This window comes from Hyperoodon ampullatus (genome assembly GCF_949752795.1).
Source record: "Hyperoodon ampullatus genome assembly, chromosome: 11".
In the NCBI taxonomy this organism is placed as follows: Eukaryota; Metazoa; Chordata; class Mammalia; order Artiodactyla; family Ziphiidae; genus Hyperoodon; species Hyperoodon ampullatus.
The window spans coordinates 38,349,627-38,493,805 of NC_136924.1; the positions used below are offsets into that span (position 1 = coordinate 38,349,627).

Here is a 144,179-nt window from a genome sequence, read left to right on the forward strand (position 1 = left end):
TGAAAGCGCTCTCCTGGCCTTGAGCTTCTGAGCTTTTCGGCCCTTCTCCACAGCCCAGGTAGGTGGGTTATATCATCAGCCCCATTTTAGACGGGGACGTTTTCATCCCAAACTCTGGATCTCTATGAAAAACAGCCCAGAATTTTGGAGCTGGAAGGAACCTTAGGTCGTCCATTCTGGGTACCTTTCTCTTTCCTGGCATTTTTCTTTTTCTTTTTCTTTTTTTGGCCTTGCTGCAGGGCATGAGGGATCTTAGTTCCCCCACCAGGGATTGAACCCGCGCCCCTTGCAGTGGAAGCACAGTCTTAAGCACTGGACCAGCAGGGAAGTCCCTTTCCCAGCATTTTTCTACTGAGGATATCTCTGCACATCAAGGGGAGACTGGAAGGGTAAAGGGAAAAATAACAGCTAACAACATGTCAGGCCGTGCGTAGATATTCTACTTAGTTAATCTCATAGATCAGGTAGGTACTGTTAGCATCCCCATTTTACAGGTGAGGAAACTGAGGTGGTGCAGCCTAGGTCACTTGCCATTTTAGGTTCTGCCCCAAACTGACTCCTGCCTGGAGTCCATTGGTCATTTCTGAAAATGCAGTTGATAGATACTTTGTGAGTTTTGGGGAAGGAGCAGGGGTCAGGGCTGAGCTTAACTCTGGAACCCCAGCCAGCATGGGGGATGGCCCTGCATCTAGACCAGTCTTACCCATTTTAAAGGGTAAAAATTTGGATTTTTTCCCTGTATTATTGTTTAAAATGTATTTGTACATTTAAATGAATTATGCATGGAAAGAAAACATGTAACATTGTGACCACCTAAAGGGGTGGGATAGGGAGGGTGGGAGGGAGATGCAAGAGGGAGGAGATATGGAGATATATGTATATGTATAGCTGATTTACTTTGTTATAAAGCAGAAACTAACACACCATTGTAAAGCAATTATACTCCAATAAAGATGTTAAAAAAAAAAAGAGCTGAGATGATAAAATGAGACAATGTATCTATAGCCTGCTGTTAAAGGCATCTACTAGATACTAGTTAAGAAAGCACTTTTGAAATATAAAAATGTGGTAACTGTGAGATGGGGTAGTGGAAAGAAATAGAAACCAAGAATAAAAGCCTTCCCCCAAAGTTAAAAAAAGCATGTAACATATGTAAGTGATAAAGCATGGTAGAATGGGAACTTTTGAACTTCAGTACCCACCTCAAGAAGTTGTAGTACAGTTAAGATTTATGTAATGTGTACCATGCTCCTGGTAACCACTGTTTTACATTCTCCAGGCACATTAACTTGTTTAAGCCTTGAAACACACCTGTGAGATAGGTGCTGTTATACCCATTCTACAGATGAGGAAACTGAAACAGAGGCCAAGTTACTTGACAATACTTGGTTGAGACCCAGGTAGCTGACTCCAGAGTCTGCGCTCTACCTCGGATACCTACCTGTGTAATTCTAACCTGGTTCATGCTCCTGCGTCCTCTAGCAGTAACCACTGTCATGAGTTTAGTGTTTAATATTCTTATTCATTGAAAAAAAAAAAAGGTCTCTAAAACAACTCACAACTGGGGGAAAGTATTTGCAAATTGTATATTCCATAAAGGACTTGTATCTGGAATATATAAAAGACACAATTCAAAAAAAAATAGCCCAATTTAAAAATAAGCAAAGCTGACAACACCAAATGCTAATGAGGATGTGGAGCAGCAGGAACTCTCATTGCTGGTGAGAATACAGCTAGTTTGGAAGACAGTTTGGCAGTTTCTTGCAAAACTAGCATACTCTGGACTTCCCTGGCAGTCCAGTGGTTAAAACTCCGTGCTTTCACCACAGGGGACTTGGGTTCGATCCCTGGTCCGGGAGCTAAGATCCCACATGCCGTGAGGGGCAGCAAAAAAAACCCCAAAACGAACAAACAAAAAAAACTAGCATACTCTTACCATATAATCCAGTAATCACACACCTTGGTATTTACCCAAATGAGTTGAAAACTTATGTCCACACAAAAACCTGCACATGGATGTTTATAACAGTTTTATTCATGATTGTCAAAAGTTGGAAGCCACAAAGGAGACCTTCAGGAGGTGAACAAATAAATAAACTGTGGTACATTCAGACAATGGAATATTCTGGAGCTTTAGAAAGAAATGAGTCATGAAAAGACATGGAGGAAACTTTAATGGATATTACTAAGTGAAGGAAGCCAATCTGGGTCTTCCCTGGTGGCGCAGTGGTTGAGAGTCTGCCTGCCGATGCAGGGAACACGGGTTTGTGCCCCGGTCTGGGAAGATCCCACATGCCGCGGAGTGGCTAGGCCCGTGAGCCATGGCCGCTGAGCCTGCGCGTCCGGAGCCTGTGCTCCGCAAGGGGAAAGGCCACAACAGTGAAGAGGCCCGCGTACCGCAAAAAAAAAAAAAAAAAAAAAAAGCCAATCTGAAAAGGCTACATACTGTATGATTCTAGCTATATGACATACTAGAAAAAGGCAAAACTATGGAGACAATAAAAAGATCATTGGTTGTCAGGGACTAGGGTAGAAAGAGGGATGAATAGGTACAGAGGATTTTTAGGTCAGAAACCATTCTGAGTGATGCTATAGTGGTGAATACATGTCATTATATACTTGTCCAAACCCACAGAGTGAACCCGAATGTAAACTGTGGACTTTGGATGGCAATGATGTGTCAATCTAGGTTCTTCCATTGCAACAAATATAGCACTCTGATGGGGCATGTTGGTAGTGGTGGAGGCTGGAGGGTGGGCAAGGCAAGGGGTATATGGAAACTGTACTTTGCACTCAAGTTTTTCTGTGAACTTAAAACTACTCTTAAAAAATAGCCTTTAGGGGGCTTCCCTGGTGGCGCAGTGGTTGAGGGTCCGCCTGCCGATGCAGGGGACGCGGGTTCGTGCCCGGTCCGGGAGGATCCCACGTGCCGCGGAGCGGCTGGGCCCGTGGGCCATGGCCGCTGAGCCTGCGCGTCCGGAGCCTGTGCTCCGCAACGTGAGAGGCCACAACAGTGAGAGGCCCGCGTACCGCAAAAAAAAAAAAAAAAAAAAAAAAAATAGCCTTTAGGGCTTCCCTGGTGGCGCAGTGGTTGAGAGTCCGCCTGCCGATGCAGGGGAAGCGGGTTCGTGCCCCGGTCTGGGAGGATCCCACATGCTGCGGAGCGGCTGGGCCCGTGAGCCATGGCCGCTGGGCCTGTGCGTCCGGAGCCTGTGCTCCGCAACGGGAGAGGCCACAACAGTGAGAGGCCCACATACCGCAAAAAAAAAAAAAAAAAATAGCCTTTAAAAAATTTTTTTAAATGGGCAAAGGCTTTGAATAGCTGTTTTTCTCAAGAAGTGATACAAATGACCAATAATACATGAAAAGACACTCAACATTCATTAAGTAAATGCAAATCAAAACCATAAGATACCATTTCTCACCCACCAGAACGCCTAAAATAGAAAACAGGCAACAGTCAGTGTTGGTGGGGACATGGAGAAATTGGAACCCTCGTACGTTGCTGATGGGAATGTAAAATGGTACAGCTACGTTGGAAAACAGTCTGGCAGTTTCTTAAAAAGGTAAACATAGACTTACTATATGATCCAACAATTCCAATCGTAGTATCTACCCAGGAGAAATGAAAAGGTTTGTCCACACAAAGACTTGTATGTGAATTGTTATAGCAGCATTAGTCACAATAGCTAAAAAGTAGAAACAACCCAAAGTCTATCAACTGGATATACCAAAAAAATTTTTTAAGTAGATAAACAAAACATGGTACCTCCATACAATAGAAAAGTCTTCAGCCAGGATGAACCCTGAAAACATTTTGCTCAGTGAAAGAAGACAGACACACAACAATACAGTATGATACCATTTGTATGAAGGGTTCAGGAAAGGCAAATCTATAGAGACAGAAAGTAGATTAGTGAGCTGAGTAGAAATGAGGAGTAAATGTAGCATAAGATTTCTGTTTAGGCTGATGGAAATGCCCTAAAATTAGTTCGTGGTGATAGTTACAACTTTGTAAATATACTAAAATTTATTGAATTGTACACTTAAAATGGGTGAAGAATGAATTTTATGGTATGAAAATTATATCTCAATAAAGCTGTTGGAAAAAAATGGTCTCAGGACTTCCCTGGTGGTCCAGTGGTTAAGACTCCACGCTTCCAATGCAGGGGGCATGGGTTCGATCCTTGGTCAGGGAACTAAGATCTCACATGCCACACAGCGCAGCCAAAAAAAGGTCTGATGATTTTTCAAATGTGTGAAGTCCAGTGTATTTTAATAATGCCTTCTTCCTTTCATCACCTTTAAAAAAGGAAAAAACCCTATTTGTCCTTATTAAAAACATTGATTTTAGGAAATTGGACAGGACAGCACAGTACAGAAAATAAATATCCTCTATAAAATTAGAAGCAATGTAGCATATAGTGAAAAGAATTTATTGTCAGTCCCTGATATCAGTTACAAGCTGCATGTTACCTTTCCTCCATGAACATTGGTTTCCGCATCTGTAAAACGGGCATAACAATGGCTACCACACAGGGTTGAGAGGATTAAATGAGATAATGTATATACTATGAAGCGCCTGGAAGAGTGTCTGCTTCACACAGATGTTTGATAAATGTCAGTTTTCTTTCCTTTGCCTACTAATCAGATTATGAGAATCCTGTTAACTTTCTTTAGCCTCAATCCCTACAACACATTTACAGAGTAGATCCTAGTGACCAAGAACCAGTGGAGGGTGGTAGTCTTGTTGAGGTGGGAGGGTTGGAAGGCACCCAGGGGATTGCCTAGATGCTGTGTTTGCATCTTAAGCCCCCATTTTTCACTTACATTATATGTTATGGATTAGTAAAAATAGAGATTTCTAAAGGTGATTTTATGAACATTTAACCCAAGATTTTTTTTAAATGTCAATTTTCTGTAGAAAAGAATATTACTTTTTTGTGGTAGGGGACATTGATGTACATATAGGTTAAGGACTAACCACTACCCCTAGCCACCTCTCGCCACTGTCGTTGGTGCCCAGTGAATGTTAAATTGGGTTGAATTGAAGACCTCAGCATTTAAGATACTTGTGCTGTTGGTAGTGGAGTGAGAACTAGATCCCAGATTTTTTTTTTTTAAGATTTTTTTGATGTGGACCATTTTAAAGTCTTTATTGAATTTGTTACAATATTGCTTCTGTTTTATGTTTGTTTTTTTGGCCTCGAGCCATGTGGCATCTTAGCTCCCCGAATAGGGATCGAACCCACACCCCCTGCACTGGAAGGCAAAGTCTTAACCACTGGACTGCCAGGGAAGTCCCAGCTCCCAGAATTTTTTACGTGGGTTCAGTGTTGTTCTTCTACTCCATCCCTCCTCTCACCCCACTTTTGGCCTTGATTTAAAGCTCTTCTATCTAAAATGGTTGCATCCTTCTTCCTGAGACCACCACCTTAGAGTCAGAGATTTGAGCAGAGGGTCTTTTGGGTTCCAGTGGTATATGGGATCATAGGGTCCCAAGATGGAAGCAAAAGCAAGGGGGAGGTATCAGGAATTGATCCATCAGGGCCAAGATACACAGCCACACGCCTTATACTCAGCCTTTTCTTTCTGGCCCCTATAGGGAAGGGAAAGCAGCTTTTATAATTTTCCCTGTATTATACTACACATTTTAAATTAAGCTTTTAAGATAATTATAGATTCACATGTATAAGAAATAACACAGAGAAGTCAGATGTACCCTTTACCCAGTTTTTCCCAATGGTAACATATTGTAAAACAATAGTACTACATCACAACAAGGATACTGACGTTGATATAATCAAGATACAGAACATTTCCATCACCACAAGGATCCCTCATGTCATCCTTTTCCTTCCTTAGTCCCTCCCTAATAAAGGGACTCCATTTTAATAATTTTGTTATTTGAAGAATGTTTTATAAATGGAATCATACAGTATGCAACCTTTTGGATGGGCCTCTTTTTTTTTTCACTCAGCATAATTCTCTTGAGATTCATCCAGGTTGATATATGTATCAGTGATTTATTCCTTCTTATTTCTGAGTAGTATTTCATGGTATGGATTTACCACAGTTTAACCATTCACCCCTTAAAGGACATCTGGGTTGTTTCCAGTTTGGGGCTATTATAAGTAAAACTGTACGTATTTGTGTACAGCTTTTGTGTTAACACAAGTCTTCATTTCTCTAGTATAAATGCCCAGGAGTGCAATTGCTGGGTTATGTGTTTGTTGCATATTTAGTTGTGTAAGAAACTATTAAATTGTTTTCCAGAGCAGCTGTACCATTTTGCATTCTGATTAGCAATATTTGAGTGACCCAGTTCCTGTTCTGCTTTTGGTGAAGCAACTTTTTAATTTTAGCCATTTGATAGATGTGTAGGAATAGCTCATTATTGTTTTAATTTGCATTTCCCTTATGGCTAGTGATGTTGACATCCTTTCACGTGCTTATTTCCCATCTTATATGTTCTCTAGTGAAATGGCTTTTCATGTCTTTTGCCCATATTCTAATTAAATTGTTGACCTGTTGAGTTTTGAGAGTTCTTTGTATGTTCTAGGTGCTAGTTCTTTGTCAGATAACGTGGTTTGCAAACATTTTCTACCACTCTGTAGCTTGATTTTTCATCTTTTCTGCACGGTCTTTCACAGAGCAGGAGTGTTTAATTTTGATGAAAGCCAATTTATAATTTTTTTCCTTTTGTGGACTGTGCTTTTGGTGTCAAATTTAAGAACCCTAGCCCTAGGTCCAGAAGATTTTCTATGATTGTTTTCCTAAGAGTTTTATGTTTTACATTTAAGTACATGGCCCATTTTGAGTTAATTTTCATATAAGCTGTTAGATTTCGATTGAGGGGTTTTGTTTTGTTTTGTTTTTGCCTATGGATGTCCGATTACTCCAGAACCATTTGTTGAAAAGCCAGCTTTCCTCCATTGAATTGCTTTTGCACCCTTATCAAAATTCAGTTAAAAGCTACAATAATCAAAACAGTATGGTATTGGCATAAAAAACGAACAGACAGATCAACAGAACAGAAAAGAGTGAAAAGGAAAAAAGAAGGAAGTCTTGACATTTGTGACAACATGGATGGATCTCGAGAAAGACAAATACCATATGATTTCACTCATGTAGAATCTAAAAAACAAAACAAAAAGCAAGCAAAAACAATGAGCAAATAAAACAAAAACACACTCAAAGATAAAGAGAACAGATTGGTGATTACCAGAGTGGAAGGGAGCTGGAGAGTAGGCGAAATGGGTGAAGAGGGTCAATTGTATGGTGATGGCTGGTAACTAGACTTTTGGTGGTGATCGCTTTGTAGTGTATACAAATATCAGATTATAATGTTGTACAACTGAAACTCATAAAATGTAATATACCAATTTTACCTCCAAAAAAAAAAGTCAGTTGAGCCTATCAGTTGGTGACAAATTCTCTTGGTTTTTCTTCATCTGAGAATTTCCTGATTTCCCCCAGCATTCCTAAAGGATATTTTCAATGGATATGGGATTCTGGATTGACATTTCAACACTTGAAAAGTATTGTGTCACTTCCTTCTGGCCTCTATGGCCTCTAATGAGAAATTAGCTGTCATTCAAATTGATTTTTCTCATATAGGTCCTAGATTTGTTTTTCTCTGGCTACTCTCAAGGTTTCTCCTTTATTTTAGTTATAATATCCAAAGTATGTAAAGAATCAGTAGCAAAACAAACGAACAGAGAAACCAAATAACCCAATTAAAAAATGGGCGAAGGACCTGAATAGACATTTCTCCAAAGAAGATACATGAAAGGCCAACATGTACGTGAAAAGATGCTCAACATCACTAGTCATTGAGAAAATGCAAATTAAAACCACAATGAGATATCACCTCATGCCTGTTAGAATGGCCATCATCAAAAAAACAAGAGATAACAAATCATGGCATGGTTATGGAGAAAAGGAAACCCTGTTGGTGGGATTGTAAATTGGTACAGCCAGTATGAAACACACTATGGAGGATCCTTAAAAAATTAAGAATTAGAATTACCATATAATCCAGCTATTTCATTTCTGGGAATGTAGCCAAAGGAGATGAAAACACCAACTTGAAAAGATATCTGCATCCCCATGTTCATAGCAGCATTATTTATAATAGACAAGACATGGAAGCAACATAAGTGTCCACTGATGGATGAACAGATAAAGAAGTTGTGGTCTAAATATACAATGGAATATTATTCAGCCATGAAAAACCAGGAAATCCTACCATTTGCAACAGCATGGATGGACCTTGAAGGCATTATGCTAAGTGAAATAAGTCTCTGTATGAGAAATAAAAATACTGTATGATCTCACTTACATGTGGAATCTAAAAACAACAACAACAACAGAAAAACCAAAGTCACAGAGGCAGAAGGTAGAGGGAGGGGGAATTAGAGAAAGGAGGTCAAAAGGTACAAATTTCCAGTTTTAAGATAAATGAGTACTAGGGATGTAATACACAACATGACTATAGCTTACACTGCTCTATGATACCTAGGAAAGTTCTTAAGAGTAAATCCTAAGAGTTCTCACCATAAGGAGAAATTTTTTTTCTTTTTATTGTATCTATATAAGAAGATGGATGTTAGCTGAACCTACTGTGGTAATTATTTCACAATATATGTAAATAAAACCATCATGCTGTATGTGTTAAAATTTTACAGTGATGTATGTCAATTATTTCTCAGTAAAACTGGAAACAAAAAACTAAACAAAAAATTAATACAATATCATCAGGATTTTGATTGAGATTGCATTGAATATGGATTATAATTGAATATAGAAATGACATCTTGGGAATTCCCTGGCTGTCCAGTGGTTAGGACTCTGCGCTTTCACTGCTGAGGGTGTGGGTTCAATCCCTGGTGGGAGAACTAAGATCCCACAAGCTGTGGGTGTGGCCCCCCCCCCAAATGACATTTTTATACTGCTGAGTTTTCCTAACAGGGAACATAGAATGCTTTACACATAGTATGTGTATGTATATTCAGACCCTAAGAGAAACTCAAGACCTTTGGATGGGGATCAGAGAACAGAGCATTTGTTACTCACAAAGCATCTTGTACCTGTTCCCCACACTAATTCTATTTTCTGCTGTGTCTGCTGTTAACCCATTTGATCCAGTGAGTTCTTAATGTCAGCTATTGTATTTTGTTCTAGAATGTCTACGTTATCTATTGCTATGAACAAATTACCTCAAAACTTATCAACTGAAACAACAAACATTTATTATCTCATGGTTTCCTATGGACCAGGAATCCAGGTGAGGCTTAATTGTGTGCCTCTGGCTCAAGGTCCCTCATGAGGTGGTCATCAGTCAGCTGGCACTGTGGTATCATTGAGGGCTCACCTGGGCTGGGGAAGAGAGCGTGAGGTGGCATCCACTTCATGGTTGTTGGCAGGCCTTGGGCCCTCATCACTTGGGGCTCTCCACAGGGCTGCCTCATTATAAGGCAACTGTTTTCCCCCATAGCAAGTGTTCAGAGAGTGAAAGTGAATACAGTATTCAAGATGGAAGCCACAGTCTTTTTTGTAAACTTATTTTGGAAGTGACATCTCACTTCTACCAAATTTATTCAATTAATCCAGACCACACTCAAATGAATACTAGGAAGTGGAGATTATTAGTGACTATCTTAGAGGCTGTCCTACCACAGTGTCTATTTGATTTTTTACTGATGTGAATTCTCTGTTGAATTACTCTAGCTCTTCATCTGTTTTGTCTATCTTTTTGTCTATTTTCTTTAACATGCTAATCATAGCCATTTTTAAAAGCCCCTATCTGCTAACTCCAATATCTAGATTATCCCTGGGTCAACTTCTTTGACTGTTTATCTCTTAATTATCAGTTAATTTTTCCTCCTTCTTTATAAGTTTAGTAACTTTTAACAAAAATATTTATTTGGTTGCACTGGGTCTTAGTTGTGGCTTGCTGGCTCCTTAGTTGTGGCAGGCGTGTTCCTTAGTTGTGGCTTAGCAGCTCCTTAGTTGCAGCACACGGGCTCCTTAATTGTGACATGCATGTGGGATCTAGTTCCCTGACCGGGGATTGAACCCAGGCCCTCTGCATTAGGAGCGTGGAGTCTTAACCACTGTGCCACCAGGGAAGTCCCAAAGTTTAGTAACTTTTATTGTTAGCTGGACATCATGGATATGTTGTAGATTATGTTAATTTTTCTCTAAAGGAATATCAAGAAAAAGAATAGATACATGTATATGTATAACTGAATCACTTTGCTGTACACCTGAAACTAACACAACATTGTAAGTCAACTATACTCCAATATAAAATAAACGTTTTTTAAAAACCACAAAAAAATTAAAAAGGAACATCAAGTTTTGTTTTGGCAGGCTTTGAGGCTTGAATTTACGTTTCAGTTGATTGGAAGTATTTTAGTTTTGCCCATAGTTGGAGATGCAGTCCTTATTCCTAGGGTGATGCTCTTCTGGAGTCTTAACTGAATGCCTGGAGTATGCACCAAAATCTCTTCCCTTTGGCCAGGCCCAGTCTCCAATGTCATCCAGCACTCTGTGACTCTGAATTTCCCCATGTGCTCTCAGCTCCCCAGAGTTGTTATGCTACGCTGTCTTATCTGCTCAGCTCAGCAGTTGGCCAAGGACTCGAACATCTATACTCAGACCTTTCAGGCTCTTTGCCTATGATTACCTCCACTTCACTTCCCTGACCCTCAAATTCTGTGACACTAGCAGCCCTAAACCCCAGGCTCTGCCTCTTATACCCAGGAAGAACTCTGCTCTCTGTCTTGGCTCGACCACTCCAGGTCACACTTAGGGAAGTACCCTCAGGAGAAAATCTGCACTGGTTGCTCTCCATGCCTATAAGTAGTTGAATGTATTTTGTCCCCTTTTATGTTTTATGTTTGTTTATTGTGGGAAGGTAAATCCAATACCAGCTACTCCCTCACGGCTGAAACTTTTAAGTCTTTGAAAAGTCTTAGTGGGAAGCTGATATTTCACCAGCTCTATTTTTTTTTTTTTTTTTTTTTGCGGTACGTGGGCCTCTCACTGTTGTGGCCTCTCCCGTTGCGGAGCACAGGCTCCGGACACACAGGCTCAGCGATCATGGCTCACGGGCCCAGCCACTCCGCAGCATGTGGGATCCTCCCGGACCGGGGCACGAACCCGTGTCCCCTGCGTCAGCAGGCGGACCCCCAACCACCGCGCCACCGGGGAAGCCCACATCAGCTCTATTTTTATTTCCACTGTAGCTGTTTCTTTTCCCTAATAGACAATTCACTTTTATGGTGCCATAGCCTCTCTTATCTTTTTGAGGATTTTAATATTTACTTTAAAGTCTCTTGATTTTCTCTATTAACTCTTTTCCTTAGTCATTAGTTTTTTTTGTTTGTATAGTGTTGTGCCTCTCTTTTCTACTGTTGGTTTTCTTCAAATATTTGGCAAGTTCTGGCTAAGTGCTCAAGTCTGTCTTTGAGATTCTCTGATGGATTCTCCTTGAATGGTTTTATTTACTGTGAAGTGGCATTAGTCTCTGTGGAGTCAGGATAAGACATTGCTAGGCAGGGTACACTTGTGGTTAGACTTTGGGATACTGGGGGTCCCCATTCCTGCTGGGTGTTACCAGCCATCCAGCAAGGGCCCTCACAATCATTGCTCTCACCTGGTGGTTGATGCATCTATTTTTGTCTGCTTGCCACAGGTGGGGAAAGAGAGGCAGTCAGTCGTCTTTTTGCTTCACATGAATCCCCAAACCAATCATCCCAATAAGTTTCTCTCCTGCTCCCCAGATCTGTCACTCTGACCAACAGAGACTCCCAGGGACTCTCTGCCTCTCACAGTGATATTCTCCTGCCTGTATTTTGTTCTTTGGTTTCCTCTGTCCACCTCATCCTGCCTGCCTTCCATTTCTGAGAGATTCCTTATGGCTTCTGGTTCAACAGGGTACGACATTTTGCTTTCCAGCGCTATTATGGATTTATTTAAAGATCTACTTTCTTTTACCTCTGTTGTTTGAGGTAGGAGAGAGAGGCACCGTACACAGATGGCAGTCTGATGTCTGGCCTTAGTGGCTCCTGAGAACCTTTCTGTTGTCTTGACACCGAAAGCTGACTTGGCTCAGCATAGAATTCTCGAGTCACAATCATTTTCCCTCAAAACCCTGTAGAACATGACTACACTGTCCTTAACATTTAGTATTTCATGTGGTAATTCTTATGCCATTCTGATTTCTGATTCTTTATTCTTTTTAGGTAACCTTTTTTTTTTCCTGCCTTAATGTTTTCTTGTTCTTTATGTTCAAAAATCTTAACCAGGATATGTATACATATGGAAACCTTTGTGTTACTTTTACCTCACTAAGTCAATTTAAAATTATATGATTTAAGCGTCAAGGCTTCCTTCACTTCAAGGAATTGCATTTGCACCTTTGTCTAAAATCAACCGACAATATATGGGTCTATATCTAGACTCTATTCTGTTCCATCTATCTTGACATCAGCAATCTCATACTGTCTTGATTACTGTCTAACTTTACTTTTTCAAAATTCTAGGTCATTGGCACTTCCATATGGACTTTAGGAACAGCATATCAATTTCAACAACCAAAAAAGTTTGCTGAAAATTTTATTGAGATTACACTGAATCTATAGATCAATTTGAGTGTAGAATTCACATTTTAATAATTTTTAATCTTCTGATTCACGACCTTGGTTTATCTCTTCATTTATTTAGGTCTTTAATTTCTTTCAATAATGTTTTGTAGTTTTTAGTGTATAGATCTTCCACATATTTTTTGTCAGAGTATTTCATATTTTTGATGCTATAATAAATGGTATTTTTAAAATTTCAATTCCCAATTGTTCAGTGCTATGAACAATTGACTTTTAATACATTTGTTTAAGAGGAGTTTTAGGTTCACAACAAATACAATTGATTTTTATATATTGATCTTATATCCTTCACTTCGCTAAACTCTGGTAGCTTTTTGGACGATCCCACAGGATTTTATACACAATCATGTTGTCTACAAAATAAAGGCAGTCTTATTTCTTCCTTTCCAATCTGGTTACCTTTTACTCCTCTCTTTTATTTTTTAGTTTTAATCTTTGTAGTTCATTGAAAGAAGTGATCATCATTTAATGGCTGGTTGTATCAAATTTGAGAAGCATTAGTCTAATCAATGATCAAAATTATGATATAGATGCAAGTGAGAGGTTTTTGTCTCGTTTGCAATTTGCAGCATAAATTGATGAGAGAATGTTAACACAAGTGGTTTTGTAAGTTATACAGGTAAAGGGCTGAATCATCGCAGTCATGAGGTTCTGACTCTAGAAATCTGTTACTAAAAGTATACAATTTGACTTCAGGAAAAAAATCAACAAGTGATAAATCAGATTTTAGGTTGATTACTGGACTAGATTAGGCATGGTAAGGGAAATCTGATATTATGCTTTTTCTTTGACATCCTTGCCCCATTCAGGAGTGTGGTAGGTTTACTGATGGTGTAGGGATAATTACTTCTATTTCTCAACTTAGTTCACTGTCTAAAACTTCCAGTACAATGTTGTATAGAAGCAATGAGGGCAAACATCCTTGCCTTATTCCTGAATTTAAGGGGAAAACCTTCAGTATTTTACCATCGGGTATATTGTTAGCTCTAAGTTTTTCATAGATGTCCTTCATCAGGTTGAGGATGTTCCAACTACTCCTAGTTTGCTGGGAGATTTTTTTCAGGAACAGATGTTGATTTTGTCAAATGTTTTTTATGCATCTGTTGAGATAATCATATGATTTTTGTTTTTTAGTCTATTAATATGGTGAATTATATTGATTGGTTTTTGAATGTTGAATCAACCTTGCATTCCCGAGGGTAAACTCCTTTGGTAATGATGTATTATCTTTTTTTTTTTTTTTTTTTTTTTTTTTTTTTTTTTTTTTTTTTTTTTTTTGCGGTACGCGGGCCTCTCGCTGTTGTGGCCTCTCCCGTTGCGGAGCACAGGCTCCGGATGCCCAGGCTCAGCAGCCATGGCTCATGGGCCCAGCCGCTCCGCGGCATGTGGGATCTTCCCGGACCGGGGCAGGAACCCGTGTCCCCTGCATCGGCAGGCGGACTCTCAACCACTGCGCCACCAGGGAAGCCCTGTATTATCTTTTTATATGTTGTTGGTTTCAATTTGCTAAGATTTTGTAAATAATATTTGCATCAATGTTTATGAGGGATTATTTTTTCTTTCTTTTTTTTTTTTGTGGTACGCGGGCCTCTCACTGTTGTGGCCTCTCCCATTGCGGAGCACAGGCTCCGGACACGAAGGCTTAGCGGCCATGGCTCACGGGCCCAGCCACTCCGCGGCACGTGGGATCCCCCCGAACCGGGGCACGAACCCGTATCCCCTGCATCGGCAGGCGGACTCTCAACCACTGCGCCACCAGGGAAGCCCGAGGGATGTTGTTTTGTAGTTTGCTCATGTCATCTTTGTCTGGTTTTGATATCAGATAATGCTGCCCTCATAAAACAAGATGGGAACTATTTCCTCCTTTTTTTCTGGAAGAGTTTGTGTAGAATTGGCATTATTTCTTCCTCAGAAGTTTGGTAGAATTTGCTAGTAAAGCCATGTGGACCTGAAGTTTTCTTTGTGGGAAAGTTAAATAAATTCAATGTCTTTAATAGATATAGAGTTATTCAGGTTATATATTTCTTCTTGCATGAGCTTTGGTACTTTGTGTCTTTTAAAGATTTTGTCCATGTCATCTACCTTGTCAAACTTATCCACATAGCATTGTTCATAATGTTCCCTTATTTTAGTATCTATAGAATCTGCATCAGTCACCTTTATCATTCTTGATATTGATAATTTGCATCTTATTCATTTTTTCCTATCTATTCTATCTAGAGGATTGTACACTTTGTTGAGCTTTTGGTTTTATTGACTTTTTTCTTTTCTTTGTTTTCTATTTTATTTCTTTTCACTCTGATTTTTAAAATTTCTTGTGCTTATGTTGGCTTTTATTTGCTCTTCCATTTCTAGTTTCTTAAAGTAGAAACTGAGGTCATTGATTTGAAACATTTCTTATTTTCTTTTTTAATTAATTATTTATTGAAGTATAGTTGATTTACAATGTTGTGTTAGTTTCTGGTGTAGAGCAAAGTGATTCAGTTATACATATTCTTTTTTATATTCTTTTCCATTACAGTTTATTACAGGATGTTGAATTATAGTTCCCTGTGCTATACAGTAGGACCTTGTTTTTCATTTTTTTTTTTTTTTTTTACTTTTTGGCTGTGGCACGTGGCATGCAGGATCTTAGTTCCCTGATGCCCCCACGCCCCCTGCAGTGAAACCCATGCCCCCTGCAGTGAAAGTGCAGAGCCTTAACCACTGGACTGCCAGGGAAGTCCCATGTTTATCTATTTTATATATAGTGGTTTGTATCTGCTAACCCAAACTCCTAATTTATCCCTCCCCCACCCTCTTTCCCCTTTGGTAACCATAAGCTTGTTTTCTAGAGACATTTCTTATTTTCTAATATAGGTGTTTTAGTGCTATAAATTTCCCTCTATGTACTGCTTTAGCTGCATCTCACAAATTTTGATATTTTTTCTTTTCTTTCAGTTCAAAATGCTTTCTAACTTTCCTTTTGATTTTTTATTTCATATATACATATATATGTACACACACACACACACACACGCACGCACACACACACATATTTTAGCTGCACTGCAAATCCTGTGGGATATTAGTTCCCTGACCAGGGATTGAAACCAGGCCCTCGGCAGTGAGCACAGAGTTCCAACCACTAGACCGCCAGGGAATTCCCTATTTCACACATATATTATTCATTTATTTACTTATTTTTGAATTTTATTTTATTTATTTTTTTATACAGCAGGTTCTTACTAGTTATCCATTTTATACATATTAGTGGATACATGTCAATCCCAATCTCCCAATTCATCACACCACCACCTCACCTCCCCTGCCACTTTCCCCCCTTGGTGTCCATACGTTTGTTCTCTACATCTGACACACATATATTATTTAAAGGTGTGTTGTTTAGTTTCCAATTATTTGGGGATTTTTCTGGGATCTTTCTGTTACTAACTTATAATTTAATTCCATGTGGTCAAAGAATGTACTTGAACTTACTTAAATCTTTTAAATTACAGAGGCTTGTTTCATGGTTGAGAATATGGTCTTTCTTGGTAAATATTTCATGTGTATATGAAACTAAGGCATTCTTCAGTTTTAACCACCATAGTTTTGTAATTATTATTTAGTTACATTTATAGTAATTTGGGGAGGGTATAAAAGCTATTGTCTTGAATCAGAAGATGTCTATTTGACTTCTTCAAGCACCTTGAGGGCAGTCTGTGTGTCCTGTTTACCTTTCTATCCCCTCAGCATTATTCCTGGACCAGAATGAAAGCTCAGCAGACACTGGTTGAATAAATGGATTACACTTAGAAATGGTCAGGCTGTGTTCTTGTTTTTTATTTTAAAAAGAAGATTATTGTGTTATGTGACAAGACTGAGTCTTACACACCTTTGTGTCTTTGTGTCCCTACAGGACTTTGCATAGAGCTTGGCACATTGCAGGTGCTAAAGCAGCATTGATGGCATTGAATGGAACAAAAGAGATACCTACAAAGGTGCTTTCTCTGACTGGTTGGGATTTAAAGCCACCCTGAGGCAATGACAAGCTACTCTGGCCAAGGTTGGAGAGGTTGTCCTGTCATAAAGCCCCCTAAGACATGATGTCACACACAGACAGTGCTCTCCTGTGAAAGGGAGGGGCTGTGCACTGGACTGCCAGACTTAGCTGACCTCTGGTGCCCTTCTCAGTCTCAGTCCTGGAGCCTGAGGGGAGGTGAATAGGTTGCCTGTACACTGATATGGTCAAAGGATACTCTGCAAATCACTAACGTCATCAGGCTTGGTAGATTTGGTAAGCAGTTTCAAAAGGTTGCGCTCAATAAACCACCCAAGCAGGTGAAAATTGTCTTTACGATTCCTAGCCTGCCTGTCCTGCATCCCTTTCTACTTGACGTTCCTCCTTTCCCCCTCTTCTTCTCTGACTCAGGACTCATTTTCTCTCCTCCAAACCTTCCCTCAGAAAAAGCCTGATAACTTTGCTCACACCAAGTTATAAATAATGAAAAAGCTTACTGTTGAGTATACTGCTAGCAGTATTCTCAGAGAAGGTAATTCAGTATGAAGGGAGGTGCTGTAGTTCCCTGCAGAGAGGTGAAGTGAGCTGAGGCCCGAAAAAGGCCCACTGGATTTGGTGACTAGGAGCATATTGGTGACCTTGGTGAGAGAGGCTTCAGAGGTTGATGGGGACAGAAACAGATTGAAGTGGGCTGTGGAGTGAGGGAGAGGTGAAGAGGGGTGAAGACACGTACTGCAGTCAGCTCTCTCAAGGAGACTGGTGTGAAGGGTAAGGGACAATAAGGATGGTATCTGGAGAAGGGATATGGGTTCAAGGGAGAAGGCCTTTCTTTTTTTAGTGGAAGAGATGAGTGATATGTTTAAATACTGATGGGAAGGAGCCAGAAAAGGAAAGGATGAATATACAAGTGAGAGAGGGGGCCTCCAAACACCCAGGTTATGAGAAGACCAGATGAATGGATTACGAGAGGGGGCTAGCCCCCCTCCTGTGAGAAGCAGAGAATGGGTGAGTTTGGTGGCAGAAAGTCTAGGGAACACCCATCTGATAGTGCGTGTGTTCCCTGGTGAAAGTGAGGAAGGCAGAGGAGGGGCTGGAGGTTTAAAGAGAGGTTCAGAAATAGTCCCTGTGGAGAATGGGGAACTCACTTGGGAAGCAGAGGCTCACCAGGCCACACTGAGGTCCACCTCACCCTGGAGACCTTGACTGCACCACAGTGTCAGCTTATATGCAATTTGACACTGAAGGTGGGATTCTAGACAGAGAGGGAATTTCTGAGGCGGCTAGGGAATCTCCCCCAGAACCCTCAAGATCATTCCAAAAATGCTGCATAACACAGAAAATACTTTAAACTGTTTTTAGTTTTAAATCATTTTTATTTACTATTATAATTAGCCACCTACACCTGGGGTCATTTTACACAAAATGTTTAATAGAGCTATACCTTTTTCCTTAATCCTCTCCCAACCCCGCTTTTCCCATCCTGATTCCCTGGGACCTACCTTTCCAGCTCTGAGGACATTGAAACCAGCTTTTGTTTGGGGCTCTGAGGTCTTGGGAGAAACTCCTGAGCATTTTCCAAGCTCCTAGTGCTAGCTCACTCCACCCTGAGTTTAGCCTCCAGCTGTGACCAGCAGGCTCTCCCCTGGATGAACCCTGCTTATGGAGGTCCTGCCATTTCCCCCAACTGCCTCTAGCCCATTGCAATCCTTGCAAGCCACAGAGTAAAGGAACACCAGGACCCTGGTTCTATGTGATGCATTGACTGTTGCCATCTTTTCTTCTTAGACTGAAAATGGTGTTTGGTCTGTGCTGCCAGAGAGAGAGGTAAAGTTTAGATGGGCCCTGTTACCATGCCCCAAAAGACCAGGAAAGGGGACCCCTCACTTGGTGCCTCAAGGATGGGAAAATAGGGTTCTATATTCTCTTTTCCCTGACTGTTATAGTATCTCTGGGACTCAGGGTCAGAGTGGAGGGCCTGGTACTGACAGGTGGGACATGCCTTTGTGTGTGTGTGTGTGTGTGTGTGTGTGTGTGTGTGTGTGTAGGCAGGGAGCCATCATCCTGGCAGTGCCAAGATGCTCTGTTTGAGGGAGTTCCCTGGTTGCCTAGTGGTTAGGATTTGGCGCTCTCACTGTGGAGGCCCGGGTCAAGGAACCATCCTGCGTGCAGCGCAGCGCACCACATCCAAAAAAAAAATTTTTTTTAATGATGCTCTGTTTGTCCCAAGGGAGGGGTCCTAGAAGAGGAGGATGGACAAAGAGATATTATTTCTAATCCAGGTTGTGGGATCTGTCAGTCCAGAGTAGGGAGGGCTTTGGAGGGCTTTGGGGGGAAGAGCTAATCCAGCACTTGAATGAATAACTATGAATGTCCAGCCAAGACTAAGTCCCTGCCTTCTGGCTGGAGAGGCAAGATGGACCTGTATAAACAAGTAAAGAAGGAAAGGAGAATGGAGTGGGTCAGGGGGTCCTTGTGGGTTCCAGGCACCAAGTCTGGCTTTCTCAGCAGTAGGCAGAGGCACAGAGCCTGCTGGCCAGTCAGCAGGGAGCCCAGGCTGAGCCCTGTTACAGCTGATGGATTCATTCATCCACAAGTATTGACTGGACGAGTGCTGGTGGAATAGATCCTGGGGCTTGGACTGGGGAGGAAAACCAGCACCCACTGGTGAGGGCACGAGGCCCCAGCCTCAACTCAGCTCTGCTTTCCTTACAGGCTATACAAGTTCCTGTATGTAGTAAACATCTTCATTCTTGCAGGTAAGCGTCTGGGTGCTGGGGTAATTTGGGGATGATGGCAGGACCCCAGTCTCCAGCTACTCACCGGGATTCCCAGAGGTCCCCTCCTGAGACTGCCATGTACCCGGCTCCCCAGGGCTGGTCACACTGCTCAGAGCCGAGGCTGGTCTTCTTTCCCCCTTTCTTCCCTCTGCACCTTCATGGTGAGTCTGGGATTTGAACCCATATCTCACTCTAAAACCCACGCATACCCCACAAAACCCGCAAACAAACCAAAAAACGCATACAACCAAATAATGTCCTGCAGCAGTGATCTTCAAATTTTTGCTTGCATACCTTTTGAAAAACTATCCCTTCACACATTGTAAGTTAATATCTAATATCTTTCATCACACATTAAAATAGTTTAAAAGGATATAATTTCTGGCATATTGTAAATACTGACATTTAAAAATAATTACATCACTCTTTTAAATGTTTTAACTAGTCTTTCTTCATCTACCTGCAGGAGTGGTGTACTACTATTTTCAGGGGTGTGTGGGGAAGACAGCCCCTGACCATGAGATCACTCGGGAAGCATCACAGGTAGGGCCTCTGTCAGAGCTTAGAGGGACCGTCTCACTGTAGCAAAAACAGAGGTCATACTCCTTGATCTCAAATGGTCACCCAACTGTGTGTGTGTGTGTGTGTGTGTGTGTGTGTGTGAGAGAGAGAGAGAGAGAGAGAGAGAGAGAGAGAGAGAGAGAATGCGAGGGCTCTGGAGAAATTCCCTGTGTTCCTGGCAAAGTGTCAAACAGAGGCCCCACCCACCATGGGCTGGCTGTAAGCTCACCTCAGGGCTCCGTAGCACTGACCTAGACAAACCTAAAGGAACAGGTGACCCCTAATGCACGTGAGTAGCCCTGGAATATGGTTCAACACTCATATGTGAATCGGGTGGTGGTGAGCAGGACACCTGCCTGGGGTTACATACCCTCTTTAACGTCCCAGGTCCAGGAACCTATGGCAGAAGCCCCTCCTCCCAGCCCTCTGTCAGGAAAACACAAATGGACACTGGATGCCCACTAAGGGCCACGTGCTGGATTAGGTGTTGCCCATCTATTGAAACCTCGCAGCAACCCAGCAGCTCCCACTTTATAGAGGAGGAAACGTAGGCTCCCAGAGGGACAGTGACTAGACCGAGGCTGCCCAAGGTAACAGGACATAGCCACATACCTGGTGTCTGGAGGCCTCCTGCTCTCCATCTAGTGCTATTGGGAAGAGAGGATTTTCGTGGGTATAAGCTTATCTGTGACCCAGCAACACTGAGAAGTGTGTGCTACATATTTAGGGAGGAACTATTCAGAGGTTGGAGAGCCCCTAATAAGGCCCATGTTGGCAGGAGCCTTAGAGACAGAGCCCTGTGTTGCTTCCTTTTTTTTTTTTTTTAATCAAATTTTCATTTTAAAAAGTTGTATTGTCATCAAAGATATGCATATACATAGTTCAAGGAGTCAAAGTTTTAAGACTTGAAACAAAAAACTAGCTGTCTTTTGTCCCAATCCTCTTCACCCATGATTCCCACAACCCAGGGTGGGAGTCTTTCCAGCTTCCAATTTTCTAGCTGAAGCCTTTGATTTTGCCTCCATGGTTCTAAATAGAAAGCTTATCCTGCTTTGTCTTAATTTTTCAGATTTAAACATTATCCAATGAATTCCTACAACGAAAGATGAGAATTTAGCTCTCGTAACAGCTGCACACTTACTGCCTCCTCCAACATACATCTCACCTTTCTCTAGTCTTCCAGTATAGTTATATCCTAGTTTTTGGCATTGCAAATTTTTTTTTTTTTTTTTTTTTGCGGTAGGCGGGCCTCTCACTGTTGTGGCCTCTCCCCTTGCGGAGCACAGGCTCCGGACGCGCAGGCTCAGCGGCCATGGCTCACGGGCCCAGCCACTCCGCAGCATGTGGGATCCTCCCAGACCGGGGCACGAACCCGTGTCCCCTGCATCAGCAGGCGGACTCTCAACCACTGCGCCACCAGGGAAGCCCCATTGTAAATGTTTTATTCTGAGTAATGACATCTTCAGTTGTTAAAAATTTTTAAGTATCATTTTTGCTTTTATGCTGACTTTTATATCATTTTGGCTTTTTTAAAATAATTTATTATTATTATTTATTTATTTATTTTTGGTTGCGTTGGGTCTTCGTTGCTGTGAGCTGGCTTTCTCTAGTTGCGGCGAGCGGGGGCTACTCTTCGTGCAGTGCGCGGGCTTCTCATTGCGGTGGCTTCTCTTGTTGCCGAGCACCGGCTCTAGGCGCGCGGGCTTCAGTAGTTGTGGCACACGGGCTAGTTGCTCCGCGGCATGTGGGATCTTCCTGGACCAGGGCTCGAACCCGTGTCTCCTGCATTGGCAGGCAGATTCTTAAGCACCGGACCACCAGGGAAGTCCTCATTTTGGCTTTTAAGTCCCTCTCCCACACAGTGGGCTCTTTTCACTCATTTTTTTTAAATTAAGGTATTATTTATACAGAGTGAAATCCATCCTCTTTAGTGTGCAGTTCTGTGAGTTTTGACAGATGTATGCAATTGTATAATTGCCACCACAACCAGGATACAGAACAGTTTCATCATTTCAAAAAATTCCCCCATACTCATTTATAGTCAACCTTTTCCCCACTCTCAGCCCCTGGCATCCAGTGAGCAGTTTTCTGGTCCCATAGTTTTGCCTTTGCAAGATGGTCATATAAATGGAAACATCCAGGGACTTCCCTGGTGGTCCAGTGGTTAAGAATCTGCCTTCCAATGCAGGGGACGTGGGTTCAATCCTGGTCGGGGAACTAAGATTCTACATGCCATGGGGCAAGTACTGAGCCCGTGCGCTACAACAAAGACCCAGCGCAGCCAAAAGTTAAATAAATAAATAAACAACCAACAACAACAACAAAAATCCAGTATGTAGTCTTTTATTTATTTATTTGGCTGTGCAGCAGGATTGTGGGATCTTAGTTCCCTGACCAGGGATTGAACCTGGGCCCCCTGCAGTGGAAGCACAGAGTCCTAACCACTGGACCTCCAGGGAATTCCCCAGTATGTAGTCTTTTGAGCCTGGTTTCTTTCACTTAGCACAAGGCATTTGAGGTCCACCCAGTTGTGTGTAGCAGTGTTTGTTCCTTCTTATTGCTGAGTAGTTGTCCATTGCATGGATGTACCACGGTTTGTCCATTCACCAAGCAAGAAACATTTGGATTGTTTCTAGTTTTTTGGCAGTTACAGATAAAACCACTGTAAGTGTTCATGTACAAGTTTTGTGTGAACATAGGTTTTCCTTTTACTTAGGTAAATACCTAGCAGTGGAATTGTGGGGTCATGCAGCAAGCGTATATTTAGTTTTGTAGGAAACTGTAAAACCTTGCCAAAATGGCTGGCACCCATTTTGCATTCTCACTGGCAATGAATGAGAGGGTCCATTTGTTCCATATCATTTCCAGCGTTTACCTTTTTTTTAGTCATTCTAATAGGCTTGTATTGTAATTTTATTTAGATCAATATTGAGGATTTACACTGTTTATTTTTTTATTAATTAATTTTTGGCTGCATTGGGTCTTTGTTGCTGCGCATGGGCTTTCTCTAGTTGCGGCGAGCAGGGGCTATTCTTCGTTGTAGTGCGGGGGCTTCTCACTGCAGTGGCTTCTCTTGTTGCGGAGCATGGGCTCTAGGCGCATGGGCTTCAGTAGTTGTGGCTCGCGGGCTCTAGAGTGCAGGCTCAGCAGTTGTGGTGCACGGGCTTAGTTGCTCTGCGGCATGTGGGATCTTCCCAGACCAGGGCTTGAACCCGTGTCCCCTGCATTGGCAGGCGGATTCTTAACCACTGCGCCACCAGGGAAGCCCGAGGTTTACATTTTAAAACTATGTAAATAGTATTCCTGAGTCATGTAGTGTACTGTAACTACTCTTTGTGTATAATTTTGTTTTTTCCTCTTTTTTTTAAATTTTAGTTTTCTCTGTACCTATAATTAATTCATCCAAAATCTCTACCAAAAAAATTAATCTCCTTGCAATACACTTAGACAAATTAGGTGTTTTATCCGTATGATCGTTTCCCTGGAGACATATCTCATGGAGCCCTCCATCCTCCTCTTTCCACCTGGACGGGACGTCCTTGAGGCCTGCTGCTCAGCTGTCCTGGGACCTCCCTTCACCGTCACTGTGGGGAGTGCTTCACTTCTTTCACGTGTGGGAGCTGATGTTACTCTTTATTTGGGGGCGGGCACAAGCTCCAGCTGCTTCCTGAGGGGTCGTCCTGAGATACTACATATCTGAAAGGTCTTCATTCATATTTAACTCAGTTTGGCTAGGTATAGAATTCTAGACTAGAAATAATTTTCTGACAGATTTTGAAGCTCCTCATTTTATTCTGGCTTCGAAGGGTTGGTGTTGAAAAGTCTGATGAAAGTTGAGTTCCTAAAACAGACTTTTTTCTTCATATCTCTGGAAGTTTTTAGGTTCTCTTCATCCTCAGTGTTTTGAAATTTATTGATGGCATAATCTGGGGTGGGTCTCCTTCATCCATTGTCCTGGACACTTGGCGATTCCTTCTCTTCTGGAAACTCATGTCGCTCATCTTTGGGAAATTGTCTTGGTAAAAAAATGAACATATTTATTTGGTATCTTTCCCTGCCACCCCAGTTTGTTGTCTCTGTTCCCTCTTTCAGAAAGATCTATGATTTATCTGTTGGACCTGCCGCTCTCTTCTCTCTATTCTTTACCTTCTACAATTTGACTGGATTTTTAATTTTTAATTCCTATTATAATATCATATTTGTTTTTGAAGAATTAGAGATTGTTGTTTGAACATTTCTATTTTAGCGCCTATACTTGTTTTGTAAATGCAAAGTTTATCTTTCTAAAGCCATCAATTATTGTTTGTGTGAAGTTTTCCTTAAATCCTTGGTAGTCTTTAGGTGTCTTCACAGCAGGCATTGACAGTGGACTAGTACATAGCTGAGCCCTTAATATGTCACCTCAGCCTGCCTTCTCTCTCTCTTTCTCCTTGTCATGCAGCCCTTAGGGGAGACCTTAAGGCCAGTGTGGGGACTGATGGATAAATGCTATCCTGTGACCGCTCAGGTGGGTAAGGGCTGGGGACCCCTCTCCCCCTGGGGTGGGGTGGCTGTCCCGGGCACCCTCGGTAGGCACACACAATAAGAGGATGGGCCAGGCAGGGAAGGACTCCCAGACACTCACAGCTGAATGTCACTTCCCCTGTTTCCCTCTGCAGAGACGCAGAGTCAAGAGTGGGGAGAAGCAAGACTCTGAGGTAAGGGAGGCCTGCCCTGCAAGGGCCCGGGGCCGGGGCTGTCTCCTGTCAGAGCTCCCTGAGGCTCAGGGATGCCCCAGCTCATGGCCAGGGGTCCCAGGGAGAGTGGCAGGGCCCCTCTAGGAAACCTACAACCCTACCACAGCATGAGCTGAGAAGGGAGGGGCTTCCCTGGAAAAACAAAGAACTACACACACTCCAGGTGTGGAGAACAGGGAGAGGGGCTAGGGGAGCAGGGGGCCTTTCTGCCCATATTCTGCCCTCTTGTCCCTCCCTGCAGGCCATGACCCCCAAGGCAACAGGAGGACCGAATGATGCTGCCCCCAAGGAGGAGACTGATATCTTGTCTTCGGATGAGGGGGAGATGAGGTCCCCAGGAGAGGAAGCAGCAGCCCCATTCCTTCCTCCATTCCTGCCGGGAAGGAGGTATCTGAGGAGGAGGAGGTGGCAGGGACCCCAGGCTGGGAGGTAAGGAAGCCTGGTGCCTCGACTGGAACATTCCAGCATAGGTCCTACTGAGAAGCCCCAGGGGTCTGCAGGGTGGAGTGGAGAGGCCCTGGGGAAGGAGGGCAATGGGGGGCGGGGGCTGGGGCACCCCCAAGATGACTGAGCCAAACTGCCATCTCAGTCGAGCAACAGCTCTGTGAGGAGCTGAGAGGAGCAGCCGTGGCCTGAGCAGAGAGCAGATCTGAATCCTGGCCTCCCCTGACTTCTTGTGAAGTGAGGCCTATTTCCCCATCTGCACAGTGTAGAGCCTGTCTCATCCCACCACCGTCCCCCTTCTTCCTTCCCAGGAAAATAAAAAGGTCCGAAAGGAGATTGCTGCATATACTTCTGGTAAGACAACTGACCCCACCCTGCTGTAGCAGGGCTGCCCTCCTCTCTAAGCTCAGTGACCCTGCAGAGGCCACAGACAGTGACCCTCCTGCCCCAGGGAGGGGAGGGAAGAAACCCAGGTAGCCAGATGCATTGTTTTTCCTGATGAGCACCCCCGCTGCCTCCTGCTTCCTTCTTGGGTTGGCAGGACTTGAGGCCACTGCGCGTGGGCTGGAGGAAGGCCTAGCCTTATATCAGCGCTGACCTGCTCCCCTGGCACCAGAGTGTACCTGGCCCTGGGGAAAGGTTCCTCCCAGCAAGGAACCCACAGGGCATGTCTGTTTGTGCTTTTTAGAGGCTTCTGAGGTGGACCTCATGGAGGAGAGGCCTGGGGGCTGGGTCCCCCAGCTCCTGAGGAAGCTCTGGCTGGGCTGGTCTCCAGCCTCTGACATCCCCAAGACTCAGAGCCACGAATGACAAAACATCCAATAAATCCACAGTTGCTGCTTCTGCAGGCCTGGCTGCCTCCTTTCAGGGGCCTCAAGTTTCCACAAACTCAGTGTGGTTTCATCCACGCTCCCTGTTCCAATAAGCTGTGGGAACACCACCTCCTGCCACTAAGCCCACGATAGGGGATACGCTGGAGACTGAACGGGGCCCTGGCTGGTCTTCTGACTCAGTGCCAAGGGAGAGGCCAAGTTCCCTGAATGCTAAGAACTGTGAAGCTCACTGTCATGAAGGCAAAAGTGGCCTGGCTGGGGGCAGTGCTTCTGCCTTGGGTGTCTGTGGTCCCCGAGCTCTTAACCTAAATGCACCAGGAAATCTGCTTATGACTCAGGTAAGCAGACAGTCATTAGAAGCCCTTGGGTGGTGCCTGTGCGTGCTTAGAGGCCAGAACAACTGTCGGGGTGGTGGGCACAGGTAGACGGCCGTCCCCACCCTCAGCTAGGGCTCCAGGCTAATGAGGTCCCAGCCCCAGAGTCAGAGCAGGAAGACAGGCCCCAGCAGCCGTCTGGTGCAAACTTCTCATTGGCTGAAGGGGAATAGAAGCCTGAGGTCACACAGTGTCGTAGCAGAGCGAGGACTAGAGCCAGGGTGTCCTCCTCCGAGCTCCCCACATGGCCTCCTTCTGCTCTGGCCACCCCATTGTCACATGGGTCCAAGGTTGACCCCTGTCCCTAGGGCATGCCTGCGGCCCACAGGGGCTCATTCCCGGCCCCTGCCAAGCCTCCTGAGTGTCCGGCCTGACCTGGCCACTCAGAGGACGGAGCCCGGGTTGGAGGCTAGATGAGTGTCCTCCCACTCCAGCGTGGCCGTGAGTGGCAACTCCTATTGGGCAGGGGCTGGGAGATGAGCATCCCTAAGGGGCAGGGAAAGGGGGCCCATCCTATCTTGGGGTGACTAAGAGGCCCAGGGAGGTGGCTCACTCCTGGGCTGCCATCAGGCTTCCCAGGGAGAGCTCTGGCATCTGAAGACTGAGCTGTGGGTGCTAACCCGGCCTATTGCTTCCTAGCCATCCCTGAGTTCGCCACCTTTTGGGGCAGCAGACTTGATGGTGCTGGCTGAGCTGCTGGCCTGTGGTGCAAGCTGAGGGTGGCTGGGCCTGAAATGTGGGCATCCAGGTTTAGTGGGGCCCTCCTCATCCCCACTGGGGCCTGAAATGTCTCACCAGCCTATTCTAGTTCCTTCTGGCAGAAGCCAGGACCTATTTATAGACTTTGTCACTAACCCAAGTAACCAGTATTGGGTCTCCAAGGGTGACTAGGGGGTAAGGTGTCACCTCATGAGCCTCGGTATACCCATCTCTCAAATGGGGTCAAATGCCAGGTAAGGATGGATCAGGCAGGGGTAGGGGCTGGATCTGGGGAGGCTGCTGAGGCCCCATGAGTGCCAAGGGGCTGGTCAGGGGCCCCTGGTGGGACTCAAGCCAGGTTGGAGCCACCAGACTGGTTTATTGTACATCAGGGCTACTGCTGAGGAGTGGGTTGGGGGCTTGGTGCCCACCTCTAGCGGGGCAGAGCACAGAGCTGGTAGGTGGATGGGGTCACCAGGAAGGTAAAGACACCGTGGCCACTGGGGCGGGGCTGCCCAGCAGGCACTGAGAAGCTGAAGTGCTGCAGGAGGCTGGTGAAGAAGAGGAAGAGCTCCATGCGGGCGAGGGGCTCCCCAAAGCACGAGTGGTGGCCTGTGGGTGGGCAGGGGGGCTCTCTGAGCCCGGGGGCCTGGGCTCCACCCCTCCAAGACTCCCTCAGGACAGGTAAGCAAACCGGGCACCCCACAGGTACCTGCTGAGAAGGGTATGAAGGCCTCCTGCTTGACGAAGCGGCCCTGGGCATCCAGGAAGTGCTCCAGGTGGAAGTGGAAGGGCTTCTTCCAGATGGTCTCGTCCTTCAGCACTGATGACAGGTTGGTGATGAGCGTCATCCCCGGGCAGGAAATGTCTGGCATGGGTGGGGTCTGGACCGCTGCGACCAAACACACATGGGCACACACCCTCTGCCTGGCACACACCTGGACTCTTCAAGTAACCCTCAGCCCAAGAAGCTTCTCGGCACCCTCCCTGTCCCCATGGCAGGGTAAGTGACTTGCCTCCCATGGGTGCCCTTACTGCCACCTGTCCCTTGGTGAACGAGCTCCTCCAACACCCTGTGACACGCTTTAGTTTGTCTTCCGTACCCGACTACGGGCTCTGAATGGACAGGGCCAGCCCTGCCTCTGCTCTCATCCTCACACCCACCCAGCCTGGGACATTCAGTGCCTGTGGAAATGAGGATTGGGTGGCTTGGATTCCAGTCCTGACCCCACCTGGCCATGCCCACGTTGGGGCTACCAGGGGGCAGGTGGTGCTGAGCTGGGGTGAGGAGAGCCGCAGGCCTACCTTTGGGATGAGGAAGCCCTGAACTTCGATGTCATGGGATCTCATGTGGGGCAGGCCCAGTGGGATGATGTCCCCAAAGCGCTGCACCTCATGGACCACGGCCATGGTGAGGGCATGAGGGCCTGGCCCCCCATCTCTGGTCGCCTCACCTGCCCTATCACCTCATCGGTTTCCTGTTGGACACGTCCTGGAAAAACAAGCAGCCTCATAGTGGCCAGACCCAAGGGCTGGGCTCTGACCTCCTCCTGACTCCTGTGTAGGGCTGTGCCCACTCGGAGGGGGAGGTCACTGTGACCTCTGCACAGAGCTGCTGCTGGTGGCCAAACCCAGCAAGCTCAGGGGCCTCAGGCTGCCCCTTTCCCCCCTCCCCATCCCACCTGGCCCCCGGGCTAGGCTCGCGCTGCCCATCTGAGTGCAGAGTCATGAGGCCAGCGTGGTCGAGGTGGTGACCATCCCGGCAGTCAAGAGGTCAGACACCACCAGCCGCAGGTTCTCATCGCTGAAGCTGCTCTTGGGGTTCCCCTTGGCCTGGGTCACGCAGAGAAGGTAAGCGCAGGGACAGAGGGAGGAAGCCTCCACATGGCCTCCCACTCTGCTCCTGTCAGCCCAGGTGTCTGATCACGGGGTGATACACAGGCCTGCGCTTGCCTCACGGGGCCCTCAACCCACCTCACCTTCTCCACCTCGTCCAAGAAGGCGTCAGTCAGGTCTCGGCGTGGCTGGGCCCGGTCCCGGGTCATCCTGTGCTCAGTGACCAGCTCATCAATCAGGGCCACGAAGGCCCTCTGCCCCGGGAAGACCTTGGCAGCCAGCCCTGGGATATGCAGGAGCACAGGGATTGCTTCCAGCACCTGTGGGGGTCACAGCTTTGGGGCCCTGCGACCTTGTGGTGCTCAGGCTTTCACCTGGACCAGTCAGGTCCTAGCCTTCTCCAGGATGTCCCCACCATTGACCTTGTTGCTCCCTAAGTGCAGGCCTCGCCCCTCTCTCCTGGCCCTGGGCCCAGAAAGATAAACCTAAAGTCTACCTCTCATGGGTGCCGGTGCCTTCCAATGAAGGAACCCTGCCTCCCCTAAGCCCGCTGACCGTCGCCCCGCCTCTCCCATCTGTGTTGTCTGTCATTTCCCCACTTCCAGGCCTTTTCCCTTGCAGTTTCCTCTCCCGGAATGCCCTTTCCTCCTCTGACCCTCTACGCAAATCCTCCTCCGGGGGAGGCCGTTTGCAGGACGGAGGCCTCCTCTATGAAGCTCCCTTCCCTCACCTGGCGCACGAAGCCAACCTCCTCCTTCAGTCCATCCTCCAATATGTCCAATAGCTTGAGGATGCGAAGGTCGTTGTACTCGAAGCGGCTTCCGAAGGTCAAGGAGGCGATCACGTTGCTCACCGCTTTGTTCAGGAGGGCGTTGGGGCTAAAGGGGCGTCCTGGGAGGGAACGGTGCAAGTCAGGGCGTCGCCTCCATCTCCTCTTCCCCAGCCTCTCCAAACCTGTTCCCTGTCCCTCAGCACCCACCGGCCTGATCGGCGAAGGCGGCACAGAGGCACTAGGCCTCCTCGGTCACCCAGTGCTCCAGCGACTTCTTGCCCAGGCCGAAGTTGCGCAGGGTGGACAAGGAGAAGCGCCGCTGCTCGCGCCAGGCTTTCCCATAGCGCTCCAGGATCACTCCTGGGGGCGGAGCGGGCACGTGGGCGTGGCTCGGGTGTGTGCCGGCCCCGCCTTCTGCTCGCCCACAGCGCTGGCGGGCTCGCCAGTCCTCCTCGGCCCGCCCCTCCCGGTGCTCTGCTCACACAGCCCCGCCCCCTTTGGGGGCAGGCCTCGCCCCCCCGCTCCGCCCACACCAACCTCACCCTCCCCTCCCAAACAAATCCCGCCCACTTTGACACCCCCTTCCAGCTGGGGACCGGTCCCACTCTGCCCGCCCGCATTGCTCGCCTTCTCTGCCCTGCTAGGGTCAGGTCTTGGCTCCAATTTTTACTTTGCCCACCGGGACCCCCTTTCCTCTTCGGGGAAGGTCCTGGCCCGGCCCTGCCCCGCCCACTCTGTCCTCATTCCTGCCCGCCCTGACCTTCCCTTCGTGCCCGCTCTGGCCCTGGGCCGCCCTCTCTCCGTAAGGCCCCGCCCCCTGCCTCGCCCGCAGTCTTCCTCCCCCGTCCCTTGGCGCAGACTCCTTTCTCCTCCTGCTGCCCTTTCAAATTCGCTGGCTCTTCCCTGCACCAAATGTCCGCGACCCTGCCTCCGCCTGGCCCTGCAGGTATCGGGTCACTGCTGGCCCAGTCCCCGCCGGGACACGGTCTGCCCCCTCCTCCGCTTGCCTTCCGAGCGCGGCCCGTAACCCAGGTGCTCGTAGACTGTCGCAGGTGGGCGGTCGGAGGTGTCCTGGCTGCGGTGCACCAGCGCCTCTCTCACAGCCGCCAGCCCGTTGAGCACAACGACGGGAGTCCAGACCTGCTGCAGGCTGAACACGTCCCCGAAGCGGCGCCGCAGCTGCAGGCCGAAGGTCGAGGGCGTTTGTCAAGCCCAGGCCCTGCCAGGCTGCGGGCCCAGCCTCATGGCGTGAGCCCTCCGGGAACCCTGGGCCCCCACCAGGAGCGAGGGGGTGCAAAGATTGTACCCAGTCTTGTGAGCCTGGGGGTTAATTACATCCACCACAGTCGAGGACCTCAAGTTGGATCAGACCACCCAGCTGTGACTGTGCACAGGTCACCAAAGTTGTCAGTAGACCAAGTTAGCATCCCGTTTTACAGGTGAAGAAACAAATTCATAGAGTTTAGCAGTGAGGTCCAAGGTCTCACGGTGGCAAAAGATTTGAACCAGATCACTGTACCTCTCTCAACCTCAACTACCTGATTTAAACAGGGCTCAAGACCAGGCTCCTCTCCCCCATTCTCGAGACCCTTCCTCCTGATGTAATCCTAAGGGACTCAGGCTCACGTAATGTAAGAGCTGGCCAGCTGAATCCCCAGCCTGTTGCCAAGTCGTACTCCCCCACCCCCTGGCCTTTGCCCTCTTGGACCTCTGTTGGGAAAATCCAAACTGTTCTCGGGCCCTGAACAAATGCCCTCCCTCAGGAAGCCTCTCAAATCTGCCTCCTCCTCTTGGCCCAGTTCCTTTTCCAGCCTGTGACTTCCACCACCCACTGTCTGCTGCTAGGTGGGGTCCCTAGGACCTCCGCTGCCCACTTCCCACCCCCACCTTCCTCACCTGGCTAAAGCTGAGAAGTGGGTCCTGGAAGTTCACCTGCAGCAGGTTACCCAGCCCAGGCAGTGGCATGGGACCTGGTGGGTAGCGTGCGGCCCAACGTGAGTGCCGGTGCATCTGGTGCACCAAGAGCAGGAAGATGGCCACGGCCAGGGTCGCCAGTGTATCCCCAGTCAGCAGCATGGCTGCCTCAGTGTGCAGTGGGCTGCTCACCACATCAGACACCTAGGACTAGGCCAGGCAGGGCACCCTCACTGCACCTCCAGGGCTCAACCAGTCTGGGTCTTCTTTATAAAAGGAGCTGAGACTGGCCTTTGCCCTCTGCCCTGAGCCAACCTGCCAGGGAGAGTGTGCTGCCAGAGGGTGCAGGGAGGGGTCAGGGAAAGTCAGGTGCACAGATGGCCACTGTCCCTCCTGCCCTCTCCACGTGCTTACGGAGGGTAGGGGGGAGGACACAAGAAGTCCTCCCCTCCCCCTAGCCTGACTCCCCAGCTCTGTAAAGATTCCAAGGAAGAATCAGGGGTCTTCAGACTTGATCCTGCCACCCACCTGTCACTTCAGGCTCACACTCTAATGTGCTCACAGCCTCATCCCCAGAACATGTCCTCCCATGTATCACCTGCGTCCTCCTGAGCGGCCTTCACCTCCCAAGTTTGTTACTGGCCCTTGCCCAGTGCTGGAGGGAGGTCCTAATGATCAGAGGGACCACTGTAGGGGGATAAAGTTCTTGGTGTCCCCTCACTTCACACTAGTATGCTCAACACACACACAGAATCACACACTCATAAACCACACACACATTCACATACTGCCTACTCACATGCTCACATGCACATTTACACACCCACAAAGCCAGACACATTAACACATATGTACCACTTACACGCTTGCAGAGACCCAGCACCAAGTCCTCGTAGTTCTCAGGGGTTGCCTGGATCCAACCCACCTCCTCCCACCTCGAGGCTGCTCGCATTGATGCTGGGGACCTTCACCTGGCTGGCCGCTGGCTCAGCTTCCTTGGTTTCTGCCCGTTTGCACCTGGTTGTGGCCATGACAAGCTTGAATCTGGGGGTGGGGAGGCAGCAGGATTGTCTTCAGAGCTCCCTAGTCACATGACCAGCTGGTCTGATGGCCCAGAGACCCTTTCCTAAGTTTGTTACAAATTGGTCCTTGGACCTTCTAGCTCTTGTGGCCACCCAGGTGATGAATCTCCTACATGTCTGTACCCATTTCCTAACTTGGAGACATGTGAGGTGGGCACTTTACCTTGTTGACTGGACTGCCAGTAAGCTCAGGGTACTAGGGTGGCTTAGCATAGGCTGTGACTGTCCTCAGAGGAGTGGGCCTGCTTCCTCCTCCTTGATTTGTCCTTGAACATCAGCTGTTCAAACTCTAGAAGACAAGGGCATGGATACCAGATGGGGATGTAATTTCTTTACACCCTCACAGGCCTGCTGAGGAACACAAAGAATGGTCAGGCCTCTCCCTTTGCCGGCCTCCTCCCTCTCCATGGGTCCAGTCCACCCTGGCTCCAGCCCCACACCTTCCAATCCTGACTCTCTGGTCCCCTTCAGTGGCTCCAGTCCTCGACGAAATGTGCAAACCTTGGTACCACCCTGCACCAGTGTGTGCCACCTCCAGGCTGGAATTGTGGCATTTCCTGGGTAGGGGTCAAGCCCCCTCACTCATCCCAGGAGTATGTGAGGCAACCTCTCTTTCTGAAAACAGCTGGAGTATTCCAGGGTCCTGGAGGTGCTCACCCCTAGCTTAAGGAGAGCCTGGAGGAGGCACTCCCCACTCCCATACCCCGACACCCCCATTCCCTCCCTCCCATCTCACTCCCCAGCGGGGAGAGGACCAGGTTCTTCTCCGGGTGCAGGACAACACAGAGTGCTTGTGGCCTTCAGGTATTGGCTTTCAACATTTGCAATCCCTGGTCTGTGAAAGCTGCTCCTCCCCTTCCAGATTCCCACATCTCCACTCTCCTGCCAGGCCCAGGGCCAGAGGGGTGTAGCTGGCTGGGGCCCGACTGGGCCTTCCTCAGTTTATCTGGCCTTTCCTGCATCTTGCCTTGGCCAGGGCTCGGGTTCTGTCCCACCCTGTCTGGATGCACCCTGTGCTGGGTGCTGGGTGCTGGGCTGGGCACTGGCAGCATGGCGGGAAGCCGACGGTGGGCCCCTGCTTCAAGGTGCTCACGACCAAGAGGAGTGGGAGCCAGAGAGCTGACCACCAGGCCAGCAGTGCAGGGATTGTGTTGAGGGTTGTGGGGACATTGACCCAGGCTGGAGCACACTTTCCAGGAAAACTTCCCAGAGGACTTCAGCTGGCTTGGCTCTGCAAGCCAAGGTGACCTGGCAGCGGGACTAAAGCACCAATGCCAAACAGCAGGACCGGGGCAACTTGAGGCTGGGGCTTTGCACGTCCGGCAGAGGACTGGATTGTGGGAAACCGGGGTTGCTGGGCCTCAAAGAGGCAGAGAGACCAGTTCTGAAGCCACTCAAAAGACTGAGAGGGTAAGACCCATGGGCACCCTGGGGCCTTCTCAGATCCAGCCTGTGGTCTTTCATCGGGGCTCAGCCAGCCAGAGAATCAGGTGGTGTTCGTCGGGCTGGCAGGATGGTCCATCACAGGTTTGTCACAGCGGCCCTCGATAAATTGCATCTACCTTTTGTTTTGGATGTGTCATGCCCTCCCCAGTCACTCTAATGGACATACGAAGGGCAGTGACAGACATGCCTGTAATTCAGGCAGTGCCCTCCGTTACTGGGGGCCTATTGTCCAGGACAGGCCTTGAGGAAAACCTGTGATCGTGAGGCCAACGGCCTTTTTCAGTCATTGTGCACACTCACATGCCGGGCACTGCTGTTCACTCCCCATCCTCCCCACACCCTGTAAGGTAGGTGGCTTTATGGTCCCCAAGGCACTGGAGTCTCAGGGATCACGGGGTCAAAGTCACAGAGCACCATTAGGGTCCATCTCAAAACTCACGCTCTGAGCCACTGCTCTACAGTGGACAAACTTCTATGAGGGCCAGCATTTAAGTTACTGAAATTTATTATTTTAGAAACATACTCAGCCTGTCCTTGCTGGTTTCTGCTCTGGTGAAGCTGCTGGTGCTAGAGGGATGAGCCCCCCAGTCCCTTCCCTCTCCCAATCGGTGTCACAGGTGTTCGCCCGCGCAGGGAAGGCCCAACTGGACACTGCGAACTGAGACTGAGTCAGCAAGATGACGGACCAGAAAGCGCCAGCCCCTGGGGACCCCAAACACCGAGACCCAGCCCTGGGACCCCAACGCGATGCGGAGCAAACACCTTGGAGAGAGCTCTAGAAAGCAAGTAGAGAGCTGCAGCGCCCAGAGAGGGCGCTGGAAAGTTGGTGGCATTTTGCTCGCTCCCCTCCCCCTCCCCCCGCGGCAGAAACCCTTCAATTCCCGCTCCTCCCGGGGGACAGAAGTGGGAGCTGGTATCTGACTCGCGGAACGGCCCGCTGGAATCCAGGTGGAGGGCCGGCCCGGCAGCCGGGGTTGGGGGGGGGGGGGCGTGGCCGTGGAGCGCCACACGGGCGGGCAGCGGGAGAGCGAGCAAGCTAGCGGGCGGGCGGAGGGCGGGCATGGACGGCCCCTCCCGTAGTTTTCCGGGAACAGGGCTTTGGCTGGACAAGATGAAAAAGTTCCGGAGCTCGGCTGCGCAACAACACGAATATGCCTCACACTACTGAACAGTACACTTACCGGTTAAGATGGTAGTTTTGCTGTATTTTTAAACCACGGCGTAAAAATTGTTTTAAAAAAATACATCACCACTGCACACCTCTTAGAGTGGTCAACATCCAGGACACTGAGAACACCGAATGCGGACCAGGATGCGGAGCAGCAGGAAGTCTCATTCACTTCAAGGGAGAATGTAAAATGGTGCAGCCACTGTGGAAGACAGTTGGGCTGTTCCTTACAAAAAAACCTGTACACTGACGTTTATAGCAGTTTTATTCATAATTGCCAAAACTTGGAGAAACCAAGATGTCTTTCAGTAGGTGAATGGATAAACTGTGGTATGTCCAGGCAATAGAATATTCTTCAGCACTAAAAAAGAAATGAGCTATCAAGCCATGAAAAGAGGAACCTTTCATGGAGGAGGAACCTTAAAGGCCTATTACCAAATGGAAGAAACCAATCTGAAAAGGCTGCATACTGTGTAACTCCAACTATATGACATTCTGGAAAAGGCAAAAACTATGGAGGCAGTGAACAATCAGTGGTTGCCAGGGCTCAGGGGAGGGAGGGATGAAGAGGGCGAACACAGAGAATTTTTAGGGCAGTGAAACTACTCTGCATGGTACTATAATGGTGGATACATGTCATTAAACATTTGTCCAAACCCACAGAATGTACACCATCAAGAGTGAACCCTAACGTAAACTATGGGCTCTGGGGGACAGTGATGTGTCAAGTAAGTTCACCAGTCATAAAGAAAAAGCACCACTTTGGTGGGTAACGCTGATACTGGGGGAGTCTGTGCACGTGTGTGGGGGCAGAGCATACGAGGGAAACCGCCGTACCTTTTGCTTAACACTGCTATGAACCTCAAGCTGCTCTACAAAATACAGTTGTTAAAAAAATACACAGAGCTCAAAAGTGGCAGGAGTTGAAATGCACATGAACAGCTGAGGCTTCCTGCAGAACCGGGAAAGCTAGAGTCAGGAGTGGAGCCTGGAACAGCGCCACTCCCCAGTTAACGGTCATTTCAGTAGCCAGTTTGAGGAACCATCAGAAGTGCCTTACTCAGAGTATCATCAGCAAGTCAAAAGAGGACAGAAGAACAAAAGGCAAAATCATGAAGAACCATTTGCTGTCAGGAAAATATTTTCCTTAAGATGCGTATCTTCCAAGTTCTGTGGTTTAGTTCTCAACACCTGAAATCTATCAATTTCATTTGAACTGTGTTAATGCCAAGTCAAGACCAGATGGGAAGCCAAGGAGCTCAAAAAACTGTCATTTCTATGCAGGTTCCGTGGCCCACACAGCACACCCACCCACACAGCTCCATCCTGGCCGAGCAAAATTATAAATGGACCGCACTGCTTGCTGTAGCTATTATAACAAAATTAACCTGCCATTTCTGCAGCCTCAAATTGATGAGCACATAAGAACTCATTTATAATTGCTTATTTCTACTTCACAACATTCCTTCCAGTATTACTGTTCTCTAAAAATAAAGTCTGTTAACATTGCATTATTTTTTAATAACCTTTAAAATTAATGTCGATTGGAAATATGTCCTCATATCAACTTAAGCAATCTGGCCATCCCCATACGTAGCTGAGTTCCACCCTCGAGGGCGAGTAGCAGGAGTCCTCGGTTTGTTTCATTCCAGGCTCTGCTGCAAGGGCTGCTGGGTCTGCGCGAGGCCAGGACGGCTGGACCAGTGAGCCGGCAGCCGCCCCTGCAGCAGAACCAGAGCCACCCTGGGGACTGGGATGGGAGGAGAAAGAGACGCGTTTGCTTTAAACAAAAAAGGAAACAAGGTTAAAATGAAGTTTATTATTTTTTTTGATTTTTTTGTTTTGTTTTTTAAATAAAACTGTTTGTGAAACAGCTATTTTATCCCCACGGCAGAGTGACCCCTGAAAGATGCACTAACCCCTTCTTAAGGCCTTAACAAGATTTTTTTTGTACTTTTTTCTTTTTTTAAAACTCAGATATTTAAAAACTGTACAATTTACAAAACAAAACAAAACAACACAACATAAAGAATCATGTAGCATGGGGCTGCTCAACCGACAGGCCCTCTTTTCCTTTATAAAAATGAAAGCAAAAGAAAAAAGGGTGGAGTGGGTGTTCCTGGTCAGCTTACCTCACACGATCATACCTGACACGGTCCCTCCCTGTGTCCACTCCTACAGCTTAGGTTTCCATCCCGTCTGTCCTGGGGGTCAGGGCACAGCTGCCTGAAACATGCCCAGAGGCGGCCATCCCTTGACCCTGCCAGCTGAGCCACTTAGTGGGATGCTCGGGGCTCTCACCAGCCACAGTGACCCAGGACGCAGCTGTGACCTTGGGGCATGTGCCAATTTCACCCCCCCAAAAGATAAAAATCTTAAAAATAATAAATAAATAGTGTTTCTGGAAATGAAAAAATTTTTGTGTTTAAACTCGTTCTCCCACTCTTGAAAACACGGACCATCCCCACTCCCCTCCCCCTTGACCTTCCCACTTTGAGACAAGTTACTGACAAAAGAATAGTTTGGTGTGGTTTGTTTGCTCTTCCAACCCTGGGTCTAGAATCTCTGAATTGTGTAAGTTGGGCTAAGGATCTAAGTTAGCCCTGTCCTTGTGAGATGAGAGTTTGTTCAGTTCAATTTCACATTTAAATTTCATTGTTATTGGAACAAATTTGGAATTCTTAAGCTAGATAATTTTAAAATAGAATCAAAAGGGATAGCGCACCTTTCATTTAAACAAAGTCTTTCCAGACTAAAAATAGATTTATCTATATATATTTTCATCCCTCCCGTTTTTAATTCCCCCCACCCTTTCCCATCATCCCCCCTCCCCCCTCCCCCCACACTGTCACTATGGAGATTGTGTCCATGGAAACAGCCATTCCAACTTCTTGGGTCTTTCTTTCCTGTGGTGTCACCAGTTTGAGAGTGATGTAAGAACTTAGGAAGGAAGTGCTGACACGGCAGGCACGCGGGGTGGGGCGGGGTGGGGTGTGGCTGCACAGGAGGACCATTTCCATTCCATCACAAGGGTCCACCACCTTCTCATCTCCACAGTCTCACCTGCAAGACAAGCAGACACTGGGTGCTGGGAACCCCCGTGTGGTGCTGTAGCCAACAGCCCCTGCTCCGTGGCAGCGCCAGGGTAGGGGGACTCTGCAGGGTCCAGCAGCTGCAGAACCCCTGTGAACACACTGCTCACACTGCAGACACCCAAGACCAATGGCGGAGCCAACCGTGCGGCTCTGGGCCTGAAACAGGGTAAAGGCAGCAATGACCCGGCCAGCTGCACCAGGAACGGACTCTGAGTGCCCCATCCCGGGTGTGTGGAAGGAACCAAGACCAGGAGAGAGTTCTCTGACCCGCCAGGTGGGGCTGCCCTGGAGTGGGGCAGCTCTCGGGGCAACCCCTTGCTCAGGACCCCACCATCTGGGGCCTGCAGCTGGGTTGGGCTTGGCACTTGGTGGCAGGGACCAGTCCTCACAGAGGTGGCTGAGTACCCAGCCAGTCTGCGGAAAAGCCGGCTCAGGACCACGTGATGGCGGCCTCCAGTCACAGGCAGCTCTTAATTTCTAACAGTGAACACTCCTCCCAGGAGCTCTGACGGAAGGCAGGTCTCAGCTCATCCTCTGAGGCTCCCCAGGCCCTGCCACTGGAGTCTCTCCTTCCAGCCCAGGCTCCAGGCTCAGGAAGACTATCCTGGTGATCACATGGGGTACATGAGGTTGTACCAAGGGCCTCCTCAGAATGCTTCGTGGGTCATTCATTACATGTGCAAAGATCTCAGAGAAACACAGCGGTTTCCAAGGAATTCAGTCCAGAAAAATTACACCAGAAGCCAAGAGTGGTGGCACCCTCACCTTTCTGCCAATCACAGCACTCTTGGAAAGTGTGTATGTGTCTCTGTCTCTCTCTCTCTCTCTCTCTCTCTCTCTCTCTCTCTCTCTCTCTCTCTCTCTCTCTCGGAGGGCTCACCTTGCTTCTTCCTCAAACCCTCTTTGGTGCCCTCCTCTAACCAATAAACCTCAAGAAAACCCAGACACCACTATCCCCTTTTCTGTTTCCATAAAACTTACTAATACGCAAAATAGTTAACACTGGTCTGTGTGTACGAGCCGTAAAGAGATTCCTAACTGCTTGACAGAAAACATGAATAAACAGGAAGAGACTCACAGAGACAGCAGGACAATGTCGCCACCCTCAGGTAAAAGCAAACCCCGGGACTCCAGCTGGAGGCCCTGGGGACGTGGGCCAGCAGCTGAGCCATTCTCAGGACGTCCCCGGCCACAGTGTGGTTTCCCCAGCACTGATGGTGGCTCTGGCCCCACCTATGTGGTCCATGCTTCCCCCTCCCCCAGCACGGACACTCTCCACTCCTCACTCTGGTTTCCTGAGGCTAAGGCTGCCAGGAAAGGGGGGGAGAAGCATCCTTCTCAGGCGAGGACGGAGGACAGGTGCCATGCATATCCTGCAAAGCTCTGCTGGTGGAGGGAGGATAGGGCAGGGTGTGCCCTCTCCCCAGTGCTTGGCACAGTCTTGGCCCTGCACCCCTATCCTGATCATTACTCACAACAGCAGGCTCCAGCCCAGCGCCCATCCTCAGAATGAAGGCTGTCTCGGCACCAGGCTCTGCCTGGCCGGTGGGCTGTGCAGGCTGCTGACCCTGGGCTCCTCCCCTGGTGCCACAGGGGGACCTGGTGGTCCAGGCAGCCTCGGTCCTTCCGCACCTCCTGCCTGGGGCTTTGCCTTCCAGCCTTCCCAGCAGGGACCTTCCCCAGGGTCTGATACTAGACTGGCCCAAACACATGATACCCTGAATGTAATGGGACCCTCACTTCTCAGTTGCTCCTCAAAACTGTTCCTTCAGTAGGGAGAACGGGAAGAAAATTCTTTAAGCACCAAGTAGGGGCCAGGCACTATGCTAGGAGCTTTACAGACATTATTTCACAGTAACACTGAGAGGCCCGACCCCCATATCTTGGAGATGAGGCACCTGAGGGCAGTGACACACGTGGCCCAAGGCCACGTGGCTGCTTAGAAGTGGGACTGGGGCTCACATCCAGCAAAGCTCCTCTGCTTGGGCCCCAGGGACTCTGCCTTCGAGCCTCCATTGTTGTGGGCCCCATCCAAACGCACAGGACATGGCTGAGAAGGCAGCACCCCAGGCAGAGCCACGGAGCAGGAGTGGAGCCGCCGCGCCAGTGAGCGAGCAGGTGGCCCTCTGTGCTGAGGACCTGCACTCTTCTCTGTAAAAAGGCAACTGCCGGCGAACGGGACTTCATGCTGGGCCAAAGCCTTCCAACACCCCCGCCCTTGTCACCCTCCTTCCTGCTGCCCTTCAGCTTCACCTCCGTGGCCTGAACCTGGGCCGGGTCAGTCTGTCCTCCAAATCCTCCCGCGTCTGATGCCAAGCTGCCCTCTCCACCTGCGGCTAGGTGGCACCCCCTCAGCCCCACGGGACCTGGCCAGGGTGTGGAGGGTGGCCTTGTCCTCAACCTGTACCCACCCGGGGGCCGTCAGGTCAGCACTCTCCTCCCTGTGCTGCAGGTGCTCCTCTATTTAACTCGGCCGTCCGCCCTGCGAGGACAGGGACTGCCGTGTGCCCCCTCCGGCCAGTGCACGACGGGACACAGACAGCGGCCCCTGAGGACCGGGCAGACAGTCTAGTGGAGATGCAGACAATATGTGAACACACAAATGACTCGAGATTGTGGTGATGCCAGGAAGGCTGCAGAGTGGGGACAAGGGGACTTGGAAGGCTGACGTGAGGAAGTGACACTGAAGCTGAGACCCAGAGAAGAGACGGAGGCACAGCGCTCCAGCCCAGGGAGCTAAGCGCGAGCACAGAGCTCCGCAGGAGGAAGCTCAGAGGCGTGCTGAGCAGCCCGGACTTAGTCCTACTGGGGACGGGAACCTCTGCAGCTGCAGTTGTGGGAGGCAGTGAGGGGCTGCTGGGGTGGGAGGGAAGGGGAGCCCCGGGACATGACGCTGTTCATACGCGGGCCAGCTGTGTGACGTTCTGACCACAGAAGCTGCTCGGGAAGGCCCAGCTCCAGGGCAGAGAGGCTGCTGTGTGCAGCTGGCACCCCCTGGCACCCAGGACAAGGCAGCAGATGGATGGAGGTTACTGCTTCCTGCCCACTGGATCAGGAGACCTGGGGGGTGGGTCTCCTTGTTTACTCAGATGAGAATGGAAGACCGGGGGCGGGGTTCCGCGGTCAGAGCCCTGCCCACTCACTGCCCTGAGCCAGGGAGGCTTCAGCACGGGGAGAGGGCAGCACAGGCCGGCCACACGGCTCCCTCATCCACAGAGCTGGGATAAGGCGGCCCACTGATGGCTGCCCGAGGACCTGTCCTCTGCGGCACTGCTGGCCTGGTGAGGGACAAGCGCCAGGTATCTCACGTGGTGGCAGGAGATTAGAACTCTCATCTCCTCGCCCCAGCCCTGGGGTTTTCTGCCAGACGGGGCAGCTGCAGGGTCCGGTTTGCGGCTCTGAACCTCCTGCTCCTCCCGGGCATGGCTGAGAGGGCAGTGCGCCCAGCACTTGCTGACACTGCACCCCAGGCCAGGCTGCGCTGGGCACGGTGGAGGCATTTCTTAACTGAATCCTCACAAGGTTGGCCATTGCTATCCCCCTTTTTATAGAAGGTAAACTGAAGCACAGAGACATTAAGTGCCTGATCCTGCTCACACAGCACTTTCCACACCGCTCTGGGTGAGAAAGTGGGGCACCACGAACCAGAACTCCCGTGTACAATCACTGTCCCTTCCCCACCTTGTCGGGAGACCCAACGATGGTGGCTCTGTGTCCTCAGCACGGACACTGAGATGAATGCTCCTTGAGGTGGCGGGCTGCGTCTCTGTCCCCAATCACTGGGGCTTCCGCACAGTCTGCAGAGGGCTGACAGTGAAGGCCCACAACGTGACTGCTGAACCGCGAACCCAGGACGACGGCTCCAGCCTCGCGGGGAAGCACTCGATGACAAGCAGTTCAGGTGGACGAGACCAGAGGCGCATGTTCGTTCCTTCCCTCCAAGAGGTGAAGGTCTGACCTCAACAGACTCGAAACGACCCCAAACCGAGGGACACGCCACTTAATCGCTCAGCGCCTCATTTCTTCTGTATAAACAGGAACGAGAACACCAACCTTCTGAGGAATGAACTATGAAGCCTACTGTCCCACGAGAGCCGAGGGCTCTGCCAGCTGGCAGAGCCCAAGAATGAACAGAGAGAAAAGCGTGATGAACAAAATTAAAATTTCCAAGAGGAGATTTGCCCACCAGGCCCAGGGCCCAGAGTTCTTCTTTTTCTCAAACACGGGCTGGGATTCCAGGACGGGAACAAAAGGCACTGAGTAACCAACGGTTCTCTCCCTAACTGGCTCTTCCTGGACACTTCCAGGAACATTCCATGTGGTCTCCTATACAACCCAGCCCTAACCACCTGGGCCAGGAAGGTGGCAGAGCCGCCTAGACACAGAAGAAGGGCCAACAGAAACACTCTTGAAAACCCCCCGAGGGTCAGTGGCCCCCGCGGGTTCTAGAAGTGCACGGGGCTCCGCGATGACCACCCTCCCGCCCTGCTCTGCTCCCTCCACTCCCAGCCCGACTCCCTGGAAGAGCAAGACAGAAAAGTGTGAGTGCAAAGTCCTCACTCGACAGCCCCTCAGGAAGCACTGTGACCCCCACTGGCCCCAGACACTCATCACTCAGCACAGGGGCCTTCTCTGGAGGTCAGTACCGGCACCCACCTAAGAAGCAGATGACTTCCCAGATGAAAACTGCCACATTCTGAGGTGAATTCTGTTTCTTCCTCAAATTACTGTTAGGTATTCCAGAGAAAGGCAGACACCCCCAACCCCGACGTGTAACAAGGGGGAGGGAACATTCCGCAGAGACTCAGGCACATGGTGCTTGCTGCCCCAGAGAGCCAGGCCTAGCACACCTGTGTGGGTCTCAGCCGTCTGGAGTAAACACAGACGCCCTCACTTGCAGAGAAATAATCCCTTAACGAACAGTTCTGAGACAACCAGCCCCCCACCCCATCCTGTAGAAGCAAGTGCCCCAAGTTACATTTTGGTTTTTCTTCTCATGATCTGTTTTGCTCAGTGAGGACGGGGCGGGTGAGGAAGGCAGTGGGAGCACTGCAGGCCTGCTGCTTCTAGAGACCCAAGTCCCATAATCCTAATCTCACAGGCACACGCTGCCAGCCTGGACCACGAGCCCCCAGACACACTCACAAAAAGCACAACTCAACCTTCTGAGATTTTAAAAAGCAAAGTTAAATGGGATGCTAAAGTCTACTAAATCGTTGAGGGGATTTTCCTTCCCTTTGTACTTCTAGGAAAAGGAATCCTTCATAGACCTGGGGGAAAAAAAAAGATTTCAAAAAACAAAACCTGAGGTATTTTTTGTTTTTCCAAGGAGAACCCATCATAAGCTTTAGAGATGTTAAGTACATTAAGAAGAGGCCTCTGGTGAGAAGCCTTTCTGAGACAGGGAAAGAGCGAAGGCTGTCGGCAGGAGAGCCACCCCGCCAGAGGCTCCGTCCCCGAAGCCCCCGGGGACTCCACACACAAGGCCTGAACCCCAGCGGAGGATGGGACCATTTTAAAGCCCCATGCCACCTTTCCACACGTATTCTGGGGAGCTGAGCAACAGATGGAAAGACATTGTATCCACTTGGTGATGGCAGTCCATGCGATTAAATGCCGGTGGGGCAGCGTGGCCCGGGGCGAGCAGGAGGCAGAGGCCCCGACAGCCCCTTGGAGTCCGGCAGGGGTGGCGCCCCGACTCACCTGTGCTTTGCTGTACTTTCCATCCCACGAGCACACTGCCCCCCTCACCCCCGCTCCGACTGCTCTGTGCTGAGGCTGCCTTTCGCTGTCTTGTTCTGCAAGGCGGGGATAGGGCACGGGAGGGGAGGCTGACGCCGGCAAAGCCAAGGAGACAGGACAGGAAGGACAGAGAACGAGCGTGGGGGTCAGGGCAGGCGGAGGTGAGGAGAGGAACGCACATGGAAAAGGAAAGAAAAAGCAGAGTCAGTGCTGAGTGACAAACAGGAGATACTCAGACAGGGTCTTCTGAGGTAAACTGTGACCATTAAAAAAGGGAAGTTTTTAAAAATAAAAACATGTAAACTAAGTAAAAAATGGGAGAGAAAATTGTAAGATCCTATGATCCATATTGGGAAATAACTGTTAAAGAAAAGCATAAGTAAGCATCTTTCAGAAGCATTTTGAGGGCAGACCTGTCAGGACGACCTCTTTCTAGTACTTTCTGGCCCCACTTAAGAGACTGAAGACTGTGAGCACCAGTGGCCACCAGGGGTCAGTGTGACCTCAGCCGGAGGAGAGCCGCCGCTGCAGGGACTGCCAGGTGGTGGGTCTCCACCATCCCAGTCCTTCCCTGGGGTCCCTCTCTCCACGCCCTCCCGTCTCCACACACGCATATGGTGTCTTGGAAACAGGCCATTCACACACACCCCCGCCCCCATCTTCGTTCCTTTCCTAAATTTAAGAGGTGACCAAGAGACCACCTCCTCAATCAGCTGCAGGCACCACTGGCTGCTTCGGCTGGAGTAAAACCTGGAGGAGAGACTGTCTGTGAGTTTCCCCAAAAGCCTGGAGTCAACTTTCTTTTTAGTCTGGGAAGACACTTCTGCTTATGTACCTAGACCTACAACCAATCTCACCTCACGCCGATCTGTGATCTGGGGTTCCACTCAACTGCGGGGGAAACCAGGAGTTTTGTGTGTTTCTCTTCCAATTTCTCTTAACAGACAAACACCTTTCTCCCCAGCTGTGCCACCCCATGGGTGCCGACCCCACGCCACGGGGCTCCCTCCCATGTGCATCTCGGCCCTCCTGGGGCCAGGAGTGCTCGGCAGCCCGGCAGCCCGGGCCCTGGCGGTGTGGCCGTGACCCTGCAATGTCTGGTCTCCAGGTCTTTCAGGAGGAGCCCCACCACCATCCCCAAGTCCTGCAGGCTCTGACTCACCTTGTGCTTGGGGCACCTCACCGAGAAGTTCTCCTCATGGAGCAAACAATCTGCAAGACAGAAGGGGACAGTCAGGAGGAGCCTGGCATGCGGCACAGCCTGAGGGGCATGGGGCCATGCTGGCCAGGACGGACAGGGTCACACATGGAGATGAGAGGTCTCCACACTATGATTTCTAATAGGAAAACACGCAAGACACCCCCAAATAAGCTATGGCACCTCAACATGGTGGAATGTCAGTCCAACATTAAACGTTTCAGAATAGTGAACACGATGCAAATTGCTCAAAAAACCAGGATACATAAATGTACAAGGACAATCCCAATTTTACCAAAATATTTTATATGCATAAAAAAGGACAAAGGAAATCTACCAAAATATGACAGTGGTTCTCTTTGGATAGTAAGATTATAGGTAATTTTAATTTTACTTTTTCTGTATTTCCATGATCATATCCTATTATTCTAATCATCAGAAACAATCTCCAATAAATGTTATTTTAAAAATTCCTTATCTTAGGCTAAGGCCATTCCACAGGCCCACGCCAAAGCTTCTTTGTGAAAACACTTTGAATCTGGAGGCATCTTTTCTCCTCCGTGGAGAGTCACAGGTCAGAGACAGCAAGGAGGCCAGGCCCATGAGCCCCGCTGCCACCCTTGCCCCCCACACAACCCATGGACACACTGCAGAAGCTCCATAATCCCTGCTAAATGCTTCAGAGGAATGTGAAATCCCACGAGGGGGCGATTAATCCTTGGAGGAAAATCACTCATTCCAACTGTTAACACGGTGGTGACACATCCTCCAGGACGGCAAGGATGCGCACCTGCCTCCAGGGGCGTTGTGCTCTGCGGCACAAGCGTCGTGCGCGGAGCAGGGCGAGGAAACCGACTTAACGAGCTCACTCTGCACACCACAGCTCCCGGAGACCGACAGCCAGGTCGCTGGTGCGGGACGCAGTGGCAGAATGTTAGTAACTATTGATCACACATTTGCAGAGAGCTCCCAGGCACCAAGGCGGGAGGCGGCCGTGGTACTCAGCCTTGTTAAATTTCCAGTTTTACTCAGGTTTAAAGTGAGGTCCATCCTGTGCTATGCAGCTGCTTCCCACTATCTATCTACCTTACGTTTGGGATAGGGAGGGTGGGAGGGAGGGAGACGCAAGAGGGAAGGGATGTGGGAACAGATGTATATGTATGACTGATTCACTTTGGTATAAAGCAGAAACTAATAAAAATAAATAAATAAATAAAAATAAAGTGAGGTCCAGATTAGCGGCCTGTGTACCCACAGATTTCAAGTGAAACAGTAATAAGCAAGGGAGCACACAAATGGAAACTTTTGAGGTCCTCTATAATCTTAAATAAAGACCCTTTCATAATTCGGCTAAGCCACCTCCCCTTCTGGAGTCCTAGAATCTCTAGGGTCAGACGGGTTTAGTCTTCACAGTTCCCGGGGCAAGCCTGGGGCAAGCCTCGGGGCACAAGAAACAGCAAGTCCTGCTAACCTTTGCATCCCCATCCCCTCCCTCCTCCAAGCAAACAGCGAGGCAGTAAATGAAATGTGTTAATTTAAAACCCACAAGTACATGGTGTGACCGAGGCTCCTGCTGCTCCAATGTGCCAGAGAGCTCACGAACAGCAGGAGACGGACAGCTGGAGCTCCAGGGAAGAAGCATCTTCTCCTTACCTGGGCTGAGGCAGCAGCGCATGCTGGCAGAGTCTACAGTTTGGGCCAAAGAGAAACAGCACAGGCCACGCGGAGGGGGGAAGGCCACCCTTACACAACAGCGGTTTACAGAAATAAGGAGGGGGGCCGTGTTAGCTGGAAAAGATGCATCAGAAAGGCAGAGGTGGCTCAGGTCCCCTCACTGCCACGGAACAGTGACCAGCTGTGATGGACCATTAGTAAAACATGCTTAAAGTTAGGAAACATGTTCCCTCAAAGTTAAAAAGAAGAAATAAAACAATGTAAGTAAACACTAAAGGCAACTTGGAACTAATGCCAGGTACTTCTGGGGATGGAAGTCTCCGAAACCAATCTACGAGACAGGGTGCACCTTTTGGCTAGGCCTCCTGAGCAGGCAGAGGCTGTCCCCGTTCTCGTCATGCCCACCGGCCATCAGGAACCGCACTTCCTGTTCCTGGCAGGGCGAGAACCACAGCTGGAGGGCTTAGACACCTGCAAGGGGCCGGGGAGCCTCTCCTGGGCTGCCTCCAGCCAGGCTCTGCTGGGGAAGAGCCAAGAGTGGCAGGAAGTGCAGTAAAAGCTCTCCTGAGGGCTCTGGGGCTCTGGACAGGCGCCTGGCCCCACACTGCCGGCCCGCCAGCCTCTCGTCTGATTCCTTTAAGCCCCTGGCAACATCCCGCACTGTGCAGAGGGCCTGGTCAGCACTTCCCCACAGTGAGGTCAGAGTCAACGGCTGGATCATCACGCTGGCTGGAAGAGACTCACCAGGTTGTCTAGTCGGCAGGGTGGCTTCCAGACACAAACGTCAGCACCCCAGAACAGCGTTCCACTCTGAGTCCTCTCTTTAGGCTTAAAGGCAGAGGACTCTGCTGAGCTCCTCCTAACAAGCTATGTGGCACTTCAGATACCCACATGCACCCATATATACCCCATGCTGAGGATGGTGAGCCCGGGAAGGGAGAAAACGAAAGGATGTCTAGCGTCCTTTGGATCTGCCAGGCCCCGACAGTCTCCAACTCAGCTACAGTCTCCTCAGAGCTACGCTTAGTACTCATAATGGCAAAATCCAGGCTGGGACTCAGGGACCCGCCAGCCTCACCCCACCTCGCTGAGAGGCAGCCTCAGCTCCTGGGGCCGAAGGAGGGGAATAAGAAGGCAGGAGCAAGGCCCTGTGATGCAGAGAGCTCCTCCCCAGGGAGAGGCCAGACCACCAGTTCTTTCGTATGACCCATCTGGGGCTCTGAACCCACTGCCGCAAGATCAAAGTCAGCAGCGGAGAGAGCAGCTTTAAAATGCTGCTGGAAGGGTGGCTACAGAAGTGAAATTCCCAGCTGCGTTTCCTCATGAGGGTAAAAGAAAAAGCCCCTCTAGGCAAGATTCTATATGCACAGTGGGATTATAAATGAGCTACCACAGCTCTTTTTTCCTTTGGTATTAATTGTTGTGGCTTATTGCATTAAATACATTAAATCTTTTTTTTTTTTTTAAACAGCGCTCATGTTCTTATTACTGCATTCTCCCACCTGGAGACAAATCCTATGCCTGTGACATAACAAGCAGCACAACAGAGCAAACTGTGATGTCACAAATGTGCAATCACTATTAGGAAGGGGAAACGCTGCAGGAGCCACAGATCCTCATGTTTCCATGGAGATGTCCCCGGTGATAAAAGTTTTCCCTTCGTTATGAACAGCTCTTTAAGGTTTGGGCAGCTGGCAGCAGGGCAGAGATGAAAATGCCAAACTGTTCCTTGCTCCATACAGAGATGGGGGACTCAAACTCAGGGACTTATTTTTATTATAACTAGAAAGAAAGTCAATCAATGAATGCCTTTCCTGGATACAAAGATCCATTACATATAGAACAGAATTCCTGAGAAGACTGTGTGGGATAAATACAAGCATCAAGCTACACAGAGCAGTGCAGGCTCCGGGTCACTGTGACTCAGGTCATCCAAGAGACCAACAAAGACACGGTCACCTTGTTAAGCTGCTTCTTTGGTCCCAGCTCCGCATGGAGGAGCAGTTTGCAGCAGCTGGGACAGCAAAGCCAGAGGGCCAAGGCCCCGACCCAGACAGCCGTCCTCTCCCTGGACACTCGGCCACCAACTTCTGCCAAACAGAGACGTTACCAACGTATCTGGGCAGCCTTTGCTCCCTAACACTCAGCTGGTAGAGCAGGCCCTGCTTCACTGCTGGTGGTGCGCGCTGGAGGGCCTCCACTTGAGGGAGGAGAGCCCAGTGCCTGTCCCGAAGAACCCCCAGCGCCTGGGCTAGAGCAGGGCGTTCCAGCGGCCAGCTGCACATGGCCATGGGAGTCTAAACGAAAGAAAAAGCTCAGTCCCTCATTCCCACTAGCCACCTTCCAAGCGCTCAATCACACATGGCTTGTGGCTACTGTATTGGAGAGTACAGATCTAGAACATTCCCTCACTGCAGCAAGTTCTACCGAGCGACTCCACTCAACCCCTGGAGAAACTGTACCTGGAGGCAGGTGCCCTGTGTGCACACAGGGAGCACGCTCGCTGGGGGGACAAGGCACCTGCCTGCTGCTCACCTCAGGCTGCCGGGTAGAGCCTCCATGCAGGAGACCACCTCTCACCGCCCACCGACAGGGAAAGCCAATGCTTGCAGCATTCCCCACAAAAGAGTTACACACAACTACCGAAAACCCAGAACTTGAACATCTTCATTAAAAACCACGAAGCTGGGCCTCCCTGGTGGCGCAGTGGTTGAGAGTCCGCCTGCCGATGCAGGGGATGCGGGTTCGTGCCCCGGTCTGGGAGGATCCCATATGCCGCGGAGCGGCTGGGCCCGTGAGCCATGGCTGCTGAGCCTGCGCGTCCGGAGCCTGTGCTCCGCAGCGGGAGAGGCCGCAACAGTGAGAGGCCCGCATACCACAAAAAAAAAAAAAAAAAAAAAAAAAAAAAAAAAAAAAACCACGAAGCTTAAACTAGAAAAAGAAACAAAACGTTCTGATGTAACCCTGGGCGGTATCATGGAAATGAGAAAAGGCAGTGGATGGGCTTCTGAAAGAGGATTTAACGGCTGTTCTATAGAACATGCCAGACCGCGACCCCGGGTGAGTTACAGCTCAGACTCAACAAGTAAACGTGCAGAGGAGGACAGAGGATGGAAGGGACAGAATGAAACCCAAACTCCCTGAACTGACATTTCAAGGCTCTCTTCTTTCTTTCTTTTTTTTTTAAATTTAATAAATTTATTTATTTATTTATTTTTGGCTGTGTTGGGTCTTCGTTGTTGCATGCGGGCTTTCTCTAGTTGTGGTGAGCGGGGGCTACTCTTCGTTGTGGTGCGCAGGCTTCTCATTGTGGTGGTTTCTCTTGCTGCGGAGCACGGGCTCTAGGCGCTCGGGCTTCAGTACTTGTAGCACGCGGACTCAGTAGTTGTGGCTCGCAGGCTCTAGAGCGCAGGCTCAGTAGTTGTGGCGCACAGGCTTAGTTGCTCCGTGGCATGTGGGATCTTCCCGGACCATGGCTCGAACCTGTGTCCCCTGCATTGGCAGGCGGATTCTTAACCACTGCACCACCAGGGAAGCCCTCAAGGCTCTCTTCTTACTGCCCACTTATCCCTCTGGTCACATGGCACCCTGGCCACCAGCTGCCCTTCAGCACATGCAAACAAACTTTCGTGAGCATCTAACTTTGGCATAAGCATCATCTTTCTGTACCTTTCTTTTTTTTTTTTCGCCACACTGTGTGGCTTGGCAGGATCTTAGTTCCTGACCAGGGATCAAATCCAGGCCCCCAGCAGTGAAAGCCCGAAATCCTAACCACTGGACCACCAGGGAATTCCCTTTCTTGGTCTTTTTAGCTGCACCCCCTACAGAAACCTGGAAAGAAAAGAGGGAAGAGGAAAGGAGGGGCAACGAGAAGGATGTGAAAGGCAGGGGGATGCGCTTAAGCAAACGTCAGGAGCGCTGGGAGGAAGGGTGGTCGAGAGGAACTCAGATTCCTCCCATGCCTGTCAGATCCGACTCCATGTGCTTTACGCCTCTGTACCTGCTCCCATCACCTGGTCAGCCACCAGGCCACTTGAGCACTCTTGTTTGTCTTCCCATTTTCTCTTCCTCCATCCTGACTGCAAGCATGAGAACCTGCTAGGTGAAATTCTCAGACCCATCTGATGCTCAAAAAGTAACTGGTGAAAACAATCAACAAAAAGCCAAAAGTCAGGAGGAAGAAAGAGGATTTCCCAGGCTGCTTGAAGCTCTGAGTCAGAACTCCAGTCTTCTGCATTGCTCATTGGATGGCGCTTCTCAGACAAATGGTGTCCTTCTTTCAACAGTTATCACACTGCAAAACACTGCTCTGATCATCTCCAGAGACCTGGAAAAAAGGTTTGACAAAACCCAACACCAGTTCACGATAAAAACACACAACAAACTAGGAATAGAAAGGAACCTCTTCAGTTGCATCAAGAAATCTATGAAAAGCCCACAGCTATCATCATAATAGGCCAGAAACAAGACAAGGATGTCAGCTCTTGCCACTTCTTTTTTTTTGGCTGTGGACCATTTTTAAAGTCTTTATTGAATTTGTTACAATACTGCTTCTGTTTTATGTTTTGTTTTTTTGGCATCGAGGCATGTGGGATCCTAGTTCCCCGATCAGGGATCGAACCGCACCCCCTGCACTGGAAGGTGAAGTCTTAACCACTGGACTGCCAGGCAAGTCCCAGCTCTTGCCACTTCTATCCAACATTATCTAGAAGGTCTAGCCAGGCAACTAGGCAAAGAAAAGAAAAGGCATCTGATTGGAAAGGAAGAAGTAAAACAATCTACTCACAGATGACATATCTTGCATATAGAAATCCACTAAACAACTATTAGAACTGATCAGTGAGTGGAGCAAAGTTCCAGGATACAAGATCAATACACCAAAAATCAATTATATTTCTATACACTCACAGTGAACAATCTGAAAATGGAATTAAGAAAACGATTCCATTTATAACCACACCAAAAATAATAAAATACTTAGGAATAAATTTAACAAAAAAGGTGCAAAATGTGTACTCTGAAAATTACAAAACACTGTTGAAAGAAATTAAAAACTGAAGTAAATGGAAAGACAGACACCCCATGATCACGGGTTGGAGGACACACTATTTTTTTTTTATAAGATGGTGACAACCCCTAACCTGATCTGCAGATTCAATGCAATCCCACCCCCCTCAGAAATGGATAAGCTGATCCTAAAATTCATACAGAACAGCAAAGGACCCAGAATAGCCAAAACAATCTTGAAAAAAAGGAACGAAGTCGGAGGATTCACACTTCCCAATTTCAAAATCTACTACAGAGCTACAGTAAACAAGACGGTGTGGTACTGGAGAGAGTCCAGAAATAGGTCCATACGTCTGTGGTCAACTGGTTTTCGACAAAGGTCATAGAATGAGAAAAGAGTAGTCTTTTCTACATATGGTGCTGGGACAACTGGAATCCATATGGAAAGAAATGAACTGGACCCCTACTTCACACCACATACAAAAATTAACTCAAAATGGATCAAAGACCTGTGTAAGGGCTAAAACTATAAAACTCTTAGGAGAAAACACAGGCATAAATCTTTGTGATTTTGGATTATGCAATGGCTTCTTAAATATAAGAAAAGCAACAAGCAACAAAGAGCATAAGTGGCAAAAGAAAAACAAATAAACTGAACTTCACCAAAGATGCTCAATATCATTAGCTGTCAGGGAAGTGCAAACTCAAATCACAATGAGATACCACTACTTGCCCACTGGGATGGCCATAATAAAAAAGACATAAAAACAAGTGTTGGTGATGATGTGGAGAAACCGGAACCCTCACACACTGCTGGAGGGATGTAAAATGGTGCCGCCACTTTGGAAGACAGTCTGACAGTTCCTCAAACGGTTAAACACAGAGTTACCATATGACCCAGTAATTCCACTCCTAGGTTTATACCCAAGAGAAATGAAAACATTTAGTCCACACAAGGACTTGTCTGTGAATGTTCATAGCAGCATTATTTTGTATTATTATTGTATAATAATACAAAAGTGGAAAACCTAAACATGCATCAACTGAAGAATGATAAAATATGGTATATCCTTACAATAAAATATTGTTAGAAAATAAAACCAATGAAGTACTGACACATGCTGCGATGTGGATAAACCAGAGAAACAGGAAGCTAAGTCACACGAAACCCATCACAAAGACCACATATTCTGTGATTCCATTTACATGAAATGGCCAGAAAAGGCAAATCCACAGAGATAGAAAGTAGATTAGTAGTTGCCAGGGGCTGGGGGTGAGGGAGAGAGACCACCAACAGGTAGTAGTTTAAGACGTGAAGAAAATGCTCTAAAATTAATTGTGATTGTGCTTGCACAACTCTGTGAATATAATGGTAAAAATCATTTAATTGTACACTTAAATAGGTAAATCTTTTGTGAATTATAAAATTTATAAAAAATATCACCCCATTTAATTCCTTTTTATTATCTTCTCTGTATTCCTTCAGAATTTACAAACAGAACAAGGTCAGAAGAGACAAAAAGAACTATAAAGAAGAGAGAATCAAAATGTTATTTCCTACCCTTCGGATGCTCTGAACAAGGGGTCTGTGGTCCCATCTTACCTGCGTCAATGGCACACGGGTAATGGTATCGGAAGGAGCAGCCTTTGTTGTAGCAGCCCAAGGTGGCGCCTGCCTCCTGGCAGTGGGAACATTTCTGAAAGCAAGGAAGAAGTCAGGCGTGTCAGCATCCCAACCTCACCCCTCTCCCCGAGGCCTTCCCCAGACCCCATGGGTCAGACCTCAGCGCATGTCTCTGCAGTTACAGGAGTCTGGCAGCAGGACAGGCTGTCAATTTCTAACCACCACTCACTGACCACACCATGCAAGGGATCCAGCAGTAATGTTTTAGGCCAGGCCTTACAAATGTTCAAATAAATGAAACAGCAAGACACAGGCGCCCAGCCCTGCCTTTGGTGTGCCCATTGTCCACCCGCCTGCGAGCCTGCCTGTCCTCTCTTCAGTCCTCACCACTATGGTGAACTGCCTACAGATCTTGCCCATCTATTTCTGTTGTGGAAGTCTGGGGTAGGAGAAGAGGGTACGATAGTAGAGTTATATATAAACCTTTTAGAATTAAAAGTGGAATTTGGTTTCTAGTTTTTATTTTCGTAAGAAGGTTTTATTTTTATTCTGCTTATCCCAAATGCCCAATACAAGTATATTTCTCTTTTCAGAAAATATGGGCTCCTGTGTGCAAACGGTATTTTTACACACAAATCCTATTTTAAAGGCACTAGGAAACCTGCCATGAATTTCTGGCTGAGACATTATTCTGTAATTGAGATGCTCCTCCTTCTTCGGTCAGGTTTTCGTAAAGTGGGGCACATCTCTATCATGTGATGCGGCTGCTATGAGCGCTCAGTCCTGTGTCCTGTCAACAATAATCGTACTTGGAAAAACCACACTGGCCCTACTGAGGAAAGATGCAGACCCTTCTGGTGGCCGAGGACACACAGCTAAGGCTACCTGAATGATACAGACACTTGTTCCTGATTCTAGGGAAAATAAAGGTGCGCCATAAGCAGTTACACTTGTGGAAAATGGCTCCCCAACATATACTGCACCCTTCCTGGGGCAAAGCGACCAAAGGGCACTCTTCCCTCTTTTCTCTGTTGCCTGGGATGTCAGCCTATCAGGGTCTGTGTGGCTTGCGCGGCTGCAGCAGTCAGGAATGCCTCACCTAATGAAGTGAAGCCCACCTGGACGGTGCCATGGAATGAACACCTCCAACTCACAGCAGCAGGAGCAGGATGACAGGGAGCTGGATCAAGCTTCCCTAATGCTGATGCTGATGGAAAACCACACAGATGCCACCAACAGCACAGCCCAACGCTCACCCTGAATAATGCGTCAGGCATCACCCGAATGATGCGGCTCATTTGGTCCTCCTAACTACCCTGCGACATCCCCACTCTACAAATGAGGTTCCTAAAGCACCGTAAGGGGAAGTAACCTGCTCCAGGTCAGAGCTGATCCCAGGTGACCACGCCTGGCATCCTCCAGAGGCAAATGCAGCAGGAACGGGGCTGTAAGACAGCCCTAGAAGACCAACATTCTTCTGGGTGCTGACAACCAGTAAATGTTTATCATGTGCCCTCACAACCTTGCCAAGAAACAAAAGACTACTTGGCCCAGAGTAAACCAAGGACAGTTGGCAGCTTCTCGGGCAGCCCTAGACTTTATCTGCTTTTATCAGTGCCACAGGGCACCTTCAGTACAAAGGTCTCACCATCAACCAGAGGGAATGAACATGGTTAATTTCTCAGTGGTCACCCATATCCATTCCCATTACACCCCTTCTTCCTAAAGGAGCCTCGAACGGTCAGCCATCCAGAGGACTCATGCTCCAGGCCCTCCCCACACCCCTGGGGGGTGAATCTCAGTGGTGGCCATTTAGGAATGGGTGTGTCAAGCATTTCTGGTAATGAAGTCTGCAGGGAAAGGGACTTCTGGGAAAGTTTTGCACCCTTAACAAGGACACAAGACAGAAAGGCAGGAACAGGCCACCTTCTCGCTCGACCTCTGTGAGAAGGGGATGGTGAGATCTGTAGCAACCATCTTGTCACCACAAGGGGACAGCTCTGAAGACAGAGCCCAACCTGCTGAGGGCTGCAGAGTGACAGGATGGAGAGAACCTGGATTTCTGTGACATGATTAGCACTAAAGTAACCAACCCCAGGACCATCCCATCTCCAGACTTGTTAAGGGGGAGGACACTTTTCTTAAAAAAAAAAAAAAATCACTTTTTAGTTTAATTCTGTAACTTGCAGTCAAAATATCCTGAATGATACAGAAAGGGAACTAGTACTTGAGGCCCTGCTGTATAAGGTTAAGGATGTGGGCTCTGGAACCTAAATAACTCCCTGGTAAGTGATTCCACCACTGACCATCTTTGTGTTGTTCTTGGCCAAAGTCTTAAACTTTGTTTCTTCAAGCTGCAAACGTAGACCTGGTAATACAATCTACCTCACAGAGATATTGTGAGGGTTCAATGTGTTAATCCAGGCTTACAACAGTGGCTGGATCAAAAGTGCTCCGTAAATGTGACCCAAGATGACCATGTGCCAGACACACGACACAGACTGACAAACAGCCACCTGTGGAGCAGCCCTGTCATCACCCTCGGATCCGAACACTGTCCATTTCCTTCCTACCTCAACACACACCCCTCTGCCCCCGGCAGGGCTTCTCAAAGCTTCTTGCCCTGAACCAGCCCACAGGCCCCATTTTTCTCATAAAGAAAGCAAACCCATCCCTCACCAGGAAATCACATCAATAAAATGATGCATGCTTCTTTCAATTAAAAAAGCACGATTAACTTACTATATTACTTCCAGAGGAGAAAGACCCTGCATGACCTATTAGGTAGGGCCTTAGAGGAAGGACCTTAAAGAGTTTAGGTCAGTGGTTCTCAAAGTGTGGTCCCTGGACCAGCAGCATCAGCATCAGCATCAGCTGGGAACTTGTTCGAAATGCAAATTTTGGGATTCTGGGAAGATTGTAGAGGAGTAGCACTGAGAATCTGTCCCCACACCTGGAAAATAACTGCACTGGCAGAATCTGTCTGATGTAACTGCTCTGGAGCTCTGGAGTCTGTTGAAGACCTGCAACTTCCAGGGGAGATGTGGATGGTAAACAGCAGTTAATTCTGCCCATCTCCCACTCCCAGCCAAGTGGCAGGCAACCTAACTATACATGTTAAGGAACTACGAAAAGAAGAACAAACTAAACCCAAAGCTAGCAGAAGGAAGGAAATAATAAGGATTAGAACAAAAATAAATGAAACAGAGAACAGACAGAGAATAGTAGAGAAAAACCCAAGCAGGGACATTACTATTGATTCTACAGAAATAAAAAGGATTATAAGAGAGTACTATGAGCAACTGTACACTAGCAAATTGGATAATCTAGATGAAATGCACAAATTTCCAGTAACACAAAACCTACCAAGATTAAATCACAAAGAAATAAAGATTTGAATAGATCTATAATTAGTACGGAGATTGAATCAGTAGTCAAAAACCTCCTGAAAAAGAAAAGCCTTGGACCCGATGATGGCTTCACTGGTAAATTCTACCAAACATTTAAGAATGAACTAGTACCAGTCCTTGGGAAACTTTTCCCAAAAATTGAAGAGAAGGGGACATTTTCAAAATCATTCTACTGAGGCCAGCATCACCCGATACCAAAGCCGGAAAATGGTGCGTGCGCACACACACAGACACACACATACACAGACACAAAAACCCTACAGACCAATGTCCTTTATGAACAGTGATGCAAAAATCCCCAACAAAACACTAGCAAACAGAATCCAACAGCACATTAAAAGGGTTATACACCATGACCAGGTGGGATTCACTCCTGGAACGCAAGGATGGTACAACACACAGAAATCAATGTAATACGTTACGTCAACAGCATGAGGGAAATAACTACATGCATGACCACCTCATTATATGCAGAAAAAACATTTGACAAAATTTAACACCTTTTATGATAAAAACACTCAACAAACTAGGAATAGAAGGAAACAAAAGACGTATATGAAAAACTGAGAAGGATTATCATACTCAATGGTAAAAGACCAGTGGTGTTTCTTTTAAGATGAGGAACAAACAAGGACACTTGCTTTCACCACTTCTATTCACCATAGCACTGGAAATTCTAGCCATAACAATTAAGAAAGAAAAAGAAATAAAAGGGGTCCAAACTGGAAAGAAAAAGGTAAAATTATCTGTTTGAAGATATGATCTTACATGTAGAAAACCCTAGAGATCACAAAACAACAAAAAACAAAAACCCTGCTAGAACTAATAAATGAATTCAGCAAAGTAGCAGGATACAAAGTCAACACAGAAAAATCAGTTGCATTTCTGTACATGAACAATGAACAATCTGAAAAGGAAGTTACAAAAACAATTTGATTCTCAATAGCATCAAAAAGAATAAAATACTTAGGAATTAACTAAGGAAGTGAAAGACTTGTACAATGAAAACTACAAAACATTGCTGAAAGAAATTAAAGAAGACATGAATAAATGGCAACACATCCCATGCTCATGGATTAGAAAACTTAGTGTTATTAAAATGTTTACAAAGTGATCTACAGGGTGACCTACAGAGTCAATGCAATCTATCAAATCCCAACGACGTTTTTTGCAAAAATAGAAAAACCTATCCTAAAATTTATATGGAATCCTTTTTGTTGTTGTTGTTGTGCCACACAGCTTGCAGGATCTTAGTTCCCCAACTAGGGATTGAACCCGCGCCCTTGGCAGTAAAAGCACAGAGTCCTAACCTCTGGACCGGCAGGTAATTCCCATGTGGAATATTAAGGTAACCTGAATAGCCAAAACAATCTTGAAAAAGAACAATGCTGGAGGACCCATACTTCTGATTTCAAAGCTTACTACAAAGCTACAGTAGTCAACAGTGTAGCACTGACATAAAAACAGAGATATAGACCAATGGAATAGAATAGAGAGCCCAGAAATAAACCCTTCCATATATGGTTAAATGATTTTTGAAAAGGGTGCCAAGATCATCCAATGGGGAAAGGACAGTCTTTTCAACAAATGATGCAGGGAAAACTGGATATCCACATGCAAAAGAATGAAGCTGGACCCTTACCTAACAGCATATATAAAAATCAACTAACAAAGGATCAAGGATCTAAATGTAAGACATAAAACAATAAAACTCTTAGAAGAAAACATGAAACAAAAGTTTCATGACATTGGATTTGGCAATGATTTTTTGGTTATGACACCAAAGGCCCACATAACAAAAAGTAGACAAATTGGACTTCGTGAAAGTTTTAAAATGTTGTGCATCAAAATACACTAGCAACAGAGTAAAAAGATAACATACAGGATGGGAGAAACTATTTGAAAATCAGATATCTGATAAGGGATTAATATCCAGAATATATAGAGAACTCCTAAAACTTCACCAAATAACAACAACAACAAAAAAAACCCCCAACCAAAACAAAAAACCCAACCCATTTCAACAATGGGCAAAGGACTTGAATAGACACTTCTTCAAAGGAGATATACAAATGGCCAATAAACAAAGGAAAAAAAGCTCAACATCACTCATCATTAGGGAAATGCAAATCAAAACCAAAATGAGATACCACTTCACACCCATTAAAATAACTACTATCAAACAGAAAAGCACAGTGTTGAAACGGGAACACTTGGGCACTATTGGTGGGAATGTAAAATGGTACAAACACTATGGAAAACAGTATGGTCGTTCTTCAAAAAATTAAAAATAGAATTATCATATAATCCATCAAGTCCACTTTTGCATATATATCCCACCAACATGAAAGCAGAGTATGAAAAATATTTGTACACCCATGTTCACAGCAGCATTATTCACAATAGCTAATATGTGGAAGCAACTCAAGTGTCCATCGATGGATGAATGGCTAAGCGAAATATGGTATATGCATACAATGGAATATTTTTCACTCTTAAAAAGGAAGGAAATTCTGACACATGCTACAACCTTGAGGACATTGTGCTAAGTGAAATAAGCTAGTCAGCAAAAAACAAATACTATATGACTCAACTTATATGAGGTATCTAGAATAATTTAATCATAGTATAATGGTGGTTGCCATGGTATGGAGGGAGGAGAGAGTGTGGAGTCTTATTTAATGGGTATACAGTTTCAGTTTTTTTTTTTTAAACCTGCACACAGATTTTTTTTAAATTAACTTATTTAATTTATTTATTTTTGGCTGCGTTGGGTCTTCATCGCTGTGCGCAGGCTTTCTCTAGTTGCGGCGCGAGGGCTTCTCATTGTGGTGGCTTCTCTTGCTGCAGAGCACAGGCTCTAGGTGTGTGGGCTTCAGTAGTTGTAGCACACGGACTCAGCAGTTGTGGCTCCCAGGCTCTAGAGTGCAGGCTCAGTAGTTGTGGCGCACGGGCTTAGTTGCTCTGCGGCATGTGGGATCTTCCCGGACCAGGGCTGGAACCTGTGTCCCCTGCATTGGCAGGCGGATTCTTAACCACTGTGCCACTAGGGAAGCCCTAGAGTTTCAGTTTTACAAGGTGAAAACAGTTATAGGGACGTATGGTGGTGATGGTTACACAACAATGTGAAGGTATTTAATACCACTATGTACTTAAAAACGATGTATTGGGTTGGCAAAAAAGTGCCTTCGGTTTTTAAGTAAAAATAAAAGACACATTTTTCATTTTCACCAAGAACTTTATCGAACAGCACATGCATCCTTTTGTTCCACTATCTTCTGCCATTTTTCAGGCAACTTTGTAATTCCATCTTCCCAAAACTTTTTATCTTTTTGAGCAAAGAACTGTTCCAGGTGCCTTTTACAGTCTTCCAGGGAACTGAAATTTTTTCCATTTAGAGTATTTTGTAAAGACGGAAATAAATGGAAATCCGAAGGTGCAATATCTGGTGAAAACAGTGGATGAATCAGAACTTCCCAGCCAAGCTGTAACAGTTTTTGCCTGGTCAGCAAAGAAATATGCGGTCTTGCGCTATCCTGATGGAAGATTATGCATTTTCTGTTGACTAATTCCGGATGCTTTTCGTAGACTGCACTTTCAGTTGGTCTAATTAGGAGCAGTACTTGTTGGAATTAACTGTTTGGTTTTCCGGCAGGAGCTCATAATAGAGGACTCCCTTCCAATCCCACCATATACAACTTCTTTGGTGTGGTTGGTGGTGGTTCATTTCGCTGGCCCCACGATCTCTTCCATTCCACATTATTGTACAGTATCTACTTTTCATCGCCTGTCACAATTTGTTTTAAAAATAGAAGTTTTCATTACATTTAAATAGAAAATCGCATGCGGAAATATGGTCAAGAAGGTTTTTTTTGCTTAACTTATGTGGAACCCAAACATCAAAGCAATTAACATAATCAAGCTGGTGCAAATGATTTTCAATGCTTGATTTGGATATTTTGAGTATGTTGGCTATCTCCCGCATGGTATAACATTGATTGTTCTCAGTTAAAGTCTCAATTTGATTGCTATCAACTTCAACTGGTCTACCTGACCATGGAGCATCATCCAGTGAGAAATCTCCAGCACAAAGCTTTGCAAACCACTTTTGACACGTTTGATCAGTCACAGCACCCTCTCCATATACTGAACAGATCTTTTGTTGCGTTTCAGTTGGGTTTTTACCTTTCTTGAAATAACAAAGCATAATACGCCAAAAATGTTGCTTTTTCCTTCCATCTTCAATATTAAAATGGCTACACAAAAATTCACCAATTTTGATGTCATTTTTGAAATGCATGCTGATGCAACAGCTGTCACGATACAATCTAACAAAATTGTTTCGAATGAAGTTAAAGACAACCAAGCGCTACTAGAGCCATCTTACAGAAACAAACAAACCTTCTGGCTAACCTAATACTTAAAAATGGTTAAACCTACAGCTACTAACATCATACTCAATGGTGAAAAGCTGAAAGCATTTCCTCTAAGATCAGGAACAAGACAAGGATGTCCACTCTTGCCACTTTTATTCAACATAGTTTTGGAAGTCCTAGCCACAGCAATCAAAGAAGAAAAAGAAATAGAAGGAATCCAAACTGGAAAAGTAAAACTGTCACTGTTTGCAGATGATATACTATACATAGAAAATCTAAAGACGCTAACAGAAAACTACGAGAGCTCATCAATGAATTCAGTAAAGCTGCAGGACACAAAATTAATACACAGAAATCTACTGCATTTCTATACATTGACAACAAAAGATCAGAAAGAGAAATTAAGGAAACAATCCCATTTATCATCTCATCAAAAAGAATAAAATAGGGAATTCCCTGGCGGTCCAGTGGTTAGGACACCACGCTTCCACCTCAGGGGCACGGGTTTGATCCCTGGTCAAGGAACTATAAGATCTCACATGCTGCATGGCACAGCCAAACAAAAAGAACAAGAACAAAATACCTAGGAAAAAGCCTACCTAAGGAGGCAAAAGACCTGTACTCTGAGAACTGTAAGATGCTTATGAAAGAAATTGAAGATGACACAAACAGATGGTAAGATATACTGCTTTCTCAGATTGGAAGAATCAATATTGCTAAAATGACTACTACCCAAGTCAGCCTACAGAGTCAATGCAATCCCTATCCAATTACCAATGGCATTTTACACAAAACTAGAACAAAAAAAGTTTTAATTTGTATGGAAACACAAATAGCCTGAACAGCCAAAGCAATCTTGAGAAAGAAAAATGGAGCTGGAGGAATCAGGCTCCCTGATTTCAGACTATACTACAAAGCTACAGTAATCAAAACAGTACTGTACTGGACCAAAAACAGACATATAGATCAATGGAATAGGATAGAAAGCCCAGAAATAAACCCATGCACCTATGGCCAATTAATCTATGACAAAGAAGGCAAGAATATAGAATGGAAAAAAGACAGTCTCTTCAGTAAGTGGTGCTGGGAAAACTGGACAGCTACATGTAAAAGAATGAAATTAGAACATTCTCTAACACCATATACAAGAATAAACTCAAACTGGATTAAAGACCTATATGTAAGACTGGATACTATAAAACTACACTAGAGGAAATAGGCAGAACACTCTTTGACATAAATCACAACAGTATCTTTTTGGATCTGTCTCCTAGAGTAATGGAAATAAAAACAAAAATAAACAAATGGGACCAAATTAAACTTAAAAGCTTTTACACAGCAAAGGAGACCATAAACAAAATGAAAAGACAACCTACAGAATGGGAGAAATATTTGCGAACAATGTGACTGACAAGGGATTTCCAAAATATACAAACAGCTCATACAGCTCAATATCAAAAAAACAAACAACCCAATCAAAAAATGGGCAGATCTAAATAGACATTTCTGGGCTTCCCAGGTGGCGCAGTGGTTGAGAATCCACCTGCCAATGCAGGGGGCACGGGTTCGATCCCTGGTCCAGGAAGATCCCACATGCCACAGAGCAATTAAGCCTGTGCGCCCTGAGCCTGCGCTCTAGAGCCCGTAGGCCACAACTACTGAGCCTGCGTGCCACAACTACTGAAGCCCACGTGCCTAGAGCCCGTGCTCCGCACCAAGAGAAGCCACGGCAATGAGAAGCCCGTGCACCGCAACGAAGAGTAGCCCCCGCTCACAGCAACTATAGAAAGCCCACGTGCAGCAACGAAGAACCAATGCAGCCAAAATAAATAAATAAATAAATAAATAAATAAATAAATAAATAAAATAGACATTTCTCCAAAGAAGACATATAGATGGTCAACAGGCACATGAAAAGATGCTCAACATCATTATTAGAGAAATGCAAATCAAAACTGCACCGAGGTACCACCCCACTCTGGCCAGAATGGCCATCATAAAAAAGTCTACAAATAATAAATGCTGGAGAGGGTGTGGAGAAAAAAGAACCCTCTTGCACTGCTGGTGGGAATATATATTGATACAGTCACTATGGAGAACGGTATGGAGGTTCCTTAAAAAACTAAAAACAGAGTTACCATATGATCCTGCAATCCCACTCCTGGGCATATATATGGAGAAAACTATAATTCAAAAAGATACATGCACCCCAGTATTCACTGCAGCACTATTTACAATAGCCAAGATATGGAAACAACCTAAAGGCTCATCAACAGATGACTTGATAAAGATGTGGTACGTATACACAATGGAATATTCTCAGGCACAGAAAAGAATGAAATATGCCATTTGCAGCAACATGGACGGACCTAGAGATTACCATACAAAGTGAAGTGAACCAGACAGAGACAGACAAATATCATATGATATGGCTTATATGTGGCATCTTAAAAAAAAAAAAAAAAATGAAGATAAAAGTGAACTTATTTCCAAAACTTACAGTTACCAAAGGGGAAAGGGGGGTGGGGAGGGATAAAAAAGGATGTTGGGATTAACATATACACATACTACATACAAAACAGATAAACAACGAGGATCTACTGTATAGCACAGGGAACTATACGCAATATTTTGTAATAATCTATAAGGGAAAAAATCTGGAAAAGAATATATATATATATATGTACAACTGAATCACTGTGCTGTACACCTGAAACTAACATGATATTGTAAATCAACTATACTTCAATAAAAAACAAAAAAAAAGTCAAGATGGTAAATTTTATGTTAAGTGTATTTCAGCACAATAAAAGAATTTAAAAGATAAAGAAATCCAAATTCTCAAGCCCCATGTCAATGTGCAACAAATCTCCAGGCAATTCTGATGCTCCAATACAGTTTGAGAACCACTGGTCCAATTTCAACTCCCCAACTTTTAAAAATTAATTTTATTTTGGCTGGTTCTTCATTGTGGCGTGCGGGCTTCTCTAGTGCAGTGTGCGGGCTTAGTTGCGGTACATGGGATCTTAGTTCCCCAACCAGTCATCGAACCCTGGCCCCCTGCATTGGGAGCGTGGAGACTTAACCACTGGACCACCAGGGAAGTCCCGTCAACTCCCCAACTTTTTAGATGAGGAAAACAAAGACCCAGAGAGATGCTATGACTGGCTGAGGTAGGGTTTCAGAATTCCTGGGAGCCATTTAGTGCTTTCGCCACTATACTTCTGTCCCCGGCAGACTAATGTAGACAGTGGGGCATGATAGGCAGAACTGACTCCCAAAGATGTCAAAGATGTCCAACCTCATCCTCAGAATCTTTGCCTCACAGCAATGGGACTGTGCAGATGGGGAGGGTAAGCTGGATTATCCAGGTGGCCCCAATCTAATCACATGGTTCCATAAAGTAAAGAACCTCTCCCAGAAGTATCAGAGCTGCAGGCTTTAGGGAGATGTAATAATGAAAGCAGGGTCAGAGAGATGCAACACTGCTGGATTTGAAGATGGAGGAAGAGGCCATGAGCCAAGAATGTGGGCAGCCTTTAGAAGCTGGAAAAGACAAGAAAAATTCTTCCCTAGAGCCTCCAGAAAGGAACACAGCCCTGCTGATGCCTTAATCTGAACTGTAAGATAACAAGTGTGTGTTTTCAGCCACTGAGTTTGTGGTAATATGTTACAGCAGTGATAGAAATCTAGTAAGTGGGGATTTCCTGAGAATCTCACAGTAAGAGAAGCGACCGTTCATTTTCCTGTTACACCCCTCAGTGTAACAAGTTTCTCCCTCATGGAAACCCCCACAATTTCACTCACTCTTTTTATTAGGCATCAGACTTGTCTGGCATCAGATCAGTGACACTGGAACTGGAAGAGACACTGGGTCTGTCTTCAACACCTTTTTTTTTTCTGGTTCAAAAAGAGGCTAGAAGCAAGGTGACCTGCTGAAGATCCCATAACTAGAAGTACCAGAACTTAGAACTAAAGCCTTTTTTCTTCTGAACACCAAGGTTCAACCATTCTTTATACCACACTGTGCTGCCTTCTAGTCCCCTTCATTTACTCAACTATCCAACATTTGAAAAGTACTTCCTACATGCCAGGTGCCAAAGACAATATAAAAACTTATCTGTATAATAGCTTCTGTTTCTATTCGCCCCTTCTATCCTAAAATCAATACCCAGGGGAGTACCATTTCCAACTGGATTTTTTGTTCTTTAGTTTTTACCTGAAGAAACTATGTATACTACCACTCTCCCATAGTGCAAATAATTTAATAAAGTCAGTGTACAGCTAAATGTCCTTTGTTTTTTCTTTTTTTTTTCCCTCTTGTGGCACGTGGGCCCCTCACTGCTGCGGCCTCTCCTGCCGCGGAGCACAGGCTCCGGACGCGCAGGCTCAGCGGCCATGGCCCACGGGCCCAGCCGCTCTGCGGCATGTGGGATCCTCCAGGACCGGGGCACGAACCTGTGCCCCCCCACCATCGGCAGGCGGACTCCCAATCACTGCGCCGCCAGGGAAGCCCAATGTCCTTTGTTTTTGACACCACTGTTGTTACAAGTTTAATGATATTCGTCTCCAGGAGAGATAAGTCCACACAATACTGTTCCCCACACAAGTGAGACACACAGTGGGACTTTTCAATCATGGTTTCTATATCAAAGTACTTTTTACAACAAGCAACGGTCCAATCATCTCAACCGTGAATCTTTCGTTTATTTAGGGGGGAATAAAAGCTATTTTTAAGCAACTGTTCATTTCTTGATACTGTAGATCTTGGGAAATACTGGAGGTGGCAAATTGCTGGTGCCGAATCACCTAAAAGCAGTTTAGTTCATATCCAAAGGAAGCTCTGAGGGAGAATTTTGCATGCCTCTTCATTTACAGAAATGTCTTTCCTATGAGATGTAACGGCGACCTGAATAGTCGCTCTGCTTAACAAGCATCTCTGAGCAGTCTCAGTGCACTGAAGCATTTGGGTCAGGGTATTGTTAGTGTTGATGATGATCAGTTCCGTTAGAGCTTTAAAGATCACAGACGTTGCCACTACTGTGCCCAAGATGGCTTTTAGCCAGCATTGCACACACTTCTGCTCGTGCTTACGGTATTAACTTTTTCATGTCTATCCACCCTCCACGCCCCCCCCCAAAACTGCGAGACTCATTCTTGTATCCTCAGGGCCCGACATACTGTAGGAACTGTAAATGTGGGCTGATGGAATGAACGCGATGCCTGACACACTTGAGAACGTGGAGATAACTAACGAGAATACTCTTCAACATGAGTTAAAAAGCTGGTGCTAGTAGATCGTGGAACATGTGGAACAAGGTATGTGTTAATTTTTGGCCACCAGCAAGATCTTCCTTTTCCTTTTAATTACGCCTTCCATATCTAGGACAGAAGCCTCTGCCGCCCGAGCAGTCTACTCCAGCCACGTGGCAGCGACACAGCCTACCTGTAAAGAGCTGCCCTCTTTACAGGTAGAGCTGCCCTGGGAGCAGCTTTCTTTGAGGCAACTCTGCACCCTGTCAATTTTCTTTCAAGAGCACTTCAAGGTGTTGGCCAAAGCAATACATATAAAACCCTCTATGTTTTGGGTTCTTGCTTCCTTAGAGTTTGATAATCTCTTTATATCCCCTGAAAGCTCATGAGACCAGCTGGAAAGTTCTGCTGCTGTTTGCCATTCTCAAGACCTGGAAGAAGGGACTGGCACCGGCCTCTGGAGGCCACACCACAGCCCAGAGCACCACTAAGGCTTCAGAGCCCCCCTCAGGGGGGAGAGACACCCAGTCCTTCCCCATCCATTTACTCAGTGCTACGAGAGGTATATATTTTAAAGTAGCATCTATGTCCCATAGTTGTTCCAGCAAAACCATTAAATCTTAAAAAATTATGATGATACTAGTTTAAATACCATCAGTCATGTCAGCAGCATTCACTGGCTAACGGCTAACTGTGCCTTAAGACAAAAGCTCCCCATCTGACCGGCTTTTCAGAATAAACATGGATGGTCTAATGTAAATACTACGCTCGTGTGAAGCAGCACAGGGGCCAACGGAAAGAGAACCTGAGGGTGTCAGCTCTTGCATGAAAGCCAAAAAAGTCACATCAATTTTATCATCTGCAAAATGGGGCTAACAATACAGCTGACCCTTGAACAACTCAGGTTTGAACTGCCAGGTCTTATACGTGGATGTTTTTCAATAGTAAACACTACAGTAGTACACAGTCCGTGGTAGGTTGAATCGGCAAAAGTGGAGGAACCGAGGGTATGGAGAGCTATCAGTTATACTCGGATTAATCCCCGTGCTGTTCAAGGGTCAACTTTGTTTTCCTTCCTCATAAAGTTGTTCGAAATAAGTGTGAGAGTGTTTTATAAACTAGAAAGTTACATACTTGTTAGGACTTAACATGTCTTTTTTTTTTTTTTTTGGCCACACAGTCCGGGATGCAGAATCTTAGGTCCATGACCAGGGATCAAACCCGTGCCCCCCTGCAGTGTAAGCACAGAGAGTCTTAACCATTGGACTGTCAGGGAAGTCCCTATTATGTGTCATATTTTTGGCAGTTACTGATGTCAAAATTAGAAAACACATACCAAGTAGATTCTATTAAATTAAGACAAAGTAAGTTTAAAAATTGTTTTTTGGAACTAATTTTTTCCTTTAGAATACTGCCTGAAACAAGCAAACCCTGGGTGGTCCTGAGCATCTGCTGTCAGTCTTTTTGTAATTTGAGTTGCTGTGTGTTTTTCAACAGTATTTCACCTCTGAGGGTGTGTATGGACAGCTCTTGGCCAAATCTCTGAACACTGCATCTCTTAGCTACTATTCACTATTACTTTCATTTTATTTCCCCTACTAATTCTGTCCTTGAACAATACAGATTAATGGGAAGTATTTTTAATGTTTTGTGAAGCACTTTTGCATTGGAAGGAAAGGTTTTAAATAAACAAGGAGGGGCTTCCCTGGTGGCACAGTGGTTAAGAATCTGCCTGCCAATGCAGGGGACACGGGGTTTGAGCCCTGGTCTGGGAAGATTCCACATGCCGCGGAGCAACTAAGCCCGTGTGACACAACTACTGAGCCTGTGCTCTAGAGCCCGTGAACCACAACTACTGAAGCCCACACGCCTAGAGCCCGTGCTCCGCAACAAGAGAAGCCACGGCAATGAGAAGCCCGCACACCGCAATGAAGAGTAGCCTCCGCTCTCTGCAACTAGAGAAAGCCTGCACACAGCAACAAAGACCCAACACAGCCAAAAATAAATAAGTAAAATAAATAATAATAAAATTTAACAAACAAGGAATAAAGCAATCAAGTACAAATTAAACACTAGCAGGTCGTCAAAAATGTCCAAAGCTGAGCAAAACCAGAATGAGGAAAAGGGCCCTGTGGGCTGGCCTGCTGTGCTCTGTAGGTACTGCCCCCTGCCTGTTGTATGACGCTGACTCAGGCTGTCTGCACCAGTGTCACCTGCCACGTGCTCCTAGCCACAGTTCTCCCAGCCTGTCCCCACCCTTGTTATGCAACCCCTCACTCACGTCAGGATAATCTACAATAATTTCCACCTCTGCTTCTGGATCCCTCACGATGAGGGGCCGAGACCCAGCTGGTGGTTCTGATCCTCACAACACACCCAGAGCCTAGTGGCTCATCTTCTCTGCCTCCAGGACAGAGTCATCTGCTTCCCCTCAAAACCAGGAGAGAAAACACACATGCACAACTTTCTTAATCCAACTGTCATCTTTTAGATATAAAAATCTGGGATAAAATTACTCATTTAGATCCCCATTTTCCTCCCATAAAAACCCCAGTCAAAAAGCGGTTCTGCTGCTGACCCTGAAAAATATTAGCTTCTTTGAGAAAGCTTTTCAAACCACATTATAAACATATAAAAAATGTCTTTGTGGCTCAGTGGGAGTTGAGGGGTGACTGGCCCTGGAAGTGGAACAAAACGCATGACAGCATGACCAAGGTCAAAATCTAAGTGCGGCTGTTCTGGCAGCGTCTCCCAGTTACATCCCTGGCCTCTGTTTTGATCCACGAGGAAAGCCTGTTCCCTGAATTCCCTTCCTACTGTCTTTGTACTTGCAGATGGGTTTACACTGAAGTTTTGATGCTTTGAATTAGGCTACAAGGTTTGGGATTAAAGGACTTTTTTCTTCATTAACAATATCCTTTCTTGTTTTTCTGTACTTCGTCTGCCAAACAGAGGAGGCCAGAATTTACCCACAACCTTGAGCACACGAAGAATACATTTAGAGTGCACATGCCTTTTTACAATGGATTTGTTCACTTTACCATTCAGCAAACAAATAATGAAAACTTATTAGGTCTAAGATGCAGCTGGGGAAGGGTGTCTTTTCTCTAGAAGATTCTACCACATCTCTTTTTTTGTTGTTGCTATTTTACAAATCTGGACTTTCACACGTTAGGTGCACTAGAAGTAAGGCATCTGTTGTGCCTCCATCAGAGGTGAAGGTGAGTAACCACTGGCTAACAGTAAAAAGCCAGGCTGGTGTTTCTTTACAGAATCACGAAATACAAGTTATTCTACTGAAAAGAAAGGATTTTGACTTCCTAATGAGCTGTTCTTGGGACTTTTAATTTGCCTTATTAACACGTCAATTCTGAGTCTACAGCATAGAACCGCAAAGTCGAGAAAATGGAAACATGGGCTAGAAGAAAATTAATAAGAACCCAATTAAGTTTGGTCTGTGTCGGCTCAAGTTTTCTCTATTCCTTATCTTTCCCTCTAATATCCTGGTTTCTCTCAAGGTTGTAAGAGACCATATGATCAAAGTGCCTTTGATTCTCGGTGGTCTTTGCCTTGATATTTAAGTTTTCTTAAATGGTATCAACTTCAGAAACGTAATCATCTTTCCTTCTTATTCATTCAACAAATTTTACCTGCCTATGTGCCAGGCAAGGGGGCTGAACTGAAGATCAAAAGTCTGCCATTGGGGAACTTATGGAATGGTTTGTAGGTAAGACACCAAAATTGTGATGTGTTAAGAGGTAAATAGTACTTTAGAGCTTAGAGGTAGTATCCCTGACCTAGTGAGGCAGGTCAGGAAAGCATTCAGATGTCAGGGCAGAAGGAACAAACTGCCTTGTAGGAACAAGCACTCAGGGTGTGGAGAGCTGACACAGTGGCGCAGGATTCTGAAGGCGCAGAGAGCTGGTGAGCAGGAATGTGGGGTCAAAGGTGGCCTGTTGTTGGGTGAGGCATGTCACAGAAGAGTTTGGGTACGGGGGTTTGGGGGTGGAAGTGCATACAAGAGGCTGCACTTAGAGATCTGGAGATAAAACCAATAGGACTTGGTGATAAGCTACAGCCACAGCCACGGGGGTCTGAGACGGGGGTCTGAGATGTGTCTCGTGAGCCCTAGGTGTGTGTGGCGTAAGTGGCGGGACCCTCACTTGGCAGGCACAGTGGAAGGGGAGCCCTTCCAGCACCTGTGCAGCAGGACTCCAATGAGGAGAGGACACAAGTGGCCCCTGCTCTAAAAGCTACTTACTCTTAGAAAAATTCCATTTAAGGATACAATGTTGTGGACTTTGAGCAATATCTCAACTGGAATGATGAGGAAAGGGTTTAATTTCAAATGACATTTTCTGGGTAACTGAAGGTAAAACTAGAAACCCTTTCTTGAACACATGAGTCTACACTATTTTGAATTACAATGATTATTCTCTATTGCCTCAGAGTGATGATTCTATTATTAGGAATACTCTTGTAAGATACTAGGCTTTTTTTTTTTTTTTTAAATCAAAGTGACTCGGAGGTATAACTTAAAACTTGCTTTTCAAAATAAATCTCTATCAAGCTTTTTTCCTTATCATTTTCTTGTTTATCCTAAAGTGGAAGGGAGAAAATGATCCAGTTAAAGACATGTTCCAGTCGTTGCTGACATCTCCTGGATTTGCCTGCCTTATATTCAGTGGGCTCTTTTTCTTGGTTCCTGCCTCAAATATAGGCAGCCAAAAAAGAGACAAAGACACAAAAAGAGAAAAATGGAGAGACAGCTGGGTTGGAGAGGAGGCTCTGGGTTCCTTCCTGGGGTGGAGCTGTCCAGGGAAGTGGCAGTGGAGGTGGACCGGCAGCAGGGGCTCCACAGGAGACAGGAGACCAGCGTCCGGTCCTGCCTCCTCCGCTAGACCAGCTTGGGCCAGTTAATTAATTTCAGCCTCAATTTCGTCTCAACAGTAAACTGGGAACAGTACCCAGATGGGAAAAAAGGAGGAGGGTGGAGAATCTTTTAAGAAAATCAATGAGGAAAACAAACCCAAAATCCCCCCAATCAACCAAGAATGTGCTCGACAGTGAAGGAGAAGAGTATTTTTTAAATGACGTGTAGGGTATTCCTAAGACACTCTGTATAAAAACAGAAGGGATGGGACTTCCTTGGCAGTCCTGTGGTTAAGACTCCGCACTTCCACTGCAGGGGGCACGGGTTCAATCCCTGATCGGGGAACTAAGATCCCGCATGCCATGTGGCCAGGAAAAAAAAATTGATTAAAAAAAAAAAAAAAAAGTAGGGAAAATGAGGGCCTAGCAGCAGTCCCAGGATGGCCTCCTGAACAGCAGAGACCTTTGGGCTTATCTGCAAGGACACAGGAAGCTGGGGATGGCAGTGCAGGCATCCAGCTTGTAAAACAATCCACTACTAATGCTTACACCCAGCAATGTTGCCACTTTCATGCACTTGTTTTGAACATTTATCTTTTTATTACAACAGCATTTTTTTTTAAAGTATTTTATTGTAACTGCATGCACTGACTGTGTGCATCTTCATTGGGTGAACACCGGATGAAGAAAAATCCAGTTACTGTCTTTTTTTTTTTTTTGGTGGTACTCGGGCCTCTCACTGTTGTGGCCTCTCCCGTTGTGGAGCACAGGCTCCGGACGCGCAGGCTCAGCAGCCATGGCTCACGGGCCCAGCCGCTCCGAGGCATGTGGGATCTTCCCGCACCGGGGCACGAACCCGTGTCCCCTGCATCGGCAGGCGGACTCTCAACCACTGCGCCACCAGGGAAGCCCACAACAGCATTTTTTTAATAGGACAGGCACGGTATTTAATGACTTTTTAAAAATGATGATAATGTTCTCTAAACATGTATTAGTACAAGTACTAGTCATTATTTCTACCAAGGTGCTCACAAAGCTTAAAGTTTTAATGATCACATATGGAATGAACTTCAAACGTGGATATGGTGGGCACAGATGCTGGCCATTCACTGTGGGTTTTAAATATCCTATAATTCCTGGTCTAATTCTCATTCTCCTGGGTTAATAGTCTTCAGATTCAGCAATAACAAATTTACAGAGGCAAAACCAAAGCAATACAAAGCAATATCCCAAATAAAATGTATCTACCTGTCACAATTAAGTTAAAACCAGTCTTCATCCCTGCCCTTCTAGAATATTAAAGCGTTATAAAAGAAGGCTTAGTTTAATCATTTTTCTCTTGATCTTAAAATGTACATTGCTATGTAAATACATATTCTTCATAATTCCACTTACAAGAAAGTCAACACAGGCCTCTCTAATGATGTTTCTTTGGCTTAACCAGACTTTGGTTTTTTCCTGAAAACAGTTTGCATTTTATCTAACTCACAGGTACATATACTCCATTAAAACAACTGTAATCAGAGGTTTTCTTTTATAGCTGGAGCAGAAAGCTGTAACTCTGTTGAGAACATTATATATTTTGTCTGAGGGGAGTTTCCACATGGTAGGAAGAAAAGGGATGTGTGCCCTTTAAGAAGTTAGAAAGGAGGTTTAAGGCAGTAATTAGCATGCTTGCTCTGAATAGCAGCTGAGAACCTGAGAAAGGCTAGCTCAGCAGGAGGAGGAGCCCTGCAGCAGCCCTGTGAGAAGAAAGAGAACAGCTTTCTCTAAGTGTACAGATAAATGCTTATAGACAGAGTTTAAAACACTGAAATTTAAGTTGCACAAGACCACATACTAGCTTAATTTTTTTACCCTTTGCTCAAACAGTGGATTGGCCTACAAGGAGAAATGACTGCCTTTTGTGCTTTCTGAATCTAAAAAGGCATCTTTTTTTTTAAACATCTTTATTGGAGTATAATTGCTTTACAACGGTGTGTTAGTTTCTGCTTTATAACAAAGTGAATCAGCTATATGTACACATATATCCCCATATCTCCTCCCTCTTGCGTCTCCCTCCCTCCCTCCCTATCCCACCCCTCTCGGTGGTCACAAAGCACCAAGCTGATCTCCCTGTGCTATGGCGGCTGCTTCCCACTAGCTATATCTATTTTACATTTGGTAGCCTACGTATGTCCATGACACTCTCTCACCTCGTCCCAGCTTACCCTTCCCCCTCTCCATGTCCTCAAGTCCATTCTCTACGTCTGCATTAAAAAGGCATTTTTTTTTAAAGAAATCACCTGCCAGGAAAGTGACTCTCAGGATAATCCTGCTCCTCTCCACTGATCATCCAGCGCGAGTTGGGTCTATGCATCCAGAAAGGCACTTATATTTAACTGTTTACAATTTTGGTGGCAGAAATGATGAACTCGCTACCACAACAGGCCTCCTTGAGCAAGATCTCAAATCTGTGCAGCTCATACTGGAACTTAAAGCTCCAAAGAAGTTCCAAACTCTTGGAGATCTTTTTCCTTATTTTCACTGCCTCTCTTCCTACTTGCATTTGTTTTATACTTTCTTGACCAGATCTGCTTCCACCTCACCCATCCCCATCTTCCCAACAGAACAACTGAGTATTGCAAGTCAAGATCTTGTCAGGCAAAGCCACCCTATTCCTGGAAGTGGCAGGTTCTTTAAGGGCAGGGGCAGCCTAAAAAGGGACAGACAGCAGAGGCACTTTTATATGGGGGCATAGTCCCAGCAGAAAGGAACTTTAAAAAATGAGGACATCTTGGCATATTTAAGCTACTGCCATGCCAATTCAACTATCCACAGGGTCACTGGTCCCCACACCCTAGAGCCAGATCCCGCCAACCCTCTCAGCAGGCTTTATGGGGCCACTTAATGAGGTGATAATGTGTGAGACACCTCACAGGACATTTCAGGTCCTTCCATACCCTGACTTCCCAGAAACCCTGCACTGGAAAAAAAAACTTGGTCCAAACCTAGAATGGAAACTTTGGTACCAAAGTTAGCTGACTAGCTAAACACTGAGTTTTCAGAGTTGATTTCAGTCTGTCACCTGTCCCGGCATCACCAGAAGCTGCCACCCAAGAAGACTGAACATGCAGCATTCCAGGTGTTTCTTACCCCCAAGAAAGTCTAACAGCTATTGGCTCAATCCACCTTCGTGGATGGGGACACTTTCTTCTTCATTTCAAGAGCAGGAAGATACTCAGCAAGAGGCCAATCCTCACTTCAACAGATGGAGAAAATGGGAACTTGGAGATAATATGACCAAGATCAGAATTAATTAAATTCAACGACTACCTCCTCCACCTTCAATTTTTTAATGTCAAGTGACTGTTTGACATATCTCATTTTACCCCTTACAACCTGACAGGGTAGATCAGTTATTATCTCCACTTCACAGGTTAAGAAATTAGGCTGGGAGAGGCTGAAGTGACTTGTCTACCATTACAATTTTCCAAGAAGTCAACCCCTACCAATATTTGGATGAAGGAAAAACTGAGATCTACAACGTTCTGTCACCAGCACTCCTTCCCAACAATCTCTTCTGGTGTCTTTGGAGACCATCTGTGGGGTAAATCCAAGAACCTCTTTTGCTCTCCTTCTGGTACCTGTTCTCTGGGCAGCCTGGTCAGGACACAGTATTTATGTGATGAAAGGTGGTTCCACCATATATGTGGGTTTTCTTTCATGAGTGAGATTACAAAGAAGCAACAGAAGATGGGGTTTCATAATTCCCAAGTCAAATTAAGGAGCTAAAGGCAACAACTGATATTTGCTGGTGGTCTCAGTGTGTGTGTGTGTATGTGTGGCTGGATCATTTCCTGGGCTTCTGAAAGTTAATTTGGAATGTTTTGAATGGAGAGCCTTCCAGAGCTGAGCAATGAGATCTTGTTGGCATATTCAACTTAAATGGAATTCGCTTTTTTGCAAAGTGTGGGTGGGGTAGATGGTATGGGAGAACGGAATTCCCTTGCTGGAGAGGCAGCATCCTTGGAGGTGACTGGCTTTAATGAGGAAAAGGTCTGCAGCACTGCAAAGCCTCACCGGCCAGGAGGCAGCAGCAGCCATTTATAAGTATGCCACCCACAAGCGCATGGTAGCTTTGCATGCTGTTCCTCAGTTTCTACTGCGGGTGCTTTGCTTATACCCCTGGGCTGACATGTCACTCTTGGAGAGTACCTGGACCAGAGTGAAGGTGCAAATATTAATGACTGTTTGTGTCCACCTGTGAGGGATAAGGGGACAGAGGTAGTGACACTGAGAAAGCCAGGGAGGGGTCGTTCAGAGAAGAGAATTAAGAGTGTGCTCCTGGCGGACTGTGAGTTTCAGAGGGCTTGATGGAGGGGTTTGGGAAAGCGGGAAGGTGTGGATCGTGACGTGGGCCTATTTTTCCCACCACTCACTCTGAGCTTTGGGCTGGTCCGAGCGCACAGTAACTCTGGGCAGGTCGGGCCTCCGGAGCCTTCCTGACTCACCTTTCCCCTCGCCCAAGTTAGGTGCAGCTTTTCGGTGTTTACAGACCCCACACCCTCACAGTCCTTACACACGTGCTGATCTAAGCTAATCTAGAGCTGCTCTTAGCTGCGAGGAACTATCCATCAGAAATTCATTAATTCGTAGATGGTCACTTGGATGTCTAAAAGGGAGGCATCTTAGACTTAACATGGACGTGATACACCTCCTGATCTCCCCACCAAAACTTGTTCCTCTGTCAGGCTTTCCTGTTTAAAGAAATGGCACCGCATTCGCCCAGTTGCTGTTTCCACTCCTGCCCACACAGGCCATGGGGATTAGCTCCTGCCGACCTCTCCAACCTCATTACCCTCTCCTCTTTTCTGCTACGGCCTCACCACACTGGCTTTCTTCCTGACCCGCAAATCCACCAAGCTCCACTCCTCCCTGCAGCCCCTGTACCCTGTACCTCTCTGATCTCAAAGGCTGGCTCGTTATACCACTGCCACCTCAGCACCTCCAGGAACTTCCCCTGGGCTCCCAACCTAAAGCAGCTACCTGGTTACTTTCTACCACATTGTCTTCTTTTAATTATGCGCACCAATCTGTTCCTGGCACCTATCAGATGCCAACTAGTAAAGGGTGTAAGTAAACCAAGGTTGTAAGCAACGGCATGGCCACACTTGGGTTTTAGAAGGATCTCTTTAGAGTGGAAAACGGAAGGGGGTCAAACTAAAGAGTAGAGAGACTGATTAAGATGGTACCTAATTGAAAAGATGATGGTTGGGGGGGCTGGGGTGTTTCAATGAAGATATGAGAGACTTGAATTCTCTAGGAAACAAGAACAATGACTGTCTCAATAGGAAACAAGGGAAGAAGTCTATGATGGCTCCAAGGGTTTTGGCTGGGGCAGAGGAGAGCACAGAACTAGGCAGGGGACACACATATGCTGGTTTCAAGGGAGGCCAGTGGGCAGCTTCATAGACAGATCTGGAACATGAGTTCTGAGTGTCATTAGGTCATATTCTCATACAGGGACTGTTCCTCTCCCTTCTGAGTCAAATCTCTCCTCTAGGTGGTCAGTCTAGGACAATAAACCAGTGTTAGGGCTCTGGGTGACTGACCTCCATCTCACATTTTTGTCTCGAAGGGCACACAGTAATAAAACACACAAACACAAAACCTTTGGTGAGTGCCTTGTATGCTGTGCCTCACAAAGAACTACCGGGATGAGCAATTAACACTACCATGGTTGACTATCTCTCAACCATTAATTTTTTTTGCTGAAACTATGAAGTGGCATATAGAAAAAACTGTCACTCAGTCTCATTACCAAAACACATTTTAACATTTCTCTTCAATTACTACATGCTTCGAAAAATACTTTAAATGACATCCAAAGGCCCACCTTCCTCCACCAGACATTTCGTTGCTCATTACATGTCTTTCTTAAGTCACAGGTTCACGCTGTGCTGATCAGCCCTGTGTCATTCTCTACAGTGCGCCCCAGGGCTGACCTAGCCTCTGGGGAACCAATCTGGTGAGGAAGACAGTCACAGTACACAGTGCTAAGTAGTGCAACAGGTATAATGGGAGTGCTGGGGACCTGCTGCTTGGGGAACCAGGTGACAGGTGAGCTGGTTTTTTAAAATCCATGTGCTTTTCATGAACAACAGTGGATTAAAATGCCCAGGCCTGTTGGGAGGTGCAAGGGCTTGTGTCAGCAAACAAATATATTGTGAGGTGTTGCCTTTTCAAAGCATTAATATATTTTGATTCTTTCCAGAGAGAACTCTACCTAGAAACAAGCAAAGAGAACCATCTGGCAATTACCCTATTGCTTATCTTAACCAGTTTTAAGTAGTTTTTGAATGGAAAAAAAAAAGTAACTCTCAAGCAAACAAAGGACCTACATCTGATATCTGTCTGAACCAAGATTTAAATTTCATAGACACTATTTTCAAAGTCTGGAACCACCTGGCATCTCCACGGAGCCAGTCACAATGAGTATGCCTGAGGGTTGTTAAATGAGCATACGTTTTACTAGAAACTCTTCTACTAGCTGCTTAGTAAAACAGGTGAGAAATAAAATGCCTTCAAAGGTAATGTCACAGGAGAAAAGGGAACCTTCCTACACTGTTGGTGGGAATGTAAACTGGTACAGCCACTATGGAGAAAAGCATGGAGGTTCCTTAAAAAACTAAAAATAGAACTACCATATGATCCAGCAATCCCACCCCTGGGCATATATTCGGAGAAAACCATTATTCGAAAAGGTACATGCACCCCAATGTTCACTGCAGCACTATTTACAATAGCCAGGACATGGAAGCAACCCAAATGTCCATCGACAGATGGATAAAGAAGATGTGGTACATATATACAATGAAATATTACTCAGCCATATAAAAAAGAACGAAATAATGCCATTCGCAGCAACACGGATGCACCTAGAGATTGTCACACTGAATGAAGTCAGACAAAGGCAAATATTATATGATACGCTTATATGTGGAGTCTAAAAAAACGGTACGAGTGAACTTATCTACAGAACAGAAATAGAGTTACACATGTAGAAAACAAACTTACAGTTACCAGGGGGTAAGGGGTGGGAGATAAATTGGAGATTGGGATTGACATATACACACTACTATATATAAAATAGATAACTAATAAGGACCTACTGTATAGCACAGGGAACTCTACTCAATACTCTGTAATGGCCTATATGGGAAAAGAATCTAAAAAAGAGTGGATATATGTATATGTTTAACGGATTCACTTTGGTGTACACCTGAAAACAACACAACATTGTAAATCAACTATACTCCAATAAAATTAAAAAACAAAAGTTGATGTCACTGCAGCTGGGTCTCACTCCCATCAGAAGGGACCTGCACCACTTCAGACTTGAAGTTTGTTATTTTGTTGGCCTTGGTCTCACGCGTCTGCTTATGTAGCAGCTCTTTAGTTCTGTTCTCACAATGCACGTTACTTGACAGCAGTATGCTGCCAATATATTCAAATCAAGCGTCAGTCATAAGCACACATAGCCAAAATCACTCCACTGTACCTGGATTAGTGGGACAGGGTCATATAGGGCTGAATTTTCTCTTTGGTTTGACTTCTACCCAATAAGCTTAATGACAGGAACACATTTTTACTAAAATGACATGTGAGGACACCTTCTAGGACTAACATCAGCCCACAGTACTTATTTCATCTAAAAACCACAACTCAAAAGCCTCCAGGAATGGTTTGGAACCCACCAACTGCTGGTGGTTTCGCAGTGCCCATAAATTATAAAGGCTCAACCCCAAGACTACAATAGAGCCCTCTGTGGTCCATCTATACTACACATATTAACTAGTTTTGGTGGGAGGTGGAGTGTGGTTGTCCCGAATCATTCCATGAATTCTTAATTATTTTGGATCTCCTTTATAGTGCTGACCTGTCAAAAATGTTTATTTAAAAAACTTTATTACTAGGTAGACTCTTTACTGTGGCCTTAGATAATCATTATCAAAAATTTACCAACTCACAAGAATATTAATGTCTTTACTTAATGTGTAGACAGATTTTATTCTCTTCCTTTTGCCTCCTCTCATTGAGGACTCGAATTCCTGAGAGTGTTCGTGTGGGCTAATGCTATTTCATGAGACAGTAATTAACATTACACCTTAAACACCACGCTCCCTGCTCCCCGCAAACTTGAGTTTCCCACCAGAGTAATAAAAATGAGGAGAAACTGTTTGTTTCACATGCAGGGCAACTTTGCTATCCAGGAGGATACGTTCTGGACACTCCTGGGACGAATCACTAACTGTGCTAGGATGGAATGATATAAACCACAGCTTACTGAGCGAGCTTATAACAGGAACACATCTTCGCCAAAACAACAAGTGAGGATGCCGTTCTAGGGCAGACACCAACCCACAGTACATGCCAAGCATTTCTCTATGTACTTTCCAAAGAGTAACTCATTTAATGCTCAGGACAACCCTCTTTACAGCAGGTGCCATCAGCTTCCATATTTTACAGACGAGGAAGGTGAAGTACAGAGGTTAGTGACTTGAGCAAGTGACCAGCTAGGAAATTCACAGGAAGCAACGTGATTCCAGGTCTTTGACCTAGCCCCCTCCCCCGCCAACACACACACAGCTGCTGAGCAGAACGGCAAAGGCAGAAAGGTGAGGACAATCTTTGAGGGCAACCATTAAGCTGACTGGACTTTCCCTTATTAGACTTCTTTCCAATACATGGGAAGATGGGAAGAAACTGGTCTCGGCTGTGGCCTTCAGGTGCCTGCAAAACTGGCCTTGGCTTGGGATGAGGGGGAGGAAGCTCCATTTTTCTAACAAAGCTGGGTAAAGGAAGCTGTGCCTCCCTCGTGCAGGAGCTGTGTGGGGCAAGGCACTGCTTTCTGCAGGAAGCGCACGAACCTTCCTGACAAGGTCTAGGAGCCCTCACACAGGGCTTCTCTTCACGCACCAGCCCTGGGGCCCGGGGCTGAGGCTCACTCACCTGTGAAGTGACAAAGGTCCCTCACAGCATTCTAACTTCAGACTTCTATTGGTTTTCTAACAAGGACTCAGATATTTGTTGAATTGAAATGAATACTTACTTTTACATACTATTTGATCATGTGAGCTCTTTTAACATATCAGCAATAACTAGCTTAACATCTCAGGGATGAATTATCTGGCCTAATATACACTGACTTGTCAATATTCTTATTTATGGTCCTTCAGCATTTTCAAAGAAGAGTGTGCCCCTTATAAATTTTATTTAAAAATCAGGTGTAATGCTTCTCTCATCCCTAAAAGAAATAAAGAAATAGATTGTAGGAACACTAAGTCTTTCCATTTGTAAGGTAACATAAACAAAAATAAAATTCTAAGCTTCAAATTTCACAGGAGATTCCCTAGAATTCAGAAAAACCAAATTCTGAAAGAAAATTAACCCTTTCTCTGTAGGTTCAGTCTCAAGGCCATCATGTAGTGTTATAAAAAGAGATATCTATCACACAGGTAAATGTTAAGAAAAATAGGAAATAAGATAATTACACAACTTTCTGCTGTATGATAAAAGTCATGGGAATAGAGAGATGAATAGGCCTCGGTGCCTTAATGTGTAATGTGGACAGGCTGTGACAGAAATGAGAGCTGTGATGACAAAGACCAAGTGACGGGGGCTGGGGAGGGAGGGAGTGTGAGGAAGACAGAAGAGGAGAATGAGAGAGAGTGTGGGAATGTGAGAGAGGGAGGGGCAGAGTAGAGGAGCGTGCAGGGGTGATGAGCTGGGGGCACGGGATGAGGGAAAGGAAAGAGTCAATGGGGGAAGAAGGATACTGGAGCTAAGAGCAGAGACCAGGAGTCTATGGAAGGCTTCCGCAGGACATGGGCTGGTGGCAGCATCCGTGCCAGGCTGCTAACTTAAGGAGCACATAGATGGGAATTCAGTGAGAATATGGGACAATGCCTTTATTTTACAAATAACCGGAGAAACTAACTAATCTGTTTTTGACATTTTAACACGTAGTCACACTTTCACAACATAATCAACGTATTATTACTTTTATACTTGTCAAATTATGCTTTTTGTCACAATTTAAAGTAAATTAAGGAAGATGTTAGCCTGTTAGATGTGTGAAGGCAAATTATTATTGCCCATTATTTAAACTTGTAATAAAAATAAACTTTAAATACTATAAATAACCTTTAAATACTTTAAATAACCTTTAAATATAATCTTTAATATACTTTTCAAGATTGAAAACAATCTATTTGGAAGCAGTGCCACCAGCCTAGGTAGTGGAGGAGGGGAAGGGAATAAGCACAGGCCGGCGAAGCTGAGATGTGCAGTCTCAAGGGACACACCATAGATCCATGGCCACCAGATCCCTGAAAGCCTTCCCATTCCTAAACGTATTGAACAGGTTTTTATGTAACAAATTATTTGTATGTCTATTTAGAGGCAATTACTTCTGTCATACCATCCATGTCAGAGGATTCACATATATAATTACATCAAGGTAAATAATCAGAGGTCATAGTTAGACAAAACCAAAGAGGACACTCAGAAAAGTAAAGACAGTGAAGGCCGTCTGTACAGGAATGTTCTAGTTTTCAGCTATTTTTAGATTAGTGTGAAGCTTACAGGGAGAGGAGCTATTGTTTGTCAAAGACTTTGTATTATTCTGTTATAATATCATGCTTGTCAAAACACCTGATAAATACATAGGCCAAAATGGATCTTTAATCAAATATATGTGGCCTTATCGCAACACGACAGGATTGAGAGCACGCTTATTAAGCAGGCCAAAATCGAAGGCATCTGCTAAAACCCAAGATAAAACTAGACTCAAAGTGACCTTGACAAATTGAAACAGCATCCATCAAATTAAATAAAAGAAGGCAAGTTAGTGTAATTTGTTCTCGAGTACATTAAGAAAAGGAGAGTAAAAGCTAGGCAAATAAAACTGAAAAGGATCTTGTAGTCACAGCAGAGCATCAGCTCCAAGAGCCAAGAAGCGTAACTTTTTAAACCATTTTAAAAATCAGCACATCACTGGGCTATACTACCTGAGCATGTGTCACTAAAGCCAAGCCGTCCTTTATTCTGAGGGTAATGGAATGGTGTCTTCTCTCTTCCTATCTCACTGAGTGGCTTGTGAGAACGAAACAGATGTGCAGTGTACTAAAAAATTCAATATACAAAGCGAGCATTCTATTCTAAAAGAGGGATGTAAAAAAATAGAATGGATCAAGGGAAGAGAAAGGCAATATTCCTTTTTTTTGTTTTTTTTGTGGTACGCGGGCCTCTCACTGCTGTGGCCTCTCCTGTTGCGGAGCACAGACTCCGGACGCGCAGGCTCAGTGGCCATGGCTCATGGGCCCAGCCGCTCCGCGGCACGTGGGATCTTCCCGGACCGGGGCACGAACCAATGTCCCCTGCATCAGCAGGCGGACTCTCAACCACTGCGCCACCAGGGAAGCCTGGTAATATTCTTAAAGGGCACTGGTATAGTGAATGAGTACAATATAAGAAAATAAGCTTAAAGCTGCAGTATGAGATTTAATTTAAGATTGGTCATGAAACTAATATAATGTTATATGTCAATTACATCTCAATTTTTTAAAAAAAGGTTGGTCAACTGTTCTAAAACCAGTTACTAAAGGAGAGTGGAATCTGCAGCCCTGATGGTGCCATCACAGAACCCCAAGATCTAAGTTTAGAGCCTCTACTATATAGAAAAAGTGTAGGGACAAAAATACCTATTTTTATGCCTTTTACCTTTAAATGAAACTTTCCAACTTAAACTGTTGAGGCTGCAATTAATATTTCAAAAATCAAAAACTACTTTCAATGTTCTCTACCTAATGTCCTTCATGTTATTTTAACCATTTAGTCAATGAAAGCTATGAGGGATGGGTTAAAGAGACTGATTTATCATATTCAGTGTATTTGTTCCAATTATAACATTCCAGATTTTATTTTGGGATCAAAGCTGACAAGTAGAAGACTAAATTGTCACTTTCTGAAGACATGATTCCTGACTAGGAGTTTTAAAAGGCAGGCCTGCTGTTTGGCCCTTTTGAGGATGGAGGGAGCTGTGATTTAGGGTGGTCGCATCATTATAGGGTGCTTTCTACTTTCTATAAACTAGACTTGAATTGAGACACGGGATCTAGTGGTTTGCTGAAAAGGATTTAGCCTGCTGATTACTGGTTACCAGTTATTACTAGAGAATGTTCAAAAGTTTACACATAAAAATTACTCTGAGAGATGTCAATAATGTTCTATGTTGAAATAAAGAAAACATGGGCAGATAGCGACACACACCAAAAAGTAACAAAACCAACCAACCCACCAAATATTGTAACCATCAGAGTGAAGTTGGCAAGCAGGCCATCAACTGGGGCAAGATGATGATTAATGGATTACTGAGCTCTCAGAACTGACTAAAGAATTTTGTGGGGCTTCCCTGGTGGCGCAGTGGTTGAGAGTCCGCCTGCCAATGCAGGGGACACGGGTTCGTGCCCCGGTCTGGGAAGATCCCACATGCCGCGGAGCGGCTGGGCCCGTGAGCCATGGCCACTGAGCCTGTGCTCCGGAGCCTGTGCTGTGCTCCGCAAGGGGAGAGGCCACAACAGTGAGAGGCCCGCCTACCGCAAAAAAAAAAAAAAAAAAAAAAAAAAATTTTGTGTTTACTTTACAGTCTTAAATGTTATGTCCCTTTAGGACTTCTGCATTTTAAAATGCCACTGTGGGGGACTTCCCTGGTGGCCTGGTGGTTAGGATTCTGGGCTTTCAATGCCGTGGCCTGGATTCAATCCCTGGTCGGGGAACTGAGATCCCGCAAGCCAAGAAGTGTGTTAAAAAAAAAAAAAAAAAAAGCCACTGTGTCTAAAAAGCAAATCTATTTCAAACTTGGGGCTTTAGGAGTGACAATGGTGGTGCAGAGGGTGAAGGAGGGAGAAAAAAGATTCTGTGGGGAAGTGGGGGGGTGGGGACAATGTCTTGGAGGGAAAAGCAAACTCCTTGTGTGGCTGAATTAGAATGTTCTAATTTAAAATATATGTAAATTTCACATTAATTACCTTTTTTGGACTATAGTTTACAAGCACTTCCTTTTCATCAGACACTGTTATAAATTCTCGGGATAATGCAATGATAAAATACAGTGCATTGTGGGGAAGATGTAGTGGGGAGGAGAGGACAGTATGAAGTGTCCAAGAATACTATGATCCTGGCTGATAAAACCCTTATTAAGTATGACTGAAAGTCACCTGTACATCTGTCAAGCATGGAGAGTTTTAAATACAAATCAATACAAAAAACTCTCATCTGATTAAACATCACAGACTGAACATACATTTACACATCTGTTTCCTTCCCACAAAAACGAAGGGATAAACTTATAAATTCATGAGGACCTGAAGAATGGGAGGGGAAACAAACAACACACAGGAGATGTCCAAATTCTGGAAACTGGAAATAAAACAGAGCAAGTGCTTCAGCAGACTGAAGGGAAGAAGAGGGGAGAGTGCTGGGGAGGAGCCACTAGAAAGCCAGCCACCTTGTGGCACAGAGCCTGGGAAGCACTGGTGTCTCAGAAAGTGGGGGGTACAAGGTGGGGCTGGAAACCAGAACATTAGCTCAAAGCCTGTATGAGGAGTTAGGTCCCCTGCTCAACCCAGTTTAACCAGGTAACTGTCCCCACAAAGGGATATTCAGAGAAGAGAAAGTTGTTGAAAATATCAGATATGAAAATAAATATATAAAAGGTTGATTAGATGATAAAGTTGTAGAAAGCATGGAGAAATCAGAACAAAAAGACAGAAAGAACACAGAATAGGAAAGAAAAGACAAAGCCAGAAGATCAATCCAGGAGGTACAATTCCTAATTAATGGGAATTCCAGAAGGAGAGAATAGAGAAAACAGAGGGAAGGAAATTATCAAAGAAGTAACACATAAACTTCCTGATCTAACAGCCATGAGTTACAGATGGCAAGAAAAGGCCAACCTCAAGGCCTATCATTTGAGATTTCAGAACTCTAGGGAAATGAGAAGATCCTTAAACTTCCAGAGGAGAAAGACTCAACACACATATAAGGGCCTGAAAATCAGAGTGGTTCCAGTCCTGTCGACTGCAACACTAGGAGGTAGAGGACAGGTCAGGAAGCATGACTCCAAGATTGTGAGAGGCAACTAGATTCTATACCCAACCAACCCTCCATCAAATGTGAGGATGGGATAAAGACGTCCAGATACATAAGACCTCAATGTATTTACCTCCCAAGCATCCTTTTTCTCAGGAAAATCCTAAAGGATGATGCACTCCATTAAATAAGGACCCAGACTAAGTAAGGTAAAGACATGGGTAAGGTAACAGCATTCCACAGAGGGAAGAAGTAAATGATGATGATTGTGATGATGAACGCCCCAGGAAAGTTATGAAAGAGACCTGACATATATACACTAATATGGATAAAGTAGATAACTAATGAGAACCTGCTGTATAGCACAGGGAACTCTACTTCACTTCGCTGTACAGTAGAAACTAACACAACATTGTAAAACAACCATACCCCAATAAAAAAAAAAAAAAAAGACCTGAAGAACAAAAACCCCCGTGGAAGGAGCCGTTTGGATTGGAAAGATGTGGCCCAAGAAAATAAAAAGCAAATAAAAACATGAATTAATAATTCTAGAGAAGTGAAAAGTTTTAAAAGAAGTTATATCCATAGCATATATTTCATAAGTATTAGAGTCAGATGTTGAAAAATGGGAAAAAAGATCCATAGATAACACAAGTGGCAGTAAAAACTTATCGTTTAGAAACACAGGAAACTGGCAGAGGAATCAGGTTTGAGAAGGGATGAAACAGGGACGTTTGGTTTAATGAGCTGGAGGACAGTAGCATGACCCTGTAACCTGTGAACACATATTGCTGATAAAAGTAAAAAGTGAAACAAATGTCCAAATTACTTAATTTTCTGTTATTTGGGTCTAGGAGCTTTATTATTATTTTTTTAATTGAGGTATAGTTGATGTACCATATTATGTAAGTTACAGGTGTACAACATAGTGATTCACGATTTTTAAATGTTATACTCCATTTACGGTTATTATAAAGCACTGGCTATATTCCCTGTGTTGTACATGACTTTAGGGGCTTTAATTTGGAGGAATCACCATGTGATGTGAAAGAATAAAAAATATGGCTGAAACAAGTGAAGGTGGAAGAAAAGGAATCAAAAAGAAGTAACAAAAAGAGCAACTGGTAAGGGATTTCTCGTACTCACCATCTCTCTGGCTATTTCCAGCGCTTCCTGCAGGCCATAGAGCCTGCCACAGACCAGGTAGATTCCATTGGCCCAGAGAATACAACCCTCATGGACCCAAAATTCATTGCTGTCAAGAGGTAGTTCAGGGATTTGTAACTCCAACTCGGGGCCACCTTCTGAAGTGGTGGGCACGGAGGGCTTTGAGTCCAAAACAGTCTTTTCGCTGCTGCCCTCAGCGGTTGCCTTTTTACAAGGGAGCCCCCTGGACAGGGACCGGGGGCCTCCGCCACAGTCTTCCGAGCGGTGGCGCCGCTTGAACCTGGGGTGCGTGGCCAGGCTCCTCTGCTCCTTCTGCTGCCGCTGCTGCTCTTCCTCCTCCTCAGTGTCCGTCTTGGAGCCATTTGAAGCGCTTTTGTGCCGCACCTTAACTCTGCTCTGCACTTCCGTGGCCCTCTTAGGAGGCGGATTCTTGGGGAGAGTGGCTGCATAATCTTGGGGATAAAAGGGTCCAAAGAGGTCGCCCATGTTCCGGTAACTGGCCCACTTGCCACACAGACAGCACACCAGGTGCCCCATAACAGAAGACTCTGTCACGACAGGTCCCTGCAACATAAAGGATGAAGCTGGGAGAACCTTGCTCTCAGTGCTGCTGGGTGGAGGGGTCAGGGACCTCTGACCCTTCTGACCCCTCACCAATTTGGTCTGTTCTTCTTCCTCAGCATTGATGATTGTACAAACGGCTCCAAGTTCACATTTATTTACTACATGGATATAAGGGAAAAAAGACTTGTTCTTGGCATCAGTTTTATCCAGTGGCTGAGTGGCATACTTCAGCTTGATCTCAGGTTCTTGGGGCTCTACGATGGGAACTGCTTGTTTGGTTTTCCGCTTCCTTGGCTGTGCCCCAGGCTTCCTTCTCTCCCTCCTTTGCCTCTGCTTTTTTGGCTTTGGCTCTCCCTCTGCAGAACCTTCTGGTATCTGAGGGGGCTGAGGGGGTGGAGGTGGTGGCTGCTGTTGTTTCTTTTGCTTATTCACACTACCAATGGGTCTCCCCTTCTTCTTTCCTGATGGGAAATAACCCTTTGGGGGAAAACCCTCCTGTTTGGGGGAAATCAGCACTGTATCGTTCTCTTTCTCTTCAGCCTTGGGGTTTGCCTCAGGAGCCAATGAGCCCGCTGGAGGTACATTCTTTGAGTCAGGAAAGATTAAAGGTGCTGTCCCGCCCACGGAACCATCTGGTCTCCCTTGGTTACTCCCAGGCTTCTGTGAGGTGGCGGACGTCATGGCACCAGGGGGTTCCTTTCCAGCAGTGGCCGTGTCTGGGTGTGTCTCGGTCTTCACTTTGTCATCCCCACTGCCACGCCACTCCTCCGAAGCCCGTGCAAGAGGCTTTTCTATGCTCAACTCCTGGTTTGTTGGACAGACTAGGTCAGACACCACCTCACCTTTTCTCTTCTCCATCTCGGCATCCTGAACAGCACCACTCCCGCCTTCGGGAGGGCCGCTCTTCAAAGACAGGATGTCATCGAGAGTAACTGCGTCTCCCCCAGCCTCCGCACTGTTCGAGGATGCACTCCTCCTAATGTTTGGGGATGTGATCTTCTGAACGATAGCTTCCAATTTCAACCCCCGTCCTTTCCGTGGGGGCAGTATTTTGGTCTTAGCAGGACTTGTGAGGGTAACAGCAGGGCAGTTTCTACCATCCGGACTTGCAAGGTCCTTGGAGGATTCTCTCTTAGGGATGGACTTGATCTCCTGGCTGTGAGAAAGATGGGCATAGGAATTGAAGGCTTTATCAGCACCTTCTTTTGATGGGTGAAGAAGGCGCCCTTTATCTTCAGTGTTACTGTTCTTCACATCTTGTGACTGTCTCTTACTGGGAATGGGAGAGATAAAAGAACGGACACGCCTCCTCATGATTAAGGGGTTTTGAGAAGAATGATCCTCTTGACCTGGAAGCCTTAGCATAACATTACTAGGTTTGGATGACTGTGTAGACTCAGCTAGCCCATGTCCGTCGGTCTCGTGGGGTGGTCCATACCTTTTCTGACTGGACATTCCTGGAGGACCGCTGCTTTTGGCTGGAGAAGTTTGCCGAGAAAGATCCCAACAAGATTCTTGTTGTAACTTCTGGGAGCCGTGCTTCAATTCGATGCCTTTGTTAGAAAGACCATCACTAGACATGAGGCAGCGCCCACCATCCTGACCGCTGGGGTCATGGTAAGTCCCCATCGGTGGGCCATACATCATGCCATCTTTGTCATTCTTCAGGGGGCTCCGTACTCGGTCAAGAAACTGCTGCTGCCTTGGACTCTTGCGGGGTCCTTCCTGCCTGTGCTGAGCCGCAGCGATCACTCCCTGAGCAGAACTGCTGCTCCAGTCCTTATATTCCTCTTGTTGCTGTTGGTACATCTGTCTCTTGTAATGGAGCTGAGAATTCAAACCTGCACTGGGGTCCCCATAAGCATGAGCGCGAGTGTTTGTGTGATAAGCAGAGGCCAGGCTTTCTGAGTTGGGAGAAAAGGGAGTGTGCAAAGAACTCCTGTTGGCCCTCTCTGAAAAGGTCATATGTGGGTTTATGTGATGAGGGTCTCCCCCTGGGCCTCTGCTCCTCCCAGGAGACATCTTCAATTTTTCTGAAAAGTCATGATACTGAGAAGGGGAACGACCCCTCATGCCCTCCCGACCACCAACTCGGCCAGGGACTCGCCGCATTGGTGTGGGTCTGCCGTCCTGCGGGCCATAGTCTGAGATGGAATCATGGGTAGCTGCTCCAGGGCTGGCGTTGCCTCGGTAAGACTCATGCTTGATGCTAGCAGGGTGGCAGTGGTCTCCAGATTTCTTGTTGTTGAAACTAGCTTGGGACTTGGATTGTTCAAAGTCTTCCTCTTTTATCTGCCCACTCTGCGATTTCAGCTTTGTTTCCATGGACACCAACCCACCTGGAAGAATGACCGACTGACTTAAACTTGGATTGAGACGTTCATTCCTCCCAAGTCTGGTGTCGGCACCCATGTGTCCCAGTGAGTGAGCCCCCGGGTCTCTGACAATCTGTCTTAGTGGAGAAATATCACAGATCACTGATCTTCTTTCAGAGAGGGAACCCCCGGGCTCATGGGCTGATGACTGAGGCTCTATTTCAAACTTTCTGGGAATTGGATAGTCAGCCAAATTGATCTGTTTCATTTCAGGAGCCGAGCCACTTGATTTCCTTTCCCAGGGGCCCCAGTGGGGATTTTCTAATAGGGAACCAATGCTTTTGTTCAAAAGGCCCCTGCTAGCTAATTCATTGGTTTGACTGACTAACACATTGGGCCTTGTGGCTCCTTCTAGGCCACCAGCCATGCCCTGGTGCTCCTGAGTACTCCTAGAATATCTCCTGTCAGGGTGGTGGTGGTAACCCTGAAGCACTTCCTGCAGGAGGCTAGGGAACTTCTCATTCCTACCCTTTCGCTCCCCATGGCCAGTGAAGTCCCCCTTATCTTGTCCTGTAGGAAACTGAGGAAAGCCACTGACATTTCTTGGCACGGCTGGCCCAAAGCTATCTTTGTAACTATAGCGCAAGCTTCCAGGAGATTTGCTAGGCTCAGTTCTGCCTATAAAACCAGAGCCCCCTGTGGAGTGCCCACTCTGGCCATTTCCTTCTCCATTGTGGTTGGAGTTATTATCTCCATTTTTGTTTCCTTTATTTCCTCCTCCCGGAGGCTCTGGCTGTGGAAGTGACGCATGACTGGTTTCCTTTGCCCCGCCAGTGCTGGGTGGCCTTTGAGTGGCTGCAGGATCATCCTCTTGGGAGCCTTTTTCTTGCCCACCAGGTTTTTCTACCCGACTTGTCATAGCTTCCCGGGAGACAATCACCCCAACTGTCTTCTCACTGACTTTTGGGTTGCCCTCGGATGACAATGGCATGTCCTTAGCACCTGGTGAGGCGGTCTCTTCTCTGGCTACAGGACTGGCACTGAGTCTGGGGGCTTCGTTCTGAGGGACTTGTGCTGGTGAGGAGCCTGCTTTCTCTGAGGCTCCACCCTTGTAGGTGGTGTCAGAACTGGTGCTCTGGCCACTTAGCTGCCTCACCCTCTCACCTTGATCCTCGGAACTGCTGGAGCAGCCTCCATCCAGCGACTCTGCCATAGGGGACTTCAGTTGTTCTTCAGCCTGTGAGGAGCCTTCAGAGTTTGTGCAGCTGTCTGCTTTCTTAGAAGATGAAGAAGGCCTCTTGGAGGTCTTCTTCTGAGGTGTCAGGGCATCGGAAAGTAGCATGTGTTGAACAGTATTAGGAAGATTGGCCACTTGCGTACTCAGGGCACTCAAACTACTCAACCCAGGATCTGTCAGCCGCTTTTCTGGCACCCCTTCTAGTCCAAACCCTTTGAAGCCTGCAGCATGAGAATTAGGACTGGGCATCATTGATGGGGTTGGGCTGAGTTGAGGCATCAACTGTAGAATTCTGTTTCTGGAACCCATCGGCACATTGCCTTGCCCACACTGGAGATTCTCCCCACTCTGCATAAGAGGAGATGGGGTAGAGCTACAGCTTGGAGATTGAACCACAGAGGCAGCCGGGGAAGGGTTAGAAATGGGGCTGAAGTTCTGGTGAAACTGCATGGGGGACCTCACAGGAACCTCGGGCTGGCTGTACTGCCCCACCTGGCTTTGCAGCGGCAGCTTGGTGGCAGTGTTGGTATACTGCATCACATGCTGAGGATGCTGCTGCTGCTGCTGCTGCTGCTGCTGCTGCTGCTGCTGTTGCTGCTGCTGCTGCTGCTGTTGCTGCTGCTGCTGCCCCTGCTGGGTCCCTTGTGGAATCTTCGTCTGTTCAAAATTCTTCATAGATTGAGGCTGATAGCTGTAATTCGATTGTGTTCCGTAAGCCTGTGCATTAGAACCCACATTATGTCCTTCGTACTGGGATCCAGCATTCACACTGTAACTGCCGTCATAGCTCTGTCCAGACTGGCTGAAACGTTGTGGTGAAGGGAAGGAGGAGGAGGTCGCGGCAGAAGACTGGTAGTGTTGGCCAAACTGACCCACTCTTAACTGGTAACCAGTGGCAGAGGCTGGCAGAGTTGAGGGCCGCTGCATCGGCTGCATGTGGGATGAGCCGGACGCCGGCTGGCCAGTGGCCTGCGGCAGAGGCTGATGGGACTGGTAAAGCTGCTGTCTCAACTGCTGCACTTGCTGCTGCTGTTGGCTGGAAGGCTGCTGCTGGTACTGAGCGCTCCCTGGAGAGAAAGGTCCCGTGTAATCCTGCTGATAATGAGACACGCCACCAAGGGCAGAGTGCTGTGCTTGAAACTGGCCCACATGACCCTCACTCCCATACTGATTGCCAAAGCTGCTCCCCTGGGGGGGTCCATAGCTCTGCACAGGCCCAGAAGGCCTTCGCTGAGCAGGCTGCGGGGTTCCGGCTGCCACGGGGTCTTTGCTGCCTGCCATGTAGTAAAAGTCTCCAGCCTCTTTCCGGAAACCCTGGTAGCCCTGATGGCCGGAGGTTTCGCTAGCCATTGCCGCTGCTGCAGCAGCAGCCGCTGTTCCTCGTCGTCCACCACCACTGCTGCCGCCACTGCCACCACTACCGCCACCTGCACCCCCAAAATTCTGGAACATCTGGGCCTGGCGAGGGCTGAACTCTTCTATCCGGGATGAGCCGTGTACCTCCTGTGGGTAGCTCTGCTGGTTTCCGTGGTAACTGCTTTGCTCCCGGAAGGACTGCATACTGTTCAGCAGCACTGCAGCAGGCCAACAGCCCTCCTGGTAATGGAAGGAAAAAAAACGAGTATTAGACGTGCATCTCCTCAGTACAAATAAAATCAAGTTTAGAGATGGAGGGGACGTGAAAATTCAGATGCCCAGATGAAGTTAACTGGTTTGAATTTCATCTCCTTTATTTCTTATCCTATCCATTTCTGAAGCTGCAAATAAGCAGAGAAACATCCAAAAGAGTGAGGCAGAAGTCTATGATAGTATGAAAAGAAACATTCTGGGTAAATACAAATTCAATGCAGTAAAAACCTCACTATTAGATAAATGAGCCCCCAAAATTCAACCGAGTTAAATATGGGGCTATATTATTATTGTCAATAAAAAATCCAACAATTTTTTTAAAGTCTTCCAGTTATGGTGGGGGAGGGGTGAGGAAAAAACACTTTTAGTTTGTTTCATGTATCATTAGACTGATTATTGAACCGAGAGTCTCACATAATGATGAGGCAGTTACTCTCCCCCCCGACTTTGAGAAATGGAACTGGCCTGAGAACAGAAGTCAGCTCCTTATATCCTAATGCATGTGACTGCAGGTTTACTATAATTACCAACAACCTGAGATGATGGGTGACCCCGGGACACTCAACTCTTAACACTGTATGGATTCCTTATTGCTTTAGTCAGCTATACAATCTTAGGGGTTAACCTCTTCTTGACACATAAGTATGTCCAAGCCCCACCACCCGCCCCCATCCTCAACTCCCAGGTACAAAGGGCTAGGCATCATAAGCCAAAGTAGCAGTGATTATTCGTCCAGATTCTTTCCGGAGGTTTGCAAGAAGTTTTAGCATCTCTAACCCTCATGTAGTTTTTTTTTTTTTTGCCGTACGCGGGCCTCTCACTGTTGTGGCCTCTCCCGTTGCGGAGCGCAGGCTCCAGATGCACAGGCTCAGCGGCCATGGCTCACGGGCCCAGCCGCTCCGCGGCATGTGGGATCTTCCTGGACCGGGGCACAAACCCGTGTCTCCTGCATTGGCAGGCGGACTCTGAACCACTGTGCCACCAGGGAAGCCCCCCCATGTAGTTTTTGACTTACCAATCTAGTATTCACAAAGTTATTATTGGCCATTCCTATGAAAGAGGGAACTCAGTCACACAGGAGAACAGCAAAAGATATAGAGGAAAATAAGAATTCACCAAGCCTAGGACCTAGACTCTTCCCAAAGTCATCTGATTGGGTCAACACTTTCCATTACCTTTGCTAATGTAATTCTCATGTAATATAATACTCCTCTTAAACAATTAATCAAGAGCTGTTTTTTTTTAATTGGAGTATAATTGCTTTACAATGTTGTGGTATTTTCTGCTGTACGATGAAGTGAATCAGCTATATGTATACATATATCCCCTACCTCTAGGTCTTCCCTCCCACCCCAACCCCCCCATCCTGCTCATCTAGGTCGTCACAGAGCGCTGAGCTGAGCCCCCTGTGCTGTACCGCAGGTTCCCACTAGCTCTCTATTTTACACCTTTTGCCTGGGTCTGTCTTCTCAGAGTCAGAGATGAATAAGACAAGGTCAAACTGCTCCAAATGACTTTAAAATCAATTATTCAAAAAAGAAATTACAAAACACACATGGGCTAGGGTAAGTTAAGACAAAGTTTTCCTACAATGGCTTATGAATCTACTTTCTTAATTCCCTCTCAGGGGAGCTGAAAAAGAAGTTGCTGGCAGGAACGTCAGTGATTCTTTTAAAAGGTGAGTTGGTAAGCTGGATTCCGTACCTCCAAGCCCTGCAGTGGCTCCCCATTTCATCCCAAGTGAAGCTGGTCTGGGAGTCCCGCCCCCCACCTCCTAACTTCTCTGACGTCCTCCTCTGCCACTCTCTGCCCTAGTTCTATTGTCTCCTTGCCTCTGGGCCGGGCCGCCAGCATTTCTACACAGGAACTTTGCTCTTGCCGGTGATGCTCCTGCTCCAGAGGCACACGACCTTCCCTTTTACTTCCTTCCAGGAACCAGCTTGGCCTTCCCCTGGCCATCCTATTAAAAAACAGCTAACCCCACACCCTCACCTGGGCCTTCCTGATTCCCCTGCCTTGTTTCCTCCCCAGTATTTGTTCCCAACAGGTACATATGCGCTACTTCTATACTATCTGTCCCTGGCCCCCACTAGAATGTAAACTTCCAAGGGCAGAGACTTGGTGCCTTGCTGTAATCCTCCTGTCATTAAAACAGTAAGGAGCACAAAGCAGGCATTCTATAAACCAGTAAACGCACAAGAAGTAAGCCTCAGAGAATCAGGTGAGAACTTCCATACTCAGAGGTGGTGGTGTGGCAGTGAGATGAGAGAAGAGCAGGAAGAGAAAATAGAATATGACTGATCTGAAAGCAGAGCTAGATGATGCTTGAGATGCTGCCTGTAAAATTATCCAGTTCCAGAGGGAGAAAACCCCACTTAAGTCCACATGAGAGCTGTGAGGAGACTGCAGAAATTAAACATGGACCACAGCTGAAGATGGTCAGTAACTCTAAGCTCTGAAAGCTTGACCCACTTCTTCCTGAACTATCTTAAGTCTAAATAGCTAGACAAGAGTCTACTACTTGGATATTAAGTTTGATTATATAATCACATGACCCAAAGTCACCTTTAAACATTCAAGAATAATCTCAGAATCTAAAGGAAACCTCTTCTCATCCTCTTCAAAATGCCTTTGCAACATACAGCTATTTTCTGTGTTCCAGTGAATCTGCTGGGCAACAGCTAACTCCTACTGGAGTGCTTACTGGAGTGCTTGATACTCTACCAGCACTTTACAAGCACTGACTCACTGGATCCTCACAGAATCAGTATGCTCATCTTCCAGAGTTCACAAGGCTGGCCGGGCAGTCTGCACCTTCAGGCCATGTTCTTAACACTCCAGTACCCAGAGGATCTAATATGCAGTCAGTGACAACTGCCACTTGTCCTGTCAGAGGTCAGCCTTGAAAGTGGATGACCCCACCAACAATGCTTTGAAGTTACGTGCTTCTCTATTCCCCTCTCACAAGGACCTCCCCACTAAGCCACTTAGGGTAAGTTAGTAACCACCTTAGGAGCTAAGACTGTCAGGACCAATTCTGTCCACACAGGCATTTTTCCTGTTTGTGGTGTCCTCCTACCCTGGCTCTCAATGCCAATGGCTTTCTCTACATGATAAAAGGCAGCTGATGGGCTAAAAAGAACAAAAAGACTAAATCTGGCAGTTTAATGAAAAGCTTCCTTGAGAGATCATCTCTCCATAAATAAACGTCTTACATGTTGTTTAATTAATCCTTCTGTAAATAAAATCAGTCTTCTGAAAAAGGAGTGTTTAAACAATGTTGCCACTTGCTCCAAATTTTTCCTCAGCAAGAGCTGCTAAGAAGTAAAGAACACTGTAACATCAGCACTTCCCGCCTCCGCCTCCGGCTGCCTGGCTCCTCAGAGAATCCCATCTCCAGAGTGCGAGACAGATTTGGGTACAGTTCCTTCGGAGGTGTGCTCTCAGCCCTTCTCAGAGGTTTCCTGTCCTGTATGATGTCATCCTCTTCCCTATTCTTATTGTTCTGGTTTATGGACTAGATGAAAAAAGAAAAAAAAAAAACCACAGCCAGGTATCTCCTGCAGGGTACTAGTCAAGTTAAATACTCTCAGTACACATGAAGTATCTCATCACCAGAAAGTGGGTGCAAGTTCATTTTTTAGTATTTCCAAGTAAAGCAATTAGGAAAATCAAGTATACCAGCAATTGAAAATGTAAACCCAAAGTACTAATTTTAGCATTAGTGTATAAAATAAGCTACTAATAGATAATTCCAATACTGTCCCATCATTTAAGAAAAGCAGAGCATCAGTGTAATCAGTTTCACAGCTTCATGATTAATAGTGACAAATGCCTGAATTTCCTCGTTTGAATGAGTACAGATGCAGTAAAGAAAATCTGACACTCTACAAGGAAGCCAAGTCACCCATAAGGAATTTCTATACCTAATATGAAAAAGGTTTACCAACTCGCCTCCCTCCCCAACTCTCCCTTTCCTGGTTCTCTCCCATTTTCCTAACCTTCTGAATGGTTTCGGGAGGGCTATGGAGGTGCACTGGTGAAGTCCAGAATGTAGTGCCTTACGTGTTCCATGGTCCATGATCCAGAGTCCACACTGACCTCACTACAAGCACGGCTTCCCCCTGCAGCTGCACTCCCCACCTACCCCAGGGCCAACGGCCTCGCCGTCTTGTAGAAAAGCAACATTAGCCTTCCTTGTCCTTCTTCCTCCTGTGTCCAATATCATCCCACTCCCCAAACCGTTCTCTTCTCCACAAAGTTTTCCAAACTGTATTCAAGACAGTTTCCTTGAGAGATCTTTTCAAGTACCTGCTTCCTCTTTTATTTCAGGTTTAACCTTTGATTTTCTGCTTACTGTCCTCCCTTACCTTGAAAAAATGCTTTAATCTTCAAGATGTTAACAACACAAGTACTTCTAGTTATGGTCCTTGTCTGGTGGATTATTCTGCTTTCCCTCCAACCTTACTCCTCACCCACCTCCATCCTACTGTCTCTGGGAGGGAGCACCATAGGGACGGTCAAGAGGCTCCACTGCCCCTCTGGCTTCTGGTCCAGTTGACTGGAAGAGGCAGGAAGAGGGTGAGGAGGAGGAATTTACCCTCCTGGCTCCCACCCTGCAGTGGCTGAGGCTGGCTGAGATGACCCACCAATGGCCAAGCCCCGGGTGGGCAACCTCAGCAGCCGCCTTCTCCAGGCTCGAGGAACAGCTTCCTCCTCTTGCCTTCCAGGCCCAGGGATACTAACACCTCCTGCTACTGCTAGCCCAGGACACTGGTGTCTGTCCCCAGTCCCTGCTCGCCCTTTGTAAATAGTCCCAGTTCTGCACTGTGGACAACTCAGCAGCATTGTGACCACCCTCTTTCTAAGTTCTCCTCTGCAGATCAGAACCTGGGAGCTACCTTTTCAGAACCCTTTTTCCAGCATAATCTGGGTTAGAGTTTACAAAGAGGAGCACAAGAAAGATTTGAAAGGCAGAAGAAAAGGAGAGGGTAATACTCCTGGAGGTGGCTGCAGCAGACATGGATTCATAAGCGGCTTCCCCATGAGCTCACGAGAACCACTCACTGTGGTGTTTCAGTGTGAGATGCTCGGTAGCAGCTTCCCTGACCTTCCCAATCCCAGTTCTTCCAACAGTTGGGTAAATCCTTAATTCCTCTATCAAAACTCTTCACACCTGGAATAGAAAGCTTCCCTTTGCCTGAATGAAACAATTAAATGCTCCTTAAATTACCCAGTTTGAGTGTGCCATCTGTTTCCCGCCAGGACTCTAATATCGTTCTTCTCTCACTCCTAGGATTTCAGAGTAGAATATTATCACTTGGGGAGGGAGAGACTTCTATTTCATGCAACATACCAGAGGGTCTAAAAATCCTCCCATAACAAAACACCTCTAAATGTCAGATAAAATGCACAGCCAAGCTGCAAGGAAGAAAGAAATGCCCAGGATTCAAAAGTGGTTGGGATTCTGACCGCCAGGGATGGGGTGGGTCAGGTGTGCAGGACTTACTAACCATATGGTAATGGTTTTAATGACAAGGCCTCCAGCCCTCTTTTGGTGGTGGTGGGGAGACAGAACAGTCACTTTTGCGTGTAAAGACTCTAGGCAGTGTCACTTGTGGCTGGATTAATTTCCATAAAGATGACAAAATACATTTTTAGGCAGTCACCGACTCATTCTCAAGGACAAAAATGTTCTTTCCTCAATTGACCCAACTTCCTATCCCCAAGGAGAACCACAATCACCTCTTAGATATCCCTAGGCAAGATGCTTTAGAACAACCTCAAACTCATCTCTTCCTTGAACTCTTCGTATTTATGGTGTTACCTAATCCTGTGACTTTTCCACCTCTTGGATTTGCCCTTTACCTCTCCAGCCTTGTCACTGCCATTCTCATCTTTCTTGGACTAGAATAACATCTCTAGAAGGTCTCTTTCCCAGAACCGATCACCTGGAACAGCTTTTCTTCAGCTGCTGTTTTGACAGCACTGCCTCCCCACATGCCTTGAAGCCCTCTGGCATTTTCCCAACGCAATTTCTGCTCATCTCCACCCTCTCAATCAAACCTGCTCCGTCTGCTCTGGGCCATCGTCCTGCCCTCACCTTGAAGCCATCTCTGAAACATCCCTAGGTCCACAAATTCCTTCCTATTGAGTCAGGTCATATGGTTCCCAGAATCTTAAGAGCTCCTGAAATTTGACCTTTTCCACAAGTCTTCCTTAAAGCAGGTCATTTGTTGGCTTTTCTCTGTTAGTAAAAACAAACCTAGTGAAGTGCATTTGCCTTTAACCGCTATCTAAAGGTATGCACTATTGATGATAATAGCTACCATTTATTCTGTGTGTCAGGCACTGGGTAGTTTTACATATATTTCAACTTATAGGTGAGAAAAAAAACAGATAAATTATGTAATTTGCCAAAAGTCACTCTTCTAGGATAAACTGAAGCTGATATCCTATAACTCAAATTCTTTTGGTTCTAAAACCCACTTTCTCTTCTTCCACTGTATCACAAATTGAGCAAGGAGCACTTAAATCCAGGTTTTAAATATTCCTAACACTTTGGGTCTTCCCTGGTGGTCCAGTGGTTAAGACTCCACGCTTCCACTGCAGGGGGCACAGGTTTGATTCCTGGTCAGGGAACAAAGATCCCACATGCCTAGCAGCACAGCCAGGAAAAAAAAAAAAAAAAAATCCTAACACTTAGACAACAACTGTAGCTATCACCTATTTCCTGCATCTCTAACACAAGCCACACACTGTACCTGGCGCTTTAAGTAAATATTAATGTATTTAATCCTCACCAGGCTCTAACAAGTATTAGTGCTCCTTTTTGTAAAGTGAGGCTCAGAGAAGTTAAACAAGCAAAACATTCATACTAAACAGACAGATGGGATATGGAATGCCCACCCCAGAACCCAAACTGTACTTCTGACAGAAGCCTTCCGTGAAACAGCAGCAAGACTTTGACAGATTGGGAGTTATTTTAGAAGGAAATCTTGAAATTTTCCAGAGTTGAGTTGACTTTCTATACCTGGATAGTTCTATGTTGTTTGCTCTATGTATGTGCAAACATGGAATCTTCCTAAGTAGATCAGGCAAAAAGATTTGCTCAAGGTTTTGATTTGATATTTCATATTCTATATCATATTTGCAGATGAACAGAGCCTAGACCTTTCTTGGTGGCTGACAGGTGTCTCAGTACAATTAGGCCTTAAGAGTAAGATCATGTGCTGATGGTACTGGCCTGTCCCTGGCTTGGGAGCCCAGAAAGCAGTTTAAGGAACCAACTCAGAATTTGCAAGTCAGTCGTCTAGAGGAAAAGACACCCACCAGAGTGCTACAGATGTAAGAAGTTTGCCAGGGTCAAAACCTGTTTTGTATTAACCATGCAAGCTATAAAAAACATCCACCTTCAACCACGATCAAATACATGCTGGCAAAAAGTGGGAGCACAAATTTATAGCTATTAAATTAAAAAAAGAAAAAAAGCAGAGATGATATGACACCTGGTGAGGTTGGGGTGAAGCTGGTACAAACAATAGCAAAAGCAGCATAAATTATTACAACCCTTTGGAAAAGCAATTTGGTAATATAAATATTAACATCTTTTGACCCAGTGATTCTATCAATATTTACTAGATTTCTATCCTAAGGAAATCTCAAAACAATCAAGCAAAAACCAAGGTACCAACATATTCACTCCAGTGATATCTATAAGCAGAAAAGATGGTTAAGAATCTAACTTTTTAGCATTTGAAAATGATTAAACACATTATGGTATTTTCACTCAATGAAATAGTACATAGTCATTGAAAACAACTGTGAAGATTCTAGCACCATAGGAAATGCTTATTTTACATACTAAGATGAAGAAAAGTAACCATATCTGTGCTATGGTTACAACTATCTGGAAGTCATTTAGTCCAGGGCCAAACAGTACGGAAAAATGAAAACCCTTCTATTATTCAGGGTGGCAGGATTGTGGATGCATTTTCATTTCTATAGACATTAATACCTGCATAGAAAATAATCACTTAAAATTTCATTAACCTTATTTAAAAAATATACCTCTCACACTATCTCAAAAATATCTTTGTTCTGCTGACAGCAAAGCACTTCCCTGACTGAGAAGGGAAAAAGGAAGGCAGAGGAGACCCTACAAGCCCAGGGGCAGGTGGGGGAGAAAGGCAATGTCAAGCAGGAATCCTCGCTCTAGAAAACCTGGCACCAACACCACACATACACTGTGGTGCCCAAGTGAGTGTGTACACAGAAAATACCGGCTCTCTGAGCTATTTTTCAGAATTAGACCTAAAAACAGCTGAATTCCACCCCAGAGTGGGCAGCCCTATTTTTAGACATAATCTCAAATAGCTAAGAGACCACAGCATCCTATCACCACATGTTTCTGTAACTGCATGGAAATGCCATAAACTTCTCCTGGACAGGCCAAAGAGGCTCAACCCCATTCCCATTAGATAGCTGCCTGTCTCATATTCACAAGATCAATCTAGATGACCTCAACTGTGGGCAGGATGGCCAATAGTTTTGGAAAAGGGGTAGAGCTGGTGGTATCTCTGGAGCTAGCTGGGGCTCCCTGTGGGTTTTTCCTAACTGTTGAGCCTGAGGGCTTCTGAGATGTTATTTTTTTTCTCACTTAAAGGTTGTATGAGTACATAATTTCTAAACCTTCACAGGCAAAAAGGATCACAGAAAGCAATCAGTGTTGTCATTTATAGGCAAAAATGGCTTCATTTTATAACAGCAACAAAATTAAAAAGATACCAGAGGACCAATCCAAAGTAGAAGTAGGCAAAAGCTACATGTCGAAATAAACTTTACCAAAGGACTCCAAAGAAGAGCTCAAAAACAAAACAAAATAAACCAACCCACCAGGGAAACACATAACTTATCTAGATGAAAAGACACAGTATCATAAAGAGGTCAAGTCTCCACAGATCAGTTTATAAAACTAATAACATTCTGGTCAAAATCTCAGTAGGGTCTTAAAAAATAATTTTTTTTTTTTTTTTTTTGTGGTACGCGGGCCTCTCACTGTTGTGGCCTCTCCCGTTGTGGAGCACAGGCTCCGGACACGCAGGCTCAGCGGCCATGGCTCATGGGCCCAGCCACTCCGCGGCATATGGGATCTTCCCGGAGCGGGGCACGAATCCGCGTCGCCTGCATTGGCAGGCAGACTCTCAACCACTGCGCCACCAGGGAAGCCCCTTAAAAAATAATTTATTTTGAAATAATTTCACATGTACAGGAAAGCAACAAGATTCCCCAACTGATAATATCATTTTATTTTTTAGTTAATATTTCATATCCTTTGCTCCACTACCTATACATATTCATTACCTATACAGTCAACCCTCTGTTATCTATGGGCTCTGCATCTGTAGATTCAACCAACCACAGATCAAATATATATTAGGGGGGAAAATTCCAGAAAGTTACAAAAAGCACAACTTGAATCTGCTGCTTGCCCAGCAACTATTTATAATATACAGTACTCACACTGAGTTTATAACTACATGTATGTAATGTAGCATTTATTGTATTAGGCATTGTAAGTAATCTAGAGATGATGTATGGAAGGATGTACATAGTTTATATGCAAATACTATGCCATTTTATATAAGGGACTTGAGCATCCACAGATTTTGGTGTCTGAGGGGGTCCTGGAACACTCCCCTGCAGATACTGAGGGATGACTATATACACCCTGTATAAATACCTATTAGCTTCTTCCTGACCTCTTTGAGAGTAGGCTGAAGACATGAAGCCCCATCACCCCTAAATAGTCCAGTGTACATTTCCAAAAAAAGGAACATTCATCTGCATAACCAGCATAAAACCCTCCACACCAGGAAATCAACATTCATACTACACCACCAATCCAATCCACGGAGTCCATTCAAATTTTGTTAACTGTCCCAACAACGTTTCTTTTTCCTTTCTGGCCCAGGATCCCATCCAGGAATACAAGTTGTCATGTCTCACCAGTGTCTTGCCAATCTGAAATAGTTCCCCAGTGTTTTCCTGACTTCCAAGTCCTTAACAGAGCATAGCCCTTTCATTCTGTACGATGGTCCTCAACCTGCATGTCCAGGCTTGGGTCCTGCTATCCTGGCAGCAGTATCAGAGACGTGATGCTGTGCTGTTTTCAGTGTATCACATCAGGGATGGATGGCAAGCCATCCCCCCACTGGTGGTGATGTCAATCCCATTCACCTGGTCAAGCCCACCTCTGCCAGGTTTCTCCACTGTAAAGTTACCACTTTACCTCTATAACCGGTTGAGTATCTCATGCGAGAATCCTGAGATTATGCCAACATCTTGTTCTTTGTCAAAACATCCACTCATTGATGACTTCCATGTGAATCAACCACCTCTAGGATGGTTGCCAAATGGTGATCCTCTATCCATCATTAGCAGGCAGAACTTTCCCTCCTCACCCATGTATTCATTCATCTATTTGATTCTCAAACTATCCACATTTGGCGAATGGAGACCTCTTCAAACTGGCTCCTGTATCCTTTTGACATGTTCCTTTCCTTGAACATTCCCTTACTTCCTGGCACAAGATGTTTCAGGCTCATCATTTACTTTCCCCACCCCCACCCCTGAAACTAGCCATTTCCCCAAGGACACTTGATTCATTTTAGAGGAGGATAATATTTAGAAACAAGGATCTGGGTGCTAGGATTGTTCATTGCTATTGGGATGTCACTGTTTCTAGCTAGAAAATATTATGCACGTACACGAACACCCACACCTGTAAGTACTTCTATATCTACAGTTGTATATACGTTTAAGAACCACGCGTTCATCCTGACACCTCCAATTCCAACCCAACACCCTCAAGGATCTTTCCAACCTTCCATCTTTCCATGTTTGTAATTCCCTCCTCAGACAGTTAAGACACCTGGCTCCCATTTTCCTCAATATATACTTACATACTTGCTTAATCAATTTACTTATTTTGCTCAACATAACTAATCTCCCAAGCTCTGAAGCCTCATTCTTCAAGTCTCCTCACCATCACCCCCTCAACCAGAGGACTCTCCACTGTCTCTGTGAGGCTTTGATAAATGAATTCTAAAGCTCAATTAAAGAAAACATGTGAAGCTAGTCAAGAAAATTTGGGAAACTGAAAAGTCAGAAGATATTTGTCCTACCGTGTATCATAACTTTTTCTAAATTATAATTAAAATAAATTAAAGGGTATTGGGATAACATGCTACATTTCTGGAATTTTTCAGCAAGAAAAATAATTGTGTTAGATCCCATCTCATGATAACCATAAAAATAAACTCCAGGTGAATTAGAAAGCTAAACATTACACACACACACAGGCATTGTAATTTTAGAAGAAAACGCTAATAATCCTAGGGAACCAAGCTGACATTCAGTTTTGAGTTTATAAATGCCATTCCTCACTAAATGGAACCCAGGCTTCTTAGAAAAATGGCTGATCCTCCAAGGGGCAAAGTACAAGGTATAAGCCTATAATAACTTCAACCGTGCCAGAAAGCCAGGATATACTTTCAGCCGAATGGAGACACGTCAAACCAGCCTGAGGGGGTACTTGTGATTTTGTAGGATCAAGCTTTTATTCTTTTTACTATATTAGATGAATTAACAATGGAAAAATTCCAAACTAGTTCTCTAGCTCTGTAGGTATGAACATGGATAAATTTTAGAAATGATACATATGAAAAAGGCCTGGTGTTTGGGAATATGGTTCTAAGTGGAGGGAGGGAGGTACTCAGGAGGATCCAACTGTGACATCTGTTCAATCTGGGTGATGGGTACACAGGTGTCATTAGACTCTGTGCTTTTCTGTATGTTTGACACATTTTGCAAATAAGCGAAATTCTGGTTTCCCACTTAACCAGTCTGAGGAAACACCACAGAGTTCACAGCATGGAATTTAAGATTCTTCAGCTTCTGACACCAACAGCATTTCCAGCTCCACATTTCATGACCTCATTTCACATCTCCTACTCCAGTGACACCGAACTTCTCTCCATACCCCAAAGGTGCTTCAGACCTCAGGTCTTTGCCCAAGCTGTTACCATGTCTAGAATGCTAGTTCTCTGTCCACTTCTACCATCTGCTTAACTCAGACGCTTCCGTGAAGACCTGCTCAAACACCCCTTCCTCGGGAGCCTCCTTCCAGTGAGCCAACCACTCCTGTCTCTGTCCCCACAGCTCCTGGCAGCATGATGTAGCAGAAAGGGCATGCATGGACTCTGAACCCGGACACAGTCAGATTCTGAACTGGGTTTTGCATCATACCGTTAGTGAGATCTTGAGCACATTACTCACTTCTTAAGCTTCAGTTTCTTCAACTGCAGAACAGAACTGCCCTGGAGTTTGCCCTTGATAAGGTGAAAGATACAGTGCACTATTCCACTAAGAAGATTTCTCCTGATACTGGAAGCAAGTCCCATCTTTTCCTTTATTACTGATAAATTTCAAAATAATAAGTCTAGAAAATGGCTGAAAAGGATACATACCAAAACATTAACTAGGGGAGGAATAACTTTTTACTTGTTTGATTTTTTTTTTTTTTTTAGTAAGACTAAAGTCATGTGTTACTTATATAAAAAAAGTTTGGTTATGAGACAAAAAAGGTTATTGAAAGCCCCCAGAACGGTCTGGCAAACAGTAGCTAACAAACACTGAAAACTGATGCTATGAGGGTGAGGAGGGGTATGAGAGGACCAGAATGAGGATTCAGGCTAAACACCTAACGTGCAAAAAGGAGGAAGGAAGGTGCCTTCCCTCAAGGGGCCCATGTCTAACAGGAGAAACATTTACACATATGTATATTCATCTTTCAATACACATTTGAGCAAATTATCACGTTCCAGGCACTGATTCTAGGTTCTGGAGATACAGCTATGAACAAGTCTCAAGTCCCAACTTTCCATGAAAACAGCAAATAAAGACAAAACAATTACAAATAAATACATGCCAGGAACTAAGAAATGCTTAGGGAGAAGTAAGGGAGGCTAAGGGGACAGAGAGAAGGGTGTAGGGAAAAGGGTGGGATTTAAACAGGATGGTTTACACAGGAAGACAAGCCTCCTTGAGGAGGTGACGTGTGACTGGAAGGAGGTGAGGGGATAGGCTGTGCAGAGACCTGTGGAAAGGAGCACAGAGGTGAGGCAGGAAAGGGCTTGGTGAAAGGATCAACAAAGTGGCCGACACGGCCAAGTGCAGGGAGAACAGAGGGAGGCGCAGCCAGAGGAAAGGACCCTGAGCACACAGGCCTTGTTATCATGGGGTCTGCAGACCAGCAGCACTGCCGTCTGGGTTCTTGCTGGAGATGTAGAGTCTCAGGCCTTGTGAACCCACAGAATCAGAATCTGCATGTTAACACACTCAACAGTGAGTCACATACATGCGAAAGTCTGAGAAGTACAGATGAAAGGCCTTTTAAGCCACATAAGGATGTTGGATTTTATTAGAAGGCTTTGGAGGGTTTGAGCTAGAGAGCAACATACTCTGGTTTCAATTCTCAAATGGCAACTCTGGCTGTTTTGTGAAAAACAGACTTTGGGAGGCGCAAGGGCAGAAGCGGGGAGTTAGTTAAGAAGCTATTTTGGTCGCCTGGGTAAGAGATATTGGCCGCAGAGATGGATGTGGTGTTGCTGGAGGTGGTGATATGTGGTCAAAGAGAGGATATATTTTGAAGTCAGAGCTGATGGAAATTGCTAATGGATCAGAACTGGATGTGAGGGACCCAACAATGATGACAAATAGCAGCAGCCATGTGCCAGTCACTGCTCTATGTCCTTTACAGGTTAAAGTCCATTCGGTCTGCACAACAGTCCCAGGAGGAAGGTATAGTTGAAAACCCCACTTTATTAAAATGAAGACAGTGAGGCAGAGAGAGGTTCAGCAACTGCCCAAGGCCTCAAAGCTCATCAGGCGGCAGCGCCAGGTCCAGGGAGCTTATACTCCAGCACCGTCCCTTACTGAGCAACTGTGACCACTGCACCATTTATGGAGAGGGACAAGGCAGGGAGGGGGAGAGACTGAAGGAAACCAAGAGTGCTTTGCTGGACATGTTAACTTTGAGATTTCTAGTGACGTCCAAGTGGAGATGTCAGGTAGACAGCTGGCATGTCTGGATCTCAGGGGAATGGTGGGGATGGAGATATAAATGGGAAGGTCATCAGCACAGAGATAGTATTTAAAGCCAAAGGAGTGGATGAGATCACCCACAGCAGTTTTTCAAACTGAAGGTTGTGAAATCAATTTAGTGGGTCATGAACGGTACTTAAAAAAATGAAATAGAACAGAATGGAAAATAACAGTCCATGGCTCAGAGTAAGATGAAGTATGAGAACTTTCTTATGAAACTTCTGCTTCAGGCGTGAGTGTCTAGGTGCATAAGTGAATGTAGTGTGTGTATACCAGGTTGGTGTGTAGTTTGGTCAAAAAAAGGTTTAAAGCCACTGGTCTAGGGATTATGTGTAGGATTGATCCCTTAATCACTCCAACATTTAGAGGCTGGGAAAGAGGAAAAGAAGCCAGAAAAGGAGAGTGAAGAGAAGAAACAGCTACTGAGGAAGAAAGGCAATGTGGGATCCCCGGAGCTGAGGGAGTGTGACACGCTGGACTCCAGATGTGCTGGTGAGGGTTGTGCAGTGTGATTCAAAACAGGTGTACACAAATGATTATGGGATGGAGAGGTAAGCACACAGTGCTGTGGAAGCACAGGGGAGGGTGACCTGTTTAAGGCCTCACAGCTGAGGGCAGGATGAAAGGGGGAGGAGAGAGAAACGAGATTAGGATCTTTAGACCCTGACTTTGAGGGGACAACAGGATATCCAGTCTATAATTTCCATAAACAGCAAATATTCAGTCGTTCAATTTTATTTTTTTTTAATAGCACCTACCATGTGCTGGGCTCTTTACCAGGCCTGGGAATACAGGGATGACTAAAACTATTCCACCCTTTTGAAAAAGCTTACACTCTGGAACGGAGAAAACTGCAAACAGTGAGGTCAGTGCCACAAGGCAGAGCATGTAGCAGATCTGACGAGGGCCCGGGCAGTTCTCCTTTCCAACCACACTGCTCACTGCTGGCCAACTCAAGTCCACCATTCCATCTAGACCAAGTGTCAATACCTGTACTCCTACCTCTTGACTTGTGCTTTGCCCCTCCCAAAAATGTCTCCCAAATCTGTGTCATTCTTCAAGGCCTGGCTCACATCTGACCTCCTCACTGAAGCCTTCAGGAAACACTCAGTGATCCTGCCTTCCCTGAAGAGCTACAGCATTTCTTGTCCACACACCACTATCCAGTGCCTGGTCCCTGCCTGGTCCTCACTTCCCTACCTCAGCTGAGTGCCTCATTTCCCCAACTAGGGCTACATGGTTGAAAGCATGTAACAAACCTCTCTGACATCTGCCTGGCATTCTAACAGCCGAGCAAAGACTTGCTTCCCCACTACAACCCAATTTAAATACATTTCAGCATTATTACTAAAACAGATCTGATCATGTCACTCCCTGACCTCTAGAACCTTCCCTGGCTCCTAATCATTAGTACAACACACAGACAACTCAGTCTTGTCTTCTAGGAACGCCATACAGCGCTCCTCTTCCCTGCCTCCCGAACACTCTAAAGCTGGAACAATGGCAGTCAAAACAAGTATAAAGAAAAAAGATGTATAGACATGAAATTAAAAAGGAGACATTCAGGGCTTCCCTGGTGGCGCAGTGGTTGAGAGTCCGCCTGCCGATGCAGGGGATACGGGTTTGTGCCCCGGTCTGGGAAGATCCCACATGCGGAGCGGCTGGGCCCGTGAGCCATGGCCGCTGAGCCTGCGCGTCCGGAGCCTGTGTTCCACAACGGGAGAGGCCACAACAGTGAGAGGCCCGCGTACCGCAAAAAAAAAAAAAAAAAAAAAGGAGACATTCATCAAACTGTTGACAACAGCTGTCTTTGGAGTGAGACTGCAGGGGACAGTCACCTTCCAGGAACTGGTTTAATGAACATGTTAACTTTAAAACAAATAAAATTTAAAAAGCAAAGAAATTTAATGACTGCAGCTACTTTTACTGAGTCCTTACACTATGTGCTAGGCAATATATTATAGTCTCATTTAATGTTAACAAGTCTATGATGTAGTTATTAGCCATTCTGCAGATGGACAGACTGAGGCTCAGAAAGTTGAAGTAACTCTCACAAGGTTAGTTAGCTAGTCAGTGAAGAAGAGATGCTGGGATTTAAACCCAGGTCTAAAAAGAATGTGCCCTTAACCTCTCCTGTCCTTATTCCTGTTCTGTGCTTTCCCCAGTGCCCCCACATACACCTCAGCATCCTTCCTTTGTTCTGGCTGGTTCCTCTGCCTGAATAATGTTAGCTTTGCTGACATGCCACTCACCTTTAAGGCCTAGTGCAAATTCTGCTTTCCCCCTAACTCCTCCCTCGAGGAGTTTACCAACATTACCTGAGAGTAATTAAACCCTCTATTTCCCCAACAGCTAGTGCTTTGGCTCTCCTACTGCCATACATGTAGCAAGCATTCAAAGGCTGGGTGAATTAAGTTGACAATGTAAATTCTCCTTCTGACAAAAGCAAAGATAACAGATGGAGACCAAAAGCTTTCATCTGTGAGGGAAGTTAATCCTGAGAACGAGTTTCTAGGATCCCTCCCTCACTGCCCGCTTTCAGCCTCACCTCTCTGCACCTCTTCCACAAAAGCTGAACATTATAGATCGCCACTTCTGATGAACAAAAACCATGTAACTTATTTAAAAATGTAAATAGTGTAAATCAAAACTTTTTTTTTAGACATCTTAAATAGTTTTGAAAATTGGTTACCTTTTTCCAAAGGCTCTGACCTTTACAAAAAAGTATTTTTTAAGTTTAGCACAAAGAAATGTAAAAATATTAAGATACTATACATACACATAAACACGGAGAGACGAGAGCTAGTCAATCAGACACACTTAAAATGCAAAAAGCTCTTTTAGCACCATCTGACCACATCTGAATTTATGAGCAGAAGTTGAGACCAAGAGCACTGCCCCAGCAATCTTAGAAAGGAAATACAGGATGGGATGAACAGATTTTAACATGTCCTTAGCTTCCTGGGTAAAGCGATGAGAAATGCAGTCAACTGAAGCATTAAGACTTGATCTTACTGGAGGTACACCAAGACCACTGGTCAACCTGCCAAATGAAGCAAAGGCAGAACTGAGCTCTATGGGTGTAGTTCACTCCAGATAAAAGCGAATGGACCTTTTTACAGTTTATGGGGTCCTCTCCGCATGGCTGGGGATGCAGGCGTGGGAGGAATACTGTCTGGATGACTGAGTCCTGTGAAAGCGCACAGGAGTTAGGAGGAGCTGAGGTGAGCCAAGTGGACACACTCTACAACTTGCACCATTGCCTCAAACTCACCACAACCTGGAAATACTGAGGGACAACGTTTTGGTTCCTGTTAAATGCATGTATAAGCTAAGTGTCCTTCTAAAGATTACTGAGCTTCCCACTTAAAAAGAGAGAAACAAAAAACAAAACAAAAAAACCCACAAAAATTCCACACCTATAAATAGCTGGAAGAATTGTTTCAAACATGTAACAAACTTCTAAACTCCAACTCCAAACTAAAGAGAAAGAGTCAACTTTAAGTCTCCAAGAAGAGCCTCAAGAATCAGCAAATTGATCTGGGGTTGGAGGATTTTAAAGAAATACAAAGACAGATCATTTCAGTAGTGTAGGATCTTCGTGAATGGCTTTAGCTCTCGACTGTATTTTATGTTCTCATTTCATTTCAAAAAGGAAAAAAAAAAAAGGGCAAGCCATAACCATAACAAGGAGAGTGCCAAGTGTACAAGTAACAGGCACTGAGAGACAAAAGAAACTACTCCTGACAACTGTTTGCTGTCTTTCTCTAGAGATTCGCAAAACGGGACTTCCCTGGTGGTGCAGTGGTTAAGAATCCGCCTGCCAATACAGGGGACACGGGTTCGAGCCTTGGTCCAAGAAGATCCCACATGCAGTGGAGCAACTAAGCCCGTGCGCCACAACTACTGAACCTGCGCTCTAGAACCCGCGAGCCACAACTACTGAATGAGCGTGCTACAACTACTAAAGCCCATGCACCTAGAGCCCGGCTCCACAACAAGAGAAACCGAAGCAATGAGAAACCCACGCACCGCAATGAAGAGTAGCCCCCGCTGGTGGCAACTAGAGAGAAAGCCTGCATGCAGTAACGAAGACCCAACGCAGCCAAAAATAAATAAATAAATAAATTTATTATTTTTTTTAAAAGCGAGATTTGCAAAGCAATAACCATAAAGCCCTCCTTGACTGCCCCCGCCCAATCAGCACACAACCATTTCTCCCCTTACGGGACAGTGAGAGCACCAAGCCTTGCTTTCTCACCTAGGAGTCAAACCAAATGTCTTGAAGAAAGAGACCAAGAAAAACATGTTTAAAAAACCTTCTGGAAATAGAATTTTATTTTAGTAACCCAAATGAGCAAAAATACAACTTTATTTTTGCAAGGTACAATTGCTTTCCCTATTAAACCTGTTTTCAATAGATTCTCCTGAGTGATGCATTGGAAAAAATACTACATTTAGAATCAGGAAACTTATATTTAAATACTAGTTTTGCCACACTTGTTCTGTGACTTGGGCAAATTACTTAACCTGAAAGTCCCACTTTCTTCATTTGCAAAAATGGAGTTACCTACCTTGTTGCCTCACAGGAATGCTCAACAATAAATCTGTAAACTGCTAAGTACCACATAAATTAAAGTGATCATTATCAGTAGTACTACCATCATCTCTCACTTTGCCAGGTAAAAGTCTGAACCAATGACAAAACAGGCAAAAGACAAGCAACACGGAAAAAAACTGGGAGAAGTTATCTATCAATCAATCAAACAAACAAAATACAACAAAACCCTAAAAAACAAAATAACAAATGACGGATAGAAAACCACTCTGTGACAGTTAATTTCTGTGTCATTCTCTAATTAAGAAAGCTCCCATACCCTGGGGTCTGTAGTCCATTCATAAAAATCACGGCAGGGTTAAATTTAAATCTTCATCAGTGCTCATAATTCACAATCAAAATGCCAACGGAGCGCATTCTTATTCTATAGGCAGGAGCCGCAAGCCACAAGACAAATCTCCACCTTCCCCACTGAGGGACAGCGGGCTTGACTGTCAAGACCCACTTGGAGGCAGTTCGTCTCTGACAAGCAGGGGAGTGTCTCTTCCTTCCCTGAACACTGGCATGGAATTAGCAAACACCAACTTTAGTTATTTTGAAATAAGCCCATAGAGAACAAGTGGCTGATGAAAAGGCATCACCACTTGGAATCCCTAATTTTGAAAATAAAAGTCATAACATAAACATAAACATAACATAAACATCTTCTGAAAAATCAGCAATTTCCAAACTTTCTAGATGGTTATAACAGTAACTAAACTTTATCTGGTGATTACTATGAGTCAGGCAATATTCTAAAAGCTTTAGTTATTAACAAATTTAATCAGCACGACCACAGGTAAGTACAATTCATATTTTCATTTTTTAGACAAGAAAACAGAGGCACAGAATAGTTATTTGCTTAAGGTCACACTGTTAGTAAGTGCCAGAGCTGGGATTCAAAAATCGGGTAACTGGCTTTGGAGACCATCTCTAGATACTGATTCTTGGAGAATCCTCTGACCAACACTGCTTGATTTTCCTGACCAGTGTGCCATCTTGTACTCAGTGTCACATTGAGATGTAACCAAGACTACAGTGTGGTGTCTCTCACCTTATGGTCACTTGTTTCAAGGTGAATGTTAAAATAACATGAGGGGCTTCCCTGGTGGCTCAGTGGTTGAGAGTCCGCCTGCCGATGCAGGGGACACAGGTTCGTGCCCCGGTCCGGGAAGATCCCACATGCCGTGGAGCGGCTGGGCCCGTGAGCCATGGCCCCTGAGCCTGCGCGTCCGGAGCCTGTGCTCCGCAACGGGAGAGGCCACAGCAGTGAGAGGCCTGTGTACCGCCAAAAAAAAAAAAAAAAAAACATGAGCCCATGAAAATAAGGTCTCATTTTCTGCATTCAATAAAATAATTTGGGAAAAAAACTGAATGAAATATATATACATCTTTTAAAAAGTAACAAGAAGCTAACAGGATAGTGAGGAATTACCAAGTTAATATCCTAGAAGGAATGGAAACCCAAAGATGTAATAAGACTGCTGACTTGCCAGAGGTGGTCAAGGGGCCCAGTGGCATGCCTGCCCTTCTAGGCCCTGCATAGGGAGACACTCGGTAACCTCGGCCCAGCCCCAAACCAGGGGACTGAGGCCCTAAAGGGCTGCATCCTAGGAGTAAGAGTGAACTAGAAGTAAACCAGTCTTCTCATGGACTCAGCTTCAAATCACCAGGGTAAGATCTCAAACTCTCAACCCAGATTAAAGTAATCCTAGTTCGCTAGTGCCCTCAGGCACCTGGAAAAAGCAAATGAAAATCTTCCTTGGAAAAAGACATGAAGGCCTCTAATTATTTCTATAAATAATGTTTCAAATACTACATCCAGCACACAAACACATGAATAGACAAAACACCATGAGTAAGAACCATCATAAACAGTCAAAGACCCAAAGGGACTCCAGATAAATGAACTGAGAGAAAAGGAGATTATGAAACAACTATATTCACCCTGTTTTAGGAAATAAAAGCCAAGCTTGAAAAATTTAGCAGGGAGCAGGAATCCATAAAAAACAACATAGCAAATTTGAAAGGACCCAAACTTTTCAGTTTTTATTGTATTTTTCAATACAATAAACCTATCCACTGAGTTCTTAATTTCAATTAAATGCAGATTAGTCAAAGAGAGAACTGGCTGAATGCAATACAGGTCAAAAGAAACCACCCAGAATGAAAAATAAAGAGAATAAAAAATATAGGAGAAGGGATAAGTGATCAAAAGGAAACAGTGAGAAGGTCTAACATACCCATATAACTGGAGTCACAGAATGAGAAAAGAATGGGGACAAAGCAGTATGTGGAGAGAATTGCTGGGAATCCTCCAGAACAGATGAGAGAAATCAAGCCACAGATTCAAGAAGCCTGGTGAATACAAAATCAGTGATCTTTATTATCCTAGAACGTCTTCTAAAAATAACATGGCCTGTTCTGTAAGTTTAGTGCCACAACTAATTAACTAGGGGCCAGACATAGAGAATGTAAAGACTTAACGCTCCCAGCATGTGAAGAGCTCAAAGTCAATCACTTAGAAGAGATATGTAAAATCACAATAATCTAATACTCTACCTTTGCACTACTGAAAAGAAGGGGGGTTAGAAAAGAAAAGGAAAAGGCAGAAAAAAATGCTAGAGAGAAGTATTTAAAAGGAAAATGGGTTAAGCTTAAAGGCAATAAACTAAAAGGCGCTTGCAGGAGTAAAAGTAAGGACACTCCAATGTTAGCCGAGTTCCAGGCCTAGATGCTATTTCCATTCTGTTCACTGTGCTAATTAAGCATACCTCACAATCTAAACTCAAAGTCCTTGGCATGAGAAATTCAAAGAAGAATCTTTTCTTCATACCTTCTCCCCAATCTACCTAATTAAAAATTTTTTTAAATGTTAAATCTAAACAGACAATTCTGACTTAGCTCTTGGCTCTATTCATGGTGACATAAATAATTCTAATGAGCATCTTTTCCTCTGTTACTTGAGACAACGTGGAGAAGCTGGCTCTTGGAAGATCAGGCAAAGGAAGGAGAGTTCCACCAGGAGCTGAGTGAAGAGCAGTCATGTGGGAACAGACACTACCTGTAGCAGATAATCAGGAAACAAGTGAAAATATAATTCATGGAATCCTCAAGTTATATGAAAATCAATCTTGTAAAAAGCCCAAGGATCTCTGCCTTCTAGAAAACTCAAACTGCTAAGGGAACCCTCTAATCCAAGGAGATAAAACACAGGGAGGGAAATAGCTTCTGTTGTTGCCCTTCCCTCAAGCTTCTGTAGCATGTACATCCCCGTACTGGGAATCAAGTGGGAGAGGAGCTGGCATTAATGCATAAACCCTGCTCCCAAGTCAGAAAGCTGACATGCAAAGAAGCAGGTGATACACTGAGCAATGTGTTGAGGAAATAAGACAAACCCTTTCTGAAGCCTAGTGCTACGGAAGTTTCAGGATAGGCTGTCCATCACTTGGGAGCGCTCCTGTGATTCTGTGTTTGGAATATGACCTTCAGACTAAAACACAAAGACATGATTCAATACATAACTGTAAATGTCTCTGTCTAGGAATAAAGTGGCTTACAGTAGTTTATGCATACTAGGTCTGCCTCTCAAAGCTTGGTTTCTCCAGATCTCATGAGTCTTCTGAGCTGTACAGGCTTCAAAGAGATCAGGAAAAAATACAAGACTAAATAAATATACAGACATCAAACAAACTTCAAAATCATTCAAAATTTCTTCTGTTTCTAGGATTCAAGTACTGTTCAAATGTGCATACAGGCTTATTCATATCTAAACCAATGTGTCAAAAAAATAAAAATAAATAAACCAATGTGTCTTCGGAATTCCAGTGGTCCAGTGGTTAGGACTCAGAGCTTTCATTGCCAGGTCCCAGGTTCAATCCCTGGTCAGGGAACTAAGACAATGTGTCTAAACTAACTTGTTCAAATGTTACTAGCAAAAAAGAATCCCAAATTCTCAGACAATGTAAATCACATATCTGATATCTGATCAGAGTCTAGTATCTAGAATATATAAAGAACTCTTACAACTCAACAATATAAAGACAACAACCCAATTAAAAAATAAGCAAAGGACTTTCACAGACATTTCTCCAAAGATATACAAATGGCAAACAAGCACATGAAAAGATGCTCAATGTCATTAGGGAAATGCAAATCAAAACCACAATGAGATACCACCTACCCGCTTGGATAGCTATAATCAAACAAGGGAAAATTACAAGTGTTGGGCAGGATGTAGAGAAACTGGAATCCTCATATATTGCTGGTGGGAATGTGAGATGGTACAGCCACTTTGGAAAATGGTTCCTCAGTTCCTCAAAAGATTATGTACAGAGTTACTATATGACCCAGCAATTCCACTCTTGTATATACCCAAAAGAACTGAAAAGAGAGACACAAACACATGCCTGTATGCCAATGTTCACTGCAGCACTATTCAAAACAGCTAAAAGGTGGAAACAACCCAAGTGTCCATCAACAGATGAATGGATAAACAAAATGTGGCATATACATACAATGAAATATTATTCAGCCATAAGAAGGAATGAAGTTCTGATATGCACCACAACATGGACGAACCTTAAGAACATTAAGCTATGCGAAATATGCCAGACACAGAGGACAAATATTGTATGGTTCCATTTATGAAATATCTAGAACAGGCAAATTCAAAGAGACAGAAAGTAAATTAAGATGGTTAAAATGGCAACTTTGTCATATACTTTTTTTTTTTTTACCAAAATAAAAAAAAGAGAAGTTAACGTGCAGCCATTTTTTTTGGGGGGGGGGGCATTCCGTGTGGCATGAAGGATCTTAGCTCCCCAACGAGGGGTAGAACCTGTGTCCCCTGCAATGTAAGTGTGGAGTCTTAACCACTGGACCACCAGGAAAGTCCCACGTGCAGCCATTTTGGAAAATAGTTTGGCAGTTCCTTACAAAGTTAAAATAGTCTTATATAATCCAGCAGCCAGGTTCCTAGCTATTTACCCAAATGAACTGAAATTTATGTAAACACAAAAACTTGCACATTAATGTTTACAGCAACTTAGTAAACTGCCAAAAATTGTAAGCAACAGAAATTTCCTTCAATAGGTAAATGGATAAACGAATTGTGATATATACACGCACTGGAGTATTATTCAGCCAAAAAAGGAAAGAAGTAATGATACATACTACAATATGGATGAACCTAAAAACATGCTAAGTGAAAGAAGCCAGGCACAAAAGGTCACATACTGTATAATTCCATTTATATGAAATAATCAAAATAGGTAAATCCTTAGACAGAAAGCAGACTGGTAGTTGCCAGGGGCTGGGGGAAGTGGAAAACTGAACCATCTGCTTAAGGAGTATGGGGGTTTTCTTTCAGAAGTGATGAAAATATTTTGGAACTAGATAGAGGTTGTGGGTGCATAATGTTGTGAATGTACTGAATACCACTGAATCGTTGAACTGTTCACTTAAAAATAGTTAATTTTGGTCAAAGGGTACAAACTTTCAGGTGTAAAATGAATAAATTCTAGAGATTTAATTTACAGCATGATTAGTATAGTTAATAATAATGTATTATATTAAAATGGTTCATTTTATATTGTGTGAGTTTCACATCAATTAAAAAAAAGGAAACAAAACCAAACCCAAAGGAGGTATCTTGAACCTAGGACACCCAAGAGTGAGTAATCTTATTACTTGGTGCCCCCCACCCTTACTCATATCCCTCAATCCTGGCTCACTCCTGTGACTTTCAATCGCCAGTCCTGCAAACACGTGAAGTACTGAAGAACAAGCTGCTATATGGGTTTCAAACACTAAATTCACCACTGTTTCTTTTAATACTAGCCTACTTCTCCCTTAAGATCTGAGCATAAACACTAAAAGCTAACCTTTCACCAACATTGTTCTAAAATATCTTTGTGATACCTTCTGCGATGCTCATTTAAGGGGGACAGGACAATGGATGTCTTGACCCTAAGTCTGCCTCCTGCTGCATGATGCCAACCTTTCTGCCCACTTGTTCAGGACCACAACCTTGCTAAGATTGCTGGCTCTTACTGCTCTCACTTCTCTAGAATCAACAAATTTTCTAGCACCTTCTCTTCTCTACGGCCACATTTTTTACAATGTATAATCACTGATCTACCTGTTTGCTTCCCTCACTATACTGCTGAACACCCTGAGGACAAGTGCTGGCTGGGACTCATCCCAGACCTCTGAAAAACAACTGCTGCTGCTCACCCAGTCATTTCTGGCTTCCTGTCGTCTGTTCCAACGTACGAGACCTGCTACACTTCGTTCTTTACCTACCTCCATCCTGACTTTTTTTCCAAAAGTTTCCTAACCACCAAAACAATCCGTGGATATGGACAAGCCTTCCCTGTGCCCAAATACAGTTGGCCCTCTGTATCCACGGATCCAACCAACCGTAGACTGAAAATATTTGGGAGAAAAAAAAAGATTCCAGAAAGTTCCAAAAAGTAAAACTTGTATTTGCTGCACTCTGGCAACTATTAACTAGCATTTACACTGTATTAGGTATTATAAGTAACCTAGAGATGATTTAAAATATATGGGAGGATGTGCATAACTTATATGCAAAACCTATGCCATTTCATATAAAGGTCTTGAACATCCGCAGATTTTGCTATCCCTGGTGGGGGTGGGTGGGGTGGTGTCTCCTGGAATCAATCCCCAGCAGATACTGGGGGACAACTGTACCATCAGTTCTGTGCTTTGCCTACTTCTGTTCTTCTCTACTTCAAAAACTATTCAGTCTGCTCTCATATTCAATGCACTGCAGAAAATATAAGGAGTGTTGACAACCACAATCCTTGGCCTCAAAGAGGACTGGGAAGGGAGGGCAAGAACATGTTTAGAGGGTATAATAAAAAGTGAAGATTAAATGTACACAAGAAGATTACAAAATGCCATGAAAGAAACACCCAGGTAAGGGAAGGTTAGGCTTCATGGAAGAAGAGCATTTAAGAAAGGCCTTGGGGCTTCCCTGGTGGCGCAGTGGTTGAGAGTCCGCCTGCCAATGCAGGCGACACGGGTTCGTGCCCCGGTCCAGGAAGATCCCACATGCCGCGGAGCGGCTGGGCCCGTGAGCCATGGCCGCTGATCCTGCGCGTCCGGAGCCTGTGCTCTGCAACGGGAGAGGCCACAACAGTGAGAGGCCCTTGTACCACAAAAAAAAAAAAAAAAAAGAAAGGCCTTGAAAGATGGTGATCCCAATAGATGACAGAGAATGGGAAAAGAGGGTACAGATGTATGCATGGAAATGGGAACACAGAAGCTGCACTAGAGAATACGTGTAGGGAAACTGGGAGATGGGGCTGGAAAGGCAGGAAAGGGTCCTACTGCGGATAACAAAGCAAGGCATCTACATTTACTTCAGCACACAAGAGGTGTATTTTATTTTTATTTTTTATTTCTTTAATTAATTAATTTTTATTTATTTTATTTTTGGCTGCGTTGGGTCTTCACTGCTGTGTGCGGGCTTTCTCTGGTTGCGGTGAGCGGGGGCTACTTTTCATTGCGGTGTGCGGGCTTCTCATGAGGTAGCTTCTCTTATTGTAGAGCACGGGCTCTAGGCGCGTGGGCTTCAGTAGTTGTGGCTCGCGGGCTCTAGAGCACAGGCTCAGTATTGGTGGCACACAGGCTTAGTTGCTCCACGGCATGTGGGATCTTCCCGGACCAGGGCTTGAACCCATGTCCCCTGCATTGGCAGGTGGATTCTTAACCACTGTGCCACCAGGGAAGCCCAAAAGGTGTATTTTAGAGGATCTTCTGGCAGTTGTTAGGAAGAGACCGAACCACGGCCCAGGGAAGAAGAGTTACTATTCAAGAGGCTCTGACAGGGCTTCCCTGGTGGCGCAGTGGTTAAGAATCTGTTTGCCAATGCAGGGGACAAGGGTTTGAGCCCTGGTCCTGGAAGATCCCACATGCCGCGGAGCAACTAAGCCCGTGCGCCACAACTACTGAGCCCACGTGCCACAACTACTGAAGCTCGTGTGCCTAGAGCACATGCTGTGCAACAAGAGAAGCCATTGCAATAAGAAGACCATGCACCGCAACGAAGACTAGTCCCCGCACGCCACAACTAGAGAAAGACCGCGCAGCTACAAATACCCAGCACAGCCAAAAATAAATAAATAAAATAAATTTAAAAAAAAAAAGAGGCTCTGACAGAGCTCAGGCAGGTCTCCCACTACACTCGTCCAAACCACTTCTAGTCCCCACTTCCACAACAGCCTTGTCAACCGGTTCCTCAGCATCTTTTCAAGAGACCCCTCCTTCAACTCCCTCACTTAAATCACTATACAAAAAGAAAAATAATAGTTTGTCCACAAAAGTAATTAAAAGCAAATCTTACAGACTGATATAGCCTATGGTACATATTCTTCATAACAAATATGTGGGCTCCTATTGGGTGCCATGTACTGCTCTAGGCAACAGAGATGCAAAGGTGAAGGAAGCACAGTTTTTAACCATGGAATTTACATTTTAGTGGGGGGAAAAAAAGATAAAAGCCAAAAATGTCGTTTAAATGCTGTGAGGAGAAAGAGTGGGGCGCAGAGGGAGAAAACCTGTGTGGGGGGGGCGTCTAAGCTCAGATGGGGGGGGAAGGAAGCAGTGATGCAGTATGTATTTTTACAAGGTACACACTTTATATTAAAAGGGAGAAAAAGGTTTTGAGCCACACAGAGTTGGGTTCCAGCTATGTTTCATCAGAATTAAATAAAATAATGAAAATAAATACTGTGCACTGTGCCTGGCACTTGGTAAAGGATGTATAAATGTTAGTCATTAAATCAGTGGTTTAATATACAAAGTAAAAATTTTTGCACTGCAATATTTAAAAACTAGGTAATAATTTATCATCAACTGTCTGAAACAAATACTTAAGAAGTCTTCAGGAGGGACTTCCCTGGTGGTGCAGTGGTTAGGAGTCCACCTGCCAGTGAAGGGGACATGGGTTCAAGCCCTGGTCCAGGAGGATCCCACATGCCATGGAGCAACTGAGCCCATGAGCCACAGCTGCTGAACCTGCGCTCCGGAGCCCGCGAGCCACAACTACTAAAGCCCGCGCAGCAATGAAGACCCAATGCAGCCATAAATAAATAAACTAACTAATTAATTAATTAATTAAAAATCTTTTAAAAAAGAAGTCTTCAGGAGATGAACCACCTGCAAACAGAAACCTCGGAATATTTTGTAAAACAGTATTAAGAACCACCTTCATCTACAAATAAAAAGGCAGTTCTGTTATTCAGTGCTAAAAAGAAGTGAGCTATCATAAGACATGGAAGAAACTTATGAATGTTACTAAGTGAAAGAAGCCAATCTGAAAAGGCTACATACTGTATGATTCCAACTATATCATATTCTGAAAGTCAAAACTATGGAGACAGTTAAAAAAACTGTGGTTGCCACGGATTAGGGGGAAGGAGAGACGAATAGATAGAGCACAGAGGATTTTTAGGGCAGTGAAACTACTCTGTATGATACTATAATGATGGATACAGGTCATAAATTTCTCCCAACCACAGAATATACAATATAACACCAAGAGTGAACTGTAGCGTAAACTATGGACTTTGGGTGAAAATGTGTCAAGGTAGGTTCATCAGTTGTAACAAAGGTACCACTTAGGTGGGAGACGTTGATAATGGGGGAGGCTGTGCATGTGCAGGGGTAGAGGGTATGTGGCAAATCTCTGTACCTTCCTCTTAATTTTGCTGTAAATCTAAAACTGCTCTAAAAAATAAATACTTTTTTTTTTTTTTTTAAAGTACGGGATATGCACTAAACTGTAAACAATAGTTATCTCTGGAGAGTAAGGTTATACACCTATGTATTGTTTGAATTTTACAACAAGAGCATGTACTAATTTTATAATAAAAGGATACATTTCAAGAAAAAAAAGTTCTAAAAGTTGTTTCAACTAAAACACAATGCTAACATTCTTGACATTTTTTCTTTAACATATGTAATTATTTCCATGTATAACTATTTCAACAAAAGTAACTATTTTCATATGACCATTTTAACTCAGAACAAAAATACTGTTAGAGTAGTAGGATTTTTTTCAAATTTTTAATTTAGTAGAATTAAATCTTATTCTTAAAAGGAAATAAAATATTATGAAGTGTATCTCTTAATACAGTATTAATAATCTGAATCAAGTCAACAAGAAAAACAATATATTGGCTTATGGAACCAAGTCTTTATGTATCTCTAGATGGAAAGACAAAATTTCCCATTTTCCTGTCCCAAATGATTTAATTTAGAATGAACTAAAGCAGAGAGAAAACATATCTCTCCTCCTCAGAACCTATATCACCTATGAATTTGCTAATGAAATCAGGTATGTGACTTATACATAGTCAGTGTTGTGACTTTACATTAGCAGACACCTCTTGAGTAGTATTATCACTGGGTTCCTGGAAGAGATTTCCTAACGAATTACTCACTGAGGAAGGTTCTTCAGCAGATACAGAAGGACCAGTATCGAATACTAAGAATATCTGAATTGGCAAAAAAGGGGAAGTAGAGATAACACTTGGTCTGCTGAGAAAAGATTCAATAAACATATAATCAACTACTATAATTAGAAGTCAATTTCAATTCTTTTTTTTTTTTTTTTTTTTTTTGGTGGTACGCGGGCCTCTCACTGTTGTGGCCTCTCCCGTTGCGGAGCACAGGCTCCGGACGCGCAGGCTCAGCAGCCATGGCTCACGGGCCCAGCTGCTCCGCGGCATGTGGGATCCTCCCGGACCGGGGCACGAACCGGTGTCCCCTGCATCGGCAGGCGGACTCTCAACCACTGCGCCACCAGGGAAGCCCAATTTCAATTCTTCGTAACATTTCCGAGGTTTACATCTTAAATATAAGCAAAAAGCAACAACAAAAGAAATCTTGTTTATATAAAAAGATTTCTGCCGAAATCTTAAAACCTAATATTTTGATTTTGAAAATAAGTTGCTGATTTTTTCTAATCTAGAGAACAGTAGACTGGGCTGGCATCCTTTGAAAGCTGAGTGAGATAAGTTCAATAAAAACAGGTAATAAACGCATGGAACTCATTAATTCAGAAAGGGGAAAAAGAAACTGAAGCTTCCATGGCACAGTCCTTTGAAAGCTGGCAGGAAAATTCTACTTCATTTATTAATTCACACAAAAACTATTTGCTGAGCACTAACTACACGCCAAGCACTATTCTAGGTGCCGAGGATATGATGGGGAACCGCCCTCACACAGATGTTGTTCTAACAAGTAGGCCCAAAATGGCAACTCTGGACTCCACTCCATTTTTTTTTTCCCCCTAAATCCAAACCCAAACTCTTCCCTTCAAAGGTGTCACAAACTTATTCTGCAGGAGTTATTTTCCAGTTCATCATATGAAGCACAGAATCGCACAGTGCACAAGTTAAGGGCACAGAATGTGGAGTTAGGATGCCTGATTCCAAATCCTGGCTCTGCTACTTTTTAGACGGGAACTTGGGCAAAGCACTCAGTTTCCTCACCTGAAAAAATGGAGATAATAGTATACCCTCATAGGATTTTTATAAGAATTAAGCGGGTTAATATTTTCAAGTGTTTAATTACATAATTATTTATTATTTATTCAAAGTTTTTCATAAATAAAATATCCTTGCCTATGTGTTTTGGAATTAAAGTGGGTTGATGCCAACATTTCCTATAAGCCCATGTTGTTTAAACCAGCTTTAGTTCCTTCTCATGCAGACTAGGGATTTGGCCATGGGAAAACCTCCGGAACAGGAACAGGAAAAGATGACCAATTCATCATTTGCTTCCAGCCCTCCCATCTCCTTCCCACCTCCACCTCTCCTCACAATCGACAAGTCTCTCAACCACATATCACAACTCTCTTCACAAAACCTTGTTTCATTAGTGAGAATAAACTGCTCTAGCCCAGATTCAAGGCCCATCATCAAGCTATTCACTTCACCCTTGGCCCGTACTTCCTTCTGACAGTCCCTTCCCTGTAATCTCCAGGCCCCCTTAAGAGCCTGCACTTTGCTATATATATATATATATATATATAACATGCCACATACTTCCAAGCTTTGCTTCTTGAAGGACCTTCCCTGGAATGCTCTCTCCTATCGATCCTCGCAGATCCTGCTCACAGGTCCCCTCCCCTCAGTCTTCTCTGATATTCTTCCCATTCTTTTTTTTTTTTTTTTGGTGGTACGTGGGCCTCTCATTGTTGTGGCCTCTCCCGTTGCGGAGCACAGACTCCGGACGCGCAGGCTCAGCAGCCATGGCTCACGGGCCCAGCCGCTCCGCGGCATGTGGGATCTTCCCGGACCGGGGCACGAACCCGTGTCCCCTGCATCGGCAGGCGGACTCTCAACCACTGCGCCACCAGGGAAGCCCTTCCCATTCTTAATCAGGGGTAAACCTCTTCCCTAGTTCTCCCCTAGAACTCTGGCTGCACCACTACTACAGTCTTGCAGATCCTATATAGATTTTATGAATGTTAATTTTCCATGTCTGACTCTCCCACAGACACTGAACTCCGGGGAAAGGGAAGACGTTTTGTTTACTTTTGCATTTTTTGTGCCTAGCATGGTATAGATTTAGCAATCTGGGCTGAATTGAAATAGAAATTTTCTTTTTCTTGTATTTTCTCTGATGTTTCATTCCCACAGGCTTCACTTGGCCTCTGTCTCTCATCTCTTTAGTAATAGCCAACTTTTAGCACTTTGCTAACCAATGTAGCAAAATTTCAGTTAAAAAAAAAAAGACATTTAATAAGTGACACAGGCTGCAATGTCCTTCACTTCAACTCAAACCTCTCTTATTCAATACGTTAGAACTTAACTCCACTTCCACAAAGACTTAACTAAAAGATGAAAATTTTACTCCCGGTATGTTTAAACTCACATATCCACTAGGTAAAAGCAAAACAGAACAGCAGCACTAAATTCAATGCAACGTGTGTGTACTTTTTTGCTATGTCTGTTCACTAATGTACAGGTGCCTGTAAGTCTTTAGGTTCATTTACACTGTGTATGTTGAGGGTGTAGGAGTCATTTGGCTGAAATCTTGGAGGCATGTTCGCCATGCCTCTGCCATCAAGTAGGAATTATTGCACATAAATGAGTCTATTCTACTGCCTAAAACTCTCTAGGAGAAATTCCCAGAGTTCCTCACAGGGCAGGGAGTTCTTTGGTTTGTCTACCCAAGCCACTAGCACTCCCTCCGACCTCATCTGCTGCTATTTTCCTTCTCAGATTGAGGAACAGCAGGCCATCACTCTTTAACATACCCTAAGACCCTCATTAACTCATTGCTTAGGATACTTTATCAGGCTAAATAAACTCGTTTCTTTGGCTGATATTTTCTCTGAATTTTCCCCCTATTCTTCAACTATTTTAGTTACTCTTAAAGATGCTTTACAAGTTTTTTACAACAAATCCAAATTTAACATTACTTTAATACATACTATGTGAAGGGGACATAAAGAAATAAAGATTAACAAGGCATGGTGACCATCTAGGAATACAATCTTGTGGTGAAACAGACACATTCCATAGTAACTGTTAACGTATGACATACATCACTGTAATATATGGATAAAGATAGAGGAGAAAGATAGGGCATTCCAGGCAGGGGCTCAGAAGCAAAATGGTGCATTCACTGTCAATGCCAGCTGCTGGGACTGTAAAATAAAACACAGCCTTGACTGCAAGGACCTTAGAGCCTAGTGCAGTGGTATTCGAAAATACTTTGCAGTTTTTCCAGCAAAAGTCTTCCACAGATACCCAAGATAAGGAGAGAGAGATGGTGAGAGTTGCTCTAGCTGTGGTGTTGGGAAGAGGATGACTTACTTCTTCCACTACAGCCAGGCCACCTGGGGCACCTCAGGTCCAAGGGGATAAGAGTATCTATCCCCCACCTCTCCTGTTTTGATACAACACTGAGAACACTGCCACCTACCTAACACAGTGAGCGCTTCATAAGCACTGGTTAAATAAAGCATGAGAGCTCTGGCATAATGTATAAGTCACTGGTCTAATGAATGGGAATGGCAGAAGCTTATGGGGACACCAGGCAGGAAAAGCTCAGTCTAAATCACTGGAATCCAAAACTAGACAAACAACTGTAAAGGTCTGACCAATTTCTCTAAAATCCTGGAGGCAGAAAGCTCATCTTAACTACTTTTTACTTCCCCCTGCAGTTCTTGTTCCCTTAGTCGGCTCTATCTGCTTGCCGCAGCAGTTTCTTCAGACCTTTCCTGTATTCTTCAAGCTTCCAACTCTCCACCTCGCTCTTGCCCCTCCAAAGACGACCTTCACAGAACTCACAGAAAAGCACTCCTTACCTTCCTGCCCCCATGCGTATCTGTTTCCCGCCCACACACCTTGCTTTCCCCTGGAAGCCTGTATTCTTACTACCCAAAGCCAATCGCCTGGATCACACTGGGCCCTGAGTTCTACTGGAAGGTCCTCAACCCAACACTCTCCTGCATCTTCAACACGGCCCTGGGCTGGCTCCTTCCCACCTCAATTTACACATGCTTAAGGTTCTCTTACATTTAAAAAAGTCTTCGCTTGACCCAAGATTTTCCCTATAGCTACTTTTTACTTTCCTCAACAGCCAAATTTTAGGAAGGTTTGACTCCAAACTTGTCTCCACTTCTTCACCTCACTTTCTCAACAATACACAACCACCTGGCTTTAGTTAACCCCTCTCCTCCCAGCTGACCCTTTTCAATAACCTCAGCTACCGCCTCTGACTTGAGACACTTTCTTTCCCCATGCCATGCTCTCTGGGTTTTCCTCCTAACCTGTCTGGTTGCATCCTGTCTGCTCTTTAAACACTGTCCCGCTCCCTTAAATGTTCACATTCCTCAGAATTTTGTCCTGACCCTCTGAGCACTTGTCATTAGCAACAATAACATAACTGGGGCATGGGCTTGGAGGGTGGGGAGTGTCTAAAATTACAAAACCTTCTAGGGGCTGAGGTCTGTAAAGTCCCTGTTACTGGTGGGAGACGCCCATCACTCAGGCAGGAAAAAAGGAAGGAACCACTTCTCCACATACTGACATTCCCTGTTTAGCCCTGAGAGCAGTCTCATCTACTCCCAGGCTGGAACATACACGCTAACCTTTAAGTCTTACTTTATAGCCCAGTTCCTTCTCCTAAATGTCAGTTCTGTGTCTCAAACACTTGATGCCTTCCTTACAGGCATCTCAAAGTTAAGTCCAAAATTAAATCCATCACTTTTACCCACGCCAATCTTCTTCTTCTCCATTGTTTTCTACTTCAATGACTGGTATCACCACCACCGAATTTCCAAGCCAGAAATCCTGACGCTCCTTGGTTGCTCCTTCTCCCTCACAAATCCACCTCCTAGTAGGCTTGCTCTCATCCCGTCATCATCAGCCTCAAGATCTTCACTTAGTCAATACATACAGCCTACTATGTGTCAAATACTGCTGTTAACATTGAGTGTACAGCAGTGAACAAGCCAAGCTTAATCCTAGAGGGAGGAGACAGGCAAACAAATAAATAAAAGGATGAGACAACTTCAGATGGTGATAAAAGTTATGAATAAAATAAAGCAGGCTGATGTGATGGAGCACTACTTTAGGCTGTGAGGGCTAGAGAAAACCTCACAGAGAAAGAAATATTTAAATTGAACCTGGGGACTTCCCTGGTTCACAGTGGTTAAGACCCCGTGCTTCCAATGCATGGGGCATGGATTCAATCCCTGGTCCAGGAACTAAGATCCTCCATGCTGCATGCCACAGTGTGGCCAAAAAGAAAAAAAAAAAGATAAACTGAACCAGAATGACAAACAGAAACAAGTCTCACACAGATTTGGGAAGCAGAGTGTTCCAGGAGGCAGAGGGAAGGGCCGAGGGCAAAGTTCCTAAGGTAGAAATGAGCTTATGAGCTTGAGGTATTCAAGAAACAGAAGGAAGGTCAAAGAGGCTGGAACTTAAGGGAGCAAGGAGGCCAGGTCAGATGGGCTCAGAGGGAGGTAGGGATCAGAGAGACCCTTGTCGGCCACCATGAAAGCAATGGAAAGCTACTGGAGGGTTGTAGGAAGACAACTGACATAACCCAATTTGAAATTTTAAAGATCACTTTAGCTGAAAAGCAGAAAAAATGGTTTGGGAGGGCAAAAAAAACTGGGAGTTGCAAAACCAGTCAGGAAGCTAATAGTACAGTTGTCCGGATAAGAGGGGATAGTGCTTGACATGGGAAGGAACAAGTTTACGATGTATTTTGGACATAAAATGAAAAAAACTTGCTGGGAGATTAAATGTTGAGAGTGAGAGGGGGAAAAAGAAATCTAGGACAATTCGTAGGTTGTTTTTAGGTATAATTTACATACAGCAAAATTACATACAGTATATGATTCAATAAGATTTGATGAATGCCTATCAAGACACAGAACATTTCCATCACTCTAGAAAGTTCCTTCATGCCCCCTTCCCAGTGAACCCCCTTCCACCCAAGAGGCAACCACTGATCTGATTTTTGGTATCACAGACTACTTTTGCCTATTCTAAAATGTCTTATAAATGGGATCATCCACTATGTACTTTTTTGTGTCTGGCTTTTCACTCAGCATAATTTGTGTGAAATTCTTCCTTCTTCCTTGTTACATGTGTCAGTAGTTTGTTTCTTTTCACTGCTGAGTGGTCTTCCACTGTATGAACATACCGTTTTGTTTATCCATTCTCCCACTGGATGGACGTCTGGACTGTTACCAGTTTTCGACTATCATGAAAAAAGCTCCTAAGAAGATTCTTGTACAAGGCTTATTTGTGGACATATATTTTCATTTCTCTTGGATTAATATCTAGAAATGGAACTGCTGGGTCACAGGGTAGACATAACGTTCAACTTTTTAAGAAACTTCCAAAATAGTTTTCCAAAGTGGTGGCATCATTTTATAGCCTCATCAGCAGTGTACTTGGGTTCTTGCTGCCTGGCTCCCAGGTGTTTCGCTTGAATAACTACCTACACCACAGCCAAAATGACACTCTTTTAGCTCTTCAAACATTTCTATATTTCTTTCTTTTTTTTAAAGACCTTTGTAGATGCGCTCCAAGGACACTTTTCCTCCTTACCCCATCCCATTTATTGCCTGTCTCATGCTATTTATTTTCATTCAACCAATATACCGAAAGATAAGAAAAGGCTGGGTTGGCCATAGTGATCTGAGCAGAAGCAGCAGCATATAACGAAGGCCCTGAGATGGGAAAGAGCTTGGAGCCTTCAGAGGACACAGAGAAAGTCCATGTGTCTGAAGGATGGCAAGCAAAAGCAGCAGAGAGGTGGCCAGAGAGGTGGGTATGGGCCAGGGGACTCAGAGCCTTGGGAGAAATGGGAAGGAGTTTGGATTTTCTATTAAGTGCTATGAGAAACCATTAAACGATTTTAAGGGAGGAAAGACAGGTGACTCTTTGGCTGCTCTGGGCACACTGGAATAGAGACAGACAGACGGGTAGAAATGGGGAGGCTGTGTTAAGAGGCAATCACAATGTTCCAGGTAGGAGAGGATGGTGGCTCAGTGGTTGTGGTAGTAGAGTGGACAGATTCAAGTCGTACTATGGAAACAGCACTGACAGTAACATGGTGGTGGATGAGATAGGGAGGGTGGTGAGAGAAAAGGAGGAATGTGATTTGAGAGAGTGGGTAAATGGTAAAGCCACTTACGGAGAAGGGGACAAATGGAGGAGAGTTTGAGGAATATGTGCTAGTTCTGGACTTACGAAGTTCAAGTTACTAGTGAGATATCCAAATGGCCGCATCAAGCAGGAGCTGGAGGAGCTGGGGAGGTCTGGCTGAAGGTATCAACATGCGGGTCACCAGCTTACGGGCAATCATCAAAGCCTAGGGATATCTGAGAGCACCCAGGGAGCAAGGGCAATGAAATAAGAGGGTCCAGAGAATGCCAACGGTTAAGCAGAAGAAGGGAGGAACGAGCCACAGAGGTGGGAAGAGATTGCTGAGACAAGTGCCTGGATGAGGAAGCGAATGGTCCTCCCTTGAGAAGCCTCCTGTGACCTTTCAAGTCAGGAGGACCTATCTTGGTACAGCACCATGTACTCCCCCATCAGAGCACTTTCAATAGCCCTGTTTAGTTGCCCTTCTCTACTGAGCAGATATTGGAGGATGTAAAATCAACAGGATTGTCAGCAACCAGCCCCACTCTAGACAGTGTCTTGGTACACAGTACAATGTGGAATGTTTGTTTAGTGGACAACTACACTACCATTCACTGAGTGTCACTTATAGGTGGTGCACTCCACTATATACTTTTCCTATTTTAGTTCCTTTTCTCACCGGCCCTGAGGAAGATATATCTCCATTGTACAGACAAGGAAACTGTGGCTCAAGCAAAATGCCCAAGGTCACTCACTGCTAATAAGTGATGGAGCCAGACTGAGGCCACACATCCTCCTTCACATGCTCTGCTGCCTCCATAAACTTCCCATCACATGGACTTTCTATTGCAAGAATGTCCTCTCACATTACTGTCAAAGGGATACAAACCTGTCCCCAGGTAACTGACCCACCAGAGTACTAAGTCAGGGAAATGTCCAGGGAAGTAGTCCTGCTCAAGAATCTCTACTCTTTTTTTTTTTTTTTTTTTTGCGGTACATGGGCCTCACTGTTGTGGCGTCTCCGTTGCGGAGCACAGGCTCTGAACACGCAGGCTCAGGGGCCATGGCTCACGGGCCCAGCCGCTCTGCGGCATGTGGGATCTTCCCGGACGGGGGCACGAACCCATGTCCCCTGCATCGGCAGATGGACTCTCAACCACTGCACCACCAGGGAAGCCCCAAGAATCCCTACTTTTGTCAGGCACAGTGAATAATCTCCGGGCTCCCAAAGTAATGCTTTATCTTAGGACGCTTCTAAATGTAGAAGTGAAACCTTCCCTGAAACTTTTTCACTAGAGGTGAAAAACTTAGGACTGCTAGGGCCTTACCTCTTTTCAATTCTAGAACTCAATTTTAGCCACATACCAGAAATTTCTCCCTACATCTAAAGGGCCTAATTTGAACTTCACAACTAATGCTGAATGTGGCAAAGAGCTTCTCCATGTCGTCCATTGTGGACCAAGACATAATCAGGGTGAGACTGTATCTCAGTGGGTCCAAAGAAACCAATATTACGTTAACTTTGTGAAAAGTTAACAGTAGTACTCTGCTTTCAAGACTGATGTACTGTCTTTTCCCTGACTTCTTAAGATTGCAACTACACAGGTTTTTTCCTAAATGCATATATTAGCACCCAGAGGCTTCCTTTCTTTTTCTACTCAGGAGCAACTGTTAACTATCAACCCTCTGGTCAGAGCATGGGCTACGGTGGAAAGAACACTAGCCTCGCTGGCAAAGAACAGGGTCCTAGCCTTGACTGTCAGTGTAAAGCCGCATAACTTTGGGCAGGTCACCACCTTCTTGGCATCTTTCCTGAGTTGTAAAAGAAGTTGTAAAGTGCCAGACTAGACGATTTCTTAGGTTTCTTTCAGTTCTCTATATAACTCTACCAGAGAGCACAGAAAGGGTGGGTGAAGGTATGTAGGATGCCACTGGTTGGCTGGGAAAAGTGCGGAGGACGAACCCTCCTGGCTGTGGATGAAGAATCCTGTCTGACCTGCGCTGTTTCCTCTCCTGCCAAAGCCCCCACTCTCAGCCACCCTCGCTCCCTCCAACAACTCCCTCCCCAACCCAAGGTCACCTGGGATCCTCCATCTGAAGCAATGCCTGGCAGAGTGTCCTGCATACAGCTATCACTAACTTTTGCTGGCTTCATTTGAAGCTTTAACAAAGTACAATGATTGTAACACCCCAATCCAACTCAACAAAGAAACATAAACATAATGAAACGATGTTTCTAATAATGCCTAGCACTCATCAACACAATAACAGATCTCTGGCTTTTTTTTTTGGCCCCACGCTTGGCTTGTGGGATCATAGTTCTCCAACCAGGGATCGAACCGGTGCCCCCTGCAGTAGAAGCATGGAGTCCTAACCACTGGACCGCCAGGGAATTCCCTACACATCTCTTTTTTATGAGAACAATTTTAATAAAGCAGACACGTTCTTTTTTCTTAACCTTTATAAGGTACCACTAATGACCCCTCTTAAGTTCTTTTGAGCCAGGTCCCCATTCACAAAGCATAGATATAAACAGAGGGAAGACCTCAACCAACCCACTTCTACTCTTTGGATTAACTTCTCAAGATGCTCAGGACTAAAGCAAATTATTTACTTTGTTTAATTCCATTTTCATCCGTCCCACAGATCAAGTCTGACTGCCCTGCTGGCAGCAAACACTTCATAAGAGGGCACACCTTCATGGCCACTCTGAAGCAGCACCCCTCGGGTCACTACCACATTGTCATTTTATTCTCTTCATAGCTATTATCACCATCAGACGCTCTCACTTACTGTCTACGATCCCTCTCCAGAGCAGGCGCCTTCTCTATCTTGCTCACCACTGCATCTCCCATGTTTAGAACAGTGCCTACAAAAAACCTGTTAATGAAAATTAGAACACAGAGGACCTTAACCCATGTTTATGGACATGATGTTCAAACATGGTATCCACCTTCCAATCAGGATGATACTCAAGTGTTCCAATGAACTTCCACCCTTTCCCACAGAACAGCTTACATATGCAGACTGCAACAAGGATATTTTCCCCTGTAGCTAATGTTTTCTCTTTCTTCCCCACAACGAAGCATCAGATAACAAGCCACAGCTACACCAATAAGTCACTTTATAGTTCTTCTTCCTGCTGGGTCATGCACATTACGTACAAAGCAAACACAGCTCTAATGCAGAAAGTACTGATTGTGTTTGTTGCCAAGAGAATCTTTCCATCCATACTGCATGTACCATAGGTATTAAGAGAACTTTCAAGGCTACCTAATAATATAAAAAAACTATTCAGTCTAAGTGCAATGTGACCAAATCATGCTCTACAAAAGCCTTGATTTCACTATATTTCAAATGTATGATTTTTATGTACAGTATTGCTCCAATATAAATAGGGTTTTATTGTTTTGTTTTATTTTGTTACTCTTACCTCCACAAAAAGAAAATGAAGGCAGCCGAGTCAGAAGCCCCAGACAGATCTAACGAACACTAAGATGCCTTGAACATAAGCTGCCATGAGGAAAAGAGCTTAAGGCATACTGGGGAAAGGGTTGTCTTTTGTAAATATATCTTTTGAGTCCCATCTGGTCAAACTAAGACCAGGCACCAGATAATGATTCCTGTGCATTGTAAACCAGTAGTAACACAGACAAGAAGAGAGACAGCCCCTTACATATCGTATCACTCTTTGATCTGATATAAGAAGAAGTTTTCAGCTCAAGATAGAACGACAGAATTGGGTATGAAAGAGAAGTTTTTAGATTAAATCTGAGGTGCACTGGCAAAATTGGCCAGGTATGGGGAAAGTGAAATTTTAGAAAACTCGCAGGGGTCACTAAACTATATGGCACAGTAACAAAAACCATCCTTTCCAGTATTTTGCCCGACTCCAGATTTCAGATTCATTATAACTTAAGAAAAAAAGAAGGGGGACACAGCAGGAAATTTGTATTCCAAAGCCAACCTACCACTGGCTGATTTGTGTCTTGAGCTGGCAGTGAGCTATAACAGACCTAGTAAAGACTCTGGAGCCAAGGGGAGGACAGTCACAATCAAACCCTGACTCTCATTAGCTCTCTGACCTGTCAGGAAAAGGAGAGGTGATATATCTCTCAGGTCTGCTGGGTGGATTTTGCAAGATAAGTTAAAACACCTCGGACAGAACCTAGCATTCTGAGGTGTTTCTGGTTTTGTTTTTTAAAACGAATGTTAGCATCCTTTCCTCTCTTTCTGAAGAGAAGGGTGAACTCACCAGAAGTCCAAATCTAATTTCTTGGTCTACATTCATTACATTTCATGAAGGTTAAAAAAAAAAAAAAAAACAAAAGGTTGCAGAACTTAAAACCCACATCTCCTGACATCTTACCACCTTGGCAACCTTATCTCACATACATAAACACAAACAAACTTTTACCTCGGTAAGAGTTTTATAACTTTTTCCTCATAAGTTACAACAAAAATGTAAATTAACGTGTGGTAACTGTTTACAATTTAAGTAACTATAAGGTTTTAAAAAGGCCACACAAAACACAAGGTCATAATTCAAATACCAACAAAGAATAATTTGTTTAGTTTTGGAAATTCCAAATAATCAATCTTTATAGCCATATAAAAGTGTCTACCTATGTGACAGGTCTGATGTTAACATAAAAGAAAAAGTCTACCAAGGCGTCTCCAAAGTCAGCATTATGAGCATACCTCCCAATGCTGTGACCCTTTTTGAAACTGTCTGCACTGAATGAATAAAAAAGAGGTCCAAGAAAGACATATTACACCACATTAGGCACATGTTCTTCAAGCATCCCAGTACTAGAAATTTAAGACAAGCAAGACCAACATCTGAGATTGGTCCAGAAGGACTAACCAGTCAAAGGCATGGCCTAAGGCCCTCACACACAGTAAAATCAGTGAAACTGACTGGGGTTCTTCAGCATCTGAGAGGAAACGTCCAGCTCCCATTAAGGAATAAATTGGGGATGGGGATGCAAATAATTAGTGCACCCTGAGGTGACAGTTAACTCCACTAGCACACCACTTCACAGGCGATATTATGGAATTCCACTTTATCCCTACTCTGAGAATACTAAAGCTGGACATTTCAAAAGTTAGCCAAACACCAAATATCCCTTGAAAGAACTTTAAATAAGATCCCTCCACAGTACCCTGCAGAGAAAGATCTTGGAACTCCTAGGAGCCAACCAACACACACAGACCCAAACACACATTAGCCACAACTCCAAGTAGTCAGATGTTCTCTGAAAAACCTTTTTCCTGATAACTCCTTCTTGCAAAGAGAAAAAATACAAGGCACTTTCAGCATAGGCTAGAATATTTCTGAGAAGCACAGACCAGCATCTGGGATTTGAGGAAAAACTGCACCCCAAGTCTTACACTCTGTTGGAGAAGGAACAGGCTGAAAACTAAAAAGTGAGACAGGCTTTTAAAAGCCAGGTAAGGGACAACCTGCATTTCTCAGGAAGTCGCCTATGACTAAAACAAGAGCACAAGATGGGGAGGGGGGGGCACTACCTAAAACCCCTGTAATGTTTGACCTGAAGGAGAGTCTTCACTGAATGGATGAAAAAAACTGGAGCCTTGGGGAGGTAGGTAACTTGGCCAGGGTCACAGTTTATTTGGTGGTAAAGCTGGAAGTAGATTCCTGGACCTCCAAGTCGAACTTCAGTGCAGTTTCCCACTTCACCAAGCTGCCACCCCATTTAAGACGTTTTATAAAACTCCTCACTGAGGCAGTTAACATAAGGGTCCAATTATCATTCAGAGATCTGTCTGTTAGATAATAGCTCGAAAATTCCATCCATTTTACAGGATTTATCAGAGTCATCTAATCTTCGAGGGGGAAAGAAAGCAAAGAGGAAAGGGGGGGAAAAATCCCAATTTCGATCTGTCCCCTAAGGGCAAACTAAAGGGTTGCAGACAGTGCTAGTATCCACAACCACAAAAACAGGCAATAATCCCCACCCACGGGCCCAGGAAGGTGGCCCCTCCTCTGCACCGCCCGCCCCCCGCAACTCAGTAAATTCCACTCCCATCCAGGCGCACGGGAGATGTTCCACCTCCCGCCGCTGACAGAGCGGGCTGGGCCGCATCGGCCACTCTTATTTCCACCACCACTTTCCCCCACCCGAAGAAGGACGAGAAGCCTAGAGTACCACCGGGTCCCCCAAAGAGCGTTCGCTCGCACACGGGGACCACCGGATCAAACACCCCGCCCTGCTCACCGCGGCGGGGGAGGGGGAGAAAACCCCACGCAGGAAGTGTGTCCCGCGCTCCACTCCCCGCCCCCAGGGCTGGGACCTTGCGCCCTGCCAGCCGGTACCTGCCCTCCGCCCCCAACAGGCGAGAAGCAGCCGCGTCCACATGGCTTCAGGTGTTCACATGGCAATAAACGGGCCCCCGGCCCTCCCGTGGCAGGGGCGCGCTCCGGCGCCCCAGCTCCGCTCCCGCCCGCTAGCCCGCCCGGCCCCTCCCCAAGCCCGGCCCTCAGCCCGCCCGCCTCGCCCCCAGCGAAACGGCGAGAGCCGCGGGATACCCGGGGCTGCCAGGGACCCCGGGGCGGGCAGCGCTGACCCCGCCGATCCCCGGGCGCCGCCCGCTCACATCCGCCGCCTTTGCACCCGAGGCCGCGACGAGCAGGTACCTTCCCCCGGCACCCTCAGGCCAGGACCGGTGCCCAAGCCCGGCCAGACTCCCAGGCCGGCCCGAGACCCCTCAGAGCCCTGAGGCCAGGCCGGACCCTTTCCCCTCAACGCTCCGAGGCCAGGGCAGGCCGCTCCTCTCTGCACTCCCGGGTCGGGCCGGGCAGGGACAGTCGCCTCAGCAACCCGAGTCCCGGCCTCGGAGTCCTGGGGCTCAGCACTCCCAGGTCGGGCCGGGCAAAGACCTCTGCCCCCAGCCCCAGAGGCCAGACACCCGGCCTGGCCCTAGCTCCTCAACCCTGACCTCTGCCCCTCCCCCTCAGGCCCGGGCAGTGGTTACCTGTGGGAGCCCCCCGCCCGGTCCCTCGGCCTCGGCCGGGGGCGGGAGGGGAGGGAGAGGCGGCGGACGGCGCTGCGCGGGGTGGGGGTGGGGGAGCCTCCGCCGCCTCCAGCTCGGGCGCCGGGGCCGGCGGCGGGGCGGGCCGGGGCCGCGGCCCCTGGAGACTCGCTCCGGCCCGCGCGCTCGCTCCCTGGTCAAGCGCGCCTCAGGGCGGGCTCTCCTGGCGGAGGCCGCGGCCACCTCGCAGGGGCCGAAAGCGGCTCGGCTCGGGGTTTTTTCTCTCCATTCTCCCAACACACAGGAAATAACAGAGCGTCAGGTGACGGTTCGCGGCCAATCGAGAAGCTCCGGGCCGCGGCGCGCGGGCGGGCGGGAGGGCGCGCGGCGGGGGCGGGGCGGCAGGGGGCGGGGCCGGCGGGCGCGCGCGTGCCCACCCGCGTGCGGCGGCGGCGCTGAGGCCTGCGCGCGCCGGGCCGCAGGATACAACCGCCCCGCGGCCGGGGTCGCGCGGGTGTCCCCTCGGCGGCCGTGGGGTGCGTCGCGCGTGTCTCGCCGCTCGATCAATGCCATCTTGGCCCGCAGCTCCCGGCCGTCCTGGGAGTGGCCGCGAGCCAACTTTCTGGGGAGTTGGTGGCCCGGAATCTCTCCTTGGGATTTCTGGAGTTCCCTGGAGCCGCCAAAGCCAGAATCGCGTCTCTGTCACCCTTGGGGAGCCCGCGGGCGAGGGCCCACTCTCCTCCCCGTAACCCACTTAGTGGTGCCGGCTCCTGCCCGCCTAGCGCCCACCCGGCCCTCAGGCCTAGTGCCCTCAACGCCTCCGCCCCTTGGCGCCCCGTGTCCTTGGATGAATGACTTGGGCCCTCTTGGGACTCAGTTTCCTCCGCAATACAAGCAAGGAGTGGGGAGGCCCACCAACCTCACACGTAAAATAGATGCTCACCAAACGCCAGCCGCCTTCGCCTGAGGCGGCATTAAAAAGCTGCCATGCCTGGCTGACTGGACCCAGGGTCCAGAATTAATTTGGAGATAAGGTGGAGGATTTGCGGTGCCAAGGCCTCGGGCCGTTCCCAGCCTTCTTTTGCAAATCTCATGTATGTTTTATGGAGCAAAGGAATGGTTGACATTTTTTTTCTTTTCTTTTTTTTAAAGAATATCTCGGTTGTAAAACAAGATGTTTGTGCCGCCTGACCCACTGCTATCAAAAGTGAGAAGACCAGTGAGGCTAGGTTGTGCTTGGAGTGTTTGTGATCCTGCCTCTGGCTCACCCAGAGATCTGGCCAAATTCTCTCCCCACTCCGGGCCTCAGTTTCCCGTTGGTACAATGGGAAGGAGAAGAGTGTGGACTGGATGTCCCTAACGTTGACTAAAATTGCTGATTCTAAATTAGACCCCATCTGCCCTAGATGTTAAGGGAGTATGTGGCTTCCTTTCCTGAAGCAACCCAACTTGAAAGTAAATTGGAATTGAAAGAAGAGGGTAGCAGGTGGAGGCTGATAGGAACCAGGTGTGGCCTGGGGGCCCAGTTTCAGTATATCTGAGGTCCATAACTCCCCAGGGCCTGGCTCTACCCTTTCACCTCTCACCCCACCTAGACAGAGACATTAACGCTTTGCCTTGCCTTGGGCCATGCAAAGAGGGTCCTGGCTGTGGCAGCACCTGCCCCCAGCAAAGGGATCTAAGGTAGGGCCTGAGTTGGTTCTGGCACCCCAGGAGGATGTGGCGGGGGAAGGCAGTGATTTCTCCTGGCTTCTGTCCAATCACACAAAGTGGGGGCCGGCTCCAATGTGGGTCAGGGCTATTCTTGGAGACTTGATTCCCCAGCACCTCCTGCATGCCAGGCAGGGTGCCGGTCTCTTCCGGTCTCTTCCGGGGCAGAGCTGAACAGGCCGCCAAGCCCTGCCCTCTGGCTGTTCCCATTGTTCTATGAGTTTCATTTTCAAATTCTTTGGCACCAAGACTCAAAAGGCCAGTGCTGGCTTCTGCTTGAGTCAGAGCTACAGAGGGAAAGAGGGAACTCTCAGCACAGACCCATGTTTTCTGGACAAACACAGAAAGATACATGAGAGCCTCCACTTGGTGGTGGGAGCACCCTCAATTTCTTGAGAGACTTCATGAAGAAAAGGGAAGCCCATTTCCTTAGAGTCTCCTGCCCCATCGTTCTTCCCTTCCTTTCCCTTCTTCCTCAGCTCATTCAGGTCTCAGACTCGGGGACCAGAACGTGAAATGGATGGTGACAAGACATGCAAAGCCTCATGCAGAAGGGAAGGAATGCAGACAGATAACTGAAGTCCAGGCTCTTGTTTGTTCCTGCCTCCTGTCCTGAGACTGACCCTACAGCCCCCTCCCCACCCCTTTGGACCCTGCCGGAACAATGGCTAGTTAACCTCCACCTGGAAACTTCCCCAGTCCTAGGGCCAGGCCAGCCTGGACTTCTTCACCCCTAACAGCCACTTTCCCTTTCAGTACCATTTGGAAAAAGAACATGTGTGGGCATTATGACCAACAGATAGATTTGAGTTACGCTTGGGCTGTGTGGCCCTGGACTAGTCACTTCACCTCTCTGAACCTTGGTTTCCTCAGGTGTAAAATGGGGATAATATGACCTCACTCATAAGGTATCATGGGAATCTAAAGAGAAATGCATAAAAAATTCAGTACAGTACCAGGCACACATTAGCAATAGCTACAGTTCTATGATGTGGACATACAAGCAGACTGAGATTCAGAGAGGTTAAGTCACTGCTCAGGACCCCGTAGTGGCCAGAGCACAATACCTGGGAGCTCCCTCCTCTTTGATCACATTAGTGTCTTCTGTTGTTCTCTCACTGTCTCACCTGTGAGAATCCTTTCTTTTTTTTTTTAATTTTACAATTTTATTTTTTAATACAGCAGGTTCTTATTAGTTATCCATTTTATACATATTAGTGTATATATGTCAATCCCAAGAGAATCCTGTTTTTCCTACCACAGTTTAAGGAAAGGGCAGTAGATTAGTTGGGGGTTTTTTGGTTTTTGTTTTTTTTCTCTCTCTCTCTTCTAGCCCAGTCCACTCAAAAACTACATATTGAATTGAATCAGTGTTTTCAATTCCAGAAGCAAAATTAATCCTTTCCCTCCTCCTCCAGCTCCGAGATGGCTTTTGGAAACCCTGTGTCACTCCCTTTATTACAAACTCCTCTGCCCTCCTCCAGGCGCCTGGGCCACTCCGGGATTACAAATGGAGCCTTCTGCCTCTAGGTCACTGATTCCGCTACCATCTGTCAGCATGGATTGATTGAGGAGACTGGCCCTGCTCGGCAGATCAGTGACTTGTGCGAAGTGAGCTGGGCTGTCGGTGCCTTCAGCGGCAGGCGGATGTCCTTCCTCTCACTCGCTGGCTCTCTTGAGCACAAGTACCGCCCTCACCTTTATCCTTCAGTGGCCCCAGCTCTCCTTCCTCTTGGGAGGGGCCTCCTGCTAACTCTAGCATGCCAGGAGGGAGGCCTCCTGAACTCGTGCTCACAGCCCTCCAGGAGACAACTTACCAGAAAAAGCCTCTGCTTAACAGAGTGGGGAGCCCCCCAAAGCGTCCGGCAGAGCCTGTCCCAAGCCAGGCACTTTTCCCACGCAAAGCACAAACCTAAGGGTGGCCTTCATTCCACACAGATCACCTGCTGTGTGCTGGGCTGTAAACCCTGATGGAGGGAACACAGGGCCTCAGAATAAGTCTTTCTGGGGCAAGGGCAGGGCAGGCTTTAAGGCTAGGGGGGTGGGGAAGGCTCCAAATAGACAGTCTGGGAATACCAAGCCTTAGCCATGTGGGGACAGCCACTGCAGGTCCCAGGAGGGCTGTGTGCAGTGCAGGGCTAGGGGAACGAGAGATGAGGCTGCAGAGGTGGGCAGGGGTGGGGTCCTACAGGGCCTTGTATCTGATCCGCTTGGCATGAACTGGTTGCACAGGGTCTCACAGTGACCTCTGCTCAGGAGATTTGCCCCTCAACCCTGCCTTCCACCTCATTCCTCCAGGGCCCAAGTCGTGGCTCCGTCCTCCTCAGCTCTCACTGATCACACTGGGCTGTCTGTGCCTGTGTCTGCCTCTCCCACAGGACCGTGAGCATTCACAGGGCTGACACCTCTGCTTCCCTCGGGTCTCTGGCATCCTCTGCAGGGTAAGGCACCATAACCATAAAAATGGTAACAATAATGACGATACAGCCCAGAGGATTCCAAGCTTACTGGGAACAGGTACTGTGTGTCTGTAGCGACATGATGAGGTTGGTACTGTTCTCTTCCCCACCTTACAAACGGGACGACGAAGGGGCAGAGAGTTGAACAACTTGTCCCAAGTCACACAGCATGGAAGAGGCCAAGCTGGGATTTGAACCCAGGTCTTTAGAGGTTGCACTCTTAACCACCAAGTTTCCCAGCACTGGGTAAACACTGGAAAGATGGATGGACACAGACCGTTGGTGGGCCCCAAAGTTTGCAGGCGGATAGGGAAGCAGACTTGAGGGGACAGCAGGGTCGGCACCAGTCTCTCCCCATAGGTAACATGGTAAAGCCCTGGAGACTGGGCAGTTTGCAGGCGTTGGACCCTCAGACCCCATGCCTGAAAGACCCAGGCCTAACCGACAAGCCGCAGGAGCCGTGCATCAGCACGCTCGGGACACTGGAGGAGACGCAGCTGCGCGATGGGAGGCCCCTGCTGCCTGGCCTCACAGATGATCACCTTTCAGCCCACTCAACACTTCTGCCACTAGTGCCTCAAGTCTCCCTGGGAAGTCCCTGGCATGGTGGCCCAGCACAGGTCATGGAGCTGGGGGTGCAGCCTGGTCTCACTGATCTGTGTCCTTTAGCAAATCATCCAATGGCTCTGAGTCTCAATTTCTTCATCTGGAAATTGGAATGCGTGGGGGGAGGGGCCGAGTGGTCTGCCTGCCTCCAGGAAGTCGGGTCCCTTACCTGGCTGACCCCATTCACTGCTCCCAACAACAGTAGGAGGCAGGGGTTGGCATCTTCATTGTGCAGAGCAGGAAATGGACACACAGAGAGGTTAAGAGACTTGCCGGAGGTCACACAGCTAGCAAGCAGCAGAGCTGGTTTCAACTCAGCCTTCTGGCCCCCGAGCCCCCACTGAGTTACTTACAGCACTGCAGAGTGTTAAAGTGAAGATGGAATGATCTAACAATAGCAGTGACAAAGCCACGTCTAAGCACTTCACCTGCTCTAACTTGCTTACTCCTTACAACAGCGCTCCGAGGTGGGTACTATTATCACCTCATTCTGCAGATGAGGAAACTGAGTCACGGAACAGCTAGGCAGAGTTGGAATCTGAAACCAGGCAGGTCAGGCTGCAGAGCCCCTGCATCGCTTTATCACAAGAGAACAATAGGGAGGCTCCTTTCCATTGGGATTATTTCTGCTTGAAAGCTCAAGACTTTTAGCCCCATCACTGTTGGGCTCCACGGGAAGGCAGTGCTGCATGCTGAGGCATGCTGGGAAAAGACTTTGTTCCATCCTGCTTTGTTGACATGCTCTTCATTTTAAGCCTGAAACCCCAGCTTCCTGTGAAGAATTCAAACCGTGGAGAAAAATGTGGCCATAATACAGCCACTACTTCCAGTGCCTCCAGTGCTCCCTGAGCTTGGGGCTCCATGTGTGTCCTCACACTCAACCTTCACAACACCCAAGTAGCCCCCACTTCACAGCTAAAGAAACTGAAGCCCAGAATTGCTAACAGATGCCCAAAGGCACACAGCTGCTAAGTAGTAGATCTGAGACTCATCCCCAGGTCCTTCTTGAGAATCCTGGCTCTTCTGACCACAACAGCTGCACCCCCATGGGATGCACGGAGGTGGGTCTTGTTTGCTGGGCTTTGAGGGAAATGCTGCTGCTCATCTTCTGCCACAGGCTGGTCCCTCAGTGTCACAATTCCTGGACCACAGGGAAAGCACCAGGACACAGGTGTAAGAAGTGTGGACATCGATGTCCCCTCCACTCCATCTCTCCCTCCAGTGATTCAAGAATGGCTCCCCTGCCACCAAGGTGATGGTCTTCTGGAAGCAGTCATGCCCTGTGAGGTTCCTCATCACTGCCCTGCATCTCCCCGGGAGCTCACAGGATAACTCCAAGGCACATGTGTGATTCCGGGGAAACAGAAAGCAGCAGAGTCAATGGATTCTCCAACTCCTAACTGGTCTTGTTGATTGCAGCCTCTTTTCCCGGCCCACCCATCCCTGCAGCAAACTCATTACAGTTTCCAGAAGCCAGCTTTGACCCTACTACCCCTGGCTCAAAGGTTGTTGGTGGGCCCCAAGGAGCTTCAGAATTCAAGTAAATTCTCATCCACCTGGAACACAAAGCCCTCGCCTGGCCCCAGCCACCTCTCCAAGCTTCTCTCACACGTCCCTTTCTGCTTCTTTGCCAAACCAAATGGGTTGTGTCCCTACCATGTGCCTGTCTGCTACCCAAAGCAGGAAGCCCTTCTCTTTTCCCTGCAGAGTGAAATTATACTCTTTCAAGTCTTACTCAAATGCCACCGCCTCCACGAAGCCTTAATACTCGTCATAAATTCACTCCACAAACATTGATTGAGCCCCTACCATAGGCCAGGCATTGAGCCCAAGGGGCCCCGTTATCATGGAGCTTACAGTGCCATAGGACCATTAGAGCAAACAAATGATCACATAAATAATCATTTGGTAACAGCCATGAAACACATTAGTAAGCAAGTGGGCAGGTGCACAGAGGGTGTATAATGGGACCCTGGGTCTTGGGGATCCAGGACATTTGAGCTGAGACATGAAGGACAGATAGGAAGTTGCCATGTGATGCTGTTGGAAGAGAGCTCCAGGCAGTGGGCACAGCACAGGCAAAAGCCCTAAGGCAGGAGGGAGCGAGTAGATTTCCAGGAATGGAAAGGAGGCCAGTGCGATTTCAATGAAATGAGTAAGCTGGAGATGCAGTTGGAACGAGACAGTGCAGACCACGAAAGGCTTGGGGACTTTATCCCAAAGGCAAAAGGGGGAACCGCTGAAGGATTCTGAGCAGAGAAAATAGTCAATATTCATTTATAAATGATCCTGCCCCGTGGCTGAGTGTCTCCTGAAAAGCCTAGGCTTTGCGTCCAGCCACCCCTGAAACTTGGCTGTCTGGTTGTTTGGGGGTGAAGTTTCCAAACCCCTCCTCCTGGACTGAGCTCTCGAGGGCAGGGCTGACTTCCGGTTCTCCCGCGTCATCCTCAGCACGTGGAGCTGCTCCAAAAACATTTGTGGAACGAACTAACAGATAAGACAAGATACTTACCAGCATTTCCCCCGGAAGAGGCCAGGCTGCCTGGGGGGCCTTCCACGTTCTCTGGAAATCACAAAATTCAAGGGTTTTAGTAAGGTCACTACTCGGGGAGCCCTTGATAGTAGAGCCGGCATCCCATGGATGCCCGCGCCCAGGGCCAGCATGACACCGCACAGGCATCTGCCCGTGACCATGTCCTGAATGACCAGAAACAGAACCAAAAGACCCCAACAGCTGTTAAGGTGCTTTCGAGTTTACAAAGCACATTTCACAAGCAGCCTCACACGGGGTCAACCCTCTCGGGTGGATACAGTTGCTGCCCTGTTTTACAGATGAGGAAACTGAGGCCCAGACAAGGGAGGGTCCCTGGCCAGTCATCTCAAAGCCAAGACTAGAACCTGACAACAGTTCAGGCTACTTATGGCTCCCATGGGGTTAAGGGAGCTTTCCGGAAATTTCTTTTTAAAATGTTTTAAAGTGACATATTTCATCAGGATGTCTGTCAGCCAGCAGTGGGAGCTAACACACCAATTCTCACAGGCCGTTCCCCCTGCCTGTGAAATCTGCACGCTCAGCCCCAGGCCCCGAGGCTGGTGGCTTAGCCCAGGGCACGGGAGGGGCCTGAGTGATGAATCCTCGGCTCCCTGGGCTTGGTGCTGGCACAAAGCAGGTGCTCAGGAGACTGAGCGTTCTCCAGGGGAACCTGAGCCAATGTGAGGGGATAACAATAGAGAACACTCCTACGGCTCTCACGTGTGCCAGGAACCATGCTAAGTGAGTTACCCGCATTAACTCGGGTCACTCTCACAACAAGGCTATGAGGTGAGTATGCCAATTATCCCTATTTATATGTGTGAAAACTGAGGCTCG

The 144,179-nt window shown here is 46.0% G+C and overlaps 3 protein-coding genes across 3 annotated transcripts; 1 reads left to right on the forward strand and 2 right to left on the reverse strand.

The window, feature by feature from the left end:
* The first annotated feature begins 19,396 nt into the window (after positions 1-19,396).
* LOC307060004 (uncharacterized protein) lies at positions 19,397-26,027 on the forward strand. The gene is made up of 7 exons (XM_079714319.1): positions 19,397-19,430; positions 19,918-19,994; positions 24,454-24,519; positions 24,671-24,709; positions 24,990-25,177; positions 25,504-25,546; positions 25,881-26,027. The coding sequence occupies exons 3-7, from the start codon at positions 24,490-24,492 to the stop codon at positions 25,938-25,940; spliced, it is 360 nt and encodes a 119-aa protein (XP_079570445.1). The 5' UTR covers positions 19,397-19,430; positions 19,918-19,994; positions 24,454-24,489; the 3' UTR covers positions 25,941-26,027.
* Positions 26,028-27,531: 1,504 nt separating this feature from the next.
* Positions 27,532-35,210, reverse strand: CYP2D6 (cytochrome P450 family 2 subfamily D member 6; the record flags this gene model as incomplete). Its single annotated transcript, XM_079714912.1, is given in 15 exon segments — positions 27,532-27,710; positions 27,811-27,952; positions 28,404-28,513; positions 28,516-28,590; positions 28,781-28,790; positions 28,792-28,832; positions 28,835-28,931; positions 29,078-29,254; positions 29,665-29,825; positions 29,914-29,944; positions 29,948-30,066; positions 30,714-30,885; positions 31,603-31,824; positions 32,556-32,664; positions 35,071-35,210. Coding segments are annotated over 15 exon segments (1,785 nt in total).
* Positions 35,211-44,151: 8,941 nt separating this feature from the next.
* Positions 44,152-112,449, reverse strand: TCF20 (transcription factor 20). Its single transcript, XM_079714491.1, has 5 exons — positions 112,433-112,449; positions 86,850-92,582; positions 53,636-53,729; positions 45,316-45,365; positions 44,152-44,242 (listed from the first exon to the last, which is right to left on the reverse strand). Exons 2-5 carry the CDS (start codon positions 92,544-92,546, stop codon positions 44,159-44,161), a joined length of 5,925 nt encoding a protein of 1,974 aa, XP_079570617.1. The 5' UTR covers positions 92,547-92,582; positions 112,433-112,449; the 3' UTR covers positions 44,152-44,158.
* Positions 112,450-144,179: the final 31,730 nt, after the last annotated feature.

What these genes read in the sequence shown, in the direction of transcription:
- LOC307060004 (XM_079714319.1), top strand. Translation starts at nt 24,490, where the DNA reads ATGGATAAATGCTATCCTGTGACCGCTCAG. An exon ending in GCTATCCTGTGACCGCTCAG is followed by an intron (nt 24,520 to 24,670) that starts GTGGGTAAGGGC and finishes TTCCCTCTGCAG; the next exon opens with AGACGCAGAGTCAAGAGTGG. An exon ending in GGGAGAAGCAAGACTCTGAG is followed by an intron (nt 24,710 to 24,989) that starts GTAAGGGAGGCC and finishes CCCTCCCTGCAG; the next exon opens with GCCATGACCCCCAAGGCAAC.
- TCF20 (XM_079714491.1), bottom strand. Translation starts at nt 92,546, where the DNA reads ATGCAGTCCTTCCGGGAGCAAAGCAGTTACCACGGAAACCAGCAGAGC. An exon ending in TGGAAATAGCCAGAGAGATG is followed by an intron (nt 53,730 to 86,849) that starts GTGAGTACGAGA and finishes CCTTGCTTTCAG; the next exon opens with AAATGTTCCCACTGCCAGGA. An exon ending in TGAGGTGCCCCAAGCACAAG is followed by an intron (nt 44,243 to 45,315) that starts GTGAGTCAGAGC and finishes TGCCGGCGTCAG; the next exon opens with CCTCCCCTCCCGTGCCCTAT.